Source organism: Martes martes, assembly GCF_963455335.1.
Source record: "Martes martes genome assembly, chromosome: 8".
NCBI classification, from domain to species: domain Eukaryota; kingdom Metazoa; phylum Chordata; class Mammalia; order Carnivora; family Mustelidae; genus Martes; species Martes martes.
Genome location: NC_137895.1, coordinates 83,431,354 through 83,575,532, shown reverse-complemented (window position 1 = coordinate 83,575,532; position 144,179 = coordinate 83,431,354). Strand labels below are relative to the sequence as shown.

Below are 144,179 nucleotides of genomic sequence, written 5' to 3'. Positions count from 1 at the left end.
CACTGAGAAGCAAAAGCACCTGGGCAGCAGCATACTAATTAGTAATGACCCTAGTAAATTGGGAGAAGTCAAGTGGTCAGAAACTAAAAATGAATTTCATACAAAGAAATGAATCTTGTGGAGAAACAAACTGTATCACTTCAAGCTGGGGGAAAGCTAGGTATGGGTGAATGTTTTGTACATCCTGAGCATGTTACCTTGAGATTTCCCTGGTGGCCTGCTCTTATAAAAAAGAGTGGGGCTAGCCCAGAGAAACCTTTGTAGCACTAAAGAACTGTTTGGTTTATGTCTATTTTACTATTATTAAAATAGAACTAAATGGGGGAAATAACCTAAACAGCAGGAAGTTTAACCTAAGGCACTGCTGATATATGTTCACAGCCATCAGAAATTTGATTTCCCAAAATAAATACGTGAACAAATTAAAAACCCTACAGTATATATTTTCTAAAAACAAATTATTTGGTCCTATTTGCTTGCTCATTCCTTCTTTTTTATTCCACCAGCTTGTGGCGCTCTCACCTTGGTTGTCATTCCTACCTCCACCCTGTTCTCCAAGGGTTATTCCCAAAGCTTAAGAGAAGACAGAAATGCTTTTCCTTGGTTTTCCTAAGCACAGCTGAAGTGGGCTGGTATTTACAAAAAGACTTTACCAGAAAAATATAGGAAAACTAGAAACAGAGATAACACACACACACACACACACACACACACACACACAGGGCTGAGCTTACACAGCATAAGTTTCTGATCTCATATTATAGCAAGCATGTTCTCAGGGCATGTGGATTCAACCATGCTGTTCATCCTTCTCTGGAGAGCTCTGCCATAGCCAGAAAATACAGGACTTCCGGGTTTTTTGCCTGGGTCTGTTACTTCACATTCTTGACCAGCACTTCACATGAACGATTTCAGCTTGTCAGTGTTCTCAGCCTTCAGGTGGGTCCCTACCTTCTACCTGTAAAGATGACCCTGCCGCTTGTATAGGAACTCCCATCTTAGTATTACTCTTACATTAAACATAGTCCCCATACAGTAGGAGCTGACTTATGTCATCATAAAGGGCTTTTTGCCACTATTGTTGAGGATACCATGTATGTCAAGTCTTTCAGCATAAGATTACATCATGCTGCCCAGAGATGCTGGCATGAAGTCTGCTGAGAGTACAGGGGGTCTGAGCCTAGAGGGAAGGGAAATTATTGGAGAAGCACGAAAGAACATGGGAAACAGGTGCAGAGATCAAGGGGTGTGGCTGATCCAGTCAAGTTCCAGGTCAGACATTTGAGAGCCAAGGGTAGGTGGGAACTGGGGGAGTTGATGAGTAACAGGACTTGAAAATGTGAGGAGGAGACAATTGGTGCATCAGATTCAGAACCAGATCATTTTAGGAATTCTGTGTGAAATGGAACTAGGAAAAATAAAAGGGTCTAGCCACTGAAAAATAAGGAAGACAGATACAGAGAGCAAAGAAGCCTCAGTTTCCTGGTGGGGTTTCAGGGCTGGGACCTCTGGATGCCAGTGCCCCAGGGTTTGTTGAATGGATCCAATCCCAAGCAGAAGGAGGCTCAATGGGTACTATGACCATGTCATTAGAGTATTCACACATAGCATGTATACCCTACAGCAAGAAAAAAAAAATAACCCCTTCTGCTTCTTGCCTTTCTTTTATCCTCAGGGAACCACCCTAGCTGTTCTATTCCTTCATCCCAGTCTCATGAGCCAATGGGGGGAAGAGATTCCATGGCACATAGATACAGGTCTCTGTCAGGTACATCTAGTTCCAAACATCACATTCTCACTAGAATTGTGATTCTTAGTAGTTTCCGCCATTTTCCTTATCTGGCATCCAGTTTATCTCCAATCTATCTTTTATATAGCTGGTGTACTTTTTGAACTATAAATTCAACAGCCGTGATGAAGATGCTGTCTTGACCCAGATCAAGAGTGATGATCAAAATCAAGGCAGAGCTGACTGCTACGCTTAAGGTCCACGATCCCAGACGGTGCTTTCCAGATGTAACTTTTGTGGCATTGAGTTGCCTTAGGGCCCATCTCAGCATGATATCACATTCAAAAGAAACACATCCAACAGCCAAAAAATTAAAAAGCACTTTATTTTTATTATAGTCTCTGGGAAAACTCTAAAGGAATTTGCATTCTCAGCACAAAGCAAAACACCTTAAACTTCTTCCCTCCTTCTCTACTCATCTCACACATCCTGACATAGCTGTAGCTCCCATTCCCTCTCCTTTCTCTGCAGACACCTCCAAACTTTCTCTCAACTCTGTCCCTTGCTTTCTCACTCGCCTGCTTACTTCACCTCTTGGATATATTCTTTTTCTCTTCCGTGAGAAGGAATTCCTTGTCCTTGTTTCATCTCCTTTGATTTTGCCCTCCATTCTGAGCAGGTACTCGGAGCACCAGCTGTCCATGACAGAGTCTCTTCCTAGAGGGCAAGAAAGACTGAAAATACTCATTCTTGTAGGTTTGGTCTGTCGCATGGACTAAATATTCTCATCATGGGAGGGTGGTTTGTCTGATATTACAAACTGTTTTGCTCATTGCCTCTATTCTTTTTTTTTTAAGGTTTTATATATTTGAGAGAGAGTGAGTGAGTGAGAGAAAGTGCAGAGGCAGAGGGAGAGGGAGACACAGATTCCTCTGCTGAGCAGAGGGAGCCCCATGGAGGGCTAGATCCTAGGACCCCAGGACCCTGGAATCACGATCTGACCTGAAGGCAGACGCTTAACCAACTGAGCCACCCAGGCCACCCCTCATTTCCTCTACTCTTATACAGAGAAATGGACATGGGAGTTTGCAAGGACCCCGAACTGTTATGAGCCCCTGGCTGGAAAGGGGGTCCAAATGTCCACAGTCTAAAGAGCTCTGTTGTCATAGACATGGCCATGAGGTGAGCCCCACACACACATCCTCACCAGAGGATGACAACCAGAGCAAGACTTTCAGTTGCTTGCTCTGTGCCCGCAAACTATTTTTAGGAATCTTAAAAAGGCCATCTCCTGCCCACACATTTCTTTCTCTTCCATAATAACTTTATTCAAAACAAGAATTCCTTCTTGTGGAGTCTGAAATCCACTGAAAATCACCTGTCATTCCAATTAAACCTGTTGTGCTGGTGTTTGCCCTATCTCCCCTTTCTGCATTTCTCGCTGCAACAGCTGCTTTTGTGTCAACACTTGCAGAGAGGCCTTTTCCCCATCACTGGATAGTCATTTATCCTGTGCCCTCTGACAGGTCTAGTTCCAGTCCAAGTGTGGCGGGGTAGTTGGCCACAAACTGCCGTTTGTGGAGTTTCGGAGTTCTGGAGCCAACTGTGATATCTGGTACAGGGTCTCATGTACCTTCCATCCTTACTATATATTTTCTGCCCCCAGAAAGTTGACAACAGCCCAGGGACTGGTTTGGTCCCAAGTCACAATCTTCATCAGGCACTGACATGCTTAACCACCAAAGAATACTCTCAATTTTTGGTGCCATGGGACAATTTTGCTTGACAAATTGCCTCTCCAGGAGTATCCGTCCAACTTGGAGGAAATTATGTCCCAGTATCTGGACAGGGTATGGACTCTGGTATGTCTGCCCTTCCATTTAGAGGAATTTTTAGAAATTCAGTGTTCCTTGATGCTGACTTAAGCAAACTTCCAGGCCTCTTCTCACCTGTCATATCTTGAGGAAGTCTGAGGTATTCTATCGTAGACAATTCACACAAAATTTTGTAGGTCTTACTGATACATCTAGTTATGCTCTCTCCATACCTCTTAGACATCCTAAAAATACTATCAAAAGTAGTTTTTACTTCCCTTTTGCCATGAGGTGGTATCCCAAGGATAAGCAAGGCACTGCCAGCTACAGTTGAGCAGCAACTGTGAGGGTGCATTATGCTTCTAGTCAACACACATAGACAGGGACTATACTAGTATTCATGATGGTGAATACTATGAAATGTGGATCAACTTTTGGGGACACACTTAGTCCACATTTCAAAGTACTGAAGCAGTGCTGGATCTTATGCAGAAGTGAGGAGAAGGATTTTTGCCCCAACTTTTCCACACAGACCCTGAAGCCCCTGTTTTAAGAAGTCTTACATGAAAACATTCCCATCTTCTTTTTTTTTTTTCCAATTTTTTATTTATTTTCAGCGTAACAGTATTCATAGTTTTTTCACCACACCCAGTGCTCCATGCAATCTGTGCCCTCCCTAATACCCACCACCTGGTTCCCCCACCCTCCCACCCTGCCCCTTCAAAACCCTCAGGTTGTTTTTCAGAGTCCATAGTCTCTCATGGTTCACCTCCCCTTCCAATTTCCCTCAACTCCCTTCTCCTCTCCATCTACCCTTGTCCTCTATATTATTTGTTATGCTCCACCAATAAGTGAAACCATATGATACTTGACTTTCTCTGTTTGACTTATTTCACTCAGCATAATCTCTTCCAGTCCTGTCCATGTTGCTACAAAAGTTGGGTATTCGTCCTTTCTGATGGAGGCATAATACTCCATAGTGTATATGGACCACATCTTCCTTATCCATTCATCCGTTGAAGGGCATCTTGGTTCTTTCCACAGTTTGGCGACCGTGGCCATTGCTGCTATAAACATTGGGGTACAGATGGCCCTTCTTTTCACTACATCTGTATCTTTGGGGTAAATACCCAGCAGTGCAATTGCAGGGTCCTAGGGAAGATCTATTTTTAATTTCCTGAGGAATCTCCACACTGTTCTCCAAAGTGGCTGCACCAGTTTGCATTCCCACCAACAGTGTAAGAGGGTTCCCCTTTCTCCACATCCTTTCCAACACACGTTGTTTCCTGTCTTGCTAATTTTGGCCATTCTAACTGGTGTAAGGTGGTATCTCAATGTGGTTTTGATTTGAATCTCCCTGATGGCTAGTGATGATGAACATTTTTTCATGTGTCTGGTAGCCATTTGTATGTCTTCATTGGAGAAGTGTCTGTTCATATCTTCTGCCCATTTTTTGATATGATTATCTGTTTTGTGTGTGTTGAGTTTGAGGAGTTCTTTATAGATCCTGGATAACAACCTTTTATCTGTACTGTCATTTGCAAATATCTTCTCCCATCCCATGGGTTGCCTCTTTGTTTTGATGACTGTTTCTTTTGCTGTGCAGAAGCTTTTTATCTTGATGAAGTCCCAGAAGTTCATCTTTGCCTTTGTTTCCTTCGCCTTTGGAGACATATCTTGAAAGAAGTTGCTGTGGCTGATATCAAAGAGGTTACTCCCTATGTTCTCCTCGAGGATTCTGATGGATTCCTGTCTCACGTTGAGGTCTTTTATCCATTTCGAGTTTATCTTTGTGTACGGTGTAAGAGAATGGTCAAGTTTCATTCTTCTACATATAGCTGTCCAGTTTTCCCAGCACCATTTATTGAAGAGACTGTCTTTTTTCCACTGGATATTTTTTCCTGTTTTGTCAAAGATTATTTGACCATAGAGTTGAGGGTCCATATCTGGGCTCTCTACTCTGTTCCACTGGTCCATGTGTCTGTTTTTATGCCAGTACCATGCTGTCTTGGTGATCACAGCTTTGTAGTAAAGCTTGAAATCAGGTAACGTGATGCCACCAGTTTTATTTTTGTTTTTCAACATTTCCTTAGCAATTCGGGGTCTCTTCTGATTCCATACAAATTTTAGTATTATTTGCTCCAGCTCTTTGAAAAATAGTGGTGGAATTTTGATTGGAATGGCATTAAAAGTATAGATTGCTCTGGGCAGTATAGACATTTTAACGATGTTTATTCTTCCCATCCAAGAGCATGGAATGGTCTTCCATCTTTTTGTGTCTTCTTCAATTTCTTTTAGGAGTGTTCTGTAGTTCCTCGAGTACAGATCTTTAACCTCTTTGGTTAGGTTTATTCCGAGGTATCTTATGGTTTTTGGTGCTATAGTAAATGGAATCGATTATCTAATTTGCCTTTCTGTATTTTCATTGTTAGTGTATAAGAAAGCCACTGATTTCTGGACATTGACTTTGTATCCTGCTACATTACTGAATTGCTGTATGAGTTCTAGTAGTTTGGAGGTGGAGTCTTTCGGGTTTTCCATATAAAGAATCATGTCATCTGCGAAGAGAGAGAGTTTGACTTCTTCCTTGCCAATTTGGATACCTTTTATTTCTCTTTGTTGTCTGATTGCTGTTGCTAGGACTTCTAATACTATGTTGAACAAGAGTGGTGAGAGTGGGCATCCTTGTCGTGTTCCTGATCTCAATGGGAAGGCTGCAAGCTTTTTCCCATTGAGGATGATATTTGCTGTGGGTTTTTCATAAATAGATTTGATGAAGTTCAGGAATGTTCCCTCTATCCCTATACTTTGAAGTGTTTTAATCAGGAACGGATGCTGGATTTTGTCAAAAGCTTTTTCTGCATCAATGGAGAGGATCATGTGGTTTTTCTCTCTTCTCTTATTGATTTGTTCTATCACATTGATTGATTTGCGAATGTTGAACCATCCTTGTAACCCAGGGATGAATCCTACCTGGTCATGGTGGATAATCTTTTTAATGTGCTGTTGGATCCTGTTTGCTAGGATCTTGTTGAGAATCTTAGCATCCATATTCATCAGTGATATCGGTCTGAAATTCTCCTTTTTGGTAGGGTCTTTGCCTGGTTTGGGGATCAGGGTGATGCTGGCTTCATAAAAAGAGTCTGGAAGTTTTCCTTCTGCTTCAATTTTTTGAAACAGCTTCAGGAGAATAGGTATTATTTCTTCTTTGAAAGTTTGATAGAATTCCCCAGGGAATCCGTCAGGTCCTGGGCTCTTGTTTTTTGGGAGGTTTTTGATCACTGCTTCAATCTCGTTACTAGATATCGGTCTATTCAGGTTGTCAATTTCTTCCTGGTTCAATTTTGGGAGTTTATAGTTTTCCAGGAATGCATCCATTTCATCTAGGTTGCTTAGCTTATTGGCATATAACTGTTGATAATAGCTTCTGATGATTGTTTCTACTTCCTTGGTGTTAGTTGTGATCTCTCCCTTTTCATTCATAATTTTATTAATTTGGGCTTTCTCTCTTTTCTTTTGGATTGGTGTGGCCAATGGTTTATCGATCTTATTGATTCTTTCAAAAAACCAGCTTCTAGTTTCGTTGATACGTTCTACTGTATCTCTGGTTTCTACCTCGTTGATCTCTGCTCTAATCTTGATTATTTCCCTTCTTACGTGTGGAGTTGGTTTGATTTGTTGTTGATTCTCCAGTTCTTTAAGGTGTAGAGACAGCTGGTGTATTCTGGATTTTTCAATTTTTTTGAGGGAGGCTTGGATGGCTATGAATTTCCCCCTTAGGACCACCTTTGCTGTATCCCATAGGTTTTGGAGTGAAGTGTCTTTGTTCTCATTGGTTTCCATAAATTGTTTAAGTTCTTCTTTGATCTCCTGGTTGATCCAAGCATTCTTAAGCAAGGTGGTCTTTAGCTTCCAGGTATTTGAGTTCCTTCTGAACTTTTCCTTGTGATTGAGCTCCAGTTTCAAAGCATTGTGATCTGAGAATATGCAGGGAATCATCTCAGTCTTTTGGTATCGGTTGAGCCCTGATTTGTGACCCAGTATGTGGTCTATTCTGGAGAAGGTTCCATGTGCACTTGAGAAGAATGAGTATTCTGTTGTTTTAGGGTGGAATGTTCTGTATATATCTATGAGGTCCATCTGGTCCAATGTGTCATTCAATGCTCTTATTTCTTTATTGATTTTCTGCTTTGATGATCTGTCTATTTCTGAGAGAGGCGTGTTAAGATCTCCTACTATTAATGTATTCATATCAATATGACTCTTTATCTTGATTAATAGTTTTCTTATGTAATTGGCTGCTCCCATATTGGGGGCATAGATATTTACAATTGTTAGATCATCTTGGTGGATAGTCCCTTTAAGAATGATGTAGTGTCCTTCTGTATCCCTGACTACCGTCTTTAGTTTAAAATCTAATTTATCTGATATGAGAATCGCTACCCCGGCCTTCTTTTGAGGCCCATTGGCGTGAAAGATGCTTCTCCATCCCTTCACTTTCAGTCTGGGTGTATCTTTAGGTTCAAAATGGGTCTCTTGTAGACAACATATGGATGGGTCCTGTCGTTTTATCCAATCTGCAACCCTGTGTCGTTTTATGGGTGCATTTAGGCCATTCACATTGAGAGTGATTATTGAGAGATACGTTTTTATTGACATTGTGTTATCTTTGAAGTCTTTCTTTCTGTCGATTGTCTCTATATTTCTGTTCAATGCTATTCTTAGGATTTTTCCTCTTTTATAGAACCCCCCTTAATATTTCCTGCAGTGTCGGCTAGGTGGTTGCATAGTCTTTCAAGCCTTGCCGGTCTTGGAAACTCTTTATCTCTCCATCCATTTTGAATGTCAGTCTTGCTGGATAAAGTATTCTTGGCTGCATGTTCTTCTCATTTAGTGCCCTGAATATATCTTGCCAGCCCTTTCTGGCTTGCCAGGTCTCTGTGGACAGGTCTGACGTTATTCTGATGGGCTTTCCTCTGTATGTAAGGAGGTTCTTTGTCCTAGCGGCTTTCAAGAGATTGTATCTACAATTATGATTCCTCAATTTTACTATGAGGTGCCTGGATGTTTTTTTTGAATTTATAATCTTGGGGGGGGACCTTTCTACTTCTAGTACATGAACACTTGTTCCATTCGCAAGATTGGGAAAATTTTCATGAAAAATTTGTTCCACTATATCTTCTAGACTTCTTTCTTTCTCCTCCCCTTCAGGGATTCCAATAATTCTGACGTTGGAACGTTTCATGGCATCATTTATTTCCCTGATTCTGTTTTCGTGGCTTCTAAGCTGTTTGTTCCAGGCTTCCTCCTGATCCTTTCTCTCTATTTGTTTGTCCTCCAGATCACTAATTCTATCTTCTGTCTCAGTTACCCTAGCTTTTAGAGAATTTAGATTAGATTGGAACTCATTGAGAGCGTTGTGAACCTCATCCCTGGTGGCCTTCAGCTCTGCCCTAACATTATGGACCTCCTCTCTGGTCGCTTTCAATTCTGCCCTAATCAATTCTGTTTGGTCATCCATGGCTTTCTCCAACCTAGCTATTGCCTGGATAATTGTTAGCCTGAATTCTCTTTCTGACATATTGTCTATGTTGATAGCCGTTAGCTCTGTTGCAGAAGGCCCATCCTCTGTATTTTTCTTCTGTTGGGGATTCCTCCTCCTAGTCATTTTGGTGAGAGATGACTGGACAGATGTAGCTGGATGTATTGACCGTGGTGCAGTCAAGGTGCACCCTGGAACGCTTCTGAGCACTCAGGATTCCCCACCCAAATGAGAGAAAAAAGAAAAGAAAAAGAAAAAAGAGGGAGAGAGAGAGACAGGAAAAAAAGGGAAGATAAAAGTGAAGGTTCAGCCCAAATGGGCCCCAGGGTAAGGTTTATGATGTATACAAACAAAAACAGACAAACAAAAAGACTGATAAAAGTATATGATGAGAGAAAAAAAATATATATATAAGCAAAAAAAAGGAGGAGCCTCGTCAAGAAGAACCCCAAGTATAAGATTTATATACTATCCAGACCAACATAAATACACAGAGACACTGGCAGAAGAAAAAGATGGGAGCATGGTTATAGATTCTCGGTGTGGGTGAGGAAGGTTATTTTGATTCTTCCTGGATGTATCTTGATATCTTTGTTAAAGGACTCAACTTTCCTAAGAAAAAGGGGGATTAAAAATTGGTTCACCTATAGGGGTAGCATTGCTTGGAGAAAGGGGGTTACCTTGAAGTTTAACTCTATATGAATGTTAGAAAATAAAAATAAAAAAGGAATAAACTGGACTAAACTAAATTAAAAATTTTTTTAAAAATTAAGAAAATAGAAAAGCAAAAGAAAAACACATGTGTATGTATCAAAAAAATTCAGGTTAGAAGTTTATCATGGAATTTGATGTACTGGACATCTCACTGTGATGGTAAATAGGTTAAAAAATTATCTATATAAAAAAAGAAAAAAAATGAACCAGAATAGTGGGAAAGAATTAAAAATAAAAGTTGTATCTATGAAGTAGTGGTGGTTGTTCTCTTGTAGTCTTTTTTTTTTTTTTCCTGATTTGTTTTCTGGGGGAGGGGGCTGCCACGTGGGTTTTCAGTCAATGATGTTCCCTGAGTTAAGTCCTCCCAACCCCCTCAAGGGGGTGGGCTCTGAGAAAAACGTTTTTTTTCAGGTTTTTGTTCTCTGGAGGTTTTTATGTTTGTTCACTTCTTTTCTCTCGCCTTGACAGCTTTTGATGGTTTTTGGAGGTTTAGAGGAAAGAAAACTGCACCCCAACCTCCCTCTCAGAGAGAAGCCTCAGTCTGCTCCCCTGCAGGTGCTGCAGCCGCTGGGCCGCTGGCAGAGCAGGTTCTGAGTCACGGTCCCTGGGGACGCAGGATCTCCTGCTTGTACGCAAAACCAAGGCAGCTGTGGCTGTCTGGGCAGCTCCAGACCGCCAGAGAGGTTCCAAGCAGCGATCGCACACTGAGATTTTCCCGCTGGCTGGGGCTGAGAGCTCAGGGCTTGCGCGCACCTCTCCCAGGGGATGGTTTGGGGCGCGGCGCCTCCAGCTCTATCGGCTCTATCGCCGCGTGGGTCTATCGCCGCGTGGGTCCCAGAACACCAGGCTGGGCGTGCACCTCTCTCAGGGGAGGTTGAGGCACGCGCGCATCTCCAGTAAGGTGCGCGTTCTTCCGTCTGGTGTGGCTCCCAGCCCCTCACGGGAGCCGGACTCCACCCGTTCTCGGGCGCACTGGCGGCTCCGGGACAAAGACCAGGTTTCTCCGCCGCACTCTCTGGCTCAGCGCCAGGGGAGGCTGCCCTGGGTCTGGGGACTTAAGCCCCTATCCCTATCCGCCCCGATTCCCACAATTTCCCCGCACGATCGTTTGCTATTTTGAGTGCTTTCAACAACACTCCAAGTTAATGCTGGTCCCCAGATGCAGGGCACTCTCGTATTGGGGTATTATATTCCAATCGGTCGCCTCTGGTGGCTCCCTCCCCCTTTTGTTTATCTTCCGATATCAGTCCGACGTTCCCACTCCACTTTACCTGCCCACTGGCGTCTTCTGGCCCCCGTAGAGATCCAGACGTGTATAATTCTGATCTCAGGCTGATTTCATGGGTGATCGGAGTTCTTTGGTAGGTAATCAGCTCACTTTAGGGTGCAGGTTGAAAAGGCGCCTCCTCCTACTTCCCCGCCATCTTGTCTCCCCCCAGATTTGAGCCTTTTCACAGCCCAGCTGAAATGTTCCAAAGGCTTCCATAGCTTCCAACCTCATTTTTTTCCCACCACTTTCTGCTCCACTGCTTACCTTCCAGATGCACAAATCTGCTTGTAGTTCTCATGTACCCAGCACACTTTCATGCCACCCTGCCTTTATTCACACTGTCTTCTATGTTTAATGCCTTTCTTGCTTTTGTTTCCCTTTATGTTTAGACCTTTATCAGTTGTGGAAATATAACACAAATACATACACGTAAATAGACATGCATTACAATTTAATGAACAAAGGCAATAGATCACTGTCTAGGTAAGAGAGACAGCAATCATCTTCCCTCCCCTCCCCAAAGTCCCCCACTGCCATGCTGGAGTCAAACTCTCTCTTTCCTTTGTGTACCTATTATCTTGATTGTCGTGATAATAATTTTTCACTTTTCTATATAGTTTATCACATATTTACACATTCCTAAACAATATAGTGTGATTTTGCCTGTTTTTGAACATTATATGGATGGAATCACAAGGACTTTATTCCCTTGAACTTTATGTGAATGGCATCACACCTCATATGAATGGAATCACACAATTTATCTTTAGTGTTTCATGTACTGCTTCTTTTTCACAACATTAAATTTGTAAATATCATCAATGTTTTTGGGGTAGCTGTGCTTCATTCATTTTCATCGTTCTACTGTGTTCCATTATATGAACATACTGCAATGCATAAATATCTGCATTTACAGTTGCATTCTACTGTTGATGGACAGTTCAGTTGTTTTCAAATTTGGGGCTCTTACTAGTAATACTGCTCTGAATATTCTAGTACATGTCTCATGGTACACATAACAAATTTTTCTAAAGTAGAATTTTTCTGAAGTTTATACGTATGGATGGATTTGTTCATCATAGGGTATGCTTATCTTCAGCTCTACTAGAAAATATCAAATTGCTTTCAAAGTGGTTGTAATAATTTATACTCTACCAGCAAGGCAAAAGTTCTCATCATTCCATATTCTCACCAACACTTGGTATGTCAGACTTCTAATTATTACCTTCTCTCTGGTATAATCCAAACTGTCTAGAACAGTGCCTGGCTCATAATAAGCATGCATTAAATATTGTTGAATAAATTCGTATTTCTTAATTTACAAACATGAGAATTTTCTGATTGTCTTTTTGTTATTGATTAATAGCTTAAATTCATTGTAGTTGAAAAATACCTCCTGTTCAATATCAGCTTTTCAAACTTTGTTGAAATTTGCCTAATAGACAAGTTTATATATACATATAATGAAAGAATATGTGTTTAGCATTTGTTGGATGCAAGTTTTAGATATATCCATTAGTACAAATTTTAAAACAAATTTATAAGCTCTTTATAAAACTTTTCTATATCAGTGATTTTTCTATTTATTTTACAAATTACAACAAGGGGTTATTATAATCAGCTATATTTGTGAATTTATCCTTCTGATAATTTTTTTCTTTATATGTTCTGATGCTTTAAGTGTAATCTAAATTTTTTAATAGTCATAACTTCTGGTGAGTTGATTCATCTTCATTATTAAGTGGTTTTCTTCTTTACTAATTATGCTTTTGTCTTAAATTTTGACTGACATTAAAATAGCTTCACCTACTTTCTTTTGAATGAGGTGCATGATGCTTCCCTTTCCATTCACTTACTGTTTCCTTAAGTTTTAATATATTTCTGGTAGACAGCATATAGGCAGATTTTTTTTTGTTTTGTTTTGCTTTTTATCCATTTTGGCAGCCTTTGACTTTTATCTGGAGCATTTAGTCTAATTATGTTTAATATTGATAAATTAATATTTGGATTTAAACTATATATATATATTTTTAAAGATTTTGTTTATTTATTTGACAGACAGAGATCACAGGTAGGCAGAGAGGCAGGCAGAAAGAGAGGGAGGAAGCAGGCCCCCTGCCGAGCAGAGAGCCCAATGCGGCGCTCGATCCCAGGACCCTGGGATCATGACCTGAGCCAAAGGCAGAGGCTTAACCCACTGAGCCACCCAGGCGCCCTAAACTATATTTGTAGATTTTTCTATTTCTCATTCTATTATATTTTGCTTCCTATATTTTGAAACTCTTTATTAGGTGTTTGACAATTTAGGATTATTATATCCTTTTGCTGAATTGACCACTTTATCATTATGAAATGTCTTTTCTTTATTCCTGGTATTATCCATTGCTCTAATATTTATTTAGTCTGATGTTAATGAAGGCATTTCAGCCTTTTTTTATTAGTGTTGGCCTGGCATATCTTTTCCATTTTTTTCATTTTGTCATATTTATGCCTTTATATTTAGAATATGCTTGGGTCTTATTTTTTACCTAACCTGACCATCTCTACTGTTTAAATGTGATATTTAGACCACTTATATTTATTACAATTATTGATAAGATTGGTTTTCTTTTTTTAAAGATTTTATTCATTTATTTGACAGAGTTCACAAGTAGGCAGAGAGGCAGGCAGAGAGAGTGGGGGGAGCAGTCTCCCTGCCGAGCAGAGAGCCCGACGTGGGGCTCGATCCTAAGACCTTGAGATCATGACCCCAGCCAAAGGCAGAGGCCCAACCCACCGAGCCACCCAGGTGCCCCGATAAGATTGGTTTTCAATCTATCATCTTGCTATGTGTTTTCTGTTTGTCCCATCTGTTCTGTTTCCTTTTTCTTATTTCCATTCCAGTGTTTACATTAATCGAATTTTAAAATGATTCCTTTTTACCTCCCGTATTGACTTATTAGCTCTTCCTCTTTTCTTTTTCTTTTCTTTCTTTTGCCCTGTTGTTGTTATCATTATTTTAGAACAGTTCTTTCAAAAGAATTTTCTGTGATGATGGAATTGTTCTAATGTGCACTGCTCAGTATGGTAACCACTATCCACATATGGATATTGAATACTTTTAGTGTGACTAGTATGATTAAGGAACTAAATTTTTAATTTTCTTAAATTTTTATTTTAATTTAAACAGCTACAGGTAGCAAGTATCTACTATATTGGACAGTGGAGCTAGAGAGTTTGTAATATATGCTTCAGTTTATCACAGCCCATCTTTAAATAGTGTAATATTTTTCATTTCCTCCCTTACATTCTTTGTGTTTTTGTTGTCATATATATGCTATGTTATATATATGCTTCTACATATACTAAAATCTCAAGTGCATTTTTATTATTTTTACTTTAGTCATTTATCTTTTCAAGAGATAAATATGTAGGTAAAATATTTTTATATTTTACCTACATTTTATCACTTCTCACACACTCTATTCCTTTGTGTTGATCCAAATTTTCACATTTTTTTTCTTCTGCCTGAAGAGCTTCCTTTTAACATTTCATTTTCTGTTTGTTTAAAATAGTCTTTATTTTTCCTTTTGTTTTTGAAAGACATTTTTGCTAAGCAAAAACTTCTGGGTTGACCTTGTCTTCTGCCTCACATAGCTTTTATAAGAAATCTGCTGGCATTATTTTTTCCTCATGTCTTTATTCATCTAGAGATGAATGGCAAAGTTTTCTGGAAAGGTCCAGATAATAAATCTTCTAGCCTTTGCAAACCATAAAAGGCTTTTAGGCTGTTGCAACTACTCAACTCTGCCAATGGAGCACAAAGCCCTCCTAGCAAATACATAAATGAGTGTGTGGGGCTGTGTTCCAACTAAACTTTATTTACAGAGACAAGTGGTGGCCCAGATTTGTCCCATGGGCCATAGTTTGTCAATCCTTGCTCTATGTGTAATACATTTTTTTATCTGACTACTTTTAGAAATTTTTGCTTTACCCTTGGTTTTTAGCAGTTTGATTAGAACATACCTTGGCATGTTTCCTCTAAGTTTATTCTGCCTAGATTTCATGAGTTTCAAATTTGGAAATTTTTTAGCAATTACTTCTTTTTTTGTTGTTTTTAAGACTTTATTTATTTATTTATTTATTCGTCAGAGAGAGAGAGAGAGAGAGTGCGCTCAAGCAGGCAGAGGCAGAGAGGGAAGCAGGCTCCCTGCGGAGCAAGGAGCTTGATGTGGGACTCAATCCCAGGACCCTGGGATCATGACCTGAGCAGAAGGCATTGGCTTAACCAACTGAGCCACCCAGGCATCCCTAGCCATTGCTTCTTATTTGAATATATTTTTAGTCCCCAACTCCTGAAACTTCGGTTGCATGTGTGTTAAGCTGCTTGATATATTTCACAGATCTCTTTTGTCCTGATCCTTTCTTTTTCAGTCTTTTTTCTCTCTGTACTTCATTTTAAATAGTTTCTATTTCCAGATCTTCAAGTTCTCTAATCTTTTCTCCTATAGTCTATAATTTGCTATATTTCCTCCTGTGAAAATTTAAAATGTTTTAAATTTGATAATCATGATAATCATGATTAAATTTGATAATCATATTTTGTTTAATATTAAACTTTAAAATTTGTGCCACATTTTCAAGATATTACTTGACTCACAGTAGTATTTTACATATTTAAATTCAGTAAGTCGTGGAATAAAACTATTCACTTAAACAATATAATTCTCCTTTAATAGCAGTGACTTTATGTAAGAGGTTTGACTTCAAACTGTCTTACTATTCCTTTCTTTAGCCTCTATTGTCCAGATACAGGCACATTTCAACTCATGTCTTTTTTTTTTTTTTTAAGATTTTATTTATTTATTTGAAAGAGAGACAGAGAGAGAAAAGGACAGAGTACAAGGGGTGGGGAGGGGCAAGGGAGAGAGAAAAGCAGAATCCCCACTGAGCAGGAAGCCTGATGCAGGTTCAGCTGGATCCCAGGTCGTGGAGATCGTGACCTGAGCTGAGGGCACATGCTTAAGGGACTGAGCCACCCAGGGTCCCCTCAACTTTTTTCCTTAACGAATATTTTGCATCAAGTTCCTGAAGTCTTCCATTTCTTTCACACATGTAGAAACTCTTCCAGTTGCAATAAACAATGATACTATTTCTTGTCTGGTTAGATGGAATTCATAAGTAGGCCCGCTTTCTGCTATGTTTGCTAGCAATGTCTCTGGGAAAAAAAAAAAAAAAAAGGCCTTCAAAGCAGTGCCCAAACCCTTTATTGTGGGAAAACCAGTATTTTCCCACAGTTGACATTTAAACCAACAAATACAACCCATAATTTTTTAAACATTTCTATAATGCAGCCTAAAGTCTGCCTTTAGTTAGCTTGCTCCTTTTTCTATACTAAGCAAAAAGTAATAATAATTCTTATAAAAATGCAAGAGAAATTATTTAACTTTATGAAGTATTTCCAAGAGTAACTTTGTCTTTTGAATCTTAAACTTCATTTCCACGAAACAATTGAAAATTTGGGTGCTCAAAGAATGATAGCAATTTAGATAAAGGGCTTCATTCTTTTAAGTAGAGAAAATACAAGTTCTTTTTTTAAATATTTTATTTATTTATTTGACAGACAGAGATCACAGGTAGGCAGAGAGGCAGTCAGAGAGAGAGGGGGAAGCAGGCTCCCTGCTGAGCAGAGTCCAATGCGATGCGGGGCTCCATCCTAGGACCCCGCGATCATGACCTGAGCCTAAGGCAGAGGCTTTAACCCACTGAGCCACCCAGGTGCCCTGAGAAAATGCAAGTTCTTGAAAATCCCATCAAACACACTAGTGAAGTTCTGTAATGAGCGTCCTCATTTCTTTTCCCAACAGATATATTATGAAGGCGGTCTTGCTCTCAGAGGCACATTAATGCCTGCAGGCAGTCCAGAGGTAGTTTGTTAAATGCCCCCCTCCTCCTTTTTGTACATGGAGACCATCTGTGAAAAATGCTCTCTTCACATTTCCCTTGAACAGAAGCTAAAATATTGAAAGGTTTTTAATTGTGACTTAAACGTTTTTTTTTTTTTCATAGATGATGATATCCCCTATCTTCCAAGCATCTGGTCCCTTGTAACTGTGTAAAAACAATTTACATATTCAGTATCAGGGTATTATATATCATCAGCTTCACAGATGTTTTCTGGGGATCGTCAGCCTCAGGCACTGAAGAACAGTCTTCTGTGATTCCTCATCCAAAGATTCATGCACAGCTCCGCATCATTCAGCTTGCTCACATTCTTCAGTGAGATTAGTGCCTTCTTCAGAATACCTGTAGCTTGCAGATTTAATTTACACACTTGATTTTTAACTTATTTGATTTTACATTTTTATCACTTCTTATACTGAACTTACTCGCTTTATCCTATAATAAACATAAAATGTTTCATGATACCAGTATTGATATTAATAATAAAACTACAGAATGAATTTTAAGATTCTTTGTAGTTTGTTTTGTTATTAGGGCATGTCCCACAAAGAAAGGACAAAGTCCTGCATTCAAAAGTCATGTAAAATAAATCTTTTTTGTTGAGGGGGGATTTGTGTTACCACTCAAATGCTTAGGCTTATTTACTTTGTTTTTAATTTTAGGGATTGCTCTTTTTTCTCTTTTTGATTTAATTTACTTTTTGACTATGTAAAATAATCACATTATTCTAAAGTCAAAAATACAAAAGAAAAGGTATACTCAGAGGAGTCTCTTCCAGTCCTACCTGCTAATCCTCATTCCCCATCCCCACCTCCTATAATAAGCCATTTTAATTAGTTTCTAAATTATTCTTTAATGTCGAATTTGTACAAGAACTAGGTACCCATATACTGCTCTGCACCTTACCTCACATAATATTATGACAATCATTCTATAGCAATGCAAAGAAATACTCCTATGACTGTATGACTATGTCCACTATGTATTATAATTTATTTAACTATTTGGGTCCTCTCTCTTAATGGCATTCAGGATATTTATAGTCTTTTGCCATTAAAAATAATGCCACAGGAATAACCCTGTGCATATATCATTCTGAATTTGTGCAGATGTACTTTTAAGATAGTTTCCTAGAAAATGTGCTTGCTGGGTTAAAGGGTGACTGCCTCTATTTGTAATTTTGCTAGATAGTACCAAATTCCTCTCCTTGAGGGCTGTATCATTCTACACTTCCACTGGTCCATATCAGTATGTCTCTTTCACCAGAACTTTGGTAAGAGTGTGCTCTCAAACTTTTGGGTTTTTGCCAGCACAGTAAGAAATGCTATCTCAACGTAATGTAATTTGCTTCTTTTTTGTTGTTGTTGTTTTTAATGAGTATATTTTACTACTTTAAGGGCCACTTGCATGAATTTTTAACTGTGTTTATGTCTTGTGCTATTTTCCCACTGGATTTATCTTTTTATTTCTAGGCTCTCTTTTTATATTAAGGAGATTAACTTTTTCCTGTGGTTTAAGTTGCAGATATTTTGTCCAGTGAGTCATTTGTCTTTGGTTTTACTTGTGGTATCTGGGTATGCCATTTTTAAACATTTTTTTTAGATTTTTATTATTTATTTATTTGACAGACAGAGATCACAAGTAGGCAGAGAGGCAGGCAGAGAGAGAGAGAGGAGGAAGCAGGCTCCCCGCTGAGCAGAGAGCCCAACGCGGGACTCGATCCCAGGATCCCGGGATCATGACCCGAGCTGAAGGCAGAGGCTTCAACCCACTGAGCCACCCAGGCGCCCTAAACATTTTTATGTAATAGAATTTGTCTTCTATTGATTCTAGACTTCAAGTCATAGAGATGTGTTCCTCACTACTCCCATGGGTGATGATTATACAGAAACTGACCCATGTTTTCTTCTGTTGTTTTTAGGGTTTCCATTTTTGTTATGTTTAGTTAACTAATCCATGCAGAGTTTATCTTGGTGTATAGTCTAAGCAAAGAATTCAATTTTACCTGTGTCCAAATGGTACCCAGCTATCTCAGCAAAATTTATTACAAAGTCCATTTCTTCCTTGTTTTGCAATTTCTTTATCATATATGAAATTACTTTATATACTGGATTTATATTATGTTTCATTAGTGTAACTGTCTATTCATGTGCCAGTTCTACACTTTAAACTGTGAAGGCTTTCTAGTATTTTAAATGTCTGGTAAGACTGGCCCCTCCCCATTGCTCTTCTTTTCAGCGTTTTTCCTAGAAAGTCTTATTTAGTTTTTTCCATATGAACTTAAGAATCGATTTATCTAGGGGTGCCTGGGTGGTTCAGTCAGTTAACCATATGCGTTCGGCTCAGGTCGTCATCCCCAGGTCCTGGGTCCTGGGTACTGGGTCCTGGGTCCTCGGATTGAGCCCAGTGGAGTCTGCTTTGGGTTCCCTGCTCAGTGGGGAGTCTGCCTCTGCCCCTCCCCCCAGCTGGTGCACACTCTCTCTCAAATAAAACAATAAAATCTTAAAAAAAAATCAATTTATCTAACTAAAAACCAAACAAAATCTTGTTGGACTTTTTACTGAAATTATATCAAATTTACAAATTAACTGAAGGTATGTCTTTTATTCATTCAAGTTTTTTACTTTTGTGTTGTGGGGAGTATCATAAAGTTTCCCTGTATGTATGAATCCTACTGACTTCTGTAAATTGCTTTTATATCCTGCACCTTGCTGAGTTATCTTTTTATTTTCAGCAGTTTTCTTATTGCTTTGCTTTCATTTTCTAGACACATGACTATATTTTCTACAATTCTCATATATCTAGTTGCTTTCTCTATATCAGTGCTGTGGCAAATACCTCGAACACCATGTTAGATGTTATAGTAATAGTGTAGACATCCTTGTTGTGCTTCAGACATTAGTAAGGATGCCTCCAGTGTTTTCCCATAAAAAGAGTAAGCTACTGCTAAGCAAGATGCTTTATGATGTTAGGAAAATACTCTTCTATTCCTCTTTCAACAATTATTTTTATTAGGAATACATCTTGAATCTTCTTAGATATTTTTCCAGAATCTATGGAGATAATCACACGTCTTTTCTTCTGATATATAATATTAATAAATATATTAATGTATTTTCTAACATTAAACCATCTTTGCCTTCCTAAAGCAATATCCACTTGGTCATGACATATCATGTTGTTTGGTTCTATGTGCTAATATTTTATTTGGGATTTTTGCATTGATACTCATGAATGAGATTCATCTGTACCTTTCTCTTTGTACAATCTATCAGATTTTTGTCTCAATGTTATATTTATTTCATTAAAGACTTTTCGAAGTCATTCTTTTTCTGTTCTTTAGAGTGGAGTTGAGATTATCAGTCTTTAAAGGTTTCTTTTGAAACATCTTGGGTAATTTTAAGGGTAATTTTAAAAATATACAATGGAAAAAAGACAGTCTCTTCAGTAAATGGTGCTGGGCAAATTGGACAGCTATGTATAGAAAAATGAAACTCCACCATTCTCTTATACCATACACAAAGAAAAACTCGATATGGTTAAAAGGCCTCAACGTGAGGCAGGAATCTATCAAAATCCCAAAGAAGAACATAGGCAGTAACCTCTTCAACATCAGCCACAGCAACTTCTTTCAAGACATGTCCCCAAAGGCAAAGGAAACAAAAGCAAAAATGAACTTTTGGCACTTCCTCAAGATTAAAAGTTTCTGTACAGCAAAGGAAACAGTCAATAAAACAAAGAGGCAATCCACAGAATGGGAGAAGATATTCACAAATGACACTACAGACAAAGGGCTGATATCCAAGATCTATAAAGAACTCCTCAAACTCAACACACACAAAACAGATAATTACGTCAAGAAATAGGCAGAAGACATGAACAGACACTCCTCCAAAGAAGACATACAAATGGTTAACAGACACATGAAAAAATGTTCATCATCACTAGCCATCAGGGAGATCAAATCAAAACCACATTGAGATGCCACCTTGCACCAGTTAGAATGGCCAAAATCAACAAGACAGTAGACAAGTGTTGGAGAGGATGTGGAGAAAGGGGAACCCTCTTACACTGTTGGGGGAATGCAAGTTGGTGCAGCCACTATGGAAAACAGTGTGGAGATTCCTTAAGAAATTAAAAATAGAGCTTCCCTATGACCCTGCAATTGCACTACTGGGTATTTACCCCAAAGATACAGATATAGTGAAAAGAAGGGCCATCTGTACCCCAAAGTTCCTAGCAGCAATGGCCACGGTCGCCAAACTGTGGAAAGAACTAAGATGCCCTTCAACAGATGAATGGATAAAGAAGATATGGTCCATATATACAGTGGAGTATTATGCCTCCATCAGAAAGGATGCATACCCAACTTTTGTATCAACATGGACGGGACTGGAGGAGATTATGCTGAGTGAAATAAGTCAAGCAGAGAGAGTCGATTAACATACAGTTTCACTTACTTGTGGAGCATAAGGAATAACACAGAGGACATTGGGAGATGGAGAGAAGTGAGTTGGGGGAAATCAGAGGGGGAGACAAACCATGAGAGACTGAGGACTCTGAGAAACAAACTGAGGGTTTTGGAGTGGAGTAGGGTAAGACTGGTGGTGGGTATTAAGGAGGGCACACATTGCATGAAGCACTGGGTGAGGTGCATAAACAATGAATTTTGGAACACACACACAAAATTTAATTTAATTTAATTTAAAAAAATTCTATCCAGTATTTTGTTTTCAGCAGATAGCTGGTCTAAGTAATCTATTCCTTGTTTCTCGTGAAGAAAAAAACTTCCACCTTTCTTTACCTTAATTACGTCTTCTAATCCTTCAAGACTTTGTTCAGTTATAATCTTCTTTAAAAAGTTTTCTCTGAGCCCCCAGGTTGTGCTAAGTTGCCTCTTGTCTCTTTTCTGGGCTTCTACTGGATGGCCTTTATTCTTGCATAACTGCATAATATTGAAATAATTATGTTATCATTATCTTCCATTATGTTATCATTATCTTCCATTAATCAAAAGTTTCTTATGGACAGGAATCCTGTATTGCCTCTACTTTTTAATTTCCAGTATCTAATGCCAAACACAGTACCTGACATTGAGTAGGAGCCTTAATAAATATTTAATGAACTAATCTTTGATCAGATCCTCCCAACACACACATACACACACACACACACACACACACACACACACACACACACTACCTGTTTCCTCTCAAGTTCTTACCTTTGTGAATGGCTACTCAATTCATCTAGGAGAATACAGTAAAAATCTAAAAGTCATTGTTGGCAGACTATACCCCCTCATCTTCAATTTGTAGTCAATCACCAAGCTCTATCTATTCTGACCTAAAATATTTCAAGTTCACTCACTTCTCTCCCTTTATATGGCCACCACCTTAGTCCAAGTCCCTACCACTTCTTGCCTAATCACTTAATTGCTATTCTTCCTATTTTATTTCCTATCATTATTCCTATCATTGTTCCTTCTATAGTCCATTCATCAGAAAGTCAAAGTAATCCTTTAAAAATACAGATGTGATTATGTCACTTGTATAAAACCAATCAATAGTTTCTTCTTCTTTTGGGATAAAGTTTAAAATCTTCAGTATGTCTACCAAGACCCTGGCTAATCTTGAGCATCTATCCTTTCCAGCTTTAACTTGTACCCTTTGCTTCCTTATCATTCTGTCCTCATACTCTTCTTCCAACTTCCTAAGCTTTTGCCCACTCAGAATCTTTGAATACTCTTGACCATTTGCTGGAGGGCCCACTCCCTGCAGCTTTGATCTGGTTATATCCATTTATTTTCCAAATCCATGCTCAAAGCAGTTTTCTTTTACCTCCCAGATTTACTGAGACTTTACTGAATAGTCATATTATCTATCCTTCATACTTTTCCCTTATAGAACTTAGCACTACTGTGATTATTTTTGTGTTTCTTTTTTTTTAAGATTTTATTTATTTATTTGACAGACAGAGATCACAAGTAGGCAGAGAGGCAGGCAGAGAGAGGGGGGGAAGCAGGCTCCCTGCTGAGCAGGGACCCTGGGATCATGACCTGAGCTGAAGGCAGAGGCTTTAACCCACTGAGGCACCCAGGTGCCCCTATTTTTGTGTTTCTTTACCTAATGTTTATTTCTGACACTAACTATAATTTTCCTGGAGGCAGGGACCATGTTGATCTTATTTTCAGCCATATCTTCAGCATCTGTCATAAGGAATAGCACAGTAATAGAATTTAATAAGTATTTATTGAATGAATGGATGAATGATGAGTGAATGAACAAAGAACTAGTTAACTGAATTCTGAGCAAAAATCTGAGAAATAAATTCTCTATTTCCCCCTCTAGGGGGAGACCTACTCCTACTAGAAATAGCATGGGGCTCAAGAGAGCACAAAATTCTCAAATTAACAGTTCCTAAAGCTTCTTAAGTCCCTGAAATTGATTCAGAGAATCCAATCATTTCTTGCTAGTAGAACTCTCCAGGTCAGTCTAGACCACCCAGTGGTACCAGACAAGTAAGCATTTCCTCTGTTAATTTCCCTTCCTTGAACAATCTTGAAATCCCTCCTGCTTGTGTTTGTCTATTCCAGCCTTGGTTTGCTAGGTGATTTAGCTATAACTGCCCACATTCTTGGAAAAATAATATCTATGTATATGTAATTTAAATATTATCATTAACATTGTTATTTCTATTTTTATTGCACCCCCGCCAAATCCTTTAGGCATTCTTTCTCTACAAAGTCTCAAAATGTTTTAAAATTATTCTAATTGTGGAAAATATTGGTAAACTATGAGGCCAAAAAAATAATAAAATATTGATGAAAAGCTAATTTTCAAAAAGTCGCGATTCATAGATTTCCTTGAGCCTTGGGGAAGGTTAAAAGGAAAAAGAAAAAGAATAGAGTTTGAATATTGGGAGCATGTCTGCCTCTGAGCAGTTTCTGAAAGAAGTCCTTGTTTAATCCTGATGACACATCTTGGGAGACTACCCCTGCTGCACACTAATACTGTTCTTTTCTCTGCTGAACTGCTTTCTCTAGGACAAAGTTTAAATGTAGAAAAAGTTTCACAAGGCTTATATTTTTCTGTACTTTTTTTTTTCTTTTCCTTTGCTTCTATTTCCAAAGCTCCTTTTCAAATTTCCTTTTTTTTTTTTTTTTTTTTTTTTTTTTTTTTTTAAATTGCCATGAAATCTTTCTTAAATTCTGTCTCTGGAATCCTAGATCCTCTTTTTTTTTTTTTTTTTTTAATTTATTTATTTGTTGAGAGAGAGAGAGAGAGCGAGCACAGGCAGACAGAGTGGTAGGCAGAGGCAGAGGGAGAAGCAGGCTCCCTGCCGAGCAAGGAGCCCGATATGGGACTCGATCCCAGGACGCTGGGATCATGACCTGAGCCGAAGGCAGCCGCTTAACCAACTGAGCCACCCAGGCGTCCCTCAAATTTCCTTTTAAATGTAACTTCTGACTTCTTTCTCAGGGTCAAGGACCAGTACACAGAGGCATTCCACTATTCCTGTCTTTGGGAGGTCAGTCAGTTCACTTTAGTTCACTGCATGTATCCAATACCTACTGTGTGTCTGGGACTGTGCTATGGGGGAGGGAGGAGTGAGTGCAGGAAATCCAAATCTCTGCCTTAGAGGTGCTTGCAGTGTAACTGGGAGGACCAGACAAATACAAAATATATAAGAACCACCATCTGCACATCAGATTGTACAGATCAGTAAATTGATACTTAGATAATATAACTTGCTTAGACTGGCAAAGTAACTAGAACTAATATCAGAACTGGAAACTTGGTCCCTGTGGTTTTTATATATTATTTTGTTTCTCAAATAAGGGATAAGCAATAAACAGTAACCCTAAAAACTGAAGAAATTCAAAGTAGAGAGAAAATAGACCATTGTATTAATGAAACAAAGCTGATTTTCCCAACGAGTCTGACACTTAGATCTTATTTTTTTCACCCTACTTTGCTAATTTTGACTGATCCCCTCTCTCTCCTTCACTCTTAGAGTATCACAAACTTCCTTTTCATTCTTTCCCCCGCTCTTTGGGGACAAGGGAATAGCTCATTTGGAAGGAAACACGTCTTAAGTCACCTTTCTCTAGGACAGGTGTCAGGAAAATGTTGCACCAACATTACCTAAGTGGCCCCCAAAGAAAGATGAGTCCTTTTTTAGACAGAAGAATAATTGATAAGTTCTGGCTAGAAGCCAGGAAACTGTTGGGAAAGGCTTCAGGTTACCACTTACAGAGGTTGTAAGACAGAATTCCTCTCCTCCAGTACATGGTGACTCTAGAGAGTTGCATGCAAAATCGGGAAAGGGTTTGGAGTCAGCTGGTGAAGAAAGGAGTTTTTCACTCCAAAAAAGGAGTTACACAAAAGCCTGCCGCTGTGAGGTAGCCACAAAGCTCAAAAAGCAAGACACCCAGGTCTATAACCTAGGACAGCTTAATGGCATTTGCCCGGATCCTGGACACTAATACATGTTGAAGGGTGATGGCAGCAATCATTACAAGCAAAACAGCATTATCAAATTTCTAGTTCAGGTCTGTGCCAAGGTCTGAAAATAGAAACACTAGTTGTACTGTTAGTCAGCACCATCTAATGAACACTTCTTAAGAGCAGAACTGGAATTAGCAGAGGAGAGAAGAAAAAATAATGACCTACAAGTTTTATGAGAGATGCAACATATCTAAAACAAGCAAAAAAAAACCTCACTTATATCAAAGCATGAAGATCAGAAATAACAAACTAAAATGTATAGACATGGAACTGGAATGCTAAATGCAAAATTCATGGGAAGTGATCAAAAACCATTTTGTTTTTTAGCTTTTATCATCTTTTAAAATTTTGGGGAGGGGGGAACCTGTGGCCATTGGTTAAGTGTCCTACTCTTGATTCCAGCTCAGGTCTCCAGCTCAGGTCTCCAGCTCAGGGTCATGAGTTAAGCCCTGCATTAGGCTCCATGTTGGGTATGGCACCTACTTTTAAAACACACACACACACACACACACACACACACATACATACACATACATGCACACATACACACATTTATATTTATATATGTACATATACATATATAGACATAGAGAGAGAGAGAGGATGATCTTCCCCTGCAATTTTCCCTGAGTGGAAAATTGGGCAGATTCCCTGACTTTGGTTCATTCTTTGATAACTGACAATCCTTTAAGTACGTCACTTTAAGCCAAGAAAGAGAGTCTTGATTTGGTAATTAGAATGTTTCCAGTCCAGGATGGTAATCAAATACTTCAGTCTTCATTCTAAGGCACCAGTTTAAGACTTCTCCTCCCCGTTCCCCATGTAAGGCCTCTTGTGGCTGGTGGCTGCCTGCCTTCTACTTTCCCCTTAACTTACCTCCTCCCCCCACTAGCTAACTGCTGTTTGACCTGCTGTGTGAAAGCAGGAAGCAGAGCACCTAGGAGATATGATATTTGTATACTACCTAGGTCTGGCAGATGATTTAAGTTGACTTTTTCTTGTAGGGTGCTTTTAAATGTTCTTTAGAGATCCTATCATCAGAGACCTCTCACTTCAGTCCTTTTGGCCTTAACAGATACAGGTGGTTGCCCATGACAACCTCTGTGTATGCTAAGATTCCTATGTTTGTCCATCTATCTCTAGCTTCTGGTCACTGGGTCCCTCCACACCTCTAGACAGCCCTTTTGAATAAACCAAAGGCAACACTATGCTGACTGTCTTCTATATGGCCCACATCTGGTCCTAAGAAACATTTATCCATTTATCATCCCTATCGAATCTGAGAGCGCTGGCAGATCCCAAAGCATCCACCTCTGCTTTGTGGCTCCTGTCTTTAAATTATAGGCACATGTTGGTGCAGTTCTCTGTGTTTTACAACTATGGGAAACAACTGCCAACTGCTCTGGTCTCATAGAAGCCCCTCTCTGGGCTCAAGGATAAGGATGCAGCATGAGCACTAACTCTCCCTCTGGGTGGGAAGGGAGTGGGAACTGAAAAGCATAAACAAATTGCTCCTCAAGAAACCTCCACACAGACCCTTTCTCTCTATATTCTGTGTTCTCTCACTGTGAAGTAGAACTGTTCTTCAACATTGACTTTGTACGTCAAAGCTTTGTTGAAATAATTATCCTGAATGGCAATTGACTGTTTGCAAATCCATCTCTAACCTTGATAATAAGAGAATGTGTTTCACCATCACTGTCTTCCCTGCACTGTGAGCACAGCGCCTGAAACAAAGTAGGTGCCAGTAAATGTTCGATAAATGTATGAATGAATGGATCTCAAACTTCATTTGGTTGTGCAGTATATTTTTCAGACACTATGAAATAATCTGTATAGTTGGCCTATGGGAGTCTCACTGGGAGAGTCATCATTCTATATTTATAAGATGTTGGGAGTCTCCCAGAATTTATACACCCTAACATTTACCAATCAAGAACTTTTGAGAAAGTAGACAACCCAGGGAAAAAGTCATAGTTTTTCAAGGAAGAAATGGATAAACATGAGATAGCTCAAGTTTTACTGAAAAATTTTTTTAAAGATTTTATTTATTTATTTCTCAGAGAGAGAGAGTGAGCACAGGCAGAGTGGCAGAGGAAGAAGCAGGCTCCCTGCGGAGCAAGGAGCCTGATGTGGGACGCGATCCCAGGACGCTGGGATCACGACCTGAGCCGAAGGCAGCCACTTAACCAACTGAGCCACCCAGGCGTCCCATAGCTCAAGTTTTTATATGACCATGTAGGGTGTTAAATCAAAACTTCTCAGAAAAAAATTCCACCCAAACCATGGATGTTGTCTGAATAGTTTATTCGGAAAGCCTAAAGCTGTACGAAACAACAAATAAAAAAATAGATTTAAAACATTTGGCAAAATGTTAGTATGTTAAATATGGATGACGGATAGAAGGAGTTCGTGGTACTATTCTCTCTAGTTTTTTTCAGTATGTTTGAACATTTATGTAACACAAATAACATTTAAAAACTGAAGCTTGGAATTGGCACTCTCTTTATGCTGCTTTAGAAAGGAGGCACCAGAAGAAGCAAAAATGGAAGGGAAGCTATGTAGACTTTGGCATCTTATAATTAAGCCATAAATACTACTACTAATATAGTAGTGCTTTTATAGCCATAAAGCTATTCTTATCTGATGAGGAGTCAAAATTTTGGAAGCAGGAATTTTTGCTTAAAATTAAATAGATTCAGAATCATAGAAATAGAAAGATGTTCAGAGATTATTTCAGCCAATTCTCTCACTTTACAAATGAGAAAACTGACGCCCAAAAATTTGGGATGAAGTAACCATCAATCTCAGAGCCAGGACAAAAGCTAGGTCTGTACTTCTGTACTCTGGTTTCTCTTTCCACCTAGGTAGCATATGATATTGAACTATAACTGTTAAGGCAAGGAAACTCAGGTGTTCTATTTTCATTTGCTGCATCCTTTGACTCTATCATTTCTGGTGTGTACATGTGGAGGACCTCCTTCTTTTGTGCAGTGGATTTTCCAAGACACAGTGGTAGACTCACTAGAACTAGACTTAATAGAATGAAGCCCAGAAAGGCAGTCATCAACCCTTCCATAGATCAGATGTCTGAAGCTTATGCTCCTCTTAGAGAAAGCTATGGGTGGTGTCAAGTATAGCATCATCTTACTGGGTCCAGAGAGAGGGAGACCTAGCACACCTTGGCCCACTGCGTCATGCAGTGGACTTTTTACACATCTGCCTCTTGCCTCATTAATTCCCCAGCCAAGTAGAATTCAAGGGGATTCCAGGGAGAATATATACTGGGGTATTAATTCTAGACAGTTCCAAGCACAAAGGTGGGAGTTTGAGAGGTGCTGACTGAAACAAGGTTAGGTCTGACAAGATATGTAGTAGTTTGATTTATCTATGATCTTCCCTTTTGGTGGCCAGGAAGGACTAAGGTTCACAGGATGAACTTCCCATTTTGGATCAGCACCAACACAGGTATCTCTTGCCCTTGTATCTGAAGGTTTAACATTCTCTAGGGCCCTAGAGAATATAGATTTCTGGTTTAGAAGCAAGGGGCACAGAATTAAACTGCTTCCATTCACTGTTGTGACCAAATGCCTTATGGTAGTTGGGGCATGGGGATAGGGTTCTGGCCTCCACATATCACTCAAATTCCTTCAGCCTTTCCTAAGTAAATCTATGAATTAAAAGCAATGTAATTAATATGTAGCTACAGCTTCAAGTAAACTCCCCAGACTCCATCCCAATCAGCAGGCTATCCCTAAGTCCTTCTTCCATAGAGCTGCCAATGACTAGAGCAGCCTTTAACCCAGAATATGGAATTGGTGGCTTACAGGCTGACTGTTGCCTGCTTGCAAAATGATTCTTTTTTTTTTAAATGTTGCCAATATTTGCAATTGGAGAGGATTCACTTTTATAAAAATCTGGATTTTAGCTTCTTTTGAAAAATTGGACCTCACCGTAGCAGAGTGGCAGGAGGTGGGGGACACATTTCTGCATGGCAAAAATCTTTTCAGTTTGGAACTCAGAAGAGGCTCAGACAAGACATGAGCTTTTCCAGTTCATCATCCTCTCGGTGATGTTCATGAACTCTCTGGGCCGTGCTTTACTCTAAAATTCATTCGATTATGTTGCTTAGAACGCGCTTTGGGAGGTAGGTGTCGGGGCGTTTTTGGTTAAACAGGCTGCCCGGTAGATCTCAGTCAACACTGACAGTCGTCCTGTGTAGGCTGCTTCACTCTTTACCTGCACCACTGCGTGCTGCTGGCTTCAAATGTCTGCGCTTTGCACGGAAAGTACATCACTGAGAGATGTCAGCATCTCTCAAGGTGGGAAGGGTTCTGTCAGCATGTACGTCTTTTTCAGTCTTCAACATTTGGGCTACTACACCTCTTGGGTGGTTATCTTCTGTATGGTTCCCTTTCAGGGAGCGTGGACAGTATCCAGGAGGGTTCAGAAGAGCATACATGCGTTCCGATATTATGAAAGATGGAAATCGCTTCCCAAAACGCTTCTTACTAACAGTTTAGTCTCCCAAGCAACTGAACCAGTGCAGCGAGTTTAGAAATTTCCAAATGAGGTGCTCAGGCCACCTCAGTTGGAGACAGAGGGAGGCAGCGGAGGGCACAGAAGGACCCACTGCAGGCCTGGTCCACGCAGGCGCTGCCGCATAGCGTCGGGAAGAGCCGGGGCGGGAGAGCTTTTTGCCTACTGCTGCGGACCAGAGTTCCCGAACTGCGGCCGAGAGCGCTACACTGCGTCTGCGCGCAAAGCCTCGGGCAGGCAAAGAACGTAATCTGTTAACCGTACCTGGGCAGGACGGAGGCTGCCTCACGATTCTGCGCAGGCGCACCCCGCCCTCAGCCATTGGCTAGTGCGCAGGCACCCATCCCAGTCACCCTTCACATCCTGTAAACAGAGGGGGCCCGCTGGAGACGACAACTTCTGCTTCCGGGTCACGCCTTGACAGCGGCTTTCACCACCCAGCTCAGCCCCGCGGTTTGGTGAGTGCGTACCTCGCTGCGGGAATGCCTTGCAGCCAGGTTCCTTAACCCGTGGCACTACGCGCGGTAGCTCTTTCTCCATTCCCGGCTCGGGTTTCGTTAGCCCTGGAGACAGAGACATGGTTCCTGGCCTTGGGGGAGTCAGGGCGGGGGTTGGTTAGCCTCCGGCGCTCCACAGGCGTAGATTGCTCGACCTTCTTTCACTCATCGCCCCTCCCCCGCCCCCCCACCCCCCCGCGGGGAGACCTGCCGGCATTGCTGCGATCTTTGCGGATCCCATGAGGAAAATGACACCACACGTCCTCTCATTTCGTGCCCTTGCCCTTCGGCTCTGCCTCGGCAAGACGCAGCTGCCGCGAGCCGCCCCCCACCCCCGCCACTTCACCCCAGCAGGTGTGGTGGGGTTGGGGGCGCCTCTGGCTGGGCTGAGGGTCTCCCGGCCTGGGCAGAAGCCGAGGCCTCACTAGCACCAAAGGTGTTGAATGTCGCCTCTCTCCCCCTTTGCTTCTACCATCGCAATAGAAAGCCCCTTGGTGTTTTCTCTGGATCCGCAGTGAAAGAAAACCGGGGGAGAGAGGCTTTTCAGTTCCAGCAGAGGAAAGGGGCTGCTGTCTGGAAATGGGTCAAGCTTACATTTCCTTGACCCTTCCCCACAGTGCATGTTTTTAATGGGCCCTGAAGTTTCACTCTTCATCAGGAGCTTCCATGCAACAGCAGAGAACCACTGGTCATGTCCTGAGTTAGGAGTTCTTAGCCTGGAGTCCCAGGAGTGCCCCGAAAATGATTGCAGGGTTTAGTTTCTTCAGATTATCATGGCCCAGAAACGGATAACAGAACCAGTTCAGTCTAAGCTTTTCACTTTAGATGTTGTGTCTTCTGCCCCCCCATTCTTGGAATCTCTGGTTCAAATGCACCTCTGGTTTCTTCTCCCTTTCCCTTGCAACAAAAAAGTATAAGATACAGACCATTGTCTCTGCATGTACTGGCTGTTAGGTTAAAACATATGCCAACTCTATTCTATCTAGAAAGTTTCAGAGAGACATATAAACAAGTGTGTAAGCTTATTCATTCATAATAACGTAGGGGAGAAGAATGCCCAGTATGAATCATTGATACCTATGAATTGAACATTGTTAACCTGCATCCTATTAATTAATACTGTATATAGTTTAAACAGCTAAATGGCTACTGATTAGCAAAATAGAAACTATTCAAATTTGTAATATATTACATAATGCATAAGGGGATACTCCATTATGAAAAGCAAAAATTATGTAGTGTGAAATGACGAAAATAATTTTAGGTTTTTCACTTTAGTAGTGATCATTTGCATAACTTTTAATTATGCAAGGTGTGAATTTTTTAGGATTTAAAGTAATAATCTTTACATTAGTTCAACAAATATTTATATAGAACCTGCCATGTGCCAGGAACTTTTGAAAATAACACTATCTTTACCCTCAAAGAACTTAAGAGTTTAATAAGAACACATATTTCTAGAGAGCTGATACTGCATACTATATATTCTCTACAGTTTTTTGATATATACTTTTTCATGGAAATGCTCCACCTTGTTTGCTCTAATTTTAAATGTTCCCCAACTAGTATATGGGTCTTATACAGCCAGAACTCTTATCATTTAAATTTAAGTATATTGCATCTTTTTCTTCCATGCTAGAACTCTTTGTCATATTGTGGTTTGAAAATATATTATCCCAAATCTATTTCTTAGTTGTCATAAACGGCCAATTATTAAAAATTTTAATTTGTTTTGCCTCGTAAGTCTGCTTGTTTTCCTACAACCACAAGCATATGTCATTAATATGAACTTCACAGTTTTTTTCTGATTTTTTATACATGACTAATTGTCTTTTGTGATTTTTATTTTAGAATGTCACCCAAATATTTCCCATGTTTTCTTTGGTGAGACATTTTAACCTGTTTCACAGATGTCTTATCATTGTTAACGTAGATGTATTTCTTCCATAGCCTTTTCCCTCTCTTCACACAGGTATTGATCACTTCTATAGCCTTTAGTCAACCAGTATTTATTAAATACCTACTTTTTGTGAGATTCTGTGGCTGGTCTTACATGAACAAAAAATAATCTAATTGATTACAATTTAGAGGAGAAACAATATGAACATAACTATACTTGCGGGGCCAAATATAACAAGTAAGCTAAAGGTGATGGTGATAGTAAAGACCACAGAATCCAGAGGAGGGAAAGTTAGTTTTGGGCATCTTCAGCCTTAAAAAAAAAATCCCCTTGCTTGCCTAGTCTTGTTTGTAAACTCCACAGAGCTCCATGAGGGTCTTGGGGCTGCTTGGGGAAATCTTGTTCCAGACTAGTTCAGAGAGCAGAATTGAGGTGCTGAAGGTCAGAGAATTTTCATCCAGGTTTACCCAGCAACTCTTACATTCTATTCCTTTATGATTCCAAAAATTATTAATTAGTCGTTGATTGCTTTGAAATATACTTGTACTGTTGGGAAGGCCTCAGAGAATTCCTAATCCTAGGGACAGGTATGCTCAGTGATGTTGTGTATGCCTAAAACTTCTTTGTTTCAGGCAGTTTGGAGCATGTGAACATACTCTGAGCCTTGATGAGTTCCAGTATGTGGTATATTATGCAGAGCATTCAGAGCAAATACTCTCTCTCAGAGCGCTTAATCCGAACAATCGCTGCCATTCGTTCCTTCCCACATGATAATGTAGAGGACCTCATCAGAGGGGTGAGTGTGCTGGACTGACGGAGAGGCCTGTGGGAGGTAAAGGGGGAAAGTTCCTGGGGAATGGTAATAGATTACAGATTGGTAGCATTGACTCAGCACAATATCACAAGGAGTTTTTACAGTCCTCTTAGACGTATTAACTTGACCATGAAAATACATTTTCCTTGTGTTTTGCTTCTCTTTTCTTCTCCCTCTCACTTTGTGCATCTGACATTTTCTTCAGGAAGTATGTTCTAGGTAACCCTAGTCTCACATTCTTTGTGAAATCTCTGTCTGGATATGGTACATGTGGGATCCAGTAAGCTCAAAGTCTTCTATACATGTTTTACTAAGGGAGGGAGGAGACGAGCAAAGCAGAAGCGGTTTTCAAATCCTTGTGGTTTATAATAATTACACAGAGAGATATCACTTGCCATCTATCTTGACAACAGCTACCACTTGTAGTTCTGTAAGGAATGTCAATCCCTAAAGTGCATGGTAATTTTTGACTTAAGAAAACATCTTAACATGTCTAACCACTACTATCCAATTATTGTTATATGACTAGTGTCCTCGACGGTCTTTGGTCTTTGATATCTTTTTCTGAATATTATTCCTGTTGAAGAGAAGTTACAGGGTCATTTTTTGATCACGAGAAAATGCATCCAGATGCTTACTTTTGTAAGTTCTTTTCAACAACCGTGGAATCCTTATTTACTGCCTGGAGCTCTCTAGCTCCTTCGAAGTTGGGTGGTGCAGCTTTGAGAAGAAAGTCATACAAACTTGTTCTCAGCAGAAATGGTACCAGAGGATTCAGCAGTAGGAAGTTTGTCACATTCTAATTCTAGCTCTGTTGCTGAGTCATTCAGCGACTTTGGTCTGTCTTTAGGATCCCCATCCCCTTTCGTCAGATGTGAAACAGAAGTACCAGCAGGGACTAGGCAGCAGAGAATGCCGATGCTAAGAGACTACTTTGAAGATGTTTATAAACAGAAAGAGAACATTAACATGACCTTACTGTTAATGATGGTCATCTGTTGAATGGCAGAAAGAGCATGCCAGTTCTCTTGGTTTCAGTCTGACAGACTCAGTTTCCTGACTTTTTCAGAGCATGATGGCCATAGAAAGTGGATTGCTTTTCCAGCCCTCCTGTTTGATTGATCCCCAGTTTCCCATTGCTTTTGCACATGAGGTTATGTCCTCAATGAGGTCTAGATGACCGTCTGGCAAGTTACCTTGTGGAAAACCTTAATAATTTGATCTAAGGAATCAATAGTTCCTTTCCTTCATCTTCAGTGTATTCTCTTGGTGTAGATATTATTTAATAAATAGGACTGGAAACTGTGACCAATGGTGTGTTTATAGTGCGGTCAGAGCTAGAGGCCTCTTCCGCCCTGGACTCAGTTCTGAGTCTCATCCTGCTCAGTGAGCCAGAGCCGAGCACACTGACCGGAATTTCCTTCTGCCCATAGGGAGCAGATGTGAACTGTACCCATGGCACACTGAAACCCCTGCACTGTGCCTGCATGGTGTCAGATGCTGACTGTGTGGAGTTACTCCTGGAAAAAGGAGCGGAGGTAAAGTTTTTAACACTGTCACATTAATGATCCACTAAAGCTTGAGCTTCACATTTCCTTAACATTTCTGTCTCTTCTCCCATCTCTTCCCACCTTCTAGCCCATGGTAACATTAGCATAGCAAATATTAAAGCAAAATGTAATGGTAAATAAATACAATGATCCAAAGGATTTCATTCCTTTGCCTTTCTTTCTTGTCTGTGGCTCCAGGAAGAGGGAGTTTTATTTCCCCTTTCTCTCCCAGCCTTCCTTCTGGGGTTGTTTACCTTTCCATTCAGTCCTCTCATTGCCTGTTGACTGTCCAGGAGCTCTAAGTACAGAGGACCCTCCAGTGATGAGTGGAAACCATTGACACCCGCTGCCAGACACGTACTTCTAATATCACCATTACTAGGAGATAAATCTCATTAGGTAGCCATTGCTCAGGACTGGGTCACTGGTGCTATTTCTGCCCACTCATTATTTTACATTTGTTGTGTCTTGTTCATATCTTCTTTTTAATGTATCTTACGGTAAGAAACATAGATTAATTTATATTGACATTAGCAGGAAGTGGCATAGTGTAGTGAATGGTTAAAAGAATGGACTCTGGAGCCAGACTTCATGGATTTGAATCCCAGCTCTGTTACTTTCAGCTCTGTGACTTTGAACAAGTTACTTAATTTTTCTTTGCCTTGGTTTCCCTATCTATAAAATGGAGGTGATAGTGGTGTCTTCTTCATAAGGTTGTCGAGTGTTTAGTACGCTGTCATGTAGTAATTGCTAAGTAAGTGCTTGTTAAATAAATAAATAAGCAGTTTTGACTGTAAGCAATTTGGAAGTCGCATAGGCTGAGGCACTGTTTGGAATCAGACATGCCAGGAAGCTTATGCGGGCCCCAAACACACTGGTCAGTAAGCCTAAGGGGCCAGCCCTGAGTACCATCATCTCCATACAGCCATGCTGTTCTCTACTTATCATTATCTAGTCACTCTTGTGAGTTACCCTGAAATGAAGGCCAGTGATTAATGTCAATGGTGAAAATACCCTGGGGGGAAAAGTTTTTAGCTAAATAGAAAGTTGAACTCAGTTAAATATTCCAGCATATTTTTATTGTATTTTGAGGGGAAGATAATATTGAAGTCTTTGTAGCCTTCAGAAATTACTGGTAATATTGATTTTTAGCAAGTCAGCTGCTATTCTAGTATTGAAAGTTCTGTGCTCTTCCTTTTACATGCTTTTATCCAGGTTCTCTTGTGACTGCACAGTGTATATTTGCAAGGGGGCTGATTGGATTCACAATTTGAGCTTCTCTGTATGGCTAAAGAACACAGCAAAACTACATGGGCAGAGTTTGGCCTCATATCTCAGTCTGGTTGCCATTAGCCACAGAATAGAGTGAGCTGGGATAAGCAAAATAATCCAGAACCTTTGCTCTGGCTTATATATTCAAGCTCCTTTCCAATAAATATCTTCCAGAGTAGTTACGAGGATTTAGACTTCTTCATCTCTTTCTTTACCCCTCCCCCCATGGTAGAGATCCTAGTGAATAATAAACAAGAACATAGCAAAAACCTAAATGAAGCAGGCCAGCTAATCAGTGCACGGAATAGAGTGCTGGTTGTTCTGAGACCGTTCTCTTCCTATTTGCTCCTAAGATCCTGTCATATCTCCTCTTGATCACCAGGACTCGCTGGGAATTGCTTGTTGACTCTCATATTCAGAACATGACATAGCAAAGGTCGTGGATAAATACATGCAAGCTGCTTTTGCCCGCCCATCTTTCTCTTGGTGGTCTAGCTACTGTAATGTAGTTCCTCCCTCTTTACAGGTAAATGCCCTGGATGGTTACAACCGAACAGCCCTCCACTATGCAGCTGAGAAAGATGAGGCTTGTGTGGAGGTCCTTTTGGAGTATGGTGCAAACCCCAATGCACTGGATGGCAACCGAGACACCCCACTTCACTGGGCAGCCTTTAAGAACAATGCCGAGTGTGTGCGGGCCCTCCTAGAGAGTGGGGCCTCTGTCAATGCCCTGGATTATAACAATGATACCCCACTCAGCTGGGCCGCCATGAAGGGAAATCTTGAGAGCGTCAGCATCCTTCTTGATTATGGTGCAGAAGTCAGAGTCATCAACCTGAAAGGCCAGACGCCCATCTCCCGCCTGGTGGCTCTGCTAGTCAGGGGACTTGGAACAGAGAAAGAAGACTCTTGCTTTGAGCTCCTGCACAGAGCCGTGGGACACTTTGAGCTAAGGAAGAATGGCACCATGCCACGAGAAGTGGCCAGAGACCAGCAGCTGTGTGAAAAACTGACTGTCCTGTGCTCAGCCCCAGGAACTCTAAAAACACTCTCTCGCTATGCTGTGCGCAGGAGTTTGGGACTCCAGTATCTGCCAGATGCAGTGAAGGTCCTTCCACTGCCAGCTTCTCTGAAGGAATACCTGTTACTTGTGGAATAGGCTGGAGGAGACGTTTGCCCCGTTACACAGGCAACTCTGGGGGAGGCTTTTCCCTGCAGTGCTCTCTTTGTCTTGGAAAACAGGAAAAGCAGTCGTTCCTGTTGTGTGGTTTGTATTTAGAGGCAACGTGTCACAACGGTAACCTCCACACCATCTCCCTTCCCCAAACTGAGCAACCAAACAAAAAAAGATCCTTCACATTTGTTTTCTGTTTATTGCTTACGTGGCTTTTTATATTGCACCCTGCAAAAGAAGAGCTCTCCCCCTACCCTCCCCTTTAGGGAAAAAGTCAACAGCGCAACCAAATTCTCTAGATGAAGAGTATTTAAAGAATGTGTTTAGTTTTCCTTTGGGAACGCGATTAAAATTTAAGAAGAATCCCTCTAGAAGCATTGTAACTGGTCAGTGAAGAAGTTTAAGAAAATCCCAGCTAACAGATGTGGCCCAAAGATGAAGAAACGATGACCTCAGATGGTGTGCAGAAACACAGTTGGGCTGGATGATACGGATGATACCCAAGAGTGCCACGTCGTGGAGTGTGCGGAAGGGACTAGCCCCCTCTCCCAACAGCAAAGGAAACAGCAGTCTTTGCTTCTTTTCCATGGGTGTACCTGAGGGTTATAGTAGTTCAGCAGTGTTATTTCAGAAATAACACTGTCTTACTGCTTTTCACATAGTAGAGGAGATAGCAGGTTCTGAGCAGTCCTAAGAACTCAGTGTCCTAAGGACTTTTCTCCTAATGCAATTCTTTTTCTTTGTGAAAGCCAGTTTGCTCCAGCAGGCTTAGCAAGTGTTTGTACACCTTGGCTGAAGGTGTTTACTCCAGCAGGGGACGAGAAGGGCTGGGCTTTTCCCACTGGTCTTCATTTCCCTATAGATAGCTCACTCTGCTAAGAGTTGGGAGTGATTTTCTTTTCAGCTGTTTTGGAAACTTCGCTTTTTACTGATCTGTACAAGACATCGGGGGAGCTGAGGGTGCGGGGGAAGAGCAGTATAAGAGCTTCTTTTGAGATGGCCCACCTACTCAAAAAAGAACTGCTTTAGTGAACCATACTTGGTCAACAGTACTCTTTCTTTTCATGTTCTTAAACTAGAGCAAGTTGTTATTGATCTTGGATGACCCAGATGCAAATTTGAAAAACTTTTTTTTTTCCTTTTCACTGATTGGGAACCACAAATAAAAATGACTGGAATCTGCTGACATAGCTAATTTGAAAAACAATGTCTGCTTTTGCCCTTTTGCTGTTGGTGGGGTTTTTTTGCTCACTTGAAAAAAAAAAGAAAGAAATAAACACTTCTAAAAGCAAGTTTGGCAATTTCGACTATTCCTACTTTTCTCCACATTATTTAATCACTGGGAGTCCTGTTGGCTGGAACTCTGAAGCGGGGCTGTCACTACCCTCCTCATAAGCTGGTGTGAGGATACAGTGGTAATAGTGCTCGATATTTATTGTTAATTTCTCTTCCCCTTAAAGAACTGCGCCACAAGCATTTGGCTTCTTTAATTCTGGACTCCCAACACGACTTCTCAGTTACTGTTTAGAACTGTTTTCAGGGTATAGAGGTAATACTTGGGACAGCCAGCAAAAGCCATGTAGTAGAGCTAATCTGTCCTCCACCCCTGGTAAAACCTGGAACCTCTTCCTGCTTCATCAAGCAAGTGAAAAACTGGGTTGGGAGGAATATGTAGGCTTGTGCCAAGAGCAACAACAGGATGCCATCCTGTCAATTTGGAGGCTTCTGAAGACCCAACTGCATGACACGGTCACTTGGCTGATGAGGAGGAAGAAGCTGTTGTTATGACACAGAACACAAATTGAGCCAAATAAGAACTGACAACTTTGTAAAGCTGTATTTCAGCCAGCCCACCAAACCAGGCCCCGGTCCAGGTGTCTCTTTCCCAAGCTTTCAAAATTTGCATGTGTCCCCACAGATGGATTCTACCTTTCATCTAGGAATGAGTACAGGGGAAGGGTTGAGAAGCAAGAACCCTGAGTTGTCAAAAGAGGAGTAAAGATTGTGGGATGGCTGGAAAAAAGCACCCCTGGGTAATAGGTATAGGATCAAAAGGTGAAACACAACGTCGTGCTTAGGAGAGATTGGTGCACCCTACGGCCGCAAAGGATGCAGGAGGGACTGGTGTGAAACAAGGGTAAGGACCAGCATAGGATGTTCTAGGATCTTTTGTACAGAGCCAAGAGATGCTGCAGGAAATACGCCAGGAGGTGGAGAGAAGTATGCGGCATGATCGCATGGGTTGCATTTTTCCCAGGTGTCTGAGCAGAGTCTGGTCCTTAGGGTTGGCAGTATGACATCTACTTGTGCAAGTGACAACAGGAGAACCAAAAGGACAGTGACCAGTTGGCATTTATTAGTGTAGCTATTGTCTGTCACTGCAGTAAAAGTAGTAGAGGAACCAAGACTTTGTTATCACAAAGAAATAAATAAAGCTTATTTTTAGGAAAATTCTAACCGAGTAGCTGAAATCTAGCAGTAGCACGAGAGGAGCCCAGTCTTGTGTGACAGGTGAAGCTGGGGTAGAAGTCATGATAAATTCTACCTAAAAGGAGTTTCTACTCACCACCCCAGCTCCCTGGCCAGAGCTGGTCATGGCTACAGTTGCAGAATAAAAGGAAACCTAAAGAAAAATGCGCTAAAACACTTGGGAATACACGGACTTGGATCTATCAGGGTGAGCTGACCATGATCAGACAATCCATGACCCTCACTCCAAAGAGGGTTAGATAGAAGTTTCTCCAGATCGCTTCCGACTGATGTGCTCCAGGTGGGCGTGCTCTGAGGTGTCCAAGTCAATCTCGTACTTGGCTAGGATTTTGAGGATGGGCCTCAGCTTCAGCCACCACTGTTCCTTGGGGATGCGGTGCCTACAGAGAAATGAGATAGATGATGATTTCACCTTTTAGCACCCCAAATGACCCTATCAAACGCTGATGGGAAGAAGCTGAATAGAAGAGGCTGGACTTTAGGGCAAGGGCTAAGATCTGAAAGAGGTATGACTACCCATGTTAGTCCTAAGATAAAAGGATGGAAGACAGCAAACAGGTTGGGAAGAGGAGATCCTGAAACTACTAGGGAAGTAGATGTACTCACTCAAAATCCGTCTGGTCCTTTAGCTCAGTCACTGGTTGAAAGACCAGAGCCCTCTTACGCATCCCCAGAACACAGCCCGAGTCTGGTGTGTTGGCAAAGATCCTCCCTGCAATAATGGATGGTCAATAAGCTTCAGTAATGGGGAACCAACCTCTATGGAGGGGACTTACCCTCTTACCCGACCTACCATTACGGTAACTCTCTTTGATTTTCCCAGACATCCAGTTCATAGCCTTGGCGCCCATCTTAGTGGCAAAATTCCTGTCAAACGGAGTTGGGCTCCCACCCTGAAAAAAGAGTCTTAAAGTTAGAAAGGGAAAGACTCTAATGAAATGGCAGAGACACCCGAACATACAGAGAAAAAGGAAAGAAAAGTTCCCAGGTTTACAGCCAGAAACGGGAATCTGGAAGTCTAACTTTGAAAGGAAATCCTGGGACAGTGCTGAGAACCAGGGTGAGCTGGCGTGGCAGATTTGGCTGTTTATCAGGTGTAAGAGCTAACTAATTAGATAAAGGAGTAATTGATCTCACAACTGCCTCTTCTCGCTCCACAGCTGCCAGATCCCGTTGTTTACTTCTAGTCTGACTGGCCACTCAGTCACTTCTCTGCCCCTCTTCAGCCTAGCAGCTTTTGTCAGTTGCCATCGTCAGGGACATAAGAAGTGTTCCTTGTGAACCAATATGGATGGCCTTGGTAGAACCTCAGAATAATACAAAACATCATGTACATTTTCTCCAAGCTAAGCGAAAGTAGGTGGGAAGTGGGGAACAGATTGTCATACTTTATCCAGTTGGATATCCACTACCCATTCCTGCAGGGGCTAATAGCAAGCTCATTCAGACTTGAGATACTGGGAATTCTTATGTGGGTAGACAAAGGTCAAATGTCCATACGTAAGCAGGATCAGCTGGAGACACAGGATGGGGAGGCCCAAGACCGCTAGTATCATCTGTGAGCCAGGCCCACCAGAGATGGGGACTGAATGTGGATGGTAGAAAGGAATTCATTTGTCCTGGAAGCCCCAGTTCTTGGGGATGGAGCCCAATACCAGCAAGGTGCCCAGACTCATTTCCCAGGTTCCTTACAGAGGGCCGCATGGTGTGGCGGGAAGAGCACTGGCTCTCGCCCAGGCTTGATGAGTGGCCCTGAAAAAATTGTTTCTCCTCTCTGGGCCTCGCTTTCCTCACCTGAACTGGTGGTCCTCAACTAGAGATGATTTTGCCTCCCCGGGGACGTTTGGCAATATCTAAAGACATCTTTTTAGTTGTTAAAACTCAGGAGGGGAGTGCTACTGGCCTGTAGTGGGTAGAGTCCAGGGATATTGCTAAAGCATCCCACCATGCACACAGCGGCTCCCCACAACAAAGACTTATCCAGCCCTGAACAGCAATGGTGCTTAGGCTGAGAAACCCGCCTTCATGAAGAGGATGGACTCAATCTCTAAGGCCATTTCCAGAGAAAAGATGTTTAGATTCTATGCCAGTACAAGACTGCAGGTTCGTGCTCTGTGATGGCACTGATGGCCCCTAGCAGATTGGAGGCCAGCAGGAGGCCCAGTGGCTACTGGGGGTAAGGCCATCTGGTGAAGGGTGTGACGGGGTGTCTTCCCTACCTGCTGCATGTGGCCAAGCACATTCTTCCTGCTGTCAAAGATGCCCTTTCCCTCCTCAGAGTACAGGTTGAAAATGAAGTCAGTGGTATAGTTCTCGTTGCACTTCTCATTCCTGCCAAGTAGAAACGAAAAGCCTATGGCTTTGGTTATCTCCCTTTCCTCCCAACCCTTTTCTGATTTTGTAAGCTTTTTCTTCCCTTTTCTATCTCCTCCCATGGCTCAGGTTTTCTCCATTTGTATCCAAATTTCTCAGGGTGTCCCAAACAGATTCAATCTGTGGGCTAGAGCAAGAGCCTAACTAATTCTTCTCTTCACTCAGGAACAAGCCGTGGATGAGATACCTTAACACCAAGCCCCTCTTCACAGTGGTTTTCATCTTTTGCACCAGATGTTCAACATTTGCCTGAAAACAAGAGTAAATCCTAAGCTTGGCTGGGAGCGGAGACAGCTGGGGAGGTGCACAGCTCTCTTGTTCCCCACCAGACCTCCCAGAAGGGGAGAGGGACATGGAAGACAGTTGTTTACAATCCTGTGTCTAATTCCTATAAGAAGTTCAGTGTAGACTGAAATTTAAACAAAGATGGCAAAGGAGACAGGCAGAACTGGAAGAGGGCACATCAGAGACAGCTGTGGCAACTGCCAGTTCGCCCTTCCCCTGCTCCCAATGTCCCTTTCCAGGGGTTTCTGGTTCCCGTCTCTCAGAGGGCTGACTCTTGCTCTCAGCATTGGTCCTTAAATGGTTTGCTTGTGTGTGTGGCAGTGATTCACCTGGGAGGAACCAGTTCCTTCATCAGGGCTTTGAGCTGGGGGTAAAGGAGGAAGACTCTCACCTCCATTCCTGGCAGGGGTCAGCTGGGTTCTTGGATTAGGGAGTTCCCTCAGCCTGCTGCCCCTCCACTTTGTGGCCTTTCTTTCCTCTAGTGGACTGAGATCTTGGAAAATTAGGATCATACAGTTCCTCTGTGAACAGGAGTCCAAGTTCCCCACCCCTCCATCCCTGGAAGTGACAGGGAATGGAAGAGTCTGGAAGCAAGGGAAGTTCGAAGGGGTGGCAGGATGCAGTAGAAAGGCTTTCTCTGTTGGTTAAATCCTCTACTCACTCGTTTAAGTTTAGAAAAGGCTTTTAACCTGTCTAAATCATTCTCATCTGTAACATGGAGATAATGTCTCCTTGCATATCTGTTTTGAAGATAAAACGCAAAAACACATGGGAAGGGCTTAGCAACATGCCATCCTTCAAAACCGACACTCCCGACAACAGGAGCCGAGGGCACATGTGAGCTTACACCAGACAATGCCTGCGTGCTGCCTCTCCCGCCTCCTCGCAGGGCCCCACGCACCAGGCAGCTGTCCTCCTCTTGAGCTCACACAGCTCAGTTGCTGCAGGCACAGTGAGGACAGACGGGGGCGAAGGAGGGCTACGGTACAGGCTCGGGGTAGCCGTCTACCTGCAGGTCCCGAATGGTGAAGGGCTCCTCAAAAATATAGGCGGCATCAGCCCCAGCTGCCAGGCCGGCCATGGTGGCCAGGTAGCCGCAGTAGCCGCCCATCGTCTCGATGATGAACACGCGCCGCTTGGTGCCTGCTGCTGACTGCTTGATGCGGTCACAGGTCTGGTGAGACAGTGGGTCACAGTTAGAGAGATGGGGCCCAGGCTCTGCTGCTTGTCACTTCTCTGGCCCTTGCCACGACCCCGCTCTGGAATGCGCTCCTCTCCAGGCAGGCCGGGCTGCTAGGCCTCATCAAGTGCTTGCCTTCAGGGGCGGCAGGCACACGGGCCCACCAGGCTGTGGAACCCTTCTCTTCGGAAAGAAGCTGTACTCCTCCTTTCTGTTGCTCAGGGTAGGGAAATTAGGCCTTAGACCCTCAGGAGGGAGAAACCTTGGCATGCAGAGTACTGGTGCCTTTCCAGGTTGGAAACGCCCAGGGGAGAATGAGCCCCACACATGTGGTCGAGTAAGGCCTGCATAAAGGCCTGTGCTTCCAGAAGCACTCTTCAAGCACTCGCTTCGTTGGTATCAAAAAAGTGGCTCACTTTCTAGGAGCACATGCAGTCCCGGCCAGAGGCCTGGGAGGTAGCAGCAGGGTCTCACCGTGCAGATAGTGTTCAGGGCTGTATCAGCCCCCACGCTGAAGTCAGAGCCGGGGACATTGTTGGAGACCGTAGCGGGAATGACCACAAACGGGATGCACAGCTCGTCAAACTGCTTTCTGCCCTCCATCAGTTCCAGGCCCCCGGTGTAAGCCTGAGAAGAGTGGCGAGGGCAGCGATGAGGGGAGAGGCAGAGGTGGGGGGTGGAGGGGAGGAAACAGGAGGGCACTCACCTCAAAGCCCCCAATGATGACAAGGCCCTGAATATTAAATTTTGTGATGTTGGCACTGATCTGCTCGAAGCTCTTCTTGGGGAGAGTCCTAGTTGAATAGGGTGGGGCAGGGGTGGGCAATGAGGTGATGGGATTTGGAGAAGGGACAGCAAAATAGAGGGAGAGAAAAGCCAGAATTAGAAGAGTGCTTTATGTATAATTTCTTGACTTGTGCCCTCTTCCCTATGCCACCTCTCACCACTGTCCACGGGTCCAACTTGAGGCTTTATGTGCCCAAAGCTGCTAAAAGAGGTCTGCACGAGCATGCCTGCCCCCACTGAGGCCACTGTGAGCTTGGGGACCAAAGTCCCAGACGACAGCAGTGTAGATGCTGACCTAATGAACTGACACCCATATTCGAGGGACATCTTTAGGGTTAACTAGGAGGAGTGCTCCTATGATGCCCCTTACCTTTTTGTCCCAAGTTTGGAACCACCTTGGCCAGTCCAGCCCCCTACATAGCTCCAGCCAGCTTCCTCGATCTGCAAGAAAGGTCACACAGGTGTGCACTGTGAGCTGACACCACTTCCCGTGTTCAGAGCCCAACCCAACAGCCCCTAGTGAGAGAAGGAATGCCAGGCATCGGCCTTTCCCCACCTTGATGAACTTCCTCCACCATTACTGCTCATCCACAAATATTAAGCGCCTACTTACACCAGACACCGCACTAAGCTTTGGGATAGAGAAATAAGGTATGTGATCTGCAAATGATTCATTTCAGTGTCTCCTGCCTGTTCATACTGCCCTAAAATTAAGTATTTACTTCTGTTCAAAACCTTAGAAGAAAGCAAGGTAGAGAACGGAAGGGGAGGTGGGGGGGGGGGCAAGAGAAAGGAGAATGGACAGGTCCCCCCTGCTACACTTATCCTCCTCATGATGGCTCCTTGGCCCCAGAGTATGTGCCCTCTGTCCTTTTAGTCCCCATACCTGACCCTTGGCCAGGCCCTCGAAGCCATCGTGCACAACCAGCACCCGGTTGCCTTGGATGAGGCCAATTCTCACAGTGGAGCGCACGGCAGCGTTCATGCCTGCGGCCGGGGCCCCCACGTTCATCACCGCCACTGTGTGCGTGCTACCCTGGGGAGAAGGAAGCGGAGAGGAAGTAGGGCAGAGACAGGGACCGAAACCCCAGCAGAGAGAAGAGGGCAGGTTGGTAAGGGGAGCTCGACCCTGAGTCCCTAGTGGTCCCACAATCAGGACACGTGCCTCTGGACAACACCCCCCTTATCCTAGGAACGCTGGCATAGCCTGCTCCCTCATGCTAGCAAAGCAAAACTCTATCACCAGTCAATAAGCAAAGCTCTGTCCCTAAGCCCACACATCACTCGTTATATAACGAATGAGAGCTTCCAAAGCATGATCCTCGGGCCACGTGATCTTTATGCCATTAAACCTGGGCCCCTGCCCCAGATCTAAATCCTCTCTGAGGGAAGGACCCAGCAATCTGCATGTTTAATAAGCAGCCCACGTAATTCTGATATACCCCAAATACCGAGAACCACTATCGCAATGGAAGAAGTGGCTAAAGTACACTCAGACGTGGTTATTCCCAGATTTGCCCAGGGGAAAAAAAAAAACAAAAACATAAACTTCTTTCCCATTCCTTGCAAGCTACCTTGTCAGTCCTAAACTGGGTGTGGGTCTTGGGTTCGAGACGCCCAGGGCACACTAAGAACATGAGGCTGGAATCTGGGGTGGCTGAGCGATTTCTTAATAGGGTCAGGGGCTCGGTACCAAAGATGACAGGGGGCAAGGAAGCTGGCCAGGCTGTAGGCTGTGTGGAGTGAAAGTAGCACTTCGTAGAGGGAAACTGAGAGAAGGAGAGAGTCAAGGGCAGAGAACTCACCGGTGCCTTTGTGACTGGGGGTCTGACATGAGCCAGGAGTTTGTATACCTCCCAGTTGTTCATGAAGCTCCTGTAAAAAGGAGAGAGAGAGCGGAGTGTCTCTAGGCCACTCCGCATGCCAGCAGCCAAGGGGGTCTGAAGTTTTGCTCACAGTGTGAAGTACCACAGGGCAAACCTCGAAGGATATAACTGGGACACAGCAGGGACTAGGTTGGGGCTTAAAAGGAGCCACTGATTAATCCAACCCTCCCTGAGTGCTCTCCTCCCAGCCCCGCACGCAGCATGAAATGCTGTGCTTTCCCTAGAGAAACAGAAAACCTAGCTGGAATCAACACACAGAGACACCAGATTACAGAAGGTACATCCCAGGGAGAGATCCCCGGGATGTACTGTGCCTCCTGGTCACCTCCCCACCCATTCTCCTGGAGAAGAAACTGTTGCAGAGACAATAAAAAGCTCCTATTTTGGGTCTGAAGCTATGTCTTTTTTTTTTTTTTTTTTTTTTTTTTTTTTTTTTTTTTTTTTTTGTTTCATTCCAGTATCTGATTTCTGTAGCTAGGGAGCTTCTGGTCATTCTCTCACCTGCCTCTCAGCTTCATGGCTTCGTCAAATTTCCTGTCGTTCATGGCCTTGGTCACATCCTTGGTCTGAGGAAGGAGCACAGCGAGAGTCACGACTACAGGGCAGGGCTCTCCGCGGCTGGATTTCTATCCCATGGGAACACCCAGACCGTCTCCACGCTTATGACTAGTTCCTGCCCACCAGGCACCCCACCTGCTCCATGCCTCCCGACCTTGCACAGAAAGAAGTATCTCTGTTTGTCCTCAATTTGGGGAGGAATGAGCAGCCAGAGGAAGGAGCCAATTCAATGCTCTACTTACTAGAACATGGGCAGAGTGGAGGAGTGCTCACAGAATAGCATCTCCCTCTATGCCACGCCCATGCCACAACCTCAAAGCAGCCTCTAAACTGAGTAAAGGAAGACAATTGCCCAGAGAGTGCAGTCGGGGAGAAAGGCCAGTCCCTGCCATGTGTTTCCCAGCTACTGATTTCTTCTCCATGAGCCAGAGCTTTCGCTCTTGGGCTTCCAGAGACACAATTCCAAGCAAGGTTGGAGTGTATCTGTGCAGCAGGTGGCTAGGACTCCCCAAGTCTCCGAGAGAAGCAGGGCAGGAGACGGGGGGCCCTCAGCCCTGTGCATGCAGACCAGCCCCAAGGATGGGCTGGACCCCTGAGCTCCCAGCCGCAATGTCTGCTCTGTGGTAGCAGAGGAACAAGTCCTTCATGTAAGAGCCACCTCTCCCTGAGCACTGAGCATTTTCCAGGTACTGCAGCAGACCCTTTACAAAGCGTCCCGCCACTCCTTCTACTATCCCACAGGGTGAGTGTTAAAAACCTTGTGTTGGTTCAGAGGAATATGGTCAAGGTGGATACTATAGAAACATATAAGCCAGCCAACCGGATCTTACTACTATCCCTGCTTTTCATAGTATTTGGAGAGCTACTGCATTCCTCTTCCCACAAAGATGTGGCAAAAGCAACTGAGGTTGGATATTATGCGATGTTGGGTCTCATTACTTGGTGGGATGCAGCATCTGTCACGTTCTTTAGGAACACTTAACAGAAGGAGACCCTGAGACTCAGAGAGGAGACCGCTCCCATACAGAGCCTATCATGTTCTTTCCCCATCTGACTCCCCTGCTGTCTTTCCATCTGTTCCTTGCTCCATTGGCCTTGGAAGTGGGTCTCTTTCCCTCTCAGCTCAAAGACAGGCTCAGGGCTGTTAGGGAGTGGGGTTGAGGTCAGTACTTACCACCTGGACACACTCCATGAGGGGCAGGCGCACAGCCTGGTTACCAGAGAGGCTCACCACACAGGCTGGGGTGTCCGGGGTCCCCTCCAGAAGTGCCATCACGGCTTCCACACCCATCCTGCTGCCCTGCAGGAGCCCAGGGAGCAAAGGCAGTCTGGTTCAGGCCTCCCAATCTGGACTCAGCCTGGAGAGCCAGGGCACTCGAGGCCCGTCCAGATCACAGGACTGAGCTGCGTATCTGAGGACTACAGTCAAGAACTTACTGGACTTTCCCTCCCTACTCAGATTTCATCTAAGCTTGATGATTCCTCATCCTCTTGCCATTAGAATTCTATCTGATTCCAGAGAAATGTGTCCACTGTAGCAATCAAGGAGGTTACTGAGGCTTAATAATACTCCCTTCTTATTAAAAAAATAGAGTATGGTGTCTCTCTTCCAATGAAAGTAGGATAAGAGGGTTCAATCTGAGAGTCTGAATTTAGATCTTAATAATGGTATTAATGCTCAAAGTGGAGATCTGAGAGCTCATCATTTGCGGAGCATAGAGTTTCCCACCAGTTTTTGCAACAGAAGAGAACTGGTACGTGTACAGGAATGGGTCAAGGGCCGGTGCCATCAGAGGCTGGGGGCGGGCGGCATGGTCAGCACGGTGCACCCCTGTCACGGCGAAGTGCTGTTCTGTAGACTATGGGTTCTAACATGTGAGGGCCTCATAACTCCGTGACTTACCAGGATTCGGTCAAAGGCTGACGGGGTCCCACCCCGCTGCACATGCCCCAAGACAGTGACCCGAGTGTCATATCCCAGACGCTTTACCACCAGCTAAAGAGACCAAAAGAAAGACAGAGATAGGGATAAAGAGTCAAAGGCTGAAAACAAGTAGAGACTAAGATAAACCCAAATGGCTTAGCCTCTTATCTTGTCACAATTCCTTAGACACCAGGGGGGCAGGAAACATGGGGAGAGATATACAGAAGGCCTAAGGTGAGACTCAGATCACTAGGGAAGGAGGCAGGGGATGGTGTCCAAGCCCTTTCTGGGTTCTTCCTACTTACGTTCTTGATGTCCTCAGAGGTGATTGGTTTCCCATTCTTGTCGATTGCACCCTCAGCCACAATGATTATGTTGAGACGAGAACCACGGGTCCTTGTCTGGTCAAGAGCAAAGAGAAGAGAGCTCAGTGGAGGGAAACTAATGTGAAGGCAGCATCAGTGGAAGAGGCGAGGGTTTTTTAAGGGCAAAATTAAGTGCCAGTACCTCGCTGAGCCGGCGACAAAGATGTTCCTCCCAGTCATCATCTGGCGGACACTCAGGAATAAAAACCCAGTCAGCCCCGCAGGAGAGGGAGGTGACAAGGGCCAGGTATCTGAGATGAGAGGCAGAATCATCACCCTAGGAGCCACAATCCACGAACAGCCTCACCCATACCCAGCGGGTCTGCCTGTCCCCATAGTCAGTGGAAGGTCTGAAGGTCTGTGGTTTCCTTCTTGGGGTGAGGTGTCTTCTTGAGACAGCTTCTCAGTGGGCCTCTGTCCCTGAGGAGCACCTTCTAGTCATGCTCACCTACCAAAGCAGCTTCTAATCTCAGAGCACTGTGTGTCCCTTCACACTGGAGTGTGTCTGGGCCCATACACACAGGCACAACCCCACACGTGTGGGTAGGTGGTGGGTTGGGGCTGGAAGCAGGGAAGCAGAGGAGCACGTACACTTCCAGATCTGCTACCCCTGGGAGACCTCTTTGGACTCTCCGGGGAAGAGAAAGCCATTGCTGGCACTGCAGAATCAGTGACTCCAGATGGGGATCTTACCCACAGTGCCGGCCCATCACTTCTAACACAAACGTCCTCTGGTGGCTGCAAGAGAGAGACAAAGGGCTTATACAGTCCTTGTGTCCCTGTGGCCAGGATCAAGCCGCCACCCACATCCAAGCCATGAAAGCTCCTTGGGAGATGCATTTATGCTTCCAACAGCTTCCAACAAGCTTCCTGAGAGACCAGGGAGACCCGGGGAAACACGTCAGCCACAGGGTGGCTAAAATACAGCAGTACATTGTGTCAGTCCTATGGCTCTGTTCCAGGAAGCGAGGGGGCCCGGGAAGGGAAGGGAAGAAGCGAGGTCTCGACTGGCCCGGAATCTCCGAGGATTACCCTGGGAAACTGTGACCTTCTGTCCTTCCTTCTCACACTTTCTGAGCGGTGGTGGTGGCCACCACAGTCACTATGACATGGCTGAAAGGGTGGCTGAGGTTTGGGGCTCCCTGGATTCATCTCATATTGGCCCCTAATCATTTGGGAGACCCCCTGGCTATTAAAGCCCTCAGAGCTACAGTGTGGACAGTGCACTAGACAGCAACAAGAGGCAAACCCACAGCATTTAGATGGCAATGCAATTTCGGGACTCCAGGGATAACTCTTCGTTAAAAACAGCATTCTGGCCCCAGAAAACTGGTTGTTAGAGTCTACAGCTCCAAAGCATTCATCTTCTCTAGATCCCAGCCCTTCAGCCAGTCCCAGCTGCCACCCTCCTAGACTGCCCCCTTACCTCTGAGCAGTAGTGGTGATAGCATCCACGATCTCTATGATACGATGCAGGGCAGAATCGGTGCCGATGGTCATATCAGTGCCACAGAAGTCATTGTCAATTGAGCCCACCAAGCCCACGATGTTCAGGTAGCTGGACTTTGTAGCCTCCTCTGCTGTGATCTTACCTGACAAAGACAAGCAAACCGGAAGCCACTGGGTGAGGTGCCTGGCATGCCAAAAGAGCAGGTGACTGGGGAGGGAAGGACCTGCAGCAAATGGGTACCATAAGCAATGGCAGAACAAGGAGGCCAGAGACTATCCGTTTGCATCTAGGTAATGACTTCCTCCAATGGGAGGACGGGGGTGTGTGCAGGCGCATAAACCATACTTATGACAACAACATCTCACCTGCTTTCTGGAGGTCACTCAGTAAGTCACTCCACTCAGAACGGAAGGTGTCAGCCCCAGTAAGGCTGCCATCACCCCCAATGACACACAGATTGGTAATCCCACGCTTCACCAGGTTGTGGGCAGCTCGCAGTCGCCCCTCTCGGTCCCGGAAGTCCTTGCACCGGGCACTTCCAATGACTGTGCCTCCCTGTGGGGAAGAGGTAGAAGTCAGCTCCCCAGAGGATACTGCCAAATTTGGGCTCAACGTGCTAAATTTCGTCCATTCCAACACTGTGATGGGCTGTCCTAACCACGTGCCTTTCTTAGAAAGAGCCCTGACATCCTGAAGGGCCATCTGTCCTTTCTAGAAGAGAGAGAAATGATACCGGCTGAGCTATCATAGCGTTACTCCTTATACTCTGCTATACCTCTTTGAAGACTAAGATCAACCCATTTCGTTGAAGACTTTGTCATCAAAGTGATTATCCTCAAGGAGAGCAAAGGAATACATACATGCAGTTGGCTTTTGGAATAATCTCCATCTTTCACAAGAAAGAGCACTGGCTTCAGTCCTGGAAATTCTCCCTAGTGACCTGACTTCATCCAAATGACCAGACTGCATCCAAATTATTCTTAGGAGTTCATCCCAATGTGCTTGGTAGTACCTTTTCCCTCTCGAACTCACTGATTTCTAATTGCAACCAGGCACTGCCAGTTTCCTCTCTGCTCCTCAGACTATGGTGCTAATGAGAGGAGACACAATACCTAGGTATGCACAGGAAAAATAGCTCTGAGTATTCCCAGGGGCTTATAGATACCCCAAGAGAGCTAAGTAATTGGCTCCATGCCTTTGGGAGTATTGATGGAGAATTCTGGCTCATTCTCAGACCACTTTACTGCAGGCATTATTGCTTACAGAGAACCTTCACGAAGCATTGCACATTAAAATTTTTCCTATGGATTCTTAGAGGGTTGAAGTAAAGAAAGGGGATACAAATGTAATTTGCAGATTTTTCAGTAAATAAGAAAATAGGTATATGACTTAGAGAAAGTGGCACAAAGGGTTCTGGATATAGTCAGCATAATCTTAGGGTGTTTTCTGGAAACTCTGAAATGCTATATTGGTTCCTTCCTCCCTTAAACACTTTGGTTTCAGGTGACATTATCTCCATCACATGAGGACTGGCAGATTTCAGCTCTACTTCTGGCTCTGGCTCCAGTCCTCTGGTAAAGTTATTTTCATGGCCAGGCCTTCCCCGTGACCCCAAAGCAGGTCCTGCTTACATAGTGGCTCCTCAAGTCTTTCCTATGACCTTTCTATAAAGAGCAAACTGTCCTGTGACCGCATTCCCGTCCCCATGCCACCCTAGGAAAACAGGGACATATTTTCAGACTCAAAGAGTAAAGGGCAGTCGTGGCACCTCTCTTGTCATAGAACCCTTCACATCGAGCCACATGGGGGGGACTTGAGCAACCATGAGGCCAAACTGGAGTGGGGTGCAGCAAGGACAGGACAAACATGAGACAGGAGTCTTCAGGAACATACCAGCTGCAGCATCATTGAAACACTCTCCCAGGTGGCCTCCCTGATGTGATCTCCGCCATCCACCAGGCCTTGGTAACCCTGTGGGGCACATTACACCCATTCAGCTTCTGCTAGGCCAGTTCTCCTAAACCCCCACGATTAAGACAGGATCCTGGGAAGAAGTTCTCAGAATCAAATCACCTCCTCCCATTACTGTTCCTGGATGCCCATGACACTGTCATATTTAACACAGTCCAAGGAAGAAGACAACAACTTTCAATACCCTCTTCTAGTTTCTTACAACCTCAAAAGGGCAGGATGTCCTTCCTAATGTTTCATCCTAATTCCCCTTTCTTCTGGCACATCCCATGTCCTCCAATCTGCTTCCATGGGAACTAGATAACAGATGGCTTTGATAATAGCAGAGGGAAAAGAGAGGGGTGTTGGAGGGAAGAAGGGAGAGAAGTGGGACTTGAAAAGAGGAAATTGGGAAGAAAGAAAATAAATCTTACAGAGCAAAGAGCAGACAAAGAACGAGAGGGAAGGGAGAGAATGGTAGAGGAGTTAGACCCTCAGAAGGTTCAGGAAACTACAGAAACCTGATGAGACTCTTCCTTCCAAAGGCTCTATCTCTGGATATACTAAATTTTCTGTGAAATACTCTGAAATGAGGTACTTCTTCCTTAAATTGGACAGGCACCATGAGGACCCAGTCTGCAGACCCCTAGATCCCACCATCATTATTGGAGACTGGAGTGGCAGGGGGATACTTATGGAGACAGGGAGCCAAGACAGGTGAGACATAGCATGTAACTGGGGGGAGAGGAAAGAGAAAGTAGGGAGGGAGGAGCAGAAAACAGAGAAAGAACGATGAAGAACAAAGTAGAGAACCAACCTCATGGACAAAGAAGACACGGGCACCAGTGAAGATACCAACTCGAACCACAGCCCTGACAGCAGCATTCATACCTGCAAGGAGGGAGGAAAGACAACAGAGAGAAGTTGGTCCTCAGAAAAGCAGCCTGGACTACAAGATATGACCCAGTCCTTTTCTTAGGCTTTTCTATGAATCTAGAATACGTCTCTCCTCCAAGTCTTCTAGTTAGTCCCCACTAACACTGAATTACCATGTTTAGTGTTTATGTAGCTCCAGATATCTCTCCCTTTCCCCCAAATCCCATCTTTCCTAAGATCTTTCCTCGCCAGGGCAATCCAGGGAATCATCATCTTGAATGCTTACTATAGTGTTAAACACTGCTAAATGCTTATCAAACCTCATCTCATTGACTCCTATCCACAACTCTGAAGCTGCCTCCATTTTACAGATTTGGACTGAGGTCCAAAGAAGTCACAGTCACAGAGCCAATATCTCCACTGGGAGAAACAATTAGAACTAACACTAATTAGGACTAAAACAGAGAGGAGAGCCTTTCCCCTTTCTTCCACTTAAGCATCATTCTTTTCCAGTAGCTACTCAGTGGCGAGAACAGTCTCTGCCACGGATACCATGGAGGAACCACCCCCCACAACACCTGACACATGGTGGAAGCTATAAAGGCCGCCATATTAGAACCTGTGCTACTGATAACTGTACAAAGTAAGCAGGACTTCCCTGGTGAGAGATGGAAGACACTCCCGTGTCTTGATCCCAGTAAGCCCCTCCTACCTTGTAATGGGAGGAGGGGCTCACCATGATGTTCAAGGAATCTCAAAGCCAAGATAGATCAATTTCTTGTGAACCATTTGAACCACCTTCCCTCAGATACCCCAGTTCGTTTTTTTTGTTTCAATCTAAAGTCTATTCCTATGGTCCTTAATCCTGCCTAGAGAAATACCAGATTCCAGTGGGCACTAGGGAAACCAGTAGTTAGAAGAATCCACAGCAGCAAACTAAAATCCATCAAGAACTACTGCAAAATCCCAGACTACCTGGAATGGAACAGAATAAAAAAGACCAAAATGTCTGGGTTTTTTGGGGGGGCGGGGCAGTTTGCAGGCTGACAAGAATTGGTATTAGATGGCTATAAGAGCCAAATCAGATCGAAGGGCCATTCACTCATTGAGCAAATATTTATTGAATACATGCTCCAGGCACTATATAGGCCCTAGGGAAATAGTAGTGAATGATATAGTCTAGGCATACAAAATTAAGGGACTTGGTAATGATCCTCAAGACTTGCAAAGAGTATAATATGGTTACAACATGGATCCCTACAAAGGGCATATGTACAAAGCACAGTGGGAACAAGGAAAAGGAGCATCTCAACTGCCAGGAGGAAGTCAGGACAGGTTTACTGAAATGACAGCATTTGACCTAAGACCCAAAGGACAATATCCTTATAAATCTTTTTTGTCAGATGGACACTTTGGGTGAGTGTTCTAGGCAGGAGAATAGCACAAATGAAGGCAAGGGTCAAGAAACAACCTTAGGTGGATGCGTGGGTGGCTCGGTCAGTTAAGTGTCTGCCTTCGGCTCAGGTCATGATCCCAGGGTCCTGGGATCGAGCCCCACATTGGGCTCCCTGTTCGGCGGGGAGTCTGCTCCTCCCTCTCCCTCTGTCCCTCCCCTGGCTTGTGCTCTCTCTCTCTGCATGAGATGAAGCCACACACAGTTGAGCAGGCACCCGAATGCCACATGAGGAACCGTGACTCTTATTCTGTAGGCCAGGGTTCGACTGGAAATCCATGGGTGGTGGCTTCAGGGACTTCATGAACCCCATGAAACTACAAAAAGTGTTCTGGGCACAGGAATTTCATTTGGGAGAAGGTCCACAGCTTTCATATAATACTTAAAGGGCTATGTGACCTAGAAAAAAAAAGTTGCAAATGATGGGGAATCTTTGCAGACTTCGAGAGCAGAGAGACATGATGCTCTGTGCATATCAGAAAGATCACTGTGGCAGCAACACGGAGGATGCAGGGATAAGATGGCTCTTAGGCATCCTAGGCAAAAATGATGGACAGCCTGGACTGGGAGAGTGGCAGTGGGGACAAAAAGGAGACACTGGATGGGAGACACCTCGGAAGCAGCACAGCTATGCGGTTAGATTTCAAGGTGTTGGAGAGGGGGATGGAAATGCCCCAGGAATGATTCAGGCGCAGGGTACGATGGTGGTGCAATTAACCGAGCGGAGGCGGGTTTTGAGTCAGACAGGTGGGGGTGCAGATGACACATTCATATTGGGAGACACTGAGCTTGAAGTTCTTGTGGGACATCCAGGTGGACTTGGAAGAGGCTGTCTCAAGAGAATATGTAGAATCCAAATGGGAAAGGCAAGGAACGGAACCCAGAGGAAAACCAATACTGAAAGAAAGGGCAGGGGAAAATGGGATCCAGGAGGGAGACTGAGGAGGAGCCGCAATAAAGACAGATGGAAAATCAGCTTAGCGATGTCTTGGAAGCCAAAGGGGACAGTTTCAAAAAGGTGGAGCAATGCCGAAGTCTCCCAAAACCGATCTCAGGTAAGAACTGAAAGATTTGGCTTGCCTACGAGAGGTCCCTGGTGAGCAGCGCTGTCAGAGTCTAGAAGTTTAGGTTCACATTCTCAACTTGAAGGGATCGAAATGGAAAAATCTGTGATGGGAGCAGGCTTCTCAGAAGTTTTAGGAAAAGCCTGTGTTTATGAAAAGAGCAAAGTCAGAGTCAATGCATAGCCATCTGTGCTTTAGGAAGGTGGAATAAAGTCTGTAAGATCAGAATAGAAATGACTATTGTTTATTCATTTTCTAGACTTTGACAAGGCCTTTGGGATTCTCTTTGGGATACCTGGAGTTCCGGAGCACGAGCTGTAATCTTAAGAAATAAGGAAAAAACATTCTTCTAAAATTTGTAAGTCAGAATGCTGTTTCCCACTCCCAAACTGAGTAAGGGTAGGGGAAAAAAGACTTAAGAGAAACAAATGATTTAAAAGGTTTTAAGTGTAAACAACGGCTGTCAGGTAGGAAATATCCAAATCCATTGGGCAGAAGAAAATTCTTTCTCTTCTCTCCTCCCTTTACCTTCTCACCCCATCTTATCAAGCTCCAACCCCCTTATCAACTCAAACCCCGAGTTCCCTAGAAATCACAGACTGGGATGTATACTAACTTTTACTAGGGAGTCCCAGTAATTCTTTGGGCTCTCCTACTTCACATTACTGGCCTATTCCGGCCCCAGACCAGTCCTGGCCAGGCTCTCCTTGGCTGTTCCACGTTGCCCTAAATAACCCTGTGTTCGCAGCTGTCTCACTTATTAGAAGCAAGACGAAGGATAAGATTACAGGCACCACCCAGGGGGTATTCTGGGTACAGCGAAGAGGGGCTCTGGAGAACATCAGAGGCACGTACTCTGGAGTTTCTAATTACAGCCTGTAGGGAAAATGCGCTGGGGAGAACTATGGGTGATGGGTCCCTATCACATGAGACAGAAACAAACTAATAAATGACTTGGTCACCACCTTTTTGAAAGCAAATGTTAAAAAGTTTCTTTCTACCTTAACTGAACTCTGAATAGGGAAAAAAAAAAAAAGATCCTTTAATTCCAACATGAGAAATAAATGTTAGACCTGAATTACACTTCTGAATATGTAATTCAAATTATGAATCCTAGAACAGCAATCCAGAGAGGTCATCGAATCCCTGTTCCTGTAAACCTCTAAAACCTTTGCAAACAGCATAGACAGGCATTCGGAATGGACTGCCCATCTGAGGACATAGGGCCAGAGCCGATGACTGAGATCCTTTCCAGCAGAATAAGCCAACGTCAGAATGCCCAATGTGGTATGACTGAGCAGAGCTGGGGCCATTCCTGGGCTGAAGCGGGAATTAGGATTTGTATCTACTCAGACCAGCTTCTGAACTCAGGCTGCTTTCTGGCCTCTCTTCTACTTTAAGAAGTTACGAGCTTTGCTGAACTCAGGGAATGACAGAGCTGGGGCCTGTCTGGATTTTATAGAACCCGATCTCACTCTCCCATGTGGCCCGCAGCCTCTGGGGAAAAATCATTTCTATGCTCTGCTCTCCCTGGGAAAACTAAAGATCATGAAACTGATCTCTGGGCGGGCCACTGCTGTATTTGAGCTGCTCCTTCAGCTGGGATCTCTCAGCTCTGCTTTGAGTTTTCTGCTTTGTTTCCTGCCTCTCTCAGTTTCATCCTGTCCCAACTGCTCCCATGCACCTGTGATGTTATGTGGCCTCCCAGTGGGATGCTTCCCTGGGGACACCATGCCTGTCACAGGACCCCACAGGCCTGGGTCCAGCTGGCCCTCCGCAAATCAGCTTATGCTAGCCCCTTCCTCCAGGAAGGATGATCTTCCTGTGAAGCAGGTGACAGTCCCTCTAAAATGAGGGTTTCTCTGCTCAGGATCCGAAGCTGGAAGGGCTCTGCTGCTCTTAGACCCACGTTAAATCCCAGGTGTCTCTCTCTCTCTCTCTCTCTCTCCTTTTTTTTTTTTTTTTTTTAACCACTTCCCCCTCTCCAGAGAGCCCTTCTTTTTCATAATTTCCTAACTTCATATACCTCCCTTGGATTTTCAGCAGGCTCCTGCTTCACTTCATCCAATTTCACACCCCACCTTACCAAGGTTTTAGGGTCAACACTCAAGAGTTTACGTAGCATGGGAGTCTTTCCAGGAGAGAACAGAGAAGCAAGAAAAGCCAGGCCAGCCTCAAGCAGGGCTCTGCATTCCCAATCCAGCTACCATTCCTGAACTCAGACTTCTCGGCCCTCCTCCCTAAGTGTCTTCGTTCTAGCATTCTCATGTTCATAATATATATCACAGGTGTAACTCAATAAACATTAGTTTAAAACATATTTAAAGTCTAGATTTACTACTGACACTCATGGGAAGGACTGTAAGAGCGAAGACAACCTGTGAACTTTTCATCAATGTATCCTTAGTGCCCACCATCCTGCTTGCTACACAGGTGCTCAATAATTTCCTTTGCACTTAATTAGGAATATGTCTGTTTAGCACTTACTATGTACCAGGCACTGCTGAAGCAAGAATCCATTCAATGAAGAGTTCAGTTTCTTGAAATCTACCTTGCCTGGGAGCTTTTCCCTGGTTAGTCCTACTAAAGCCTAACATTTCATGATATAAGTGGGTTCTACTTGCTTAAGGCCACACTTGATTATTGTTATTTACGAGCCTCACGTAAGAACTCTAGAAATGTATGTCACCTCTCCTCCTAGAACTACAAGTTCCCCAAGGAAATCAACTTTTTCAAAACACACAGGACAAGGCCCCAAACAAAATGGGTGCTTAACACAAAGTCGAGGAAGCCTAGAGAGACAGAGGAGCGGAGTGAAGGCGAGACCAGCTAAAATCTCTTTCCTTCTCTCTTTTTCCAGCACAGTGTCCATGTCCTCGTGTCCCTCTCAAAGACAGTCTGCCTCTCTTCAAGGTATTATAAACTAGAATACATGAGACCATCGAATGAGGGGAAAAAAAAATCACACATTCTCTACCTCTCATGTCATTTTGCCATATACCTGATTTTCCTGACTTCCAGGTTTCTGGGACTCAACCCAGAAAGTGGTTCTCTCTGGCTTTGCTGTCTGCCCACCCCACCCGTGGACCCCACCCTATGGGTCTGCACTGATTAACTGCTGCTGTTCCTGTTTGTTGGACAGCTGAAGGAATGGAAGAGGAGGAAAAGGCCAGAGAAAACAGAAAATGGAGTGGAACTGTGCCTAGTAGAAGGGAATGTGCTATCGGGACGAGATGCTGGACCCTGGTCAGTGCAGCAGCCCCACAGACATCAGAGGCAATAACTGAGGCTGTAGCTAGGGCCCACCAAATCCCAGTTCTGGTCCCTCCCTTTCCCCACTACTTCAGTGTCCTGGAAATGAATCCACCTACTGCTTTCTCAACAATTTTATCTCTTTAGTCTCTTTCTAATGCGGCTTGAGGAAACACCTGTCTTTTAGGTACCAAAAGACCCAAATGGTCCCAAATCTTCAGAGAAACCTGGAAAGAAGTTATATGAAGATTTAAGTAAACTAGAGCAAACAATATCCAGAAGCAGTTGGGGACTTAGACCTGACAGAGAATTTTGGGAAGGCCCAGGATTCCGGCGTGAATCTACAGCAGGAGGACAGTAAGGAGGACAGTTCTTGTTCTACAGGAGAAGGGAGTCAAGAAATTCAAGGGGGCCCACCAGCCATGTTTTCTGTCCCTCCCCAAGCAGCGCCTTCCTCCTTACCTTGGGCATCTCCACCAGAGGTTAACACGGCGATGGCTTTGCCGATCCCCAGGGTTTTGGCTGCATGGTGCTCTTCATGGGTCATGATCCACTCTGAAATTCAAGGGAATGACCCGTTAAGACACAAGTAGATCGAGGTGCTCAGGGAAATGGCTGTTTGACTGGTGAGAGCTGCCTCAGTCAGACTCTCTCACTATACTAAGTGTGGGCTTTACAGCCTGGGTGCTTTGGACTTCTTCCAGAAGAAGGCCACACCCCCACAGAGTGACAGGCTGAAATGTCACAGTAATCAAACCCAGCACCGCAAAGGTCCTAGCTAATCCCTCCCACCTCAGTTGGAGCCTATTTGGAGAACAAGCTAAGGTCAAGGGGAAGGGCAGCCTACTGAACAGACGTGAGAAAGCAGGGAGGAAAGTCAAGTTTGCCTCAAGGGAAGAGAGGGGCTTTCATGAAGGGAAAGGCTGTTGCAGACCGCAGGACTCCTATGAGGTTTGGGGGCCTGAACTGATAACCCCCAAGATGGAAGCAGGAAAGCAAGGGGAGGCTGGGTTATGGTGAAGATCAGGGTTCAGTCGTATGGAATCGAGCTAAGCTGGAACTCGAGTTTGAGGTTTTACATGCACATTTGAGCTTGCACGAATCAATGGTTCAGGCTCGGGGACGGTTAAAGACATTCTAGGGCTTCTCCCATCCTGTCGGGCTCCTTGCCTCCTGGGCGTCTCCTGACTCCCCTTCAGGCCTTGCACCTCACACATGTTATCCGGCGGGAACAGTAACAGAATCATCGCCACATTTGCAGAGATAGGGACACATGACATGTGACCACCTTCCTATTTTTGTCTGCAAGTCTTATTTATCTCTCTCACAGGAACACGCAAGACACGCTTTTATAGCCTTAAAATGTCAACAGAATCATCACTCTCCCAGTTACCCAGGCTAAAACCTAAATTTTTAAATCTGTCTCCTCCTTACTCTCAGAGTCAAAATGGTTGCCACATCCTATTCTTCTCCCTTCTATCTGTCCTTACCCTTCTCTTCTTTGCCATCCTCGCTGCCTCGCTCCACCGGAACTGCCTACAATAGCTGCTCTCCCTCTGTTTGTTTCCCTTCTCCACTCTGTCGGAGACACAAAACAAACCTCCACAGAAGGTTGGCGGACCCTGGGGCCTCGGTGGAGAGAGGATGCATTCACCTGGACGGGCCTGATGACCTTTAAGCACAGCTCCTATTTCTGCTGTGAATCTGGGGAAATCAGGGGAGCTGCTGATAAAGACACACGTCACATAAACACACAAATCCACACACGTGTCCATAAAATACATGCAACGGGACACGCATGAAGACACACCTACACAAACACACGTAGTATTATTAAGGGACACAGAGCCTCACAAACTACACGTAATCCGTGCTTGCTTCTTGGGTCGGAGGTCCAAGCTTCCATGATCTGGCCCTTGCCTACCGCTTCAACCTTTGTTCCCATGAATCTCCTGCTCCATCATCACCTGAACATTACTTTGCGCCTCCCCACGTGTGTACTTGGGCACACAGATCCCGCATCCAGAAGGCCACCCGGGGCCCTTTTCCCCAGATCGATAGCCCAGTCCATCATTTAAGACCAGTCCTAGTCACAACCTTATTAATACTAAGTCTTTTAAGCCTTCACTGATGACCTCACAGGTCAAGGAGTTTCTTTTGGGACTTCCTCTCATCACATATTGTCTGGTACTGGATCATTCATTTAGCATTTAATCACTACTTTATGTGATTTTTAAAAATTTATTATTTATTTGAGAGAGAGAGAGAAAGAACACAATGGGGAGGGACAGAGGGAAAGAGAGAATCCCAAGCAGACTCCCTGCTGAGGGCAGGGCCCATCTTGGGGCTAGATCCCAGGACCCAGAGATCGTGACTAGAGCAGAAATTAAGAGTCAGCTGCTTAACCAGGTGAGCCACCCAGGCGCCCCTATGTGGTATTTAAATTGCTTCTCATATATTGAAAAGAAGGTCGAATTAGATCAGGAGTTAGCAAGCTATATAGCACATGGACCAGATCTAGCCCCTTTTATGGTTTCATATGGCAGCAAACTAAGAAACGTTTTCATGTTTTTAAATGGTTGAAAAAACAATTTCATGACATGTTAAAATTGCATGAAATTAAAATTCCACTATCCATACCACTCTTATTCTTTCACACATCATCTTATGGCTGCTTCTGACTACCACAACCGAGTAGATTATGGTGACAGAGACCAGATAGCCTGCAAAGACTAAATATTTACTATCTGGCCTTTTACAGAAAGTGTTTGCAGACCCCGGGATAGATGATTGCTATAAGCCATTTTCCCTAACTAGACTGAACAATCCTCCAGGGAGGGATCATGTTCATTTTTAAAAAACTCTCCCACAGCTTTCCAAAGCCTGGTGAAGTCTGTGCACATAACAGTTCAATAAATCGTTGCTGAAAGCATTAGGGAACTGACAATACAAAATGCACACAGGCATATGAAAACTTTTATTTAATATGCTTAGATACATAGCTCCATACTCTATTTCTAACACATACAGATACAAATAGGACTTTAAAAAGCATATAATGACAAACAGTGAAAGAAATACAATAAACAGACATGGATGGAGACACTCTCCTAATAACTAGAGTGTTCATGTTCAATTTTCTGCCGTTCTCAAAAAAAAAAAAAAAAAAAGACTAACTAGCTAGTGCAAATAGGAAGGCGAAAATTTGGGAACAGAAGAACAAAACGTGAGTATGCTGATTCCATTTCCCTTGAGTTTTTTCCTCTCATTCACTCTGAGAGCTCCTCACTTACAAACCCACACTCTGATCTTTCACCCCTGGGGGCTTCCCTGAGGGAGAGAATTCACCATAACAAGGGGGAAGGTTAGGAGTGTTGACCTGCAAACACAGCTCGGATTCTTCTGCATCTCTCAACCAGTTATAAAGGCACGGAATACCAAATGTACGCAGATTCATCTATAAGCATCCTTACAGATTCACAGTGACACACACGTAGAAACACAGGCATAAAATCTAAATATAAAATCACATGCGTGTAGATAAGCACGCGGGAGGGAGAAATACAGGGAGACAACATCACAGGTGCACTGATTTGAATTGGACAAGTGCCAGGATGGGAGTCAGGCAGCCAAGGGCAACGAGGTCCAGCACTACTCACCCATCCCTGGTTCCCAGGGATGGGGGCTGTGCGTGCAAGCAGAGGGAGCTGAGCCAAAGAGCTAGGATTCTTCACGACGGCCCTACCCATCCCCCCTCTTCCCTCCAGCTTCACATGCCATACCACCTCTTCTTTTCCCGTCCGCTCCTTCCAGTTCTCCCCACCGCCTCCTCCCAGCACGGTGATCCCCACCCCGCTCTCGGCTTTCCCCCTGGGTCTTTAACCACGGGCCCCTCTTGCCTTTTAGTCTCAGCTCTCCTCCGCCACGGCTTCCTTGCAGACTGTCCTTGGGGAAGGGGGAGGGGAGTTTGGCGAACGCGGGGAGGAGCCAGGTGGAGGCAACGAGGGAGGGGAAAGCGAGGCTTCCCAACCTCCACTGGCTGATGCTGGTCCCGAGGCTCCACCTCCTCCCTCTCCTCTTTCTTCTCCCCTCCCTCCTTCTCCCGAGGACGGCTTAGATAGGGCATCAGCTTAGTCTCTTCACTCCACAGAAGGTTCTCGGGTCCCCATCTCTGTCTTGGGAACCCTCAGCTCCTGTACACAGTGGGAATTAGAAATTAGTTGCCTCCCAGGTTGTTCTCGGAGACAACTTTTTCCTAGCGGGGACTGACTGAGACGCCCTGCATTCAAACACCCTCTACAACTAGTAAACTTCCCCCCTCCGGCCTGATGCATTTTCTCTCACCTTTTCCCCTCTCTAAACATGTACGGAAAGTCTTTCTGCCAGGGTTTGTGTTAGGTGCTTAAGGATGAAAAGGTAAAGGAAATAGAGCCCCTGCCCTGGAGGAACGTTGAACACCGGTATTTTCTTTAGAAGGACCTCAAAAACTCCTTTTACATGTATATACCTTTCTCAGAGAAAATCCGGGGCTACAAAGCAAACGGCATCCACCGCGGGAACTTGGGCCAGAGCTAAAGGTGCCGCTTTTCCTCCATCCTCTTTATTCCTTCCTCTCTCCACCCAGGGCTTTGTGGCAATGTCTCTCCAAAGGCGTCTCTCCTCTCCTGGCTCTTCCTACTGCTCTTCCTCTTACTTATTTTTGTTTCTGCCCTTGTATATTCTGGATGCAATTAGTAAGAGATAAGATGAAGCCACTGGAATACACAAAACTTTTGTGGTGCAAATGTTACCATCAAAAGACAACCTATAGAGGGGCGCCTGGGTGGCTCAGTGGGTTAAGCCTCTGCCTTCCGCTCAGGTCATGATCCCAGGGTTCTTGGGATCAAGCCCCGCATGGGGCTCTCTGCTCAGCGGGGAGCCTGCTTCCTCCTCTCTCTCTGCCTGCCTCTCTGCCTACTTGTAATCTCTATCAAATAAATAAATAAATAAAATCTTAAAAAAAAAAAAAAAGACAACCTATAGAATAGGATAGAAAATCTGCAAATCATATATGTGATAAGGGACTGGTTTCCAGAATATGTAAATAACTCTTCCCATTCGATAATAAAAGGACAATAACCCAGTTCAAAAATGGGCAAGAAGTCTGAACAGATACCTCACCAGTGAAGATATACAGATGGCAAATAATCATACAAGATGATGCTCTGCATCGTTCTCATTTGAGAGCCACAAATTAAAACAGTGAGATACACTACATATCAGAATGGCTGGCATCTAAAAAACAAAAAATAAAAAACTTGACAATACCAAGTGCTGACAAGAATGTAGAGCAACAGGAACCCTAATCCTTTGTTGGGAATGCAAAATGGTACAGTCATTTTAAAAGGCAGTTTGGCAGTTTCTTACAAAACTGAATATAACCTTATTATATTCCAGCAATTGTCCTCCTCTAAGTATTTACCCAAATGGACCAAAAACTAGATCCACAAAGAAACCTGCACACATATGTTCATAACAGCTTATTCATAATTGCCCAAAACTGGAAACAACCAAAATGTCCCTCAAAAGGTGAATGGATAAATTGTGGTATATCAATTCAATGGAATATTATTTAGCAATAAAAAGAAATCACCTATCAAGCCAAGAAAAGGCAGAGAGGAAACTTAAGATATATATTGCTTAGTCAAAGAAGTCAGTCTGAAAATGGTACATACTGTATGATTCCAACTAAATGACATTCTGGAAAAGGTAAAACTATAGAGATGGCAAAAAGATCAATGGTTGTCAAGGGCTGGGAGTAGAGAAGGAGTGATAAGTGAAGCACAAGGGATTGTTAGAGCAGTAAAACTACTCTCCATGATGCTATAATGCTGGATACATGACATTATATATTTGTCAAAACATAAAACTTACAACACAAAGAGTGAAACTTAATATCAACTATGGACTTTAGCTAATAATAATGTATCAATATTGGCTTATCTTTGTAACAAATGGACCATACCAATTCAAGTAGTAATAAATGGAAACTGACCATGGGAGAGGAAGCTGTACAATCTGCTCAATTTTCTGTAAGCCTAGAACTTCTCTAACAAAGTCTACTCATTTAAAAAGCATACTCTGTTCAATGAAATATCTAATAAAATTGTAATATTAAAAAACAAAAAATAGGCAAGGGTTTACAGAGACATTTTTCTAAGTAAAATATGCAAATAACCAATAAGCACATAAAATGATGCTCAACATTACCAATCACCAGGAAAATGCAAATTGAAACCACAATGAGATTCAACTTCACACCTATTAGAAGGACTATTAAAAAAAAGGGGGGGGGGGAAACAAGTATTGGAAAGGACCCGGAGAAACTGGAACTCTGTGTATTACTGGTATAAATGTAAAATTATATAGTCACTATGGAAAACAGTTTGGCAATTCCTTGTGTTAAACAGAGTTACCATATGGCTTAGCAATTCCACTCCTAGGTATACAGCCAAGGAAAATGAAAACATATGTACACACACACACATACACACAAATGTGTACACCAATGGTCATAGCAGCTTTATCATAGGCAAAAAGTGCAAACAGGCCAAATGTCTACCAACTGATGAAAATGTGGCATGTCCATACAATAGAATATTACTTGGCAATTTAAAAAAAATGAAGTACTGATACATGCTGTAACATGGATAAACCTTAAAAACATTATGCTGGGTGAAAGAAGCTATTCACAAAAGACCGCTACCGTATGATACCATTTATATGAAATGTCCAGAACAGGCAGATCTATAGAGACAGAGAGTAGATTAGCAGTTGCCTGGGGCTATGGGGAAACGAGGGGTGACTGCTAATGAGGACAGGATTTCTTCTGTGGGTGATGGAAATGCCCTAAACTTGAAATGACTGCAAAGCCCTATGAACATACTATATTCCACTGAATGACAGGCTTTCATTGTAATGAAGTTGAGTTTATCAATTGTAGTTGGCACTTGAATAATGAGAGGGTTGGGGCATTGACCCCTGTGCAGTCTAAAAAGCTATGTATAAATTTTGGCTTCCCCAAAACCTAATTATAGTTCACACTCAAACGACATGGGTTTGAACTGCATGGGTTTCCTTGTGCATAGTTAATAGTTACCACTAATAGTAGTTAAATTTGTGGGGAGTCAAAAGTTAATAGGCTGATTTTCAACTGCACAAGGGGTTGGTGCCCTGAAGCTCCGTGTTGTCCAAGGGCCAACTGTACTAACAGCCTACTGTTGACTGGCAGCTTTACCAATAACATGAACAGTTGATTGACATGTATGTTGTATGTTCCATGTATTATATACTATATTCTTATAATAAAGTGAGCTAGAGAAAAGAAAATGTTATTAAGGAAGCCATAAGGAAGAAAAAATATGTTTACAGTACCATAGAAAATCTGTGTATATGTGGACCTCCATAGTTCAAACCTGTGTTGTTCAAGGGTCCACTGTATTTCTTCCATGAATAATATCTTCAGAATTGCATCTAAAAAGGCATCACCATACCCCAAGATCACCTAGGTTTTGTCCTATATTATCTTCCAGGAATTGTATAGTTTTACATTTTATATTTAAGAGATAGAAAAGAAATTTCCACTTACGTCATAAGAGATATTGATCTGTAGTAGTCTTTTAATGTCTTTTTCTGGTTTTGGTATTATGGTAATGCTGGCCACACAGAATGATTTAGAAGTTTTTTCTCTGCTTCTGTCTTCTGAAAGAGATTGTAGAAAACTGGCAAAATCTCTTCCTTAAATGTTTCACAGAATTCACCAGGAATATATCTGGGACTGGTGCTTTCTTTTTGACAAGTTATTAATTATTTTTTTGAAAAGTTATTATTAGTTCAATTTCTTTAATAGATTTAGGCCTATTCAAGTCACCTATTTCTTCTTGTATGAGTTTTGAAACATTGTGTCTTTCAAGGAATTGGTCCACTTCACTTAGGTTATTAAATTTGTGGGCACAGATTTGTTCAGAGTATTCTTTTATTATCCTTTTAATTTCCCTGGAATCTGTAGTGACATCCCCTCTTTTATTTCTGATGGTAATAATTTGTGTCCTCTCTCTTTTTTCCTTACTTAGCCTCGTTAAAGGCTTATAGGTTTTATTGATCTTTTCAAAGAACCAGCTTGTGGTTTCATTGATTTTTTTTTTCTTTTCAAAAGTTTTGTTGATTTCTGCTCTTTTCTTTTTCCTTTCCCTTGGGGGAAGAAAGGTCAGAGGAAGACACAGAGAGAGAGAATCTTATGCAGGTTCCACACCCAGCAAAGAGGGGGACACAGGGCTGAACCTCATGACCTTGAGATCATGACCTAGGCTGAAATCACACCAATTTCTGGTCTAATTCTTATTTTCTCTCTCTCTCTCTCTTTTTTTTTTTTTTTTTTTTGCTTTGGATTTAATGTGCTCTTCTCTAATAGTTTCCCAAGTTGGAAAGTTTGATTATTGATTTTAGACCTTCTTCCTTTCTCTTATATGCATTCAATATTACAAATTATATATTGAATTACATATGCATACAATATTACAAATTAAGCACTGCTTCCACTGCATCCAATAAATTTTGCTAAGTTGTGTTTTCATTTTCATCTAGTGCAAAATATTAAATTTCTTTTGAAAATTTAAATTTCTTGGACCTATGTGTTATTTATGTGTTGTTTAAATCTCATATATCCTCACAGTTATCTTTCTGTTACTGATTTCTAGTTTAATTCCATCGTGGTCTGAGAGTAGACATTGTAGTATTTCTGTTTAATTAGTTATTTATTTTTTAAGATTTTATTTATTTATTTATTTGACAGAGAGAGACACAGTGAGAGAGGGAACACAAGCAGGGGGAGTGGCAGAGGGAGAAGCAGGCTTCCCGCTGAGCGAGGAGCCCCATGTGGGGCTTGATTCCAGGACCCTGGGATCATGACCTGAGCTGAAGGCAGAGGCTTAACAACTGAGTCACCCAGGTGCTCCATGGATTTCTGTTCTTTTAGTTAAGATGTATTTTATGGCCGAGAATGTGGGCTATCCTGGTGAATGTTCCACGTGAGCTTGAGAAAAATGTGTGTTCTGCTCTTGTTGGATGAACCGTTGACGTCATTTATATAATTTGATTGATGATGTTGTTGAGTTCAACTATGCCTTTACCTATTCTCTGCCTCTTGAATCTGTCGCTTTCAGTAAGAAGAGTGTTGAAATCTCCAGTTCTGATGGTGGATCTCTTTCTCTCTTTCCCCTTTCACTTCTACCAGTTTTTGCCTCAGGTAGTTTGATGCCGTATTGTTAGACACGTACACATTAAGGACAGTTATATCTTTTTAGAGATGACCCCTTTATCATTATGCAATGCCTTTCTTTATCTTTGATAACTTTCCTTACTTTGAAGTCTATTCTGTCTGAAATTAATAGAGCTACTACTGTTTTCTAAAAATTAGCTTTAGCATGATATATTTTTCTCCCTCTACTTTTAATCTATATGTATCTTTATATTTGTAGTGGATTTCTTATGGATAAACATATAGTTGGGTCATGTTTTTTATTCACTCTGACAATCTATTTATTAATTGATGCATTTAGACCACTGACATTCCAAAGTGATTATTGATACAGTTAGATTAATATCTACCATATTCATTAACTGTTTTCTATTTTTGCCCTTGTTCTTTGTTCCTATTTTTGTCTTCAACTCTTTTTTCTGCCTTTTGTGGGTTTTTTTAAAGATTTTATTTATTTATTTGACAGACAGAGATCACAAGTAGGCAGAGAGGCAGGCAGAGAGAGAAGGGGAAGCAGGTTCCCTGCTGAGCAGAGAGCCCGATGCGGGGCTCAATCCCAGAACCCTGGGATCATGACCTGAGGCGAAGGCAGAGGCTTTAACCCACTGAGCCACCCAGGCACCCAGGCCTTTTGTGGTTTTACTTGAACATTTTATATGATTGCATTCTCCTTTCCCAGCACATCAGTAATACTCTTACCTTTTTAGTGGTGGCCCTAGAGTTTGCAATATTTCACTCACAACTAATCCAAGTCCACTTTCAAATAGCACTATACCACTTCACATGTGGTGTGAATACCTATAATAAGAAAATAATCCTAATTCCTTCTTCCCATTCCTTGTATCATTGCTGTCACTCATTTTACTTATGTATAAACATAACATAGGTGTATACAACCCACCCTTGAACAACACTGGCTTGAATTATGTTGATCCACTTACGTGCAATTTTTTTTACTGTAAATGTATTTTCTGTTACTTATGGTTTTCTTAATAACATTATCTTCTCTGTAGCCTACTTTAATGTGAGAATACAGTATATAGTACATAAAACATACGAAATATGTCAATGTTATTGATAAGGCTTCCAGTCAACAGTAGGCTATTCGTGGTTAAGTTTTGGGGGAAATCAAAAGTTATACATAGATTTTCACCTGTGCCCTTCACCCCCAAATTGTTCAAGAATAAACTGCATAGATATATGTGAGTTTATGTAATTGACTACATTGTTGCTATTATTATTTTGAACAAGTTATTATCTGTTAGATCAACTAGGAATAAGAAAAATAGTTCTTTTTGCTTTATCTTCGTGTATTCATTTAAAAAAAAATTTTTTTAAGATCCTATTTATTTGACACAGAGAGACACGGCGAGAGAGGGAACACAAGCACGGGGAGTGGGAGAGGGAGAAGCAGGCTTCCCGCTGAGTAGGGACCCGGATGTGGGGTTCCACCGCAGGACCCCAGGATCATGACCTGAGCAGAAGGCAGATGCTCAACCAACTGAGCCACCCAGGCACCCCATGTATTCATTTTTTGATGCTCTTCCTTTCTTTATGTAGATCCAAGTTTCAGACCCATGTTCTGTTTCTTCTCTCTAAAGAACTTCTTTAACGTTTCTTACAAGGCAGATCTACTGGCAACAGATTCCCTCAATTTGCCTGAGAAAGTCTACATCTTCACTTTTAAAGGATAATTTTTCAGGGTACAGAATTTTAGGTTGATTTTTTTTCTCTCAACATTTCAAATGTTTCACTCCATGCTCTTCTTGGTTGCATGGTTTCTGAGGGAAGGTCAGATGCAATTCTTATCTTTGTTCTTCTATAGGTAGGGTGTTTTTTCTTCTGGCTTCTTTTGGTACTTTATCTTTGATTTTCTGTAGTTTGAAAATGATATGCCTAGGTGTAAGGGTTTTTGTCTTTATTTTTGGCATATATCTCTGAGCTTCCTGCATCTGTGGTTTGATGTCTGATGTTAATTTGGAGAAGTTCTCAGTCGTTATTGTTTCAAATATTTCCTCTGTTCCTTTACCCTTCTTTCCTCCCCTTGGTATTCCCATTTTGTGTATGTTACATCTGTTGTATTTGTCCCACAGTCCTTGGGTACTCTGTTCGGTTTTCTTCAATATTTCTTTTCTTTTCTTTTTGGTTTTTGAGAATTATATTAATATAATCTTTAGTTCTTGGTCTCTTCTCAGCCATGTCCAGTGTACTAACACCAAAGGCGGTCTTCATTTCTCTTACAGTGTTTTTTTAATCTCTGGCATTTCTTTTTGGCTCTTTCTTAGGATTTCCATCTGTCTGCTTACATTGCTCTTCTGTTTTGCATGCTGTCTAATTTCTTCACTAGAATCCTAAGCACATTATTCATAGGTGTTTAAAATCGCTAGACTGCTAGTGCCCTGCTATGTTGGATTCTGATGTTTGCTCTGTCTCTTCAATTTGTGTTTTTTGCCTTTTTATATGTCTTGTAATTTTTCTTGATAGCCAGACATGATGTAATGGGCAAAAGGAAGTGCCATCAATAGGCCTTTAGTAATGTGGTGGTAAGATGTGGTGGGGAGAGGAAGCACTCTACAGTCCTATGATTAGATTCCCGCTTCTGTCCCTAGACTATGAACGTCACAGACATTTCTCAGGTTTTTTACCCAGGGCCAGAATGGCTAGAGTGGGCTGGAGTTGGGTATTTCTCACCCTCTGGTAGGTTAGACTCTGATAATACCCCAGTAAGTTAGGCCCTGGTTAGTTTCCTCTGAAGGCAGGGCTTGTTAACCAGGAAAGAATGCTCTGGTATATTTCAGATGATTCCTTTTATCCTCCCCTTGTTGGAAGCCTCAGGGGGCTTTCTCTGATATTTTCTATAAGAATCTGGTTGAGCTCCTGAAAGTAAATCTCACAATATTGTGGGGACTCCCTTTGACTGGGTCTCCCTGCAGTTTTCAACTCTCAGAATTGTCTACACTGAGCCCCCAGAAATTAGTTAGTTACAATTCAGGCTTCCTACCCCAACACTAATTCCAAGAAGGTTTCCACTCATTGGTCTCTGCTCTAGTAAGCCGTGATGAATTGTACTTGCCTGTCTGTCTCTCCAGATTTGAGGCTAGCAGTCTGCCCTGTGTCCTCCTCCTTTCTTATGGATCCAAGAAGGATTGTTAATTTTTCAGTCTTTTTACTTTTACTTATTGCTAGGATAGAGTGGTAACTTGTAAGCTACTTATGAGGAATCGGTTTGGAATGCCAATGTTTAAATTATACACTTTAAATGGGTGAATTTTATGATATGTGAATTATATGTCAATAAAGATGTTAAAAAGTTTTGGAAAAGGAAAAGTTAGAAAAGCTTCCTACAACATTCTAGATTTTCTAACTCCAACATAAATGTTGAAATCTGAGAGATGATCAATTCCCTACCCTTTCTACCCAATACCAAAATTTTTTTTTAGATTTTATTTTTAAGTAACCTCTATACCCAATGTGGGGCTCAAACTTACAACCCCAAGATCAAGAGTCATATGCTCTACCAACTGAGCCAGCCAGGGACCCCTACCCCAAACCAACTTTTAAGTCTTCATTGAAAGTGTTCTTAATGAATTATCGCATTAATTAGTCTGCATTAATTAGGTGAAAGCAAGGAAATGCCATGTACTCCTAGCCTTATCCAAAGACACTTGATTCTTTAGATTCCTTTTTCTATCCAGGCATCAATCATCCCTAGGAGTTTCTGGAAAATTATATAAGCACAAATCAAAGAACTATCATCTCAGAAGGCACCTTCAGGTCAGTTGGGGGTGGAAGCCATAGGAAAGAAGAATTTTCTCAGAAGTACTTAGGCCTTGCTTGTGGTCATCTTAATGCAATCTCCAAACTTGAAGATGTTATTTTCTGAGAATTAAACTAGTAAAAAACCAACACAAAATAGAGATAGCTGATGGAAGAAACACATCGTATTAAGAAGAGCTGTAAACATCTTCCTAATAAGAATTCTTGAGAAATCCCTATTCATTATTAATTCATACATTCAATAAATATTTATTGAGGACTCATTATGTGCCAGCCACTATACCAAGTGCTGAGTTATAATAAACTCTCACAGAGTTTAAAATCTAGAGGGACTAACAAAGGTTCACAGGGAATTTACATTTCACTGGACCTGGGATATAACTGAAGAAATCAATACCCCAATTAACAAATATAATGCACCAATTTCTTATGGCACGAATATATTACTTGAGGGTAAATGAAGTAAAAAAAAATGGAACCTGGATAGTAAGAATTTGGTGGTGTTTATTTGGACCATTCCAGAGTAAGACACAAATGGATACAAATATTTCAGTATTAGAGAGATGGATGATACAATGAAACAGTGACTAGCTCTTTAAAAATGTGTTTTCTTTAATTTTAATCTTAAACTCCAAGACCATACCTTTTACTTTTTCCAATTTTCTGTTTATTAACCAACTTTTAAAATTCAAATACAGTTTCTAAGGAAACTGAACAACTTAGAAAGGTCATCCTAGCTAGCTATGGTTGACTTATCTTACATTTCAAAATTTGGATGTATACTTTATTGGTAAATTGATGATGGGAGAGAATATTTGAGATATGGGCAGTTCTAGGAAATATGACATATGTCCAACCCTCCTCCCTCTAATCAGGGAGGATGAGAAGCATTCCTTGGGGCAGGCTGTTGGTACATGAAGCCTACATGTAAACACAGTATGGTGACTACAGAAGAGGGATTGCGGAAGGGATCTAAATATTGCCATACAAGGTAGGGTGCCTAAGGAAAGTGTCAGGAGTAAATTGCACAGCTCAGCAAAATTAAGGACCAAGAATCACAGAAGCAAAACAGCAAGTTAGACAACAAACAAACAAGAAATGATGCCAACACATTCTCCAGGTAACCAAACTTAAGCCAGCAGCTGAATTTGATTCTAAGATTATTTTCATTGCTGGTAAGCATTAACGGGTCTATAAAAGAATACCCTGGACCCTTCCTCCAAAGAAGAAAGCTGAAATGTCCTGAGTTTGTACCAGAAAAAAAGTTGGAGTACTCTGATAGGTTCCTCAAGGGGACTTATGCCCATTCTAATGATTCAAGTATGGGAATTAGCTAGGGTACTGACGGAAATCTAGAACTTTATCCCAAACCATAATCGGCTTTATTCAATTCTTGAGGTCAGTAGCTAAAATTTAGGATTTAAGGGATAGGCAGAGAGTGAGGGGGAAAAAGAACCTAAAAGATGAAGTTCATCTAGACCAAGAAGGTCATGTGGTTAAATCCGCTATTTCTTCTATCTTGTACTATCTAGCGGTGGTCTTCCTGTTTTCAGCATGTCAGGAAACCCATATGATATCTCACCTTATATGTCATGCCCTGGTACCAAATGATGAAAGGCATATTCTTTATATTAGTCTCAGAGTATAGGAAGGTATTTTAGAAAGTTCTCTTGCACTTCCCAGAACTCTCCATATATCAGTTAGCTATGAGGATGTTTACATGAAGTCCAGGCGAAGATTAAGTGCAAAAGTTATAGTTATTATAAAAGAAGATATTCTGGAGGAGAGAAGTGTCAGAAGATGTTTAAAGATAATTCTGTAGCAGCTAGATAGGAAGAGCAGTTCGGTAACCCAGTTGAGGTATTCTAAAGTAACCGGTTCATAATGCTGTGGGCATTAGTCCTCTTAAGTAGTGGATAATTAAATGAAGTTACAGAAAGCTTTGATCAGTACCTTCCAAACCAGGATAAAGCTAGATACTATAGCCAGGAAGCTGAGTAGTTCATGAAGACAGATGATTTCTTGAACAATAATTACCTAGGGCTGGCACAGATGGGGGACAATTAAGAGGATGGTGTATGCCATACTCATGAGCCCATTCACTACTACAATGTTGGTGTCATGACTATGGAGTGGGTACAGATCTACATTTAGACCACGGTGATGAGATAATGAAGAGGATAAAGATCATGTTAATGATGCTAGTAATGGTGTACCGGGACATTTAGGAATGAGAAATAGGCATGGTAGTCATCCAGCTGTGACTCTCACCCAAGAGAATAGGAAATAGCACACTATAGGTTTCCAATATTCAGCCAACAAATACAGAGCATCTTATATTATGTACTGTCCTAGACTCAGGGGGTCCAGGATTGGAAAAAACAAGACTTGTCAGTCTTCATGGAGCTTACATTCTAGTGAGGAAAGCAAATAATAAATTAGTCAAGGGAGGCCTGGGTGGCTCAATCAGTTAAGTGTCTGCCTTGGGCTCAGGTCCTGATCCCAGCATCCTGGGATTGAGTCCCACATAAGGATCCCTGCTCAGCAGGGAGCCTGCTTCTGCCCTTCCCCTGCTCATGCTCCCCTGCTCATGCTCTCTCTTGCGCTCTCAAATAAATAAGATCTCTAAGAAAATAAATTAAATAGTGTTAAGTGCTTTGAAGAAAAATAAAGCAGAGTAAAGAAGCAGAGTGACAAATGTGCTATCTTAAATAGGGTGGACTGGAAAAACCTTGCTTGAGATGACATTCTAGGAGGTGGTTTGAACGAATGGGAAAGAAAACCATGCCACCTTTTAGAAGAAGAGCTTTCAGATAGGGAGAATAGCAAATGCAAAGGTCCTGAGGCAGGAACAAGATAGGAGTGTCACAAAGGAGGATCACCAAGACTTCCTTTGGACTAGAATCAGAGTTGTAAATGGGCAAGAGTGACTTGGTGGGTTGAAATGAAACACATACAGCAACTAGGTGTGAACTTCTGAGTTGAAACAAGTATCTATCTGGTTCTCTCACTTCTACACAATTCCTAGATCTCATCTAGTCATCATCTGACTATAATCTGTTTCCCTCCACCAGAATGGAAGCTCTATATGGGCAGACCCTAGACATGGGCACAAAACCACTGTCTGCCCTGGAGAGTCATCTTTAGCTCTGGCTGGGACAAGATGACCCCTGGAGACAGAGCAGCCTCCGCTATCCACTAATATTAATGTTTCTGACATAGGGCCCTGGCTTAAGACAATGGTTCTCAGTTCCAGTCTAGCAGATTCAGCATCACCTGGATGCTTGTCAGAAATGCAAATTCTTGGGTCCTACCTGGAACCTCCTAAATCAGAAACTCTGGGGGCAGGGGCTCAACTATGTGGTTTAACAAGCCCTCCAGGTAGTTCTGATGCACAATAAAGTTTGAGAATGATTGTTGCAAGTTGTAGAGGTCCAAGACAACCATCACTTGAAAAGTAAATTTGCATGTCCAGAAAGCATGGATGACTCCTATTTTCACCCATTAGGATCAAGTTCCTGGGAAAACTGGCTCAAGAAAGAGGTCACAGGTAACAAGATAACCCCCATTATAGGTTGAAGGTGCCACCTTCAAGTCTTAAGTGGGGCATAGGAAAATAAACCCTTCAGCTGAGGTATGTAGTCTCAAACTTGGACCAGATAAACATTTCCTTCCTTAAAGAAGTAAGCTTTGTGGGCTATCAGAACAGAGAAGACAAATAACCTTATGGTTATTTTCTTACTCAATGATCTTCCCAATTCAGTTGACAGTTGAAGAGCCCTGAGAGTTTCAGTTTCATGAAAACTCGAGTTCTCTGGAGCTGGTCCTAGGAGTTTGGGACCAGGAGATCAATGCTGAATGGCAACTAGGCTGAGATTAAGACAATCTTTACAGAGGCAGAACTCTCACTGATTTTCCTTTAACAAGAGTACAGGCTCTCAGGTTACTTATAACATAGCATCTGTATATGAAAAACCTTGTCTCTAATGCAGGAAACAAGTACACCCGCTTGGAAGAAACTTGGGCTGTGGGTAGCAATCATCTCCATGTATCAGTTGCATTCACAGTGTTGAAGAAACTTTGCACATGGTCTGCATAAGCCAGGACGTGGGTGGTTTTGACAGTCTTACTGTCAAAGGAAATGAACAGTGCTGGGAACTGGGCAATGATGGTGACGGATTGTCTAAACGAAGGAAGGAATATGGTAGTAAGGTCTTAGCTTCCAGGGATAAGTGGTAACACAGGAGGCAGAAGCGGTAACACTACTGTCCTGGTACACTCACTCATTTGCAGCCCAATAAGAAGTCATCTCAGGAGTCCCAGATTGCCAAAGCTTGTTGTCCATCAGTGGCCAGGAGAGGTATATGCAGAGGAGAGGCTCTGGGTCTAGTGGGTGGTTGGATCTGCTGGATCAGAGCCTGGCACACAAAACTATGGTTACCCCTGAGCCTTTGTTTTGGAGGTCCTTATCTCATGTTCTCAGCTCTCTGGGAATTCTAACCACCTTTCTTTGCAAAGGTTAAGGGCCTAGGTGACTCATCCCCTTGCTGTGTCCCAGTGCAGGCAGGACCAAATGGCTTCCTTCTGTTGGGAACTGATCCTCCATTGCTGAGAAACACACACACACACACACACACACACACACACACACACACGTCGGCCTCGTCACAGTACAGGCAGATCTGGTCTATTCTAAGCTGCAAGGAGTCAGAGAAGATAGTAACAGCAACTGCTTCCCTGCCAAGTGTGATATTAGAAACAAAATGTGTTCCATTTTCCATCAGGATTAGAGTTCATCTCATCCACACATAGCCTCATGGGGAGTCCCTATGAATTCTTCAGGCTGACAGCAGCAGGGGGACATCAGGCAAGGGTTTTGGGGTGCTGTGGCATCAGTAGTTCTGGGCTCATCTCTGCCAACCAGATTTGATGGCATTTCCTTGCTTATGCCCTAGGTGGAGAGGACCCAGGAGGTGGCATTTCCCACCCTGCCAGAGCACATAACCTCTCCTGCCCCCTCCAAGTCATCCTCAACCCAGGAGCCACATCCTGTCACTCTTCAGTGAGTTCCCATAGCGGGGGAGTGGTAAGACCTAGAAGGCACAGCGTGATTTGGCTCTTATCTTTATAGTTCAATCTCCAACTACTCTTCTCTAACCCAAGTTGTGCTGGCCTTCTCTGCTCCTCCGATGAGCCAAACTCCTTCTCAATTGGATCCTACTGTCCCTTTTTCCAAAAAGCTCTTCTTTCCCCTTTTCCTGGATAATGCAGACGCATCTTTCAGGCATTCCTTAGAAAGGGTTTTTCCAATTCTCAGGCCAGATTAGGTACCCTGTTTTTACTCTCTGATTATGTGGGCATTGTTTTCACCATAGTAGCATCATTCTAATGATCTGTGTGTGATGATGTGATTGCTGTCTTACTCCTACAGGACTATAAACTTGAAGAGAGTAGGCAATGTACCTGTTTTGTTTGCTACTCTATTCCCAGTGCCAACTACAGTGCCTGACATAGTATATGCTCAATTTTCTTGGAAGGAATAAAAAGGAGGAAGGAAAAAAGGAAGGAAGGAAGAAAGAAAGCAGGCAGGGAGAGAGGCAGAGGTCCCAATGGGGCTAATTGGGAAGACATTTGATTCTCCATCTCTAGGGGGAAAGCTGGAAGGGTTCACTATAGCTCTCACCAGAAGCCTCAGTATTTTGTTTTGTTTTTTAAAGATTTTATTTATTTATTTATTTATTTATTTATTTATTTATCAGAGAGAGAGAGCGAGAGAGCGAGCGAGCGCACACACAAGCAGGCAGAGTGGCAGGCAGAGGCAGAGAGAGAAGCAGGCTCCCTGCCGAGCAAGGAGCCCGATGCGGGACTGGATCCCAGGACCCTGGGATCATGACCTGAGCTGAAGACTGCAGCTTAACTGACTGAGCCACCCAGGTGTCCCAAGCCTCAGGGTTTAAAGGCAGAAGTTAACATCAGAATTTTGTTTGTGGAATAATGCTGAGTTCAAACCACAGAACTGACTCCAAATGAATCATCAGAGCTAAGGGGTCTGAGGTGAGTTTTAGGTATAGAGTAAAATGAAAATGGGAAAAGCAGGGAAGACAAGGGCAAATAAGAAATAATCTATACAAATTCAAGGAAGTGTAGGACAGGGCCACCAGGTGGGCTTACTTCTTGTACCTAGAAGCTATTTATGGATGGGCAAAGCAAGTCTGATTAAAGAGACACAGACCACACAAAATTGTCATATACAGACATCTATTGCTCCAACATCTTAATAAGTTAATATTCTTGTGTATAAATCATTTTCTTGTAAGTATGGTTAACTCTAGGTTCACTAAAATGAGACCAAATTAAGCTATAGTTTATGCATTTCAAGGCTTAGGACTTTGCCATGTGATACCCTGCCAAAGTAAAACTCTGCCTGAGAGGTCCACTTCTCCCTCCCTTCCCGACTTCTCAATGACATCCTCTTTGGAAATTCAGCATTTTGGACCAAAGCTATCAAGCTCTTCACTTACATGCTCTCTCATTCTATTTCCTTTCTTGATCATAGGCTCCTGGGGGAAAGGGAAAGTGACTAGCTCATTTTCTCATTTATTGAGCCTAGTACAATGACTTTGAATAGTAACTGTTTGAAAAAATTATTGAGGGGTGCCTGGGTGGCTCAGTCTGTTAAGAGTCTGCCTTCGGCTCCGGTCACCACTTCACATCCCAGGACCCACTTGGGGCTCCCTGCTCAGGGAGGTGTCTACTTCCCTCTCTGTCCTTACCCCCTGCTTGTACACAGACACACACTCTCTCTCTCCAATAAATAAAAATAAAACCTTTTCTAAAAAATAAAAAATAGAATAAATACTGCTGTATATTTCACAGGTGCTGAGACTGATTACTCCAATGAACTTGTTAATGTCTTGAGGAAGACCATTTTAGACTTGAAGTTCTTCCTCAAATATAGGGAGTTGGACTTCAATAAGTCATTTTCAAACTGTAAGCTATTAGAAAAGTGACAAGGTTATGTCTTTATATATAATTTTTACATTGCCTCTATTATTTCTAGTGTATTAGGCACATAGTGGGAACTCAATAAATGTTTGCAGTAAACTGACTCCAATATAGATGTATTTCACTTGAGAGGAAACGTAGATGTTTCTGATATTTTGTATAAATTGTTTATGAGTTAAACACTACTCAAAATATACAAGAGAAATTTGTTACTAAATGGATTCCTAAGATGAATATTTTTTACAATATTTAGAATCACTTTGTAATATAAAAACTTCTTTATGTGATCCATTTTTTGAGTTTCATATTTTTACACATTCAGGGTGCTGATAATAGGATACCCTAGCTTAGTCCGGACAGGCATGAGGAAGCCAACTGAATCTAGTGAATAAATCAAGATATTTTTCATAGAGCTCTACTCTCTTCTTCTAGAGATTCTAGTTTCCCAGATGATTGCCTCCTCTCTCTCTCTCTCTCTCTCAATGTCTCCCCCACTACACACACAAAAATTTCTCCTTGTGTCTTAATTCAAATTTGGTAGTTGTATCCTAATTTATAACGTATGCATAAACTTCATTTCCCAATACACCTTTCCACCTCTCCCCACCCCCTTGTTTAACCAGATGCCTCACCATTTTTCAAAACAGGTATGCCTTCCATGGTGCCTGGATCATCCATAGCATGTAGAGACTTCAAGTTGTCTGTCTCAGGTGGTGGCTTTTGTATGAGCATGCTGGAAGTTGAAGCTTCCCCAGCTGAGAAGCAATATCGCTAGGTTACCCTCAAGGTGGGATTCAGGGAAGGGAATGCTACTTATTCTCTTGATTTCCTCTGTAACTCTTAGCTGTCCAGGGCCTTTTCCCCCATAATCCAGTGAAAAATTAGAGAAGTCATGACTTTTCTCAACAACTATCTTACCGTTAAAAAGGTTCTGTTCCTTTGACATGAAAGAGAGAAAAGCAGAACATGTAATTAGCTACCTTGAGACTATGGTAGAATAGAAAACCATTTCTCTTTGGGACTCTATCTTATAGATTTTATTGTCAATTACAGTCATAACAAGGACTTTGAGAGATGAGCCCAGAAAGGGATTCGCAAAGCACAGAGAAATCAAATACCAGCTCATGTGCTATAAATCTTGTTCTTCCTCAACTCCCAGGTCTGTGTTTCTTATCTGCCTGGGCCTATTCCCACATATGAGCCCCAAATCTCACCTGATAATTTGTATAAGGAAGAGCTCAGAGACAGATATTTTACTATATTAGGGATGGAATAAATTCAGTTGGCCCCTAACACCTACATTTAGACTAGTACGTTTCACATCCTGTATTCAAACTCCCTGCAAGAGAAGCCATCCCTCACTGGAGTATGATCGGGAGACAATGGTACCTGTGCGCTGAGGAGGCCTGACTAACCCGCGAGACTGAATCACACACATGAAAAATTTCAGATGAAATTCCTCTTTACGCATGGCTGTCTCCTAGAAATAGAGATGGAGTTAAGCCATATGAACAGAACCGTGGAATGGTTAAGTTGGACAAAACAGACATGGATCAGGTATGCCCACTACTGAAGGCCTTAGGACATGACAAAATAAAATATCAGTATATGAAGAGATACAAAGAATCTCCTTTTATATATTTGCCAGGGCAAGATCTCCTGAATTCAACAAGCATCTCCTTTTTCCCGGAGCAGGTAAAAGGCTAGGGCATCCAGAGGTTCCCCTTATTTAAGTCTGAGCTCAGACTTCTGAGGTCTGGAGGGCCTACTCAGAAACATTTCTCCAAGACTTCTGGACAGGGCCTGGGTCCAGAGGTCACGTTGAAGGACTTGGAAAAAGCCTGAATAAACAAACCTATTTCTTCCCATTATTTTCTTTTTGAAAGTAGGGCACCGATTACATGTTAATCCATTCAGTCACAGGAACACCACCACAGCCATTTAGTTCTTCAGAGGGCCGGCCGACACCAGGGTCCTTTTCTATTTTTACTGGGAAAAGTAGATCTCTGGTGGACCCCCAATAGCTTTCCTCACACCTCTGCCCATGTCTCACACGCCTCCAGAGTTCTGCACGGTTCTACGTGTTTCCGGAGTCTAACCTAAGCTAATCCTAAAATGCTTCCACTCCCGCCCCCAATGGCAATCAAGCATGATGTGATGTAAAGAATACAGGACTGCAAGTTAAGAAACTTTTTCCCTAGTCCCAGATCTGCCAAGCACTTTATAACTCTGGGAAATGACTTCACGTCCCTGAAACTGTTAGTGTAAAATCTTTCCCGCAACCACTACATGCATCAACGTTCCGTGATTCTCAGTAAAACACGATACAGAGCTCGATTCAACCCTCAGGTCTTCGTCTGTCAAGACGGCCACAAGTTCCCGCCGGTGGAGGAAGGGCCACAGCGAAAAGCTGCCATGGAAACCAGAGCAAAAGCAAAAATCGCCGAGCGGAACCAGAAGGCGGCGTGCAAAGGGATCGAGGGAACAGAAAAAAGCGAAGGACGACGGGTACACTAACAGTAATCCGAGAATGGGAACGAGAAAAACCCCAAGCTGAAAGGGGAACAGGGGAATTATGACTTCAGCCTTAGATGGTCCTTGAGCTTCTCAGGCCTTGCCACACTGCGCAGGCGTTCTCCGGTTCCTCAACTCTGCTCTTTGACCTTCCGCCCCACCCCCTCGCCCCTCCGCAGCCACCGGGCGGCTCTTCCGGTGTTGTGGAGGCTGTTCCGGTTCGCGGCGGTTCCCGGGTTTTGCGTTCCGCGCCCGGCCGGAAACCCCTTCGCATAGCAGCCGGTTCCGGTTCGGTGAGTGGCGGCGGGAAGCTGGGGGAGGGGTGAGGATGGAGGGAGCCTGGGCCGGGAGGCAGTGCCGGTCCGGGCCCAGCAGCCTGGGCTGGGCTGGGCGGAAGCGGGGAGGGCGGTGGGGACGGCGCTTTTTCCTCTGCCCCGCCCCCTGGGACCACCTCCCCTTCCCCCGCTCTCCACCGGCCGCGCTCTGGCCGGCGGCCGTTAGTTAGGCTTCCCGAGGCCGTTCCTTCAGTCCCCTTTCTCCTGGGTCGAGGAGGGGCCGTCTCCCTGCCGGTACCGCGGGCCCGGTCTCAGCGCCCAGCGCTGCTTGTGGGGAAGAGGCCGGTGGGGATTTCGGGGCTTTCCCGCCCGGGAGGGTCTCTCCTCTCAAGGGAAAGCTGATTTCACCGGGAAGCTCAGCTTTCTGTTACATCTGCTTCTCCCGCCTTTCTTGAGACGTGAATGGTGTTTCTCGACTACTTCTGCGTCTCACGTAAACATTTCTCCAACTCTTTTACTCTGTGGTATCTCCCTGAGGTGTGATATCGCTAGTGCCACCACCAGAGAAACACGGCTGGACCCTCCTGCCCAGGTTATGAAAATCCCCTTCACCGCCACGGTTTGCTTACCTGGCTCATTGCCTCCTGGTCATTCCCTTGAACCGTCTCTTTCTTGGTTGTACCCTAACGTGGTCTCTCTGGATATATGCCCGGCTTCTCTTGAGCTTGGTGATTTCTGTTTATCGGTGCGTCTGCAGTATTTTCACTATCTTGTTGGCAATAACTTACTCCTTTATCACTTTCGAGTCAGCCTTATTAAGGTCATTTCACTTCACATTTGGTATACTTGTTTGGGGTGGTGGTGATGCTTATGAGGTTTATGTAAAGCCTTGTGTAGGCTACCACCTTTTTTACTTAGGGTCTTTGTTCTAATTGGATTTTTTTTTTTAAATATTTTATTTATTGGACAGACGGAGATCACAAGTAGGCAGAGAGGCAGGCAGAGAGAGAGGAAGGGAAGCAGGCTCCCTGCTGAGCAGAGAGCCCGATTTGGGGCTCGATCTCAGGACCCTGAGATCATGACCTGAGCCGAAGGCAGAGGCTTTAACCCACTGAGCCACCCAGGTGCCCCCTAATTGGATTTTATGAATGGAGTAGATCACATTATCTCCTAAATCTTTATCCTTTGTAGAGATAATTTGTGTTAAGCCCTCGTGTTGAAAGATAGATTGCACTGAATTTGAAATTACAGTGGCAATGAAGCCTTAAGCATCTCTTAAGCATGATCCCACAACCTTCTTCCAGTTTAGAGATCCCCTGTTTTCCCTTTAGTCCCAATTTTGGAAGACTCATTTCGTGTTTATTTTGAGAAGTCTCCTTCATTTCTGCCCGATTGCAATTAATTATCCCGGCTGCAAACATGGTCTTCATGTTGCCCATCTGATGAGTTAAATCTGGAGGGAGCACATGGATTAAAAAACAGGTTCTGCCACTTCTGGCTAAGGTGATGTAACTCTTGACTACCGCTTTGAAAGTCTTTCCTTTTCTTTACCTGACTCCCACGCCTCTTGCCAATGCACCAGCTTTATTTTCTCACTATAAGTATCTGTCGATGGATCTGGTTTCTCCCAGTAGACAGTGTTTGAGCAGCAGGGACCAGTTGTTACTCATCTTTGTATCCCTAGTACCATGTATGTAACTGGTGCACAGTAAATGTTTGTGTACTAAAGCAGTTGAATGCTTAGTGTTTTAAGGTGTTCAAGTGTTACGGTGATGAGAGTCTGATTGGGAGAGGTTACATGTAAAAGTATGAGAAACAAAAACAAATACATGATAATATACTGCAAACTTATATATATCCACAGTTCAGAGTAGGATGATTCACAAGATCACTTCCACACCCTTCTCATATCATAAATTATTCTAACCACATTTGGTCCTGGATAAAGCTAATTGCACTGCTCAGTACATACTTTCTAGTAACTTCATGGTAACTGTAAACATTCTCTTTTATAACCACCTCTTTGTATGTAAGCTTATACATGTTTTGTTCTACTTGTTACATTCTGTTACTGTCAAGACTTTGCCATCTTTTTTTTTTTCTTTCAGATCTCTTGTTACTTTTGTGTTTGGCTGTTAAATTGATTTCACCTGAATGCCTGTAACAGCTTTCTTTTAGAAAATTGATGACCAGTGTGAACTAGGAAATATTATTAGAATACTTTTCTTAAAAGGGAAAAGTTCTTAGGCTTGTGAGAATTTGGTGGCATCAAAATTTCCAGATCCAGCATTTCATGGTGAATCTTGGAGTAAAATATCTCTACTTCTAATGTAAATGCAAAAGGCAAAAAGAAAGTAACATAAGCACACTGAAGAAGGTGGATGTATTTGTATTAAAATGTAAATGTGGGGCTTTAAATATTAAAATTATGAAACAGTGTCGATCCCCCCAGGACCATCCCCAAGAGGTGAATTTTATCTTGACAAAGTGTATGAATCCTTGAATGAAGATATGTTAAAGGATACCACATTTTGTGGTGTTTGTTAAAAGCACATTTTCTTGGGAGTTAGGATATTCTGGATTTCTATCTTCCCTTTTCCCCATCTATGTGATTTCAGGCAGTCATTTAACCTCTCTGGACATAGTCTCCAAAATTCTTTAATTTCTTGCTTGCTTCCCTCTTTACATCTATCTTAGCAATGCAAAGGAAGTGACGTGGGATTGTTGAACTGGGCACCAAGCTTTTAAATTGGCATTTTCCTTAAATCAACAAAAAAGACTAGTGATGACACTTACGAAATAGCCAAAAGAGTGAAATGTGAAAAAGCCACTCCTAGTTTATTGGTTGATAGGATGTTTTCCCTTAACAGGGAACCCAGGGAATTAATTATTTAAAAAGGAGGAAGGGGATAGAATAACCTGGAGAATTTCCAAATAGAAGCCTTTTGTTAGGTTGAACATTTGGAAACATACTTGAAGCCTAAATATAAGGCTTAAGTTATTTGGGAATCCTCCCCAGCAAGACTGAGTATCAGATGATTACTCTGCTTAGTCTGTAGCTGTGCCAGGAAAAGCTCAAGCAGGCTTCCTTTGTGTGTGCACTTCCTTGCGACCATATGGAGTTCCTAATAGCATCATCCAGTCTCCTTAGTAGAGTGAAGCCTTGATATTGCTAAAGTGGATTGATAAAGTTGGTAACAAACTAAAGTTGATGAGGGCTCAATCTTTTTAAAAATATGGTAAGGGTGCCTAGGTGGCTCAGTGGGTTAAGCCTCTGCCTTTGGCTCAGGTCATAGTCTCAGGGTCCTGGGATCGAACCACGCATCGGGCTCTCTGCTCAGGGGGGAGCCTGCTCTCCCCCACCCTCCCACCCCCCACCTGCCTCTCTGCCTACTTGTGATCTCTCTCTCTCTGTCAAATAAAATCTTTAAATAGTATATGGTAACAATATTATGAATATAGTAAGTGTGACTCTTAACATTCCTAATCTCTTCTAAGAAGGATGTGTGCCAAGGGTATGTTTATTAACCTAGTTCCAAGCAGCTAGGCTTTTAAATTCCTTTTTATGGGAAAATTAGATACATCAGAGGAGAAAATAATTTCATGTAGGCAAAGGAACTTTGGTTTGTAGCAGTTGATTAATGATGGGAGAGAAAGTACTTTAGTACAACTGGGAAGTATATCTTGATTGTTATAAGAATATCAGTAGCTATATTTGGCTGCTGACTAAAACATATGAAAGAAAAGTCTAATAGGACCACCTATTATATATTACCACTATAGTAAGATCTATCTTATTTATAAAACGGTTTAGCATGGGGTATTAGAGGCATGGATTGCAAAGAATTTCTTGGTTGTAATTTCAATGCAGTCACTGACTAACTTTATGATCATATGGAAATTAATCTCCAAAGAGTTGGTGCTCCCAACTTCTTGCTGTAATAGTCTGTGATTCTGTGGGTAGTCCATAATTGCTTTTTAATATAGCTCAAGGTTCAGAAATGTTTGGAATTGCCTCGGCTCGTTTTAGTTTCCATTCTTTTCCCATCAAGTCATCTCTCCTTACCACCTTATATTTTTCTCTACTGAGAACACAAATGTGAGTGGCTGAGCCACACTGTGAGTGGCTTCCTTTTCTATAATTATATGAAGGAGGTGTTTCAGTATGTAACGTTTCTGTTTTCTGTCTTTTATAGGACTTTGTATCTTGCTAAAGTCAGTGATGTGAAAAGATCTGACATGGGTAAGTCTGACTGTGAAATAATAATTCAGTCCTTTTAGCTACCCTGATTAGTTAAGCTGAATCGAAAGACAAGTTTTTGTGGGTTTTTTTTTTTTCACATTTTTGGTATTTGCATCTTTGTGCTTAATAATCTTAAAGGAGGTCTCAACCTAATTATGTAATGGATATAACACCAGGATTTTTCTTTTGGTTGGGACATTGTTTATAGCATCTTTTGGAAGCATTTTCTCGTTCATTGTATTGAAAAAGCCAGATACGGGGCACCTGGGTGGCTCAGTGGGTTAAAGCCTTTGCCTTCAGCTCCGGTCATGATCTCAGGGTCCTGGGATCAAGCCCCGCATCCGGCTCTCTGCTCAGCAGGGAGCCTGCTTCCCTTCCTCTCTCTCTCTGCCTGCCTCTCTGCCTACTTGTGATCTCTGTCTGTCAAATAAATAAATAAAATCTTTAAAAAAAAAAAAAAAAGAAAAGAAAAAGCCAGATACGCACTAACAAGCATTTACTATGTGCCAGGCCCTGTTCTGAGTATTTAGAATGTATTAATTCATTTAATTTTTTACAACTGCCTTACATAGTGCCTAATATTAACAAGGAAACGGGGGCACAGAGGTTAAGAAACAACCAGAACTGGTAGAGCCAGAATTTAAACTCAGGCAGCCTGGTTCCAGAGTCCTTATTCTTTTGTACTATGTTATACTGACTTCTGTATGATAAATAACTTGATTAAGGTAGATTTTAAATTTCATTTAGCTAGTAGCATTGAAAATTAATTGTGATTACAATATTTTCCACTGTTTATAGTTCATTATGTCTGTAAAGGGGATCAATACAGGGTCAGGACTAGTAGCCAATATGGAATAGGTTGAACAATTTATACAGTTAGATCTTATAACATTCCATGTGCTCCTTTTAAAGTCACATTAGTCTTCTCTCTTCTGTTTTTTGCTTTTGCATAGTCTGCCTTCTTTCCCCACCCTGTCATTTGTTTCACTTTTCTCTAATCGTAAATGTCATTATAAGTCACCTGAGTTCTGTCACTCTTATCTGTTACTATTCTAGCTCTTTTATATTAACAAAGGTCTCAAAAGTGGTTATAAAATAAGGTTCTGCCATAGCATTACAGTAATGGAGCTGGTATCTGTTTAGAGCCATATGAATAAATGGTACTTTTTACAGAAAATAGTTCAGGTGGATTCATTTTTAAAGCACCTTGTTGAGTTAGTTAAAGGAAATAAACTGTTAACAGTGTTTGTTTCTGAATGGTGAAATTTTTTTAATAGTTAAATTTTTTTCTACAGTTAAAACATTAAAAGTTTTTTTAGGGAAAATTTCATTTTTTAAAAAAACTTTGAGGGGCACCTGGGTGGCTCAGTGAGTTAAAGCCTCTGCCTTCAGCTCAGGTCATGATCCCAGGGTCCTGGGATCGAGCCCCACATCGGGCTTTCTGCTAGGCAGGGAGCCTGCTTCCCTTCCTATCTCTCTGCCTCTCTCTGCCTACTTGTGATCTCTCTCTGTCAAATAAATAAACAAAATCTTTAAAAAAAAGCAAAACAAAAACTTTGAGTTAAGGTTTTTTTTTTTTTAATACTTGCACAAGTTTTGAACGATTTGGTAGATAATCTCCGTTAATTCCAAATGAGCCAATTTCTGCACATGGGCCTCTTTTTGACAATGACATTTTGAAATTTCTGGCCAATAACTCTGAAAGAGGGGTTTTATTTGATTATAGAGGTGTTCTTTGGGAGTCATTTTTATTAGGTGAAATTATTTGTTCATAGAAAAGTAGTTATTGAAGAATTATGTGACTTGAATTAATTCGGATTCTTTCCCCCAGATGATATTGCTGATAGGATGAGGATGGATGCTGGAGAAGTAACTTTAGTGAACCACAACTCCATATTCAAAACCCATCTCCTGGCCCAAACAGGTTTTCCAGAGGACCAGGTTTCATTTTCTGACCATCAGGTTAGGAAAAATTTTCTTCCTTTAGTTGATGAATTACTTTGGCTTAAGTTTTCATCTGATGTAATTTAAATGGCACACTCAAAAAGACAAACATGTATAAACTTTTTAGAATCAGTATTTCTGGTGTTTTGAATTCTTTTTGATATATTAAAGTTAAGACAAGAACTAGGCTATGTATAAGTTTTTTGAGAATAGTATCTTTTAGAAAACTTTTTATTATTTCTATACACATTAGAATTACCAAAGCACACATTAGTGTCCTTTTAAACTAGAGTCTTAAAATTGTTGAGCATTAAGTGGGGGGAAATATTTCAATATACAGAAGCTCTGAGATTTCCCTATGTTATAAAATGTAATTTCTCAAAGGACCAGCTTCAACAGCATCCCTTGGGAGCTTGTTAGAAATGCAGAATCCCAAGCTTCACACCAGACCTACTGAATTAGAATGTACGGTTTTAAAAATTTCCAGCTGATGAATAGAAGTACCACATGATCCAATAATTTTTTCTACTGGGTACTTACCCAAAGAAAATGAAAACACTAAATCAAAAAGATATATGCACCCCTAGTTTATTGCAGCATTATTTGCAATAGCCGAAACATGGAAGCAACCCAAACGTCCACTGACAGATGAATGGATAAGGAAGATGTGGTATATGTATACACATATCATGCAGCCATAGAAGGGATGAGATCTTGCCATTTGTGACAGTATGCATAGACCTAGAGAGTATTATGCTAAGTGAAATTAGATTATGAGAGATATCATAATATCTCATATCATATGATATGAGAGATATCATATGATTTCACTAATATGTGGAATCTAAAGAACAAAACAAATAAATAACAGAATTTGATCTGTAAATACAGAGAACAAAACTGATGGTTGTGGGGAGAGGGTGGAGAAAAGTAGGAAAGGTGAGTGGGAGGTACAGGCTTCCAGTTATGGAATGAATAAGTCACAGAAATAAAAGGCACAGCATAGGGAATCTGGTGTGACAGACAGTAGCTACATTTGTGGTGAGGACTGCATAACATATAGAAAAGTTGGATCACTATGTTGTACACCTGAAACCGTAACATTGTATGTCAGCTATGCTGAAATGAAAACATGTTTTAAAAAAAGAAAAAAAAGTCTCCAGCTAGTTTATTTGCACATTAAAGTTTGAGGAGCATTAATAAAGCAATCTTTCTCAGTAGGAAAGCCATGACTGATATAGATGAGACAGTTCTTTATTGTGTGAGTCTCTCCCAAGCAAAGCAGAATGTTTAGCATTGTTGGCCCTTGGGCACTAAATTACCTGTAACATCTGCCTCCAGTAATCATTTTTGGTAACTGAATATATAATCACACATTTCCAGATTGGTACTTGGGGTGCAGCCCCACCCCTGATTAAGAACTTCTGTATGAAGTTATCAAAAGATTGAAAACCAGGTTCATTTGTCACCCTCTTTGATAAATGATACAGCTGGCTTTCAGAATAGGATATACCATGTGCATGTTTACCTTTTAATGAGCATTCTTTGAATTAAGTTGTATAACAGATACTTTGCCTGTTTTTCCCCTTGAAGCCTCAGTCATTTCATTAGATTGTCTCTGCGTTTTCCTTTCTTATTAGTATGTAGTTTTTTATAATATATAAAAATATAATTATATAGAATTCTGAAATACATCATAATCTTGTTTAATGATATTTTTCCAAGCATAAGTTTTTATACCATTTTATTGTGAAAAATGTGATTTAAGAAAAATCTTTTGCTTTGTTTAGATTTTACCTTCCAGGGAAGGAAATTTGGACCGATCTTATACATGTTCTACAAGAAGTACGGCTTATAATCCAAATTATTATTCAGGTATGACATATTACTTGGAGTCACAGCATTAGTACCATTCAGATTTCTTCCTAGCAGATTGTGTGTGTTTACCATCTCTAGAGTGAAAACATTGTCGAAAGCAAAATGGTATTTTCTCCACTAAAACATCACTGTGTGTGTTGGGGCGGGGAGGAGGTTACTATAGTACTTTACTGACCTAGTCTCAACCACTTATATTTAATGGAAAAGCTTTTTGGGGGGGTCCATTTTTTTACTTGTTCATTATGTCATTGTGAAAAGCAGTATAGCTTTGGTTTGGCTTTTTTTGTTTGTTTTTAAGATATGTGTCTATGATGTAAAGGGTATTTGTTTTACATTGATATAAAGCACAGAGTTAGCCATTTCTATTCTGCTTGAAACCATGAATCCTGAAAAATTATTTCTACCCAAGCTTGTCCCTCCATCAGGGCAGGAAATGTTAATTACATGTTTCTATCTAGCACCTGCCACAGCCATGCTTGCATATTCAGGGGCTTGCCTGTTCAGCTTGTGATCCATGGCAGAAGTCAGCATTCTCTAGGCTATTCCTAGTCCCTGGCCTGCCCGACTTTCCATCTGCCCCTTTCCTAAGGTTAGGACCTCCAGTGATCTTCTGGCTCTGTCTTGGGGAAACTAAGAGGTTTTTATTGGTTAGCTTCCTGGCAGTACGACCCAGGAAGATTATAATGCCTTCCTATGTCTTATCACTCCTCATGCTTCAGTCTCCTCACCTTCCCACATATATGGGAATATTAGTAATACTGTTGAACCTGCCCTAATGGGATTTTTATAAGGATAAACTGAGGTGATAAATATGAAATGCAAATAATAATTATTGTTATTTGGCTTCCTCAGGATTCTTTGTCAGCAAGATGAGATCTCCTCCCCTAAAAAGACGTTAGTATGATGATCTTTTAGATTTATATTATATTTAAATGTCATTTAGGTGGGCGGTACTTTACCCTGGGCTCTGAATTTCCTCTCTTGGTATGGGAAATGGTCTCTGCAAAGTATGTGCATAGTTCGTATAGGAAAATCAGTTAACTGGCTCTGAAAATAACTCTGCCATCGTTACTATTGGAAAGGCCTTTCTGATGAGCAGAGAGTCTGACATCTGGTTAGATAGTTCATTATTAATCTTAGGGAAAGGACATTTGAGTGGATAATGAAACGAGATCATTAATATCTCCACTTGAACTCAGGCTGTTTGTTTATAATTTTATATGTTGATTTACCACTGGATAGAATATTTGCTTTTAGTTTAAAATAATTGCTGAATAATAATTATGTAGAGAAAGTTATACTCAGAATCTGCTGACCATAACCACTCAATTCTGTGGCCTTATCCATGTGTACATACATGATATGCATTGTATGATTCAATACATATCATCTTTTTTGTCCAATATTTTAATTTTTAGTTTTCCATTTACATGCTATTCTTCGTGTCTACCTTTTTCTGTTGATTTCTAATAATCCATGGAATTGATATGCACATTTACAGTGCTTTATGTGCAATTTGAAAATCCAAAAAGCTCTGAAAACCAGAAATTCTTTTCATGATTCATTTGGCATCCAAACTAACCTGACCTGAATTCATTACTTGGCAAAACCCACATGAACTGACATGAAGCTATTTATATTTTTATCTTCATTTGTTTCTGTAAATATGAGTATTTATATATTTCACTGCAGATGTATCAATATGTTTGATTACAGGGTGCTGCTTCAAGTTATACCTTGAAGTGTTACATAGTATATATCAGGTTATCTTTCTAAAATTCCAAAAATTTTAAATTCAGAAGTGCAGTGGGATCTAGGGGACTATGATTTAGGATAATGCCTTTATTTGTTTCATTATTTTCTCTGTAGTTTAGGTCCTCTTCACGCTCACTATTTTTTGCTATTGTAAGTAATATGACTTAAGAACATTTGTATGTATACCTTTTTTTCTTTAAAATTTCATTACAAAAAAAAAATTTCAGTACACCCTTGATATTCATAAAGGATATATCCGAGATCATCTCAGAACTTCATGTTCTTGACTGTTATATTTGACCAGATTCTTGGCTTTCTACTGAATTACATGACTCTTGAGAGATACATTTTTCCTATGTTTGTCCTCATACTGTAAGTTGATCCCCGTACCAAAATCTTACACTGAAGTTTGCCTCTCATTTGAAGGCCATTTTTTAGGAAAAGGAAAAAAATTACTTCATAACAGTTACCGTATACATGATGATGAATAGCGAATGGCAACAGTGAATAACAAAGCCATATTGAAATGGGGATGCTGAGCTATTAGAGTCATTCTCTAAGTTACAGCCTGAAGCAGAGGATTTAGATTTGTGCCTCTACCAAATTTCATCTCATCCCTGACCAAACAAGAGCTCTAGGGTTGCTCTCTGACAATCAGATTTTAAGTCTCTGAAGGCCAATGGTTTAAATACTTTTTTCTTAAAGTCTTTAATTTAAATCTACTTTTTCATGTATATTTTTCTTAACTTCATTCCTTTGCCACATCCATTCTAATTGATTGTAAATCCTGCAGAATTGTGTCTCCTTTGTATGTCTTCTTTTCCAATAATCCCCACATTGATTTCTGTGGTCGGTCACCTTGAGCTTCACTGCTTGATTGGGCAAGATGGGGCCTCCAGTTTACCTGCCTTAGTCTTCTCATTCTGTCTTGGTATTTGTCTCCTTTCTTGCTCTTCTCTTTTCCTCCAAGGTGAAAACAATCATGGGAAAGCCCCAAACTTTAGAATCTAGGGTCTGGAGCTTACTTGCCATTTACTGTTTTACTGCATCTGCTGCCTCTCTGTATCAAGTTTTTAAAAAATCTGCTTCTTAATGCACTTAAAATTAGACTGTTTTTAAAAATATTTTTAAAGAAAACAGAGAAAATACAGCTCTTTTACTTTAATAATTTACTGCTGGTTAGCCTTTAAGACATCTTGATTTTATTTTCAATTTATTAACAATTGAAAATTGAAACATTTTAAACACTAAACAAAGAAAAGTAGATTAAGATGAAAAATGATTTTGCTTATGCTTAGAATCATTATCAACATCTTATCTTTGGAAAATATGTTAAATTAGGTTGCCAGACAAGCATTTAGTAGATGATTTAAAGCATCCTGCTATTTATAATAACTAAACCTGAAAGTTAACAGGAGAAACTGATGATGCTTACTTTCATTATAAGTAATTGTCTGACATACTTTTTTTAAAAAAATTTAAAGCTTATTTCATTATGTCCATAAAACTATTGCCTGTCCTGGTAGAAAATTTGTAGAGAAAGGTAGAAAAATACCCATCATTCTATTTTTGGAGCATAGCCAAAATTAAACTTTTGGTGTATTTCCTTATAGTTTTGTGTGTGCGTATGTGCACGTACTAAGTACTCTTATTTGTGGCGTTTGTAATCTGATTTCTTAATGTTAACAGAATACGAAGTTAAATCATCACTTAAAAAATAGTGTCTGCAGCCCCATTTGGGTCCCTCTCCAGCTCTGCTTGACTATATCAGCAATTGAAGACCATTGATTGCTTTCATTGAGTGGGGGTGGAACCACCTTGTTCTGGTTAAACAGACTGCCTGATCCTGTGCTTTTCCCTTACATTTAAAAGCTGAAGCCTTTGTGAAATGCCATTGAGGTGGCTGCTCTGGCTTATCCTTGGTCTCAAATTTCACACTTCTCAGGTTAATTTTGCTTTTTTGGTGACATTCCTCAAGTAGACATTTCTAGTTAGATCATTCCCTAATCCTATTTAGCAAGAAAGTATAAGAGACATATTTCTACTATTATTACTTTGCATTTAAAGATTAAAATGTTCTGGTCTTTTAATGATATTCATTTTTTTTATTAGCCTTATGTTTCTCTCCTTAAAGTAATAGTAATAGATGCTAAGCATAGATACTGATTGCAAATGTACAAGGTTATAATTCATTTTAAAAGTATATTTAATTGTTAGATTAGATTCATCCAGTGGTGAATCAACTGGTACGAATACCACCCCTGAATGCTGCTTTTTTTCCTGTCTTATTTATCCTAAATCCCGATAATCCTGATTCAAAAAACCCACAAAAAACAAACAAAATAAACCCAAGTACTAAGCTTCTTTTTTGTCAGCTACCATTTTTTGGATACCAAATCAAAAGCTACATTAAATATTTTAAATAATATCGTGAAGAGTTCTGTAGTCATATGGTTTGAAAATGTTAGCATTAGGCAAAAATTCAGGAAGTAGAGAATTATTCTCATTTTTCTACTGGTGCTCCTCAGAGTTCCGTAACCTGACATCTGAAGTTATTTTGAAGGTGCTGTTTTAAATTGTCTGATCCTGCTGATAGGGAGAGGTGGATTTAGAAAGTATTCTATTCCTGGGGCACCTGGGTGGCTCAGTTGGTTGAGCATCCAACTCTTGATCTCAGTTCAGGTCTTGATCTGAAGCTCGTGAGTTTGAGCCCCGCATTGGGCTCCTTGCTGGGCGTGGAGCCTACTTAAAAATAAAGAAAAAAAGAAATTATTCTATTCCTAGCTGAAATTTCAAGAGACTTTTTCTTACCACAGTTGGTAAGCCACAAGTCGGAAGATTCAAATAATAAATAATCCTCACTTAGCCTGATTGCAGTAATAAACATCGGAGGGAGTTTTGATATTTTTGATGATTATGACATTAAGTGACCTGAAGGTTACCATACCAGAACCAGATGCATATGATGGGTCATTCCTGCCATAAGCCAGCCAGAATAAGCAGCAGTGAGGTTATCTCTGTTCTTAGAGAGACCCCCGAGTCCTGAACATGGTAATTAAAAGCAAGAAAGTGACAGGAGCTGCTTTTTAAGCGATAACTGTTGTTCATTTGAATTACAATTCTCCTTGGCCCTCCACCTGCTTTCTTACTGGTCTGGCCTACCTTCTTTCAGGCCCAGGCCTGGGAGTGCTTGCAAGATATAGTTGGGGTAAAATGTTGACTTTTGGTGGACACCACGGAGTCACATTGATGCAGATAAGGCACATGGCTGTGGCAGGATTCAGCTCCTTCATCAATTTTCAGGTTAGTATGGCTGAATCAATTATAGTTTGTAGAAGTTCCCTTACTGCAGACTTTACTGACAGTTGAGACTGGGATCTTTCTTCCATGAGAGACATGGTGCTTTACCACATTACTTTGGAATACAATGTTGGACATGGTTGCAGTCATATGGAAAACTACTACTGTAGGTATTTGTCTAATTATTCAAACTTTTATTCTTTTAGACAACCCTTCCTCAGACAGTTTTCTTGGCTCAGGAGACTTAAGAACCTTTGGCCAGAGTGCAAATGGCCAGTGGAGAAATTCCACTCCAGCATCAGGTTCAACTTTACAAAAATCAAGAAACAGCCGAAGTCTTTACCTCGAAACCCGAAAGACCTCAAGGTAGGTATTCTGTCCTCCTAGTTAACAAGCCTTTCTTCTGATATGAGAGAAAATGGCCATAACATAGTTGTTTACATTGGTATTTTATTTTATTTTATTTTATTTTATTTTATTTTATTTTATTTTATTTTATTTTATGCAATACAGTGGTTTTATTAAAGCACAGGGACAGAACCCATGGGCAGAAAGAACTACTGCCCCGGGATTATGGGGAGCAATTCAACATTGGCATTTTATTGTTTGTTTGTTTTTTAAAGATTTAATTTATTTATTTGACAGAGAGGTAGAAAACACAAGTAGGCAGAGCAGCAGGCAGAGAGACAAGCAGGCTCTCCACTGAGCAGGGAGCCCAACATGGGGCTCGATCCCAGGACCCTGGGATCGTGACCTGAGCTGAAGGCAGATGCTTAACCAACTGAGCCACCTAGGGGCCCCAACGTTGGCATTTTAAAGGAGTAACACTGTTTCTGAACTTTAAACTGTGAAAATATGGACAAATCCATTTTAAACCTTCAACTTTTAATTTACTTGGTGCTGAATTTTGGTGACAGCCTAAGTTTCTCATTAGAGGAGAGTTTTGAGGGAAATCTTGGTGCATATGAGTATTTTGGGATCAGTATGGCTATTTTGAATCTTAAAGTGAAAATAGTTCAATTTTTACAACTTCAGTAGCAAAGATAATCAGTACATTTTATAGGTTCTCCCATGAGCAGAGACCTGGCTTAAACCAAAGAAGTTCTGCACCTCATGGCCTTAGTCAACTAGACCTAAACTTCTTTTCTTAGAAAACAGAGTTACAAAGAACTTCTTCCTTTTTAGCCCAATTTCTTAAGGGCTACCTATTCCCTCACCAAGCTTATACTGATCATTAAAGACAGATGAAGTTTGGCTTAGAAACTTTTCCCTCAGGAACTTTATTTATTAGTAAAATATTTCTTTTCTAAAATATTATTTATGACTTCTTAAATTTTACTGTGATGGTGGATTTTAGGAATGTGGGGTCATTTCATTTCCTGCTTAGGCAAGGCTAAGCTTTCTGATGTTGATAGAAAACAATGAGATGACTTTTATTTTGTGATTATTAGCACATGGACTTTGGAAACGTGTCAGTACTCCCAGGGCTGGTCTTCCCCACTTCTTAATGTATTTTTAAATTACACAAGAATTCATTAATGCATTCATATTGTAAAAGTTAAAACGTTGCCAATAAAACTAAAGATGCTTGACCATTCCTCACAGTCTTATTCCCCTCCCCTTGGTGTGTTTCCTTCCAAACCTTTCCCTATGGGTTTTTTTTCTTTTTTTTTTTTTCCTCCTATATATTAGGCCATGTATACTATGAAATGTATAGTGCTATTTTGTTTTCATTAAAGATTTCCTATATGTATCATTTGGCAAGTTGCTTTTTTTTTTTTTTTTAACTAGGTAAAGCCATACTGTTATTTTTTTAAATAACGGTATTAGAGAAACAAATACATGTGCTTTGTAAAAAATCAGAAAATACAGATAGGTAAAAATAAAATGTAAAAACATCATGTTTCCACCAGTGAGAGATCACCTCTGTAATATCCTAGTATAACCTTTTCAGATATTTTTCTCTGCATTTACATGCATTTTTTTCAATGTGGTGGTTATTGCTCTTAAGTCTCTTAAATCTAGAACAGCCCCTTCTTCTTATGACATGACTTTTTCTGCATGTTTCATCTTTTGGATTTGATAGGTTTCTTCCTCATAGTATTATTTCGTCATCTCTCCTCTGTATTTTTTTTTTTTTTTTGTAAATTAGATCTTTGTCTTGAATAAAAGCTGGTGCTGTGTTATATCACGTTAGAAAATCTACAAATCTGTTTCTCCTCATCAGTGATACTGGATTGACCTCCAGATTAGGGAGATAACAGTGTGGTCCTCATGTACAGTTAGTTTTTTTTTTCCCCCTTGTGATGACTAGAATGTAATCTAAATGATGTTACTTGGGCAATTTTATCCATGACCAATTTCACATCAGCCTTATAGTTACTCATATCAATTGATAATCCTTACCTGATAATTTTTAAAAATTGAGGTAAGATTGACATACATTATATTAGCTTTAGGTATATAACATAATGATTCAATATTTGTATGTATTGCAAAATGACCTCAGTAAGTCTAGTTAACATCTGTTGTCATATGTAGTTATAAAATAGTTTTTTCTTCTGATGAGAACTTTTAAGACCTACTCTCTTAACAACTTATAAATAAGCAATACAGTATTATTATTTTTTTAAAGATTTTATTTATTTATTTGACAGAGAGAGATCATAAGTAGGCAGAGAGAGAGGAGGGGAAGCAGGTTCCCTGCTGAGCAGAGAGCCCGATGCGGTGCTCGATCCCAGGACCCTGAGATCATGACCTGAGCTGAAGGCAGAGACTTAACTCACTGAGCCACCCAGGCACCCCAGTATTATTAATTGTAGTCACCATTTTATACTTTACATTTCCAGGACTTACTTATTTTATATCTTGAAGTTGGTGCCTTTTAACCTTCTTTGACCTGATAATAGTTTTATTAGAGTTACTAAAATAGTACTTTTCCAGTGTTACCATTTGTTTTGTACTTATTTTCATTTTGCTTTGAAGGGGAGGTTTTTTTTCCATATTAGGTAGGGTTGTTTGGTTACCCTGATGGGATACCCCTCCCATCCACTTGGAAGGCAAGTGATAGGATTAGATCTTTCTTTTTCATAACCAGTTTTTCAAAGTAGGTGTCTTTTTTGGTCTTTTTTTCTTTTAAATAGCCATTTCATGTGCTTCAGATGAGGTTTTCTGTTCTTCTTTAATGTCATTCCAGATTCAGTGTGTTCCTGTCCACTAGAATCATTACTCTTTTAATGTTCACATTCTCACAGCTTTGGCCACCAGGAGCTCCTTCAGGCTCACTGCTGTGTCTGGCCCAATCTCTAATTGTAGGTAGCATACTTGCTTTCTGGCATTGCAAGATGCCCTCCCACTGTTTTTTGTTTAGAAGAAAGATTTTTGCATTAAACACACATGCACTCTAGAAAGCAGCAATGCGAAAGGCATTGTGGGGAATTCATTATATCTTCACCAGACAAATTATAGTGCCCTTGCCTTCTTTTTGTAGCATCCACCCATCCTAAGGAAGTAAGCCTGTTCCTGGAATTCTGACTCCTTGTTTCCTTCCCCACTCTAACATACATAGAAACCATTGTAATTTGTAGACTTACAGAGCACGTAAGTGATTTTAAGTTTTTATTTTAATTCCAGTTAACATACAGTGATATATTAGTTTCAGGTGTACAATATAGTGATTCAACACTTCCACACATCTACCCCTGTGCTCATTAAAATGGAACTCCTTTAAAAAAAAAAAAACAACAACAAAAAAAAGCGGAACTCTCCTTAATCCCCATCACCTGTTTCACCTGTCTCTCCTATCTCCACCTCCTCTCTGGTAGCCATTAGTTTGTTCTGTATAATTAAGAGTCTGTTTCTTGATTCGTCTCTCTCTCCTTTTTTCCCCTTTGAGAGAGCATATATGTACTTTTTGATTTTCTTTACACCTAGTCTGATTTCATTTGGATCCAGACCAAAAGTACGGATTTAAAGAGTTGCTTCCATTGAATTCGGCTTAGTCGGCTGTGTATCTCTGTTTTGCATCCTCAACCAGAAAGAAAAGAAAAAGAGAAAAATCAGTATGCTGAGAGCAAGTAGCTCATCCTTACAGGGCAATAACAGATGAAAAAGACCACACAGAAAGAACTTTAAATTTATTAATCTAGTCTTAGAGATAGGACTGGGTTTTAAGTTCACAAAAGTATTTTTCCTGCCAGTTTTTTTCCCATTCTTTGGGGGGGCACAAACAGTTTAAAGAAGCAAAAACAAAAATTCTCCTTCAGAGGAGGTAAATGGGCCAGAAGAATTGAGAGAGTGATGTAGCCTAGGAGAAAGCCTTCTGGTTGTTTTTAATGAAGGAAGGGAGCCATCTGTTGGTTTTTTAAGGAAATTTTAAAATTCAGTTTAAAAGCTTCATTGAAAGGCTTCAGCTTTATCCATCTTTGCATATTTAATCTTAAAATAAGTCCCTCCAAAGGACTTGGGGGAGGAGGCTGCAGCAAGTAAATAGAAAGTGTATGTTAGATCCTTCAGACCCAGATTTTCTAAAGAAGTCTAACGTGATATACTTGTTGTCATACTGCACAGATCTTTGGTTCCTGACCAAAGGAACAGTAAAGCCAAGAAATACAATTTTAGGTGTTTGATAATTACAGTATGGCAGAATCTGATGGAGCAACCCATGGATCATTTCTTGTATATTTCCCTCAAATGGTATATCCCTCATTCTATTGGTGTTGGTTTTGTTGACACTTTGGTTGTTTTTGTTATTTCTTGGAAGTAAAAATCACTAGGTTTGATTTTCTTGTTGTTCTTTTCTTATAAACTCTGGTTTTTGTGTGTGTGTGTGTGCGCGTGTGTTTTTTTTTTTTTAGTGGATTATCAAACACTTTTACGGGAAAGTCAAACCATCACTGCCATGTGTCTGCATATGAAAAATCTTTTCCTATTAAGCCTGTTCCAAGTCCATCTTGGAGTGGTTCATGTCGTCGAAACCTTTTGAGCCCCAAGAAAACGCAGAGGCGACATGTTAGTACAGCAGAAGAGGTAAGGAAAACCTGCAACAAAGGATGCTAAAGGTTAGAATCTTTCCCTGTACCTAGCCATTCATTCATTCCGATTTAGATGTTTATTAACCATTCCATTTACTTAATCCTTTCTGTGCTTTTTCTTAATTTTTTGAGTGCTGTCATCTGTGCTAAAGAAATTAGAGATTTTAGCACGACTTCATCATTTCTCTTACTGCTTTCAATTCTTGTTGAAGAGCAGACTTAATTTTCAGTATTTTCTAAATTACTTCTCATACATCAAATTATCTCTGTTCTTTTGGACCCTTCCTCAACTTGTGTTTCTTGTGACAAAACTGTTAACCTTGCTGGATTTGATAAAATACTGGCCCTTATTTCTTATTAGGACAATTTTCCCTCACTATAAAAGGAAAATCAAGAAGCCATCTAAATAATTTATGTCCCTTCATTATGAGTAAGAAGATCTTTGAGATCATAGATATTCCCTCAAAGAAAGATATTTTGTTGACACTTTGGTTGTTATATGCATAAACCTAAAGGAAAAAAACCTAAAGGAAAAAAAGATCAATTCTGTAAATATAATATGGCATATAATTTATGTGGCAGAGAATGTGCTCATATCTGTTAAATATTTATTATGCATCTAGTCAGCTTTGGACTGCTTGCTGTGAGGATACAAATAAATAACAATACCTTACATTTATGTAGCCTATAGAGTTTCCAGTATGCTTTGCACATGTATTATTATGTTGAATCATTTTAATCCTGTGAAATAGGTAGAGATGAGGTAATACCCACATTTTAAACACATTAGGAGAGTAAAGGTCAGAGGTCACACAGCTAGTAAAAGACCTGGCCATCCTACAGCCCAGGTCTTCAGGAGTCTAGTCTGGTATGCTTCCTCTTATACAACACAGTGGTGTGTTTCCAGCCTGTTGGAGCTTACAGATTGGAGAGTCAAGAATACAGCATTTCATGCTAAATAATTAATTTCGTAATAAAGATCTTTTAAGTGGCAAAACGTGATTATTTGTGACATGGTTAGTGAAAATCCGGTACATTCTGTTTGGTTTTATGTTTGTATTGAATCTGAAAAATTAAGCAGAGGGTGACAGAACTAGTAAGTCATATTTAGTAGGGAAAGGGTAGAGAAGAAACTGGCAGCAATTGCCTTTGGTGATGAGAGCTGAGCAACAATTATAAAAATGAGATTTACCTTTCACTTTTGTACTACTAAATTTAGTACCATGTGTGTGTTAGTTATTACATAAATATTTTTAGATTACTGGGGGTGTGCTTCTGCTGGAGCCTAGGCAGCCTGCAGGCTACAGAGAGACTTGTGGGGAGGAAGACAGCAGCAGTGTTGTGACTGGATAGTGTCCCCCCAAGCCTCCCCTACCTCCTATGGCTGCCGCTGAAATCAGGGGATCCTTAAGATTATCTGTGTTTGTTGTAAGCCCACCATTCACCCACTAGCCAGCAGTCCTTTGAACCACTCAGCCCCTCCTCTTTTCACTTCTACCTCCACCTGAGGACTTGGGCCAGCTGGATTATATTCAGCCATCCCAGCCACAAGCTGGCCCACTATAGGACATGAAACTGGAGTTCCCCTTCCTTCTACAGTGCCAAGAAAATGGCAGGGATTGAACCTATCCCATGCAACAAGAGATGCAGAAAATTTTGGAGTCAACCAGTCGTTTGTAGGTCTATATTCTGCTATGAAAAGCGATTTGCTTTTAGTACAGAAATACCACATCACCCATATAATACTAGTAAGACAAAATATAGGACCAAACTTTATTAAATCAGAGTATCAACAGATTATTTAGATATTTAGTCTCAGATAGTATGGATAATCTTGATTAAAACATAATACTTCTTACCCCCCTGGGAATAAAGAATTTACTGGTGGGAGCTCACGAAGTGGAAGAAAAGTTACTTTCCATGGAAATATTGGGATCTCCAAGGGAGCATCAGTTGCTTATGTTAAAGAAGGAAAGTTAAGTATTGATTTTACTGCTGGATTTATCACTTTCAGGAATCTAAATCTATAAAAATAACATGATGTTGTTACCACTGCACTGTTCAGTCTTACAACAGGAGTTTAAAGAGAATATATAAAGAAGAATTTGGAAATATGTAAGTGGTGACTGGACCACCACTTGGCTAATGGCTGATTCAAGGACATCATTCAAGAACTGTACTATCAAATAGGGTAACCACTAGTCCTATGCGCTACTTATATTAGTTCAGTTAAAATAAGATAAAGATTTGGTTTTTCAGTCACACTAGCCACATTTCAAGTACACATATTGCTAGTGGCTACCATATTGGACAGTACAGATATAGAATATCTCCAATATAACTAACACTATTTATAGGATATGGATTTTTATTTGGGAAAGAGAAAATACTAGGGATTTTTAAAATGTAAAACAGTAAAAACTCAAAGTTTCTTTTCATATATATGTTTCCAGGCATGCTTCTCTGCAACATATTGAGCAACATTTTAAGATGTTGGACTTCCTTAATAGATGACACTGGTGGTTTTAGTCTTTAAAAACAAAATGAAACAAAAACTTTATAATTTTGTTATAACCATGAATTTTGGGCTTAAAAACAGAAAGTTGAACTATGCACTTTTGATAATTGAAATTTATGTATATTGTATAAAGCTATTACTTAAAACAGAATCGAAGTTAGGAGATTTATGAAGTTATTTGAGTAATTTATATTGAAAGGTTTTACTGGTTTTCTAAGACTTATTTTGTGTTCTCTGTTAAATTTTTATAATTTTACAGTTTTATGATGGAGACTTTTAACAAGCATCTAAGTGCAAGAATCTGCCACATTTTTTAAAAAATAGAATTCAGCACCTTATTTACCTTTATGTTGTTTTAAACTTTCCTTTGTCTTTTATTATGTTTAAAACATAACATTAGCCAATTTCTTTTACTTTAACATATTATCCAACTATTACTTCCTTTCCTCTTAATTTCCTAGTTTGCTTATTCAGTAGAAACAGCTTAATAAGTAATGTATAGAGAAAGATGTTTTCTTTTACTTTATGGTACCAGATGCTCCAAAAAAGAATTGTGTTTCAAGTTTGAAGAGACTCCCTTTTTGCGTTTTCTTTTGGTAAAGCCAGATGTTATATATGTTCTTTAGAGAGTTGCAGGACTATCTTTTCTTTGCCTGAAATAGCAGATAAATTCTTGTGACCTTTAAATTATCATGTAGAACAGTGAAAAATTCTTAACCTTTTTTCTATAATTTCTTTTTTAGACTATAGTTGAAACTGAAAGTATGAGGCTTCAAGAGACCTCAGATAATTACTTGGAATACAGAACATCTATTCCTGTTTATTTTATGGTGTCTAATGACTATGAGGCTGTTACAGTTTAGACAGAGGTTTTTCTTTGAAGAGATGGAGAAAATGATCTGTGGGTGACTTATGTATGTTTAATTGATTTTAAAAAATCAGTTCATTACATTGAATTAATTTAGATTTGTCATAATTCACTTTAGCTGAGTCAATGGCACGCTGGTTCTTCGTGTTTTATTTAGAAGTATAAAAATTATTTATTTATTTATTTATTTTTAAAGATTATTTATTTATTTATTCAACAGACAGAGATCACAAGTAGGCAGAGAGGCAGGCAGAGAGGGAAGGGGAAGCAGGCTCCCCACTGAGCAGAGAGCCCGATGCGGGGCTCAATCCCAGGACCCTGGGATCATGACCTGAGCTGAAGGCAGAGGCTTTAACCCACTGAGCCACCCAGGCGCCCCTAAAAATTTATTCTAAGAAACTATTTTGCTATGTGATGTGAGGGAGGAGAGAAGTGTTTTTAACTTTTTGCAGTTGAAGTCTGTACCACAGGCAAAGATCCTTTCTATGTCACTGTTCTCAGTGTGCTTGTGAAGTCTTCATGTGTTGGGGGTATTTCTTTACATTCCTTTGGTAGTCGAAGTAACCTCTTACACCAATTTCTCTGCTTTATTTTCCTCCCTATGATGTGATAATGTAGTCAAACCTTTTTAAAATTTAGTTTGGTAGGACAGTGGAATGAACTACAATGATTGGTTAATTAAGAGTTAATTTCCATGACCCAGATGGTATTACTCTTCTGATTTTCCTTCACTCCCTCCATTTTATCATCACTCCTGAAAACAACATACTGTTAACTCCATTATATTGTGGATTATGAATTAGGTTATTTGGCGTAGTGGGAATGTGGGATCAACTTTGGTGGGTGTTCAAAAATTTCAGTCATTAAAGTGCCAGGTAACACAGCTTTCCTGTATGTAGATCACTATGGAGTTGGCTGGCAGTCTCTTACAATCTAATAATCTGTAATGATGCTTCATTCTTCAGACTGTCTACTTAAAGAACCTTTATAACAGCAAATTTAGGTTTTAATAAAAAGGCATTTATTTTAATTACAGCTTTAAAAAATTTTTTTTAGATTTTTTAAATTATTATTCATTTGAGACAGATACAGAGACAGAGAGAGAGAGAGAGCACACGTGCACGCACGAAGGGGGAGAGGCAGAGGAAGAGGAAGAAGCAGACTCCCCATTGAGCAGAGAGCCTGATATGGGGCTCGATCCCAAGACCTGGGGATCATGACCTGAGCCAAAGGCAGAGGCTTAACCATCTGAGCCACCCAGACGCCCCTTAATTACAGCTTTTAAATTTATCTCCCAGATACTCATGACCTCCCCAGTACAACAGCCAAAACCTACAGATTTGGTGATTGATAATAATGTATACCTGCTAACCATTATCACTTTTGTGCTCTTACTGAAGTGCCTGTCCAGTACTGTAGACCGTCTCTTCACAAACACTAGGAAAAAGGACTGCTGTTATCTTAAGTACAGTATTAATGTATAAGGGATAAAATAAAGGAGTTTATTTTCTTCATATTGAAAATTGCAATTTGTTTTTTCTCTTGGGTCTGTTTTTCCCCCATATGCTTATCTAATCCCACCTCATCTATTCAAATTTAAGGATAGCTCTTTTTCATTAGGAGTTGTCATGCTTCACAGTTCAAGGTGAATCTTGTTAGATCAGTAACATTATAGTGACAATGTGATTGACAGTTACTATGTAGCAAGCGGTGACCAAGAAGAAAAAATGTCTGTTTGCCTTTGCATAGATGCTTAATTTCATTCTGCTTTTAACATTTATAATTGAATACAATGCTTATGCACATTGAAATGTCATAGTGCAGGATGTAGCTAGCCCTGGCACAAAATATTAAAATTATTTCATGAAGATTGGTGGTTGTGTTGAACTGTATATAAGATTTTTTTAAAAAGTACCAGGGCGTATTATTTAGTGAATGCAGCCCACTGCTTCTGGGGATCAGTATAGAATAGACGTTTTCCTATGGTTACAAGTCCATGTGTAATCTGGTTCTCTGCCAAGTAACCTCTCTTACTGCTCTGCTGATTCACACTGATGTCACTTTTCCTTTTTTTTTTTTTTAAAGATTTTATTTATTTGACAGAGACAGTGAGAGACGGAACACAAGCAGAGAGGGAGTGGGAGAGGGAGAAGCAGGCTTCCCGCTGAGCAGGGAGCCCGATGCAGGACCAGATCCCAGGAGCCTGGGATCACAACCCCGAGCCTAAAGCAGATGGTTAACAACTGAACCTCCCAGGCGCCCCATTACCTCACTTTTCCTTGAACACATTAAGCACATACCTGTCTCAGGGCCTTTGCATTTGCTATCCTTCAACCTGGAATAGTCTTTTATAAATTTCTATGACATGCCTCTTACCTTGATAGAGGTTTCTGTTGAAATACCACCTTTTTAAAGGGGTCTTACCTGTTCTTGCTCTTTCCTCTCCATTACTTTCTATTCCCTTTAATTTTTCATACTATCTGACTAATCTTGTTTACTGTTCCTTTTAACTATAATGTAAATTCCACAAGGACAGGAATTTTATTTTATTTTATTCAGTGCAGTATCTCTAGTGAGTGGTACTTAGTAGGTATTCAAAGTCAATAAATGAATTCAGTGTTGAGGCTTAGGAAGAAGAGTAAATATTGGAGATAGAAACCATCTCTGGAAAATACTTATACTCTTAAAAATTGGATAAAGTAGAAAACAGCAAGGTATCCCACTCTGATTTTGACTCTTCTGGTTACTTCCTTATAGTTTTTCTAGTAGATGTCAGGAATTGTAGGGTTTGTTGGAATCCTAATTGAGAGATCCTCAAATATTTTGTTTCTGGCACTCTATCAGTTGACTCAAAAGTGATTACCTACTGGCCTTCTGGTTTCATATCCTAGAGCCTGTCTGCATTGTTATTTATATGTGTCCCATAATTTTCCAAAATATACTATCTGGTATTTATTTCATTTAACTCTTCTTAAAATTTTCTAGGATATCCCTAAGGATAATTCTTAATTATCTTGAGGGATTCTATCTGAACTTTGGCAGAACTTCTGGGAATCTAGATGCTGCTTTGAAAAAAAATCTTCACTAGTTGTGTCTAAGATTTCTTTCATTTTTTTTTCTTTCTTTTTTTTTTAAATATAGACAGTCCAAGAAGAAGAAAGAGAGATTTACAGACAGCTGCTACAGATGGTCACAGGGAAACAGTTTTCTGTAGCAAAACCCACCACACATTTTCCTTTACACCTGTGAGTCACAGAAACGTATTTCAAATGAATTTAATTCTCATTTTGTCATTTGATATTGAAACTATATTCTTCTCTTACTAGGTCTCGATGTCTTAGTTCCAGTAAGAATACTTTGAAAGACTCACTGTTTAAAAATGGAAACTCTTGTGCAGCTCAGATCATTGGCTCTGATACTTCATCATCTGGATCTGCCAGCATTTTAACTGCCCAGGAACAACTGTCCCACAGTGTGTATTCCTTATCGCCTTATGCCCCAGATGTTGTGGCATTTGGATCCAAAGATTCTGATCCTCTCCATCAACCCCAACATCACCACTCTCTTCTACAACAGCCAGATAACTTACCAGCTTCAAATACACAATCAGAAGGTGAAATTGGTCTTGTATAACTGTATTTTCAATCCTAATAGCCAGTTAACTGTTGATGGGATCCATGTGAATCATAGGCAAGGTTGTAATCTGAATGTAACGTAACTAAGATGTAAGAAACTTCAAATACACTTAATTCAGTTAGACTTACCACAAATAAGCTAAACCTGCAAGTAACTTACTTTTTTCTTACATGGAGATGCAAATGATTTCATATATTTTACTTAAAAGATTAACTTCCTGAGCAGAGTCTAGAGTCAGCACAGTCAGCCCAATTACTTCAGTACTTTCTCTGTCTCTAGTACTTTACAATGACCATTAAGTACTCTGAAGTTCTAAGAGTTTTGGAACATCAATTAAGTATTGAAGTAAAAGTTCTTAACCAGGTAATATTTTAAAAAGCTGTATAGTAAGTTTATGCATTTTAGAATGGTCATCAGCAAATTTCAGAAACAAAAAGAGTTTTCTACCTAATTTTCAGTTAACTGAAATATCGAGACTCTGCACTCCAGTTAATGAAGGTTTTCTGTGATAATTTTGTTTGCTTAGTTTTCCTCTTCTGTAGGTATGTGTTGTGTATGTTTATGATAGTATGTATTTAGGTATATAACTTAAAGTTTTAGGTTAAATGGTTAGACATCATGGATCTTTTGATAGCTCATTGTCTAAGGCTCTTACCTCCTTCCTCAGATTATTTGATTTTTTTTTTTTTAAGATAGTCTTCGCTTTGTTAAAATTTCACTTGGGGATTAAAATTGTTGGTGGCATCATTATATAGCTACATGTATTCATGAAAACCTTTATAAAATTTTGTGAGATGATTTACTGGGAACTACCATTTAAAAAGCCTTTAAGACACATAAGTTGTATGACAAAGGGTTAGATGCAACTAAACTGAAACAAATATACTATAGTACATTGAAGTGTTTCCTTACTTTTCTTGTACCATTTAATAAATATTCTAAATGAGGTTCTAATCATTTCGATTAGGACATGATCCTCTAGAAGGACACAATTCCTGCCTTTATCAACACTGAAAATAAATGATGAACTGATAGAATTTGTATGTTTTAGACTCTGCTACTTCTATAGCTGTTTCTGTCTTTCTACCTTCTGTTTCTCCTTCCCTTCTTTCACCTTATTCAGTCTCGTGGTAGTTCATGAACTAAAAACTTTTGAGAAATATTGGCTTGTTCTTGTTCCCCAAGAACAGAAAGAAGCAGCACAGGAATCAAGCAGAGCCTGGGAGTAGGAGATGAAGGGCCTATGTGCATGTATTTTAGAACGACTGCTTGCTTTGTGAGGCAAGCTCTTCTCTAAGCCCTCTTTCTGGCTCAGTGAAAATGGGCCTGCCTCTCTCTCTGTCTCTTCCATCCTATCTTTGTCCTTATGCTGCATTATTTTTATGAAAATAGAAATAACAAAGTATGGGAACTTAGACTACAGGCATCTAGAGTATATAACTATGTAGGATTTTATTAATAATGATATGCTCTTGTGTTTCTTTTTTAGGATCAGACTCTGTGATCTTACTCAAAGTGAAAGATTCCCAGACTCCAGCTCCCAGGTAAGCTTTGGAAAAAGGACGTTCTTGACATATTTTCTTTTTCTTCCCCTTACTCACAATTTCTTCACTAAGAGTTACAGAATATAAGGTCAAACTGCCTCAATTCAGACCTCTTGCCTGTGTTACTTGAATTATTTCATTGACTTTCTAATTGGTCGTCTTCCTCTGGCCTCATTGTTGAGCTTCATTCCATCTTCCATCGTGGTCTCAAATCCATTCTTTGCCTGTTCTTTTCCATCTTCCATTCTGCAACCCGAGTGGTCTATTTAAAATGCATATCTGATTATTCATTAAATTCCAATAGGAGTGGCTGGCTCTCAGACTAGAGTCAAGCCCAAACTCCGTGGTATGGTATACAAAGCATTTCCCCCACACATCTCACTTCCTGTCACATGTTCTTTCCTTTAACAAGTATTTATTGATCATTTACTGTGTGCCAAGTCCTAATACAGACATTGGGGCTAACGGTAGTGAACAAAATGAAAGCCCTGCACTCAAGGAACTTACATTCTGGTTATAAGAAGTATAAGGAAAGAGATGGGGGACAAATAGTGAATGAGTAGATAAACATTTATGTCTGGTAGTGATAAATGTCGTGAAGGAAAATAAAGCAGGGGAACTTATAGACTGGGGCACTGTTTATCAGGGTGGTCATGGCAAGTCTGATAAGGGACATTTGAGGGGAGACGTGATGGAGGTGAGACGAGGAGACATATGGGAAGTTGGGACTCTTTCCTGTGTTTATTACGTGCTGAACTATATGTGATATGTACTTACTTACCTTCATAGTCAGTGTTCCTTCCTGGTATATAACCCCTTATCTATCTAAAGAAGCAAGAATCTCTTTATTGTCTTTTAAATCTCAGTTCAAATATGATCTTCTATATGATACTTGACTTCTATATGAAACTTTTTGCTTTGTAATTCAGTGGGTTACTACTTAAGATCGCAATTTCTTTGCCATTGCTGTTTCTGTGGCTTTAGCAATTCAATTGCTGGAATGATAATAGTGTCAGTTTTCCATTGAGGAAGTTAGCAATAGTGAAACATTCTTTCTCATCTCAGTTCCTATACTTCTTTGCAGCTCTCCTATATGTCCTGAACTTTAGATATTTAAAGAAAAATTCTCTGTTATAGTTTCTCAAGGAGACTTTAGAGTTTGGAGTCCTTATTCTTTATACATTTTTTTTTTTCTCGTGTCCCAGACCTGGGTTCTGATTTTGTCCAGGCATCATGTAACTTTGGGCAAGTTATTCTTCTGAACCTTAGTTTCCTTATTAATGAAAATGCTGGTATTAATACCTTACTATTTTTTGAATTGCTGTGAAGGTTAATATACTCAAAAAGCACTTATAAAAGTGTTTTCACACATAGTACACAAAGTAGGTATTCTTTCCTGGGAAAAAGTCGATCTCATGTAAAGAGTGCTTTTAGTTCTTTAATGGTTCTTTACTGTGTATACCTTTCCTTTATGGAAGATTTCTCTTGGTGATGCCTGAAGAATGAGATGGCGGGAGAAATGGTCTTTTGGGGAGGGCTGATTGACTAATGCTGTTTATCGCAGTTGGAGCCTGCTCTCTCAAGACTTGGTTGATTGGCTCTTTATTCTTAATCTCCCACCACTGCCTCTTGGTTAAGGTCTAGCAGTGAGGATCTGCTCTTACTTCCCAGAATATGCCATTCCATTTCCTATTTTTGTGCCATTGTACATGCTGATCCTAATCCCTGTAATTTCCTTTCTCTTCTTGTCCACTTGTTCTTGTTTTGCTTTGCAGAATCTGACTCGGGTGTTATTTTTTTCTCGAGACATTTCTCTGACTTCTGCAAGAGAGCATAAGCCTTTTCTTCTAGTACTTCTATCCCTATGTCTGTTCATTACTAATACCTTTGCACTAATAACCTAATGTTGATAACGCCTGGCATATGATAGGTACTTAGTAAATAAATCTTTGTTAAACATGCATTTCCTAGAAAGCCTTAAATGCTGTCTTGAGTAGCTCAAGTATTCATCATCTCCCTGTTGGTTTAAGGCTTTGGTTTATTGAAAGGCACATTGCAAGAGAAGAAATCACAGCCTTCAGAATTGGACAGACATAGTTTCTAATCCTGACTTCCAAAACAGATTATCCTCTGAGCCTCAGTTTCCTTTTCTGTACAAAACAAGGAATAATTCCTTATTGCATATTATATTGAGGTTTAACTAGTATGAGAATTATCATGAGGCTTAACTACTATAAAACATCTAACGCAGAATTTCACACAGAGCACTAAGTGCTCATAAGTTGTTTTAGTTGTTGCTGTGTGCTTCAATCATATGAAAAATAATGTATAATCTTACTTTACTTTCTTAAGCCACCAAATACCTTGATCCATTGAAGAGCAGTACTTTGCCCTTACATTATTCATTTATTCAATAAGCACTGAGTACCTGCTGTGTGCCAAGGACATTCTTGGTGCAGAGGATATGGTAGTAAATACAAAACACAAAAATTCCTATCCTCATTAAGTTTATGGTCTAATAAGGAAGCAGACAAGCTTTAATAGCGTGATACAATACCATGAAATTCTGGGCAATTCTTGTCACTTCCTTATATTGTGCAGTAAATGTGTTTTCATGTTCATTTGTTTTTAATGTCACACACTAGGCCTCTCACAGTGCTACCACTGATCTCTGTGGCTTTCTATCTTGGTTGTTACATCAGTATTCACTGTGCCAAGGATATAGGCCACTACGTGTATGTTTTCCATTTATTAACCTCAGTGACAGTGGGGAGGCAATAGAACAGCATTGTCATTGCCAAACCCTAGCCTAAGGATGATTGGGAATACTGATTCTCAAAAGGTAGGCTAAGGAGCAAGGGATACGCTCTTGAATCCTTGTTCTTGCCTTCACTAAGACAGACTGTAGCAATTGAAGAACTGACAGGCACTCTGATTTCCATATTTTAGAAATCTGAAACTAAGACCCATGGAAATGAAGTGACTTTGTCAAAGTCACAAAGTGAATCAGGAGATCCAGGTCTCTTAACTCCCCATTTGATGCTTTCCTCTGTTTACTTGTTCTATGTATCTAAAAGTTTTCTTTGGAAAAGTGTTCACTCCTCTCTTTGTTTCTTTGAGAGATCCTTCAGTTAGGGATTGGCAAGATGACGACATTTGAGAAGAGCAAGAGGCTCTAGGAGAGAGAACATGCCTGTGACTCTTCTGCGAAGCATTATTCATTTGGATTGTCACAAGAGCTGCATGGACTAGAACTGGTCGCTCATCTTTGGAGTAGAGTTGTATTGCTAATTTTCCACTTTGATTCATTGACTCACTAGCCATTTGATACGAATTCTTGTGTGGGTGGGGATTTTTGGTGTGCGGTATGATTTGGTTGAAAATATTTTGATTCAAGTAGACTGACAAGAAGAAGTCTAAGATTTGACTAAATCATTAATAAATCTGTTAATCTGAAGCATTTGGGAGGAGTAATGATCTAACTTAATATATTACCTTGACAAGTGATGTGCTCTTTCACATCGTTTTGGTCTCTCACGCAAGAGTTATGCTACAGTTATTTTCTCTGCCAAACTTTCGGTCATCTTTTTAACTAGTATGTGGGCAAATGACTCATACTTGTATTCCTTTAGTTCCTAGTTGCAATTATTTTATGTAATTTAGGACTTTTTATTTATTGCATACATATAAAGCATTCTTGTAAATTATTTAAATGATTGGTTTTCTTGGTAATAATATTTGAATTTTCTTATAAGCCTCCTGCTCATTTGTCATATTTTTTTCCCCACCCATAGTCCTACTTTTTTTCAGGCAGAGCTGTGGATCAAAGAATTGTAAGTTGTTAATTTTGATTCGTTAATTTCCTTCTCCATCACTTCCGTTCCAGTTAGAAGTAGTCAATTAGCTGATCACCCTACCTATATTTAATCAGTAAAGATTCCCTATTTAATATTTATTTATAAAACAAATTTTAAGTTGTTGGGTTTTTAGAATCTGTTGGGGTTGGGACATGTCTTTGCTTAGGTTTGTTAAATATGTAACAATTACTGAAATTAAATTGGATTGGAGAACTTTCAGGTAGGTATTACATAGAAAGGAAAATAAATGCCCTTATTTTCATATTGATAAAACTAATTTATTGAATAATTCACATTTCTGGAATTTGCAAAATTATTGAGTTTTTAGTCTCCATTTTCAATAACTTTGAGTTATCCAAATCCCTGGCCTTACTAACTTTTTTAGGGGGAAAAACTCATATTTTTTCTTTTGGATCATAAATATTTGAATTGAAACCTCAGTTATATCTTATATTATTTGCTCCTTTGGGATTCATTCTCATTTTTGAGTTTCTAGAATGAAGCTTCATTTTCTCCATAATCTTAGAAGTATGCTTAAAAGAAAAAAGAGACTACACATTTGCAAATATCCACAAAAGTCACCTGTCCCCATTTAGCAAAAAAATTTTCAGCATTTCAATAAAATAGGATAATTTTAATAACACTACCTGGTTTCACTTGTCTTAAAATTTAAGCGTAGTGTAACGATAAGTTTAGTGTATGGATTTTAGACTTTCCGTATGAGGTTTTATATTTAATGTTCATTGTGCATTTACAATGTGCCTGATGCTAAGACAGTGGTCTGCACTTTTGTCCCATTCCTTTTCATTTCCTAGAACTAGTGTTTATGATTCTCGAGCACGGGAGAGATTGCGCCAGATTGAAGAGCAGAAAGCACTAGCATTACAGCTTCAAAACCAGGTAAACGAACAATTAGAGATAAGGTTGTAAATAAATAGAATATCCAAATTGAAACTAATTTGGAAGATTACCTGGCTTGGGATCAAAGCTATTGTAATTGCAAGATGTTATGGTAGCATAACATTGTATATGATTAGTGTATGTCCTTGGTCTCTCCAGCTGGTCCTGTTCAGTGTATGTAGACAAGTAGTAGTTTTTCTTGTCCTACTTACTCTAAAGTTCTTTTTTGCAGAGATTGCAGGAACAGGAATATTCAGTACATGATTCGGTAGAACTGCATCTTCGTGTACCACTTGAAAAGGAGATCCCTGTCACGATCACCCAAGAAACAGAAAAGAAAGGTCATAAATTAATTGAGAGTGAAGATGAATTTCCTGAAATCACAGAGGTAAATTACATACTACAGACTGTTGTGCTAGCAAGTCAAGTGTGTTTAGAAGAAATACTTTGAATGAATTTCAAACGTAGAAGTAATAGAACACCTGGCATTTAAATTGTGTTGCATACCCCTGCTTTCATTTATTTGTATTACAATACCAATCTTGACTTTCTTTTTATTTATTTATTTTTTTAATTTATTTATGTATTTTAATAAACATATAATGTATTTTTATCCCTGGGGGTACAGGTCTGTGAATCGCCAGGTTTACACATTTCACAGCACTCATCATAGCACATACCCTCCCTAATGTCCATATCCCCACCACCCTCTCCCGTCCCCCCTCCCCCCGGCAACCCTCAGTCTGTTTTTTGAGATTGAGTCTTTTATGGTTTGTCTCCCTCCCAATCCCATCTTCTTTCATTTTTTCTTTTCCTATCCCCCCAACCCCCCCACATCGCATCTCCACTTCCTCATATCAGGGAGCTCATATGATAGTTGTCTTTCTCTGATTGACTTTTTTCACTAAGCGTAATACCCTCTAGTTCCATCCATGTTGTCACAAATGGCAAGATTTCATTTCTTTTGATGGCTGCATAGTATTCCATTGTGTATATATACCAAATCTTCTTTATCCATTCATCTGTTGATGGACATCTAGGTTCTTTCCATAGTTTGGCTATTGTGGACATTGCTGCTATAAACATTCGAGTGCACGTGCCCCTTCAGAGCACCACGTTTGTATCTTTAGGATATATACCCAGTAGTGCAATCGCTGAGTCATAGGGTAGCTCTATTTTCAGTTTTTTGAGGAACCTCCACACTGTTTTCCAGAGTGGTTGCACCATTGACTTTCTTTTTAAAGAATTATTGAAAATTGAGGAAAGAATTGTGGGTGGCTTTTCACTTCAGTGAAAAAACATTGAATAAATTTGTGTTTTATTTTATGTACATTATCACTTGTATGTGTACAATAGTTTGACATCAAATAGTAGTAAGCTGAGGCTTATGGGTTTTTTTTAAGTAGTAAAAAATCAGTATAAAAATTTGGAAAATATATTAAAGTCTTTGTACATTTAAGATAATCTGTTCCTTAATCCATTCTTCTGTTGAAAAAACTATCCTATAGCTGGTAAGTATAACACATTTATTATAGTTATCCTGAATTCCATAATTTACATTTAAAAAGTCCAATTTTTTTCTAGGAAAATGTGTCTGAAGACCCTACCTTTATCCCCTTACTACCCTTTGGGAAAGATTCTTTTTACTAGGAAATTGTATGGACCAAAGATATGAAATATAATTAGGTCTTCTTGTGGACTTAGAAAATCTGATAGCAGAAGGTTATTTCAGACTTAGGAATAAAAGAAAGAAGGGTCTGAAATTTTGTGCTGCAAATGAGAAGGGAGGACAAGATGGGATGAAAGGAAGTAACCCAGGAAATTACTGGAAGGAATAGAAACCAAACCAAAATGTTAGAAGTGAACAGTTGATTACTGATAAATATAGCCTGGGGATTATATGAGCTTTGGTGAGAAATCTAGTCTGTAGCCATGTAGGCGTCATCTCTGGTACCTCTTGGTTCCCTAGGAAATGGAGAAGGAAATAAAGAATGTATTTCGTAATGGGAACCAGGATGAAGTTCTGAGTGAAGCATTCCGCTTAACCATTACACGCAAAGATATTCAAACTCTAAACCATCTGAACTGGCTCAATGATGAGGTAATCTCACACCTGTTTTTATATTCAAATAGTGAGCGTTAAGTAGAAACTAAATCAAGGCATTATCTTTTCTCCAAGTGTGGTCCTCAGATGACCTACATAGAATTGGCTCTCCTACGTTTGTCCGTTCTCCTGAGTGAGTATGAGACACTGTGGTGGAGAAATGCATTTTAAACAAGTACCTCAGCTGATTTTTTTAAATATACCTGTGAGTCTGAGAACTGCTGATTTACCTTGTTGTGTGTGGAAGATCTAGACACTGAGGGAGAGGACATTTGGTTCTCATTCTTTTTAAGGCACCTACCCTGCAGTTCACATCTTCTGAGTAGATATTTAACAGCTCTGACTGTGTTGCCATCATTTCCATCATGGCTTCCATTTCTACTTCCTTTTTCATCTTTCTGTACTTGTTCCGGGTCACCTAGGTTATGAGATTTAAGCTTTCTAAAATAGCCTGCATTTATATATGATATTGAAGAAGGTATGTTATTAAGTATACTGACATTGAAAAAGTTATATTATTAAATATTTGATGTACTGGGTTGAAAGAAAGGTATGGCCCTCAGCTCCTGCTAGTAATTTTAAGTAGATTAATTACAGTCTTTAAACTATTTGGTCCCCATTCTTAAACCTGGAGGAGACTGTTTTATTTCAGAAGGGTATTTTTCACAGCAAAGGAAGAGACAGGGTTGCGTTTTTTTTTCTTAAGTACTTGCTTCCTTTCTTAGGCCCAGTAGAAACATCCCTGCCTCATATTTTGGGTTACTCAAAACTTTACAGCCGTGGAAGATTTTTAGATACTCAGTATAATAAGCACTAGATATTCTAGATATCTATAATCTGGTCTTGTATGCTTAGGATCTTCCAAATAATATTTGCTAACATCTATTGAGCATTTACATCATGTTCGGCACTATTATGTTTTATATGTTCTATTATCGTTATAATAGTCACCACAAACCTTGGAGGTATATACTGTAGTTTAACCATTTCTATTTTATAGATGAAGAAACAAAGCATGGAAAGATTAAGAAACTTTCAAGGTTACATGGCCAGTAAGTAGCAGAGCCAGGATTTAGACCCAAGCATTGGGTCTTGTCTGTTATATTGTACTACCTCAGAATCCTAAATTGGATCCTGTCTTAGGGTTAGATGTGTAGAATTTGAGAGCCATATGCCATGCCCAGCATGTTGATTTTCCTGGGGGGGCAGCTAGACTAGCCCCATTCTCTTTGCCCCTGATCAGTTTCTAACATACAGATTTCAGGGGCTCCTGGTTGCCTCAGCCAGTTAAGTGGCTGTCTTCGGCTCAGGTCATGATCTCATGGTTCTGTAATTGAGCCCTGCATCAGGGTCCCTGCTCAGCGGGGAGCCTGCTTCTTTTTCTCTCTCTCTCTCACTCCCCCTGCTTGTGCTCTCTCACTCTGTCAAATAAATAAATAAATAAAATCTTTTAAAAATAAAATAAAATAAAGATTTCAGAAGTTCATTATTCCCTGAATAATATATTTGACCAAGAATGGTAAGGAAGGTATGGTTTGATACTGTCTTGCTTTAGGGGAAAGCCTCTTGCTTCTTTTGACTCAAAATAATGATATTGGAATATTGGGGTCACATAACAGGAAAAAAAAAAGAGTTCACTAGATAAAAGGGCAAAATGGAAATCAAGGACTGTCAAAAGTATCCATTAATTAAATGTTTTTTATTTGAAGACATTAATGTATGGCTTCTTGCCAGTTTCTGCCTGCCACTGCCAAATGGAAAGGGATCAGTTATTCTATAGGGATTGTAGCTCATTTGTTGTAAATTATGCAAAGCCTCCTAGAGGGCAGCAATGAGTAGGATATGAGCTGAGTCCTTGCTGTTACCTCAGTGAGATCCTCCGTGAGATCCCTTACAGAGGTGGCATTCATCAGGACATGTTTTCCATTCCCTCGGCCCATCAAAGATTGGATTTTTAGCAAGCGAAGTTCATGGAAATTACATTATTTAGAAAAGTAGAGGAGAAGGAAAGATTCCTTTTCTACTTTATCTCTATGACACCTACCCATAACTTTTGTAGGGAGTGCTTATATTCTGAGTTCAGAATGTTAACCTTGAAAGCAGGTACCAATTCACATGTCTGTGATGATGGTAACTATTTTGGAAAGCACTATTTTCAAAGTACAGTACTTCTCAGGCTTTCAAAGTTACTGTCCGTGAGAAGCTAACATTCTGATGAGGAATTAGTAGATATCCTCAAGTATTCATATTCATTTAAAAATACATAATTCTTTTTCTCAGTTGTGAATTCTGAATCATCTTTTGCAAGTAATTTGTGCTCTCTTCAATCCTGTTCTTCCCTCAAATAGATATTTTCATTAATAGCCATTTCTTTTCTTTCTGTATATCCTATCAGTTTTATAGGCTGCTTTTAAATCTTTCTCCAAAATAAGGTGACTGGCATATTATTCTTACCATTTTATAGAGAAGAAATACAAGATTCTTGGGACGCCTGGGTGGCTCAGTCGGTTAAGCTGCTGCCTTCGGGGTCTTGGGATTGAGTCCCGCATCCAGCTCCTTGCTAAGTGGGGAGCCTGCTTCTCTCTCTGCCTCTTCCTGCCACTCTGCCTGCTTGTGTGCACGCACACTCTCTCTGTGCCTGACAATAAATAAATAAAATCTAAAAAAAGAAAGAAAGAAAGAAATATAAGATCCTGGAAATGAAAAGGATCAGATTTAGTTTAAAGGAAAATAAAATTCAGAAGTCCTATATTTAGAATATGTGCAGAAAGCCATTAGACTACCCTTTCTCCGGTCGCTTTCCTAAAAGAGTAGGCTACATTGCTTGTTTATAAAATAGGCTTTCAAATGTAGGTTTTCATGAATGGATTTATATACAGATGAATAAATTCTTTGTAGCTTTAAAGGACTAATAATTGGTTGATAGGACTGACATTTTTAACTCACTGTAAGAAAATGAAACTTCTCAGAAATGGAATGTGGAAATTGGCTGTCTTTGCAAAGAATACAAAAGGTGGCCGGAAGGCTGAGAAGACCAGGGATGTTATAGATGGCAATTTCTGTACTAGGTCTGGTGATTAATAGTTAATAAAAATAGCTAATTAAGGGAAGGAGGTCAGGGTTAAAAAGAGGAGGAATTAGTTGCAAAAGCAAATTGAAGATCATAATCAAGAAGCAAAAAAGAAGTATTTTTAAATGGATGTCAGCACTAAAAATTATTTATTAATTCCTGGTGATTACATTGGATGACTTCTGTGATCCAGTGGCTTGATGATTCTGCTTTATGGCGTGACAATTCTACTTCTTAGAGGGCCTAAGTATTGTTTTATAAGGCATCAGATAAATTTAAAGATATATGGAAATTACTTAAGCATACAAGTGAATGGATATGACTTCTGTTTCTGGTCATAATAGAATAAGATGGATCAGATTTACCCTTTCAGCTTAACCAGAAAACTAATCAAAACATGAAACAAAAATTTTCAGACAGTGGATAACAGAGATCCCTGAGAGAAGGAAAATGAAAGGGATGAGCTGATGATTTCCCCACCCCACTAGGGTGGTATGTTGAGGGTAGAGGGCTGGTAGAACCTAGCAGTGCCTGACAGTCTTGCTTAGTGGAGGAGACATGGTTCAGAGTTCGGGGAGGTGAGAGGGGCTAAGATTTGTGAGGTAAAATACTGAAGGGGAGGTTGCTGCACAAAGAGAAAGCTTCAGAGATGTGCAGAGCCCCCCTCCCCCAAATCTTTGAGCACCAGTCTGTACATAGATTGGAAGAAACTACCAGAGGCTGGGGAAAGAACCACCGGGAAGAAGGAATCAGAACAAAGCTCAGAGCTAACATAAGTGCTTAGAATAGTTCATATTCCAACCAGTTAAGAATGGAAAAATCATGTGGCAATGAATAAAGGCCTCAAAAGGACATTACCTCAGGAGTGGGGCCAAACTGGCCCTAGAATAAAGGCCACTCTGGACCTGTGGTAGCAAAGTTAAATACAAATCTTGAAAGCTTGAAACTGATTCAAGTGACTTAACTGTATCACAGAACAAAAGGCCAATATTTAAAGGAATACGAACATATTCTAGTAAGAACAAAGCCCAAAAAACATGAAACCACAGTGTCCAGCTTCCATTCAGATATTAACAGGCATGCAAGGTGGAGGGAAAATGCAACTTATTACCAAGGAAAAATCCAGAAATACTCAGAAATGACAAAAATGACAGAACTAGCATACATTGGCAGGATATTAAAACGGATATTACAAACACATTCTATATGTTCAGGAATTTAGAGGAAAATTGACATTATGATGAGAAAAATGGAAAATGTAAAAGAAGACCCAAATTGAACTTCTAAGGGATGAAAAACACAGTTTCTGAAATAAAAAATATATGAGGTAGGATTAACAGTATATTGGACACTACAGAGGAAAAAACTAGTGAACTAGAAGATATAGCAGTAGGAACCATCCAAATGAAACAGAAAAAAAGGCTGAAGGAAGATGAGTATATGTGAGCTGTGGGACAATATCAAGCATTCTGAGCATGTAATTAGAGTCTCTGAAGGAAAAGTTAAGTTTAAGTTGTATCAGAAAAAAAGTTTGAAGAAAATAATGGTAGATTTTCCAAATTTGGAAACTTAGACTGGCAGATCCAAGAAATTCAGCATACCCTAAGTAGAAGAGACTCCATACTAAAAAGTATAAGTTGCTGAAAATCAGTGATAAAAGCAACCAGAGGAAAACAGACATGTTATGTACTAGAGGAATACAAGACAGAAGTACATGTAGGCATGAAGACAGTGTAACTACATTTTTAAGGTACTGAAAGGAAAAAAAAAACTTGTCAATTTGTATTCTATATGCAACAAATATATCTTTCAAAAAAAACAAATGCTGAGAGAATGTACCACCAGCAGACCTGTATTATAAGAAATACTAAAAAAAAAAAACAAAAAAAAACAAACACTAAAGGATATTCTTCAGGCAGAAGGAAACTATGAGGTGGAAATTTCAGTCTTTATAAAGGAATGAAAAGCAGTGGAAATGCTCTGATTTTTTTAATATCTCTGTAAGACAATTGGCTAGTTAAAGCAGAAATGTATTGTGGGATTTATATATTACATTTTGTGTTTTGTCATAACACAAAAGTGGGGAAGAGGAAGTACGTACTACTCTAAGATTTTTGCACAGTACATGAAGTGATACAATGTTATATGAAGATAGACAGTCATCAGGTAAAGACCTATATTATAAACCCTGGAGCAACCACTGAAAATAAAAATAAAAATAAAAAGAGTTAATAAATAAGATAAAATGGAAAAAAAAATAACCCAAAGGAAGGCAGGAAAAAAAGAAAAAATGGAGAACAGATAGGACAAATAGAAGAAAAGAGCATGATGGTAGATTTAAACTCATCGATATCAGTAATCACATTAAATGTAAACGATCTAACCCAGCATGCCCAATAGAAATATAATGTGAACCACATAGGTAATTTTTTTTTAAAGATTTTATTTATTTATTTGACAGACAGAGATCACAAGCAGGCAGAGAGGCAGGCAGAGAAAGAGAGAGGAGGAAGCAGGCTCCCTGTTGAGCAGAGAGCCCGATGCAGGACCCTGGGATCATGACCTGAGCCGAAGGCAGAGGCTTTAACCCACTGAGCCACCCAGGCGCCCCCACATAGGTAATTTTAAATTTTCTAGTAGTCACATTGAGAAAAGTAAAAAGAAACAGGTAAAATTAATTTTTTTTTAGAAATTTATCTTTTTGAGAGAGAAGGCATGAGCCAGGAGTGGAGGAGTAACAGAGGAAGAAGGAGAAGCAGATTCCCCACTGAGCAGGGAGCCTGACATGGGGCTCAATTCTAGGACCCCGGGATCATGACCTGAGCCCAAGGCAGACACTTAACTGACTGAGCCACCCCGGCACCCCAGGAAAATTAATTCTAATCATATATTTTACTGAACACCATATATATAAAATATGTCATTTTGGCATGTAATAAATACTGAAATTTTATCAAAGAGCTATCTTTCCTTTAAAGTGTAGTACACATTTTCTGCTTACAGCATATTTATGTTTACAGCACAGTTTGGATTAGTCATTTTTCAAGTGCTCCGTAGTCACATTCAACTTGTGGCTACCATACTGGAAAGTATAGATTAACCATCCGGTTAAAAGGCAGAGCTTGTCGGATTGGGTAAGAAAAGATCTGTTTATAAGAAAACCATTTTATTTTATTTATTTGTTTATTAGAAATTTCCTGGGTTTTTTGGGTTTTTTGTTTTGTTTTGTTTGTAATCTCTACACCCAACGTGGGGCTCAAACTCGTGACCCTGAGATCAAGAGTTGCATGTTCTTCTGACTGAGCCAGCTGGCTCCCAAGAAACCCATTTTAAATGCGAAGACACAGATAGGTTAAAAGTAAATGCATAGAAAAAATACGCTATGCAAAAACTAATCAAGAGAAAGATGAAGTAACTATATTAATATCATACCAAGTATATTTCAGAGCAAAGAATATTACCAGTGACAAACATTTTGAAAGGGATAAATTCTTCAAGAGGACTTAACCTAGAGATGAACACACCTAGTAAGAGAAATTCAAAATATACGAAGCAAAACTTATGAAACTGAAAGGAGAAATAGACAAAGCTGTAATTATCATTGGAGGTTTCAACACCTTTCTCAGTAATCAGTGGGAGAAATAGAAAGCCATTAAGGATGTAGAAAGCCAGATTAAGTAGATGGATCCCATGTACCCGAATGCTTGTGGGCAGGAAACACTTCCTCTTCTAGACAGCACTAAAGGTGCCCTATCCCATGTGGAGAAACAGGATGATACTGCACTTCCAGTCTCTTCATTTTCCCTCCAGGACTCTGTCCTTCCTGTCATCCCTTACTAGTAATTTACTTGGATGAATTGGGAAAATAACAAGCAGACATGTCTTTTTTTTTTTCTGGTTTTATTTTGCAAACCCTTGTTAATTATTGTAGTTGCTTCCAAAATGCAAAAGCATTAGACTGTTGGAACACTGTATCTCTGACTTTTTCCTAGCTAGGGGGAACACCGTAAGGAAAAGACTAATACTATGTGGGGAGTGAGGGAATGCAGGAGGAAATAAGGTGGATTCTGTATAGCAGACTGACTACACTGATGACCAAGCTAACAAGGCAGACCAATTACCTATTTTGTAAGTCTCATCTCTGAAAAGAAAGAGGTGTCTTTCAGCTATTTTACATCACAGTAGCCTTGTGTATAAAGTATTCTTACTTGATTGATAGTGGGAAAGTAAGAAGTAAGACTTAATAAGGGGTATACTAGGGTCATCTGATTTTTATTGTGGAATCAGCGTCTGAAATCAGCACATAACTCTGTCTAGCATTCTTTCTTTCTTTTTTTTTTTTTTTAAAGATTTTATTTATTTGTCAGAGAGAGAGAGAGAGAGTGAGCACAGGCAGACAGAGGCAGAGGGAGAAGCAGGCTCCCTGCAGAGCAAGGAGCCCGATGTGGGACTCGATCCCAGGACGCTGGGATCATGACCTGAGCCAAAGGCAGCCGCTTAACCGACTGAGCCACCCAGGCGTCCCTGTCTAGCATTCTTTCATAACAAAAGTGGAAATGGGAAATTGGTAGTTATCATAGCTTTCTGGTTATTTCCAAGGAGCCGTTAAATTTAAGTATTGCTCAGTGAAGAGAGGAAACAGCTTACAGAACGTTAAGCCCAACTAGACAAGCCTAGCACAGGGAATAAGTTTGCCTTAGGGAGGAGAAACTGATTCCATAAGAAGTGGGCGGGGGGGGGGGGGGGAACCCTAGGCAAAATGGGATAAATTAGTTAAGTGAATATGATGTGTCTATCATATGCAATGTACTCTTACATGTAGAATAAAATGATCAGAATGGAAATTTGAGTGTTTCTAACGTGACTCACTGGTAGATTCCACATCATTATAGTTACTTCTTGAAGTGTATCTTTAATAGAACTAGCCCTTGGATAAACCAGGGATTTATGCAGGGTCATGGAGAATTATAATTACAGTTGTCACAACTCCATAAAAATAGGTGTTGCCTGCCTGTCTTTTTCTAAAACTTTAGCAGTGATTCTAATAATTCATTACTTGAATTTCCATGGGAGAAGAATCCTGGGTACGTGTTCACAGTGAGAAATGCAATACACAGAGTTTACCTGAAGTCTACAGTCTATATTAATTAGGTTAACAAACTATAGAAATGATCCCTGAAAGTATAGTCTAGATCTTAGGAGTGAATGATCTTCTGACTCATGCTATTTAAATGCTGCTGCTTGGCTGGTCTTTTGGGCTTTGTGGTCAAAAGGGGTAGATTTAATTTAAAAATCAGAACAGGGAGGTCAAGGTGAGAAGATAGAGAAGTAAAAGAGGAAAAATGGCTTTTTCCCCACCGAAGCTTGTCTTGGTTTCTACGTAGGAGCACTGTTATACCCACAACTTTCATAACATTTTTTCCCCAGAGCCAATTAGAAAGGTTCAGGGGTGCCTGGGTGGCTCAGTCGGTTACAGCTCAGGTCTGTGATCTCAGGGCTCTCAGATCGAGTAGCAGCATCAGACTCCACGCTCAGCAAGGAGTCTATTGAAGATTATCTCTCTGTCCTTCCCCCCCATTTGTGTGCACACTCTTCTCTTTCTCTCTCTCTCTCTCAAATAAAAATAAATCTTAAAAAAAAAAAAGGTTCAGAGTATAAAATTGGAAAGGGTTAAAAGTTAAAATTTTCCTGTTAGTGGGGTATTTTACTTCTAAAAGGATGAGAAAACAATAGTTTGGCTGGTTTACTGCATGAGAAGGAAGATATAGATAGCAGTGGTCATTTATGTCATTGCGGTAACATACAGGAAAAGGATTGAGTCCTTAGTTTAAAAACATTGTAGGCTTTTCCTTTAAAGAGAAAGTTTTCCAGCTTCAGCCTGGCAGCTCTTCAGATAAAATCACAAAGGAACAAGACACTATAAACAACAGTCCCACCCCACCCCCCCAAAAGCCCTGCATAGACAAGCAGGCGCTCATGGCCAAGGCTGTGAAGGCAGCAGAAAGGGCAGCTCCTGAGGCACTGGAGCTGCAGCAAGCAGACAGACAAGTGTGGGCCCCAGAAAGAGGGACAGGTGGACCAACACTGGCAATTGTCCCCAGATGCTGGTGTATTGGCAAGACAAACAGTAGCACAGTGCTGATTGACTACTTTTAGCCCCCTATTTGAAGGGGTATTCAAGATTTTTTGGAGCTAATAGAGTCTTGTGTGCAGAAGGGCTCTCCCCGTGGGAGGAGAGGGACCCTTGTCTTCACAAAATATAAGCAAATTCCTATCACTGCTTCTCTTTCATCTTAAGCACTGTGATCCCTTCTCTTATTTCTTTTTCCTTCATCTTCAGCCGTCCTCTGTGAGATAACATGTAGGATTCTTTTTGTTCTCTAACTCCTAGCTTGTTTTTTTGGTAGAACTGTGTCTTGGCCGAATTATGGCAATTTTCCTCATTTGGACAGAGTAATAGCTACGAAACTGAGGAAACGGATTTCAGTTCTGCCTCAGATGTCAGATTATACATCCTCAGCTAATGGGGAGGACACTGAGGCCACCAAGCTCCCTCCTACTGGAATATAGGGGAAATGAAAAAGAGCCCAGACAACTCCTTAGAGCTAATTAATAAGCTGACTTTGGAGGAGGCCATTTCCCTGGCAGTGGAGAAACCGTGGTTGGAGGCAGAACTAAAGCAATGGAAGAGGGGTTCTCAAAGGAAATGGATAATATGTATCCTGATCATTAGGTCTCCGTTCTTCTTAAGCTGGGTTGGTCTTTAGCTTTATAGTCCACACTCTCAAGATAAAAACACAAAAATAAGAAACCAAACAACCTAGGCTGTGTAAGTCTAATTTCATTGGCTTCTGGAACTCTTTCCTCCTAAAACATAGGAAAATCATGGGTAACATGATACTCATTTATGTCATCCTTTTATACTTCAGGGTAATGACCTCAAAATGATGCCCCTCTGAAGGGCACCTAAAGGAGATTCGTCTCCGTGGCTTTCATTGCTTGGCTGTCTTTATCCGTCTGCCTACTCTCTACTTTCTGCTTGAGTCTGTATTGCCTTTCTAGTACATGACTTTTGTCTGCCCATGGAAGGTTTGGCTTACAGTGACTGATAGGTCATCTGCCTATTCACTTCACCCCTTGGATTAAAGGTTTTAGCCTCATAACATAGCTAATATTGTGGGGTGAGCAGAATACCGGAAGAACCAATCCCTCCTTGCTGATTTTCTCTCTCTAGAGGATGTAGTTTTATAGCCTAGAAATCTCTGCTTGTTGGGCAGGTCTTCCTGCATTCCTGGCTGCCTTTCACAAGCCTGAAGTCGTCCTTTGGCACCATTATCCTTGGGGTCAGAGTTAGATTAAAAAGCTCAGTTTGAGAAATCTGCTACCTTAATTATGTTTTGATTCATTATTATTATTTAAAATAACTGAGCTCCAGGTATCTGCTGAGCATCACACTAGGCAGAGGATCAGCTACAGCGTAAGTCCTCTGGACCTGCTGGGCCTGTTGCTTGGTCTTCAGAGATGCAGGCAGAACAGTGTCTTTCTTCAGTCCTAGTCTTCCCCTCTCCCCCCACCCTCAGAGCTTTGCTTCATGGCGAGTGTGGTTTCCCTGCAGCTGCTGAGGCATCCTCATCTATAGGCCCTTTCTCTAGTCTAGACCATGTTTCGGTGTGTTCCTGGCAGTGTTCCCTGCTGCCTACCCAGTATGTAGTTGCCTACTGTTGGGCAGTAGCTCACTGCTCTGGCATCCTAGTGTGTAAATATTTGTCAAAGGACAGGGGCGTTTTCCCATTCCCCAAAAAGCATTCTGAAAAATGTGCCTGTTTTCTTAGTCATATTTCCAAGATGTGCATCAGTTAGCCCATTCATTCCTTGCAGTTGACAGACACTGGCCTGGCCTCAGCTGGCCACATAAAGTAAGTATGCAGTAACTTCCGGCACAGTAACTTTCAGGCTTTAGTACCAAGGAGTTCTGGACCTAAAGGGACCATAGTCAACAGTCACTAATAGAGAATACATTGTTTTGTTAACAGAAAGAATCGTGTATGTTCTGTATCAAGCATTTAAATTTCTTGAACTCATGCTTGATATTGGAGGCCTATATGGAATCAACAAAAATGAGAAAGCTAACCATACAGATTCTGGAGGAAAACTTGACTCTTCTTGTTTGTGTCTGGACTTTTAGGTCTCGTGTAATGTAGGTTTTTATATGATATCCATGTCTACCTCTGCAAAGGTGACAGTGCCGAGCAACTAGGCAGTTGAGAGGTGTTTTTTCTAGTACAGTTGATGGTTTATCCTGTCACTCAGTTCTGTTTGAGACCAGAACCGGTCATCTCTGAAAGCCGACTTACTAGGCTGAAAAGGCGGTCTTTAGTTGTGGAACAGTTTTCAGTCTGTGCAAATCCAGGTGACCCACATCTAAGGACTGAACTGTTGGTCTTCACTTCATTACACTAGGCTGTGAGCTCAGAATTCATTTAAGTTGCTCACCCAGTCCCAGTAGACTAAAGTACCTCTAATGTGTCTTATCAAACTACTTGGCTCCTTCCTTTCCTTTTCTCTGAGTCTCACCTTCTAGCATCCCTTCCTCCTCCTCCTCATTTTTGGACCTAACCCTCAGTCTTCTACAGATCAGACTAGCATGTGCCCATATGGATCCTCAACCCCATAAGGTATCTGTAGATCTGTATAGCTATAGCTCAGCCCTCCAGAATTTGATGTAGGGGCATGAGGCTTTGGGGTGTTGAAGTCTTAATTGATAAGGAAACAGTAACCATGCTGTGCAACACAGCAACTGCTTTTCCTTCATACAATACAACTCTTTTGAAAGGACTGAGTATCTATTTTAATATATTTAATTTCTTCCCACAGATAATCAATTTCTACATGAATATGTTGATGGAGCGAAGTAAAGAGAAGGGATTGCCAAGTGTGCATGCATTTAATACCTTTTTTTTCACTAAGTTAAAAACGGCTGGTTATCAGGCAGTGAAACGTTGGACAAAGAAAGTGGATGTATTTTCTGTTGATATTCTTTTGGTGCCCATTCACCTAGGAGTGCACTGGTGTCTTGCTGTGAGTACCTCTCTTACTTTTAATCAAATTTAAAAGAAATCTACAGAATTATAGAACATACAGAGTAGTGAGTATTAATTCTACATTTTTTTGTTGCCTAAAAATTGGATAGATTAGTGAACTTCCTGTCAAGAGTGGGAGATACTTAGACTTTGAAGAAAGTTGTGGAATTTCCTTTTCTGGAAATATTTAAAAGGGAGTTGTAAGGCTAAACATTCTCAAGACAAGGCAGGGGGTGAAAAAGTGACTTCTTAATGATACTGCCAACTCAGATTCTGTGACGTACTTTCTGCCCAATTATGACTTGCCTTGCATAGTTGATAGTTTAATATTTTTTATGATTCTGAGAACATGGATACATTCATTTAATATATTAATAAAAATACAAAAGTTATCTCACAGTCTATTTTAAATTACATTTGAAAAATTAAAGCTAAAGAGAAATTCTCCACCTAAAGAAAAAAACCGCTATTTTACCATCTTTCTGAAACCATCTGGAAATGATCTTACAGTCTCTGAAGAGTGTGTGTGTCTTCACTGTTGCCCACATGGCAGATGGAGAACCTAAGTACTAGAAAAAGATTTCAGGGCCATTAATGAGGCCACAACAGTGCTACGTAAATAGTCCCCTATTCTTCCCTCTGCAATTTAAGCATGATATAATGCAAAATATCAGTCAAACTTGTCATGATTTCACAGGAAATCTGCCAAACGGTTCCAAGTTCCGGGGAAGTGAAAGCTGAGAGACTATTTTTCTTAATTTATGAACACACAGAAATTTTTTTTATCCCCAGGTTGTGGACTTTCGAAAGAAGAATATTACTTATTATGACTCTATGGGTGGGATAAACAATGAAGCCTGCAGGATCCTCCTGTAAGTAGGGAGTTGAGAACAAAAGAGTTTGGTGTCGGGCATATGTTGAGTTTTTCCTACTGTTGAAGTCAGTTCTTTGATACCTTTAGTGGAGCGATTATGATTATTAAAGGAAGTTGTCACATTGAGTAAGAATGGATATTTTATGTCTGAGTAAGTAAAGTTTAATAATAATATAATACCAGAAAGATGCCCTCATGGGGACAACTGTTGGCCTAGTGCACTAAAATAACGAAGAGTCAACGTAGAAACTACTTAGAAGTCATCTAATCCAACCTGCTAATTTTTCAGATGAGAAACCAAGACCCACAGAGGTGACTTTGATATGCTCAGGTCCTACTAGTTAGCGGCTCAGCTGGGAACCAGAATGCAGATCTCTTTATACCCCATCTGTTTGTCTTTCCAAAATGCCTATTCCTCAGTGTACCACTCTGGTGGCCAGGAGGAGATAGGTTCCAGAATGGTGAACAGTTTGCACTTAAGAAGAGTGCTCTGTATGAGGTATGCACTCATCAAATTATGATTTGGATTGAATTTTCACACAGGAGAGTCAAGAGTATAAATAGTGAATAACTGCCTTGATACTGCTAAAAAAAACCTTCTCCCATGAGGTCGAATTTTAAAGGACCATATAAACCAAGGAAAAGAATCAAAACTCATTCCTTAGGAGGAACAATAGGTAGAAGGAACCTGGGTGTAAGAGGCAGAGGTCCTGTTTCCCTTGGGTTGACAGAGTGGATATCAATTTTGGGAGCTGCAGGGGAAGCTTAGCCGTCCAAAGATTCCCTGCCCAGCATTATATACTGTTTTCAATTTTCAGAATTTTCAGAAGTGCAGTTGAAAACCCTTCCTAAGAATTGTGAACCTCATTCTTAGGGTGGCAGCTATCACCAGTGCCCCACAGCTCATCTTCTCTCCCAATACCTTTAGGCAATACCTGAAGCAAGAAAGCATTGACAAGAAAAGGAAAGAGTTTGACACCAGTGGCTGGCAGCTCTTCAGCAAGAAAAGCCAGGTACATTTCATCTCATCAGGTGGAAATCCTGAGATTAGGGTACTTGGGAAGGATAGGATTTTATTGCTTGATTCTCAGGGACCTTCTATCTTAGTGTCTAGCTGGACTTCAGCTTGGTTGTTTGGTTCCTCAGGGAAGAATAGAGTAAGCTGTCTGTGGGAAAACTGGCCATGTGTTTCTTATGTAGAACTAGGTTTTTTGAATGCCCAGCTGTTTCACTGAGCTTTTCACTGCTGTGGGAAATGGTTGCTGATTGGCCCTTGTGGGAGGGACTTTTCTTTACATCCTTAGGTGTCATGAAAGCTTAAGATAGTCTCCTGTGTGGTTGATATGAAGATGAATATTAATATGAAGACCTGACTGAGATGCTGTATTCTTTTTTTTCTCCAAACTTGTGTCGTTCTGGGTGAGGGACTTAGGGTCACCTCTTCAGAATTCAGGGAAACCTGTAACATTTATATCCTTTGGTTCTTATTTATCTAATATGAAGGAAAGAAGCTTGGAAAGATGTCAGCTTTTTGTTGTTTTTGATCTTTCAGGAAATTCCACAGCAGATGAATGGAAGCGACTGTGGCATGTTTGCTTGCAAATATGCTGACTGCATTACCAAAGACAGACCGATCAACTTCACACAGGTGAGCTGAGCCTTCAGCAAGGAGCCCTGTGACTACCCTGTCTCTAGGCTGCCCAATAGATGTTTTTCCCCTCCATCTGCTCTGCCTAGTGGACTCTGCCAATGGTTCATCACACTGGTGGTTACCGCGCAGACCACATCACAAGAAAAAGAAGGATAGTGGTAGACTACATGCTGCGTTCCCTTATATCACATGCTGTAGTCAAGGAATGCTGGTCATTAGCAGAGCTTTCTTCTCTGCCCCTTTCCCTCACCTACCTCAAATCCTGTAAGAAATAGAGAACTGGGACCAGAGCAAGTTTTCTTCATTTTCTCTTCATCTGGTTGGCAGTCAGGTTCTGGAACAGGCCACACCTTGTGTACTCCTAGCACAATTTGCCCTACTGCCCCCTCCCCTGCCCCTCACTTGATGCAGCTGATCAGTATTCTCTTAGTTCGTGATTGTTTATTTCTGTCCATGTTGTCCTTCAGAGATCAAAGTGGATTGAAACTGGAGATTATGGTTTGTGTCCTCCACTTTAAATTAATGGGTTTACCAGACCTTTCCACCATAGCCCTTGTGTGGAGCTGACGCTTGCAGTTCCATAACTCTTCCCCTAAAAAGTAAGTTTTTGATTTTCAAGCCTTAGATCTCCTATCATCTGAAAAGTTCAACATATAGGACTTGATAGACACCATCCTCAAAATTCTTGGAGACATTTGGGTGTAGCCTGGGTACTCCTGGTGATGCCCAATAAAATTTGTAAGGCCACAATAAGAGAAAATAGCAGTAGAGACAGCAATAGAAAACAATGGGAAAAAATTACATGTAATCAAGAATTGAGCAATTTGAAAGACCAGAAATGCAACTGAAGCTATTTTAATTGAAACCCTGAGAAGGAAAGGAGTATTGGGTCTGGATGAAAGCAACAAAAAAATAAAGGGTATCTCTGTGTCCCTACAGCAACACATGCCATACTTCCGGAAGCGGATGGTCTGGGAGATTCTCCACCGAAAGCTTTTGTGAAGACTGTCTCAGTTAGCCAACATTGACCTTGTGGGGGACCAGCTCTTTGTTGTCTACAGCCAGAGACCTTGGAAACAGCTGCTCCCACCCCTCTGTTCTTGTAAAGCCCTTGATCCCGGACCAGGCCCTGGCGAGATGCATTCACAAGCACATCTGCCTTTCCTTTTGTATCTCAGATACTATTTTTGCAAAGAAACTTTGGTGCTGTGAAAGGGGTGAGGGACATCCCTAAGCTGAAGAGAGAGACTGCTTTTCACTTCTTCAGTTCTGCCATCTTGTTTTCAAAGGGCTCCAGCCTCACTCAGTCCCTAATTTGGGGGCCGAGAGAAGCTTGGACAGACTCTTGGTTTCATATAAACTCTTGTTGTTAGGCCTTACTAAGAGGTAGGAAAGGGCTTGGGCAAAAAGGTAGGGATGAAAACCACCAGCATATACACGCACACATACATACATGCAGGATTTTCAAGATGTGTTGTCAGGAAAGTGACTGTAATCTGGACTTTGGATCACATGCATAATTCCCTCCTCCAGGACTTCCCTATTTATATGCCTCCTTGTGAGATCCGTCTGCTTCTGTACAAGGCTGTTTTATCATCTATAGCTTCCTCCCATTGTAAGGCACAACACATGAGCCCTGGGGGGACCCCAAAGTCCCAGGCAGTCCTTTTCCTTAAAGCAGGGGTTTGCATGTGCTCAGAACACATGATACGGAGAAGACCCACCCAGGGAGCAGTTCAGTGGGGCAACCAAGGCACCACTTCTACTGCCACCTACTTCTGACCAAGAAGAAGGACCTCAGTCTTTAGCATAAAATTCCAGCATTGGATGAATGCAGGTCTAGTGTGGTCTGTGGCTAGTTAGTTTAAATATGTTTCTAACCACAGAGAATTTTATATATATATATATATATATATTTATATATATATATACACACACACACACACACACACACACACATATATACATACATATATATATATTTCACAGGGATATGTGTTTTTTTTAAAAGGCTGAATGTGTTCACCACTTTAGCCTCTAGGTTTATTTCCATTTTCCAAATTTAGCTCTAGCACGCACAGATCCCAGCCCCTATGTGTAGGGTGTTTGTGGACTTCCTAACAATATTTTGAGGCCTGGATGAACTTTGGCTTAGGGGTAGAGGTTACGGAGGGAGGCAAGATTTTCAACTGGAAAACGGGTGGAATTTGGACTGATCAACTTAAGACTAAAAACTGCTATTCCTTTTGTTCTTTCTAGCATCTCCCCCACCCTCTGAGCGTTCCTCAGGCTAGATAGTGAAACGATCCAATGCCAGTGTCATTTTGTACTTAAGTTCCAAAATAGGAACGTTTTATACTTTTTTCTGTATTGTAATAGGTAGTTTTGTATGAAATATTTTCTCTTCTTCCCTTGTACCCCATCCTTTCCAACATTGTGCTTTCTCTCTGGGCTTATTTGAAAATTTTACTCTGTTTTATACCAAGCTTGTTTAGTACATTTTTCTATGTTTTACCACAGGTTACAATTTGAAAAGAAAAAACTATTTTTTTTAAATATTCCATTGTTAACTGAATGTTACTGTTTCCACTCCAGCAACCAGATGTCCTACCTTTTTCATAACTGCCTGCCTTTTTGGGGAAGACCACCGTTCGTTTGTTCTTTTTTCTTTTCTTTTCTTTTTTCTTTTCTTTCTTTCTTCCTTTCTCTCTTTCTTTCTTTCTTTCTTTCATGTTTTTCTATAGGAAATAAATAGCTTTCTATTTATGAGTTGCTGAGACCTTTCACATTCTCTTTTAGAAAGTTGCAATGTGCAGGCTCATTGTAGGATTCCTGCACATGGATTCTTGGTACTTAATGTATTTCAGTGACAACTTGAAAGGTGGCAGTGTGGCATAGATTTGGACTATGAATCAAGCACCTGAGTTTTTCAGGTGCTTTTGCTATTATCTGGGGGGGACTCAGAACAAGATAGTTGTCTGTATTTATTGTTTGTCCATTTAGATAACAACATCTGTCTTACCTTCCTCATAGACCTTTTGTACAGACCAAAGCAGCAAATATTTATTGCCATGTATAACAGAAAATGAAACATGCAACAAAAGCACTTTGAAAAATATATAAGGAATTGTTGAGTCTGTCTGAACGTGGACCCCTTTCTGACCAGTGCATTTTCATACAAGGCGAAGTTAGTGATCCTGAGACCACCCTACATGGGTGGACCAAGCTGAGACATAGGTTGTAGCCCAGGGTGGCTCATTGGGAACCAAATATAGACTTCTGTAGTGGGCCATTTTTCCAGAGAACTAGCCAACAGATTCAGGACTAGCATCTGGGAAAGTAGTTTCTCCTTCATTTAAGGGTGGGCGTAGATGACCAGGGAGGCAAGAAGGAGGTTTCTGCATTCCATGGCCAAGGGCATGCTACAATATCTTAGCTAAACTGCTTTAAACTAAAGCCTCTTGCCTTTTCTCCTGTTTTTCCTTCTTCCATGTGTTCTGTGCTCATAATCACCTACCTCCCCTTAAAAAGTAACACTTGAGGGATGATGAATTCAATCTAGATACAGAGCCTTCAACAGGAACCACAGTCCTACCAATCACTCCTGGACCCTATAAGGAGAAAATCAGATAGAACATTTGAGAATACATGGTCCACGGCATGTGGGTTAATTCTGACCCATTTGTTGCCAGAGACCCACTGTTGCTCCTGGGAGTCCCATTTGGGGTTGGATTTAAGAGTACTTTTCTCTCTTCCTCTCCCTCATGGAGACATTGTGGAAATGGACTCCTCCCTATATGAGGTGCTTCATACTTCTCTGTGGTATCAGCTCTTCTCTTCTTTAGCTTGTGTAATTGTGAACCAGCATCTTCTACCCACTACCCCTAGCAGTGTTAGCCCCACATTTTAGTGCCCTGGGGCAGAAACACGTGACCTAAGAAAGTACTGCCAGCAACCCCATCCCATAATCTGTCCATCACCACCTGGTTTTACCTGGCTTATAAAAGGCCTAAAGAGAGGGAGAGGATTCACTTATGAACCCCAGTGTTTTTAATGTTTCAGTCTCTGGTCCTTCAATGCCATCCCTCCAGCTCTCAAATACATCTTGCCAGAGTAAGAGAGATAGACTACTAGACACTTGGACTTTGCCTTCTCTCTTGCTCCACCTGGATGAGCCAGGGCGAGGTGGAATATAGACCTTCATGGCCTGTAGTTGACTCTGACAGGCCACATGCTGAGCTCCTGAAAAAGTTACCATATTTCGCTGCCCAAAAGGAACCTACTCATAGATTCAAAACCATCCTAAAATGTAAGGTTCAGCCCAGCATCTTTCCTTAGAGCCTGGAGCCTTATTTCACCTGTGCTGAACCCTGACCTCTAGTAAGAGTTCCTGACCATCATTCCCAGCTTTGGAGGTAAGGAGTGACATAAGGGTATGTGGGGTCATGCTGGTCATCCACTAAGATAAGGGAGAACTTACACATGAATCCCCTGTAGGATAGAAAAGAGAAACTCGAAGCCAGAAGATAAACCTTGAAATAATATTAGTACAGGCTGCCTCTCTGGGCTGTCAGGGATAGGGCAAGAATAATTCTCATTGTGAGTGGTTGGACCAGATATCTAGGGTCTTGTCAGAGTCTAAGATTCTGAAATGTAGAGGGCCATGATCCTGCTTGGAATAGAATTCAGTCAAGGTAGGGATTCAAAGTTCAAGTTTAAGGCCAGTGTTAATATGGCTTGGTCTTACAGTTAAGGCCCAGGTCAGAGTCTTACCCTAATGGGACAGATCATAGTTACTGACTTCGGCATTCTCAGCTGAGAAGTAGCCATTAACTGCCTTGACTTCTGGAGATTGCCCTTCCACTCTGCAGAGCATCAGTGTCCAGAAGGGAAAGTGTGAGAAAGAGATGTACAAGGAGTCCAGAGTCCAGTCAGTGGGGCACACCTCATTCAGTTTACTCCTGTGTTTCTTTCACAAATACCTCCAGAGCACACACACCCAAATCCCATCTCCATGAAGCCTTCCCTAATCACATTATCTTAAAATCTCTTATCTGGACAGCTCTAGCCCTTATTTTTGTTTTTGTTTTTTTTAGATTCTATTTATTTATTTGACACAGAGAGGGAGAGAGCACAAACAGGGGGAGTGGCAGCAGAGGGAGAGAGAGAAGCAGGCTTCCCCAGGAGCAGGGAGCCCAGTGCAGTGCGGGGCTTGATCCCAGGACCCTGGGATCCTGACCAGAGCTGAAGGCAGACGCTTAACCCACCGAGGCACCCTAGCTGTAGCCCTTATAATCAGAAAATCTTATAACTCCGTATTTGTAATCTGACTTTTACGTCAGGAATAGACTGAGACCTGTCGCCACAGAGGGCAGGTGAATGATCTGGTGCTTTTTCTTCAAGCCAGGAGTGCAAGCTGCTTCTCAGGCTGACCAGTGAGGAGTAGGGTAACTGCATTAAACACTGACTGAGGAGACAGTATTTCGAGGGTTGGGGAAGGAGGACTGCTTATGGCAGCCTGCCGTGGGGCTGCACCTCCTTCGTGGTCCCAAACCTGATGCCCCACTCTACCCTTAAACATCTTCCTTGGCAGTTCAGCATGCCCTTCTGGGGCCTCGGTCTTTGTCCCAAGGAGCTAATCATAGTATTTTTTTCTTTTCTAACCGCACATCTTTCTAGTCTTCTCCGTCTTTTCTATTTCCAGTGCTGTTGTACATCCCCCGTAGACTGAGTCCCGTTCTGTCTTGTGCTTTAAATGGACCATTTTACCTGCTGCCTGTGTCTTGTCAGTTAGCCAGAGCTAAGTTCCTGGAGGGCATTTGCCTCTTCTGATATTTTGGGGAACCCCTTACACTTCGTGTTTAATAAGCAAGTGTTTAAGCACTGGACTTGGGGGTCCTGGAGGGTGGAGTGAAAAGATGGTTTGACCAAGGATATAAAAGCCACCTGTCCTTATGGACCTTAGAGTTTAACTAATTTGGAGGCTAGGCAGACACCAAGCAACGGATCTTATCAAGAAGGCCAAGTCATAGGCACACACTCCAGTTGGAAGCTGGGTGTGGATGATGGAGGGATAGAGGTAGAGATAAGTCAGGGATGATGTTGCGTTTATCTACCTGTGTGTAACTCTCTCCCTAGCTCTTAAAAGTTGATTTATTTAAAATAAATTCTGTGGATTTTGCTTTCTTGCTTTGACTGGAAACTCCCTGGTAAAAAAGGACTTGGTGATGTTTGTCTCTCTAAGACTGTCTCTCTGTCTCTTTGACTGTTTATTCTGTCTCTGTGTCTTATGTCTCCTGATCCAAGTGGGACCAGTGATTGGATCCTCAGTGTGGTCTGGATTCCTGAGTCCACCCCTTAACCGAGAGTCTGAATACTGTGCATTCATTCATTTCATTCCACATACCTGGAATTGAAGCCTGGAACGCAAATAACATGCAAATCCATGGCTCCCTGGCACTTTTCAAAACCAGACCTGTCTGTGGAGCTGGCCAGAGGGCCCTCCTGAGCCAAACACACCAGTCAGGACTTCCAGCCCACTCTTGCTAACAACATCCCTTGTCTCCTTGCCCCTCTCCTGCACCCCTTCCTCTTCACAATCTAACCTCTCTACCTGTAAAGCTCACACTCCAGAGAATAAAACATAAGAAAGCACCAGCTTTTGAAAAATCTTCCAGTATGTTGGTGAAGTGGTTTTGTCTGTATGAGTTAAAAGAGTCCCTTGTTGTCCCCAGGACATTCTTGAGTTCTAATATTTTTCTAGACATGGTTAAGATTTTTTGGCCATTTGAAAATGGTTGGAGCGAGGAGGGAAGCCTTCAAGCCATTCTTATTTTCTGATTCCTGAATGTGGCTAAAGGTAGCTGACAATTGCCTGGATCTGCATGTCCATCACTGAACAGGGAGAAGACTTCTTTCAAGTGGGACCTGGACTGGACTGTGAGTTAGAGTCAGCCTCCGTCTCCAACTGCTCCTGGGGGGCCTGGTGTGATCCTGCACTGCAGAAAGTTACAAAGGGCCCAGGGGTAGGGGGGAAGGTGGGGAAGGTGGGGAGGCTTGTCCTGTTCCTCAAGGAACTCATGTTCCAGACACTCTTCTGAACTCCAGGGAAACGGTTTTGCTTCCTTGTGTACCTGTGCTCCATTCCCCATCAGCCCACCCCAGCCAGTGATCTCCACCTACAATGGCCTATGGGGCCCTGCACCTCCAATAGGGTGCCTTACCACTCAGCCCGGGCTCACCAGTCTTGGCCACACAGGTGTCCTTGCTGTTTATCTAACAAACCAAACTTGCTTCCATCTCACAGGGGTTCTACCTCCTGTTTCCTGTGTCTGGAGGGCTTTTCCCTGGATCTCCTCCTGACCCACTCCCTCACCACCTCCAGGCTCTTGGGGCAGTGTCACCCCCACACCTCAATTCTCACACTCCCTAGCTCCATTACCTTCATTTCTTTGTAGCATTTCATATCTGACTGTATTATTTATGATGTGGGGAATAAGAAACAATTATTGCCTTACTACTTAAAGCTCATCATTGACAAGTCCTTGAAACAGGCAGAGTGACCTTCCTCTGGGAGCTCAGTTCCCTTGATGTTGACACTTTGCTAAGGGCAAAAAGAAATCAGCCTGACTCCTTAGGATCCTGTGATCCTTTTTATATTTTTAACATATAAAAATTCCTTTGGAAACTTCCTTTATTTCTACCCTCCTCCCCAAGATAAGTGTTAGTAGTCATTCTCCAAGCATATGGCCCATTGATAATACATCTGAAAGGTCTCGTGACTGAGTTTTTACTAAATAGTAAAACAAATGACATTGTCTTTACAGTAGCTGGCCTCCTCAGGATCCTGGAAACCTTGTTTCCAAAATACCGTGGAGGCTTGTGCTGTCCCTAGCCCCCTCCCAACTTGAAAGTCTATATATCAGGCACCTGTCACAACCCTCCAGTGCAGCTCCTTATGCCCACGGGTCCTCTCCCTGTGCTTTAATGAAACCACCTTTTTGCACCGAAGATATCTGAAGTTTTCTTGGTCATCACCTCTGAACCCCAACATCTCTGTATCAATTGACTCGTGTTTTGTCTGTCTCTCACTAAAATTCTGTTCATTCTGTGTCCCAAGTGCCTGTGCTTCCCTTTTTGCCAGCTTCCCCTGCCGATTCAGGTCCTCACCTTGTGTCTGTTTCAGACTATGTCCCACCCGGGATCCCCGGCTTCAGATGTATCATCCACTTAGCAGTTAGAGCTATCTTCTTCTCCTAATATTAACAACAAGAAGAAGCATTTATAGAGGCCCTGGTCCCAGCCTTTTGTGCCAAACATTTATAAACATTACCTCATTTAGTCCTCACAAGTGTGTGATGTAATACTATTCCTTATCCCCTTTTCTCAGATGAGGAAATGAGTTTAGGGATTGAATAAGCCCAAAGTCTCAGACTGTCAGTGATAGGAACAGGGACTCCAAGCCAAGAACATAGGTCTCCAAAGCCCCTAAAAGCCCCATGAAATACTGCTTCCATACAGCCGGCATGGTTTCATCTCAAGACAGGGGGATCATGTGACCCAGATATCATGGCGGGGGGCGTCTATCAGTGTGAAACCAAAGAAGAGAACCTTCATGAGGTCTGCAAAGGCTAACCCTCCCTCTTTTGTTTCATGAGCAGGATTGAGATCCTTGTCTCTTCACCTTAGATTGGAGGGTCAAGGGGAATGGTGGGGTCCCTATGCCTTGGGATTCATTTCCTCTTGGCTTCTCCAGAAAGGGGTACCAAGGAATTCCCTTCACCCCTCCCACAACAACCCTTTCTCCAGCTGTCTTTTGCCTCCCATGCTTTTCACCAACTCTGGGCTGCCCACATTAGCAAAACTTCCTTTGAGGCCTCTAGTTCTAACCTAGAAAGGGGGAGGGTTAAGGACGGGAGGGTGGTGAGGATGGAGATGCTGACACCAAGCAGATAGAGCTCATCCCCACAGGAGCTCAGGAATCAAGGGTGTGTATGTAGGGACATTTGGAGACTTTGCCCTGCTCCACGGTGTTCCATTTTTTTCTTTTCACTTCTTTCTGTGTCTCCTGCTCTGTCCCCTCAGTATGGAGTTTCCTCTGCCATTCCGATTGGTTTGAGAATCTCAGGAATGCACAGCCCTGTGCCCTCCTGCTCCCCCACCCCCACCTCCGTACACAGAGCCCCTGTAGAGGTGGAACTTAGTTCAAGCTAGAGGACAAGGGGGGAGGGTCCTGCTCTTTTACTGGAAAAGAAAGACAACACACAGTCTCAACCCTTCCTCCCACCCTCTCTCTGATTTCTTTCCCCAAAATCAGTCTGCCACTTTGAGCTTCCTCTTAAACAGACTGGCCTTTCCCACCCTCACCCCTCACTGGGGGCCTCTCTTGATGGTAATTACTCCTAATTGTTTTCTCTTGGCTCACAAGGCCTTTCCTTGCCTGCCCTGAGCCAACAGTTCTGTGTCTGTTCAGAAAATGGGCTCAACTCAGACTAGAGGCAAGCCTCTTTGGGCCTCAAAACCCAGCCTTTCTAGATCTAATTCAGAGGGCAGCTTTGACCATGGATATGCTGTAAGGAAAGACTGCTGCTTGGCCTCTCTCAAGGCAAATTGCTGCAAGAAATAGTGATCAAACTTCAGGAGCATGTTCCAGGAGCAAGGGCCCTGGAGAAGCTCTAAGCATTTCCTTCCATGAAGACCTCAGCAGCAGAGACGATCTGTTGGGCCTGGTCTGGGGGACGGGACTCCTGAATGGGGTCTCTGAGCCCTGCAGCTATGGCCTTCCTGGTGTGGAGTTTCCCATCTTATCATCCAAGCCCTTTCTCCACCAGAGGACCCGCCCCCACTCCCCACCCCCAGGAGCCCCAGCCCCGTACACCATCCTGTGGCAGTGGGGTGAGGAGGCCTTTTGCCTAAGCTTGAGATGAGACTATCACACACATACACACATGCACGAACGCACGGAGCATGGAAGCTTTGTGTTGCTCCCTTCTGGTGCCGCTGGCTTCTGGATCAACACCAAGGTAAATGGTGGTTGGAGGGAGGATGAGGATGAGGGAGGGGGACTGGATGGTGGGGGTGGACATACACACACAGCCCCTTGTTCCCTCAGTAGGGCCGCTGACCCTGATTCATTCTACCCCCAGAGGAAGGTGTTTAGTGGTCCAGGGCTCTTGAGAATCCTATATGCCCCTTGGAAAAGGATTTGGGGATGTTAGTCAGAACAGGATGTAGAAATGTTTAATTAATTCAAAGATACTAAGTGCCTACTATACGCCAGGTCCCTGTGTTAGGTGCTGGAAATGTCCTCAGTCTCCCAGTCCAAGCACATAACACTTTGCTCCAGGCCCAGCCTGAAACATTTTGTCCCCGGGCCCTGTTCCTGGCACCACCACCATCAGCCTGAGCCTCATTTCTCCCCACCCTCCATTCCTCCCTGACTCATTGCTACTTTGCTCAGCAGCAGAGCACATTTTCTAGTGAGCACAGAAGCCTCTGCAAGAAGGGGCCTGAGGAATAGATACGAGCATGGAAAAGAGGCTAGTTTCACTCAACCCCAGACCTCCAGGGGAGTCCCAAAGATGAGCTATAAAGGGTCTGAGCTCAGCAATTTCCTTTAGACTCCGGGGTAAGATGGCTGAATATTCTAGACCTAACTCTCTCCTTCCTTCCCTCCCATGACTAAACCAAAGAATCAAATTAGGTTTGAGTTTTTTTTTTTTTTTTAAATTTCTGTTTTAAGTAGGCTTTATGCCCAATATGGGACTTGAACTCACAACCCTAAGTCACATGCTTTACTGACTGAGCCAGTCAGGCACCCCCCAAATCAGGTTTCTATCAGAATATCTACTTGGGGGTGCCTGGGTGGCTCAGTGGTTAAAGCCTCTGCCTTCGGCTCAGGTCATGATCCCAGGGTCCTGGGATCGAGCCCCGCATCGGGCTCTCTGTTCCGTGGAGAGCCTGCTTTCTCCTCTCTCTCTGCCTGCCTCTCTGCCTACTTGTGATCTCTGTATGTCAAATAAATAAATAAAATCTTAAAAAAAAAAAAAAAAGAATATCTACTTGGGTCTAAGAGTCTTTATTTATTTATCTATCCATCCACCCATCTACCCATTTGCTTATCTATCCATCTATCTATCTAACTCTTCACTCAATTTATTCTTTTAGGACCTACTCTGTGCCAGGAACTGGGAAGAGAAGGATGAATACGGTATGGTTTTTGGTCTCTGTGGGCCTGTTCTTTGGTCCCCAGGGTATCTCTCTATGTCTCGGCTGCTGCTTCAGAAGCTAGATCTCCCTCCTCCCCTCACATGGGGTGCCAGACTCCAGCTGAGGAGGTCTCCCAATAGGTAATGAGGAGTCCTAAACTGGAGGCCACTGGTAATCAGGCCCTGTCAGGGGAATGGGGGCCAGGCTAGTGGTTGGAGGGTTGAGGAAGGCACCCGGCCAGGCCACTGAGCCCATCACTGTGGTTTGGCTCTTTTGGTGAAAAATAGCCAGTTTGGACAAGTGTTCCCTGTGTCCTGAGCTCTGGGTTGCTCCCAGACAGGAGTCGCTCCATTAAACAAACCACAGCCAAGGGCAACAGGGGCCCAGAGAGGACCAGAAGGGGGAGTGGGAACATGGGGCTCAGGACAGGACTTGAGCCAAGCCTGTCCATCCCAGACATAATGGTGTAAGGGAGGCCTGCTTGGCTGGGTTGGAAGTATGAGTGTGCATCACGGGAGCTGCAGGTAAGACCGGAAAGCCAAACTGAGAATCAAGACAAAGACAAGTTACACACAGTATATCACTGAGACAGCCACAGAGGTAAATAGGATCAGCAATCTAGAATCTGGTTTAGGGCATTAGCTGAAGATTCTTCACCCCAAAGCACCCAGAGAAGTAACAGGAAGTTAGCAACGGGGTTGAGAATAGAGGCTATGACAGTCCCAGAGAGGGTGTGTATGTGTACTCTAGTCATATACGAGTTTGGGTCTTTATAATTTCTTTCTCTTATGTCTTCCACTTCATTCTAAAATCAGAAGGACGCTGAGTGGTTTGGGCTTCTCCGGGCCTCTCCTCCCCTTTCCACATGTGGCTGAGGGCGAGTTAATGGGACCTGTACACACAGAGGCTCACACAGCCGTAAAGACAGAGGCCCATTCATACCAGGACACTGCGGCACCTCTCTCCCAGGCTGGCCTGCGGTCCCGCTGCTGTGGCACCAACACGCACAAGTGAGAGACGTGCGCCTTTGCACATGCAGACTTGCTCTCGAGCACACACATACAAAGCCACACTCAAGCTCTGTTAACCCTTCACTACCACAGGCAGGGCCTCTAGGCTCTCAGTAGGAACTCTGGCTTGGCCTTGCTCAATCCTTTCTACCCAGCTTAGAACCCACCCGAGTCAACCCTTGAACAACCTCCTTGGGACCTCAGGGAGACCACCTTGGGCTTGCAAAGCCTCCCAGTACCCAAGAGGGGGAGTGAACAAAACCTCAATTAAAGAACAAGATGGAGGCATTTCTTTGAAGAGCAAGGACTATTACAGTCTGGGTTCAAGTCACAGCTATGCCACCTGCAAGCTGTGGGTCCTCTGACAAATTATTCAATCCCTCTGAACAGTGAGATGAGTAGAGGTAAACTTGAGGTCCACAGATAAACTTACTAAAATTATATGCAAAATGTAGAATTCTATATTTTGCTGGAAAGAGGTTGCAGAAGTTTAGCCATCTCATAGATCCTCTCAAAACTTAAAAATCGGTGAACTTATTTATTTTTTATCATTTTGTTATTTTTTCATCATGAGAAGTATACTCTTTGATCATCCCCTATTTCACCCACCCCCCACCCACCACCCCTCCAGTAACTATCAAGTTTGTTCTCTATAGGTGAGAGTCTGTTTCTTGGTTTGTGTCCCTCTTCTCTTTTTCCTTTACTTGTTTTGGTTTTTTCCCTTAAATTCTGCATATGAGTAAGATCATATGGTATTTGTCTTTCTTGGACTCATTTCACTTAGCATTATACTCTCCACCTCCATTCATGTTGTTGAAATGACAAGATTTCATTCTTTTTTTACAGTGGAATAGTACTCCATTTTATACATACACCACCTCTTCCTTATCCATTCATCTACGGATGGACACTTGGGCTGCTTCCATAGTTTGACTATCGTAAATAATGCTGTTATAAGCATAACGGTGCTTTGAATTAGTGTTTTTGTATTTGGGGGTAAATATCTAGTAGTGGGATTACTGAATCAATTGCAGGGTAGTTCTATTTTTAACTTCTTGAGGAGCCTCCGTACTGTTTTCCACAGTGCCTGCACCAGTGCATTCCCACCAATAGTGCCAGAGGAACCATTGAACTTCTTTTTTTTTTTTTTTAAGATTTTATTTATTTATTTGACAGAGAGAGAGATCACAAGTAGGCAGAGAGGCAGGCAGAGAGAGAGGGGGAAGCAGGCTCCCTGCCGAGCAGAGAGCCCGATGTGGGGCTCGATCCCAGGACCGAGATCATGACCTGAGCCGAAGGCAGAGGCTTTAACCCGCTGAGCCACCCAGGTGCCCCAAACCATTGAACTTCTTGAACATTCCAGGAGTCCATATGAGTTGAGTGCCTGTAAGTGACACAAACGTGGCCATTGAAAGTCCGCTCAATCATCTAAGGTCAGTGTCAACCTCACCCTGTACCTAGTGCCTGAAGTTTTCTCACATGACTCCCACCCCTATACCCCTGGCTTGGGGAAACTTATCACACCCTTGAAGAGCCCAGCTCAGGCCCAGCTGAGGCTTTCTCACCTAATGGACCCATTCGCTGGGATGAGATCAGACTGGGGTTAGACTTGAGGGTCAAGCCTGGCAGGGGTCAAGAGGAAAGCGAGAATGGGGATAGATATTAGGAATAATAATCCTG

At 41.3% G+C, this 144,179-nt stretch overlaps 3 protein-coding genes across 10 annotated transcripts; 2 read left to right on the top strand and 1 right to left on the bottom strand.

Annotated features, from left to right (window-relative positions):
- The first annotated feature begins 30,446 nt into the window (after positions 1 to 30,446).
- Positions 30,447 to 38,523, top strand: ASB8 (ankyrin repeat and SOCS box containing 8). Of its 3 annotated transcripts, none has more exons than XM_080812034.1 (4): positions 30,447 to 30,519; positions 33,095 to 33,254; positions 34,706 to 34,810; positions 36,621 to 38,523. In XM_080812034.1, exons 2-4 carry the CDS (start codon positions 33,126 to 33,128, stop codon positions 37,251 to 37,253), a joined length of 867 nt encoding a protein of 288 aa, XP_080668160.1. In that variant the 5' UTR covers positions 30,447 to 30,519; positions 33,095 to 33,125; the 3' UTR covers positions 37,254 to 38,523. The 3 variants fall into 3 exon arrangements, with proteins under 3 accessions (XP_080668160.1, XP_080668161.1, XP_080668159.1); XM_080812035.1 differs by having other exon boundaries at positions 30,469 to 30,519; positions 33,091 to 33,254; XM_080812033.1 differs by lacking the exon at positions 30,447 to 30,519 and having other exon boundaries at positions 33,080 to 33,254.
- On the bottom strand, positions 37,445 to 82,889 carry PFKM (phosphofructokinase, muscle). Of its 6 annotated transcripts, none has more exons than XM_080812030.1 (23): positions 59,623 to 59,829; positions 53,333 to 53,406; positions 52,459 to 52,536; positions 50,931 to 51,120; positions 50,542 to 50,707; positions 49,809 to 49,853; positions 49,258 to 49,366; positions 49,056 to 49,151; positions 48,730 to 48,822; positions 48,001 to 48,126; positions 46,770 to 46,834; positions 46,188 to 46,257; positions 45,269 to 45,418; positions 44,753 to 44,823; positions 44,303 to 44,390; positions 44,071 to 44,223; positions 43,426 to 43,590; positions 42,319 to 42,380; positions 41,978 to 42,089; positions 40,552 to 40,651; positions 40,365 to 40,470; positions 39,956 to 40,138; positions 37,445 to 37,864 (listed from the first exon to the last, which is right to left on the bottom strand). In XM_080812030.1, exons 1-22 carry the CDS (start codon positions 59,705 to 59,707, stop codon positions 39,994 to 39,996), a joined length of 2,349 nt encoding a protein of 782 aa, XP_080668156.1. In that variant the 5' UTR covers positions 59,708 to 59,829; the 3' UTR covers positions 37,445 to 37,864; positions 39,956 to 39,993. The 6 variants fall into 6 exon arrangements, 5 of the variants coding, with proteins under 5 accessions (XP_080668156.1, XP_080668153.1, XP_080668152.1 ...); XM_080812027.1 differs by lacking the exon at positions 37,445 to 37,864 and adding an exon at positions 82,656 to 82,889 and having other exon boundaries at positions 38,180 to 40,138; positions 59,623 to 59,715; XM_080812026.1 differs by lacking the exon at positions 37,445 to 37,864 and adding an exon at positions 63,060 to 63,214 and having other exon boundaries at positions 38,180 to 40,138; positions 59,623 to 59,715.
- On the top strand, positions 82,069 to 131,545 carry SENP1 (SUMO specific peptidase 1). Its single transcript, XM_080812032.1, has 18 exons — positions 82,069 to 82,771; positions 86,223 to 86,269; positions 88,101 to 88,231; positions 90,004 to 90,088; positions 95,353 to 95,512; positions 100,003 to 100,174; positions 106,707 to 106,810; positions 106,892 to 107,178; positions 108,691 to 108,745; positions 112,540 to 112,578; positions 113,418 to 113,502; positions 113,735 to 113,890; positions 115,472 to 115,603; positions 127,551 to 127,754; positions 128,549 to 128,628; positions 129,559 to 129,643; positions 130,183 to 130,278; positions 131,221 to 131,545. Exons 2-18 carry the CDS (start codon positions 86,266 to 86,268, stop codon positions 131,281 to 131,283), a joined length of 1,938 nt encoding a protein of 645 aa, XP_080668158.1. The 5' UTR covers positions 82,069 to 82,771; positions 86,223 to 86,265; the 3' UTR covers positions 131,284 to 131,545.
- Positions 131,546 to 144,179: the final 12,634 nt, after the last annotated feature.

Coding starts and splice junctions, on each gene's coding strand:
- SENP1 (XM_080812032.1), top strand. Junction 88,232..90,003: donor TTTCATTTTCTGACCATCAG/GTTAGGAAAAAT, acceptor TGCTTTGTTTAG/ATTTTACCTTCCAGGGAAGG. Junction 95,513..100,002: donor GAAACCCGAAAGACCTCAAG/GTAGGTATTCTG, acceptor TTTTTTTTTTAG/TGGATTATCAAACACTTTTA.
- PFKM (XM_080812027.1), bottom strand. CDS start 59,707: ATGACCCATGAAGAGCACCATGCAGCCAAAACCCTGGGGATCGGCAAA. Junction 48,823..49,055: donor CCTCTGAGGACATCAAGAAC/GTAAGTAGGAAG, acceptor TGGTCTCTTTAG/CTGGTGGTAAAGCGTCTGGG. Junction 40,652..41,977: donor TGCTTGGCCACATGCAGCAG/GTAGGGAAGACA, acceptor CTCTTTTTTCAG/GGTGGGAGCCCAACTCCGTT.
- ASB8 (XM_080812034.1), top strand. CDS start 33,126: ATGAGTTCCAGTATGTGGTATATTATGCAGAGCATTCAGAGCAAATAC. Junction 33,255..34,705: donor TAGAGGACCTCATCAGAGGG/GTGAGTGTGCTG, acceptor TTCTGCCCATAG/GGAGCAGATGTGAACTGTAC. Junction 34,811..36,620: donor TCCTGGAAAAAGGAGCGGAG/GTAAAGTTTTTA, acceptor CCCTCTTTACAG/GTAAATGCCCTGGATGGTTA.